The sequence below is a fragment of the Coloeus monedula genome, assembly GCF_965178545.1.
Source record: "Coloeus monedula genome assembly, chromosome: 7".
NCBI lineage: Eukaryota > Metazoa > Chordata > Aves > Passeriformes > Corvidae > Coloeus > Coloeus monedula.
In genome coordinates this window covers 10585852-10702055 of record NC_138787.1, presented here as the reverse complement: position 1 = coordinate 10702055, position 116204 = coordinate 10585852, and the positions used below count along the sequence as shown (strand labels likewise).

Sequence of the window (116204 nt, the reverse complement as noted above, 5' to 3'; positions counted from 1 at the left end):
TCAGTGCAGCCTGGGCAGGCTGGCAGCAGAGTGGCCTCTGTCCCCTGCACCCCAGGGCCAGGCTGCCTCTTCCCAGGTCCCAGCAGCCCAGCCCAGCAGAGGTGTGCTTTGCTCACCTGGCACTGCTGGCAGTCAGGTTATAGCCAGAACACTCCAGAAAAGCTTGGAATCAGTGAAGTTGTGCAGTGTGGCACCTGCTGTAGCAAGCAGTCACCCATTGAGAGTCTGCAGGCCAGCAGCTGTGAGGGGAGCAGTGCCTTTGCCCACAGCAGGCAGGGGACAGCCATCCGCCACCTCTGTCACACCGCCAGCAGCACCTGGCAAGGCAGGACAGGAAAGCCTTTCAATCCAGACCTTTCTCCCCATCCCCTCCCAGCCTGCTGTTTTTCCTTGGTATTCATCCAATATTTGCCTCCTTTTGCTTTTGAGTATCATTTTCATTATCCTTGTACTGACCCTACCATAAAAAATGTTAATATGGCTTAGAGAGTATGTGGGGTGAACTCTCCTGCATTCACAGGCCTGCTCATGGGCACCACATGAGCTCCACATGGCAGCAGTTAACCCTGGGTCACACAGGGGGTGGGGAATATCTGTAATCTTCGGGGAAACTGAAAATCTAGGCAGCAGCATCCTGGCAGGACATCACACAAAGCTTCTGGCAGGAGTTGGACTGGCAGAGCACTGGACTGGTAGTTTGCTCAGTTTAAAATTATAGGAAAGAGAAGAGGTTTGTGGTTTCTTATGTATTTTGAATCCTTTAAAAAAGTTAAACAAAAAAATTCCTTCTGCAACATTTGCAATGGTATCATCTGGTTGTTAAATGTAATCTCAGCAATAGTTATTGCAGATGTTTACTGAGTTTCTGCAGTGGTAGCTGCAGAGTTTTATGGAGGTATCTGAAGCACTGTCTCTGGACTGAGGGAATCCCTGCTCACACCAGGGGAATCTGCAGCAGCTGTGTTTGAATGGCCAGTGTAAGTTCATTTCCTGTAGCATGAAGCAAGTTACTTCTTTTCAGTGAATGAAACTAATCTGCATTAAATTATACTAATAGTGTTGTTTTTCCTGCCACTGTTTTTATGTGGAGGGTTAATTTATTCCTGTTAGCACTAATGGGAATTGAGCAGAAGGTTGGTCTCCAGTCATAAGATTGCAGATGCAGCTTTCATCTACTGTTGCTTCCCCTTCTCATCCTTTTCTCTCTGGGCAAGCAATTGAACTCCAAGCAAAATTTCAGAATAATTACTCAAAGCTGGCTTCTTAAACTGTTTGTGTTTTGGCTCAATTACGTGCAATAAAACAGAAATGCAGAAATGCTATGGGTCGACTGCCTCATCAGTTTAGGTAAAAAATTATTTACAACTTTGTTAGGGCAACCACAGTGCTGTTGGACTAGTCTAACCTTCTGCCTAAATATTTTACAATAAAAAAGAAATTGGGAGGTTGAATTTGAAATTACTTGTTTGCTGGAAAACTAAATATACGTTAGGTAGATAGCAGAGGAAAAGAAGAACTTAACTGTAAAGCCAGTATAACCCACTTTTGTTAACAGTATGCAAAATTACAATGCTGGTCCTCCAAACACAGAATTTTCACAATGAAAGATGGTTTCTATTTTGCATGTCTTCCACATAGACCATAAACTTCATAGTGCTTCTGTTCAGTTTTAGACTGACTAGTTTGGCACTAGGCTACTACTATTTAGGATGTTTGTTGCTATGAAAAGTTTTTCATTTAAACATTTTTAGTATTTTTAAAAATAATTTTAGTGAAAGAAAGGTATTGTTCAGGTTGAAACTTCCTTTAGGGCTTTACTTCATAGGCTTTGCTCAGAGCCATATTATGCTGTAGGTATTTTAAGGTAAAATAATGATTATTTGATAATTCTGTTTTGTATGACTGACCTTCTATCCACTGTTTAGAAAGGTTCCTCCTGATTGTAGGTAAAAGGATGATACTCAAGGACTCCTGGAATGGTTACAATCCATTGAAGTATCTGTATGTATTCAAAATGCATTTAAAAATACGTCCTGGGTACTACGTGAAATAATTGCTACACTCATTGATTAGCCCCTTTCTAAATCGGTAATTCAAAATTTGAACTTGTTTCCTTTCAGATTACATTGCAGAATAATTATAATAAAATTTTAACTAGAGAAGTATTCCGACAGATTTCTCAAAGCTATGATGAATATGAAAGGGAGCCGAGCTATACTGCTTTCATTACCCCCACCCGTTACAAAACTTCTCAATAATGACACTTTATCTTTTGGGTTTCAGTTGTTTCTTGTTTTCAGAACTTTCAGAAACTTCTCATTCAGCCTGTATTAGGAAAAGCCTTGCCTACTTAGAGCCTTTTGCTAAGCACTCAGGAGGTATATTGTTCAACTAATTTAACATACTTTTGTGCTGACATCAATGTAATTAGCTTTTAAATCTATAGACCTACGGAACTCCATAGGACTCTGGTCTGCCTTATTCTGGGCTGTCTTCCAAAGGCCATCCATCCTCTCCCTTTAGATTGGATATAATCCTACAATCACCCAGAGACAATTGCTGATCACCTACACTGACTAGCTGTAGTACCACAGTAAGACTGTGGGTTTGGGTTTGCTTTCAGAAGCAGCTCCCTCAGTCCAGAGTCAATAGGGTCACTGCTACTCTGATATCAAGACTGAACAGTTTAAGCAAAACAGTTGTAAAAGCTTTTTGAAAATAGTTGATTAGGTATCTAAGGGCAAAATTAATGAGGCAGGGGATTTTGCTTGCAATGTTTTATATTGCCAGAATTTGTAGTCCCCATGGGCTGCTCCAGTCTGTTGGCCAAGTGGGTGCAGAGCCTTTGCAGTGAAGCAGGTGATGCTGATCCAGAAATCGCAGCAAGCAGGAGATCTGTTACCTTAGTGAGGACTGTGCCTTCCACAGCTGGAGGCTTTCTCATACAGCCTTTGAGCTGGATTCTTCCCAAAAGCTCATTCTATCTGTGATGCCTGCTAATTGCAACACAAGCAGCTCGTGACACACTCCATTGACTATTCAACATCTTTCATTTGAAATGAGGATTATATTTTTCATAGTTAGAAATGCCCATCCAGCAGTAAAAGGTCAATAAAAGATGATTTTGCTGAGACATCATATTTGATTGCCATGCTGACTGCAGTCAGACGTTGGAGCTCACTAATTTTAAAGTAGATTACTGTATGAATAAGAAAATAAATCTCTGAAGCCTCATAAATAATTCTAAGATGGAATGTAATTGTAGGTGCTGTAATGATAAGACAGGGCAGTTCCACAGAGCACACAAGATACAGCCATGGAGGAGTGCTGGAGTGAAGACAAGGCTGAGAGTAGGCACAGGAAAAGGACTGCACTTCGAGGATAGGGAGCAGGACAGTGAGCTGTGATGACCCCTAGGATACAAAACAGGATTAATTCCTGCTTGAAAATGAGGCTATGATAATGCACCTAGGAAAAAATGACTGTTCATCCTGAAATACATCAGTGTTATTGCAACTGCAAGACATGCTTTAACTAATTATTAGCTTTTGAAAATCTAAGTATACAATCAGAAAATTAACTTCCATGTGATTTAGCTTTTTTGTTTTGTTTTATTGGGCATGGGTTGGCTTTTTTTATTTGGGCTATTTTCAGGAAAACGAAGGCTTCTAAGTAAAATAAGGATGGAGTCTGGAAGCCCTCTTTTGTTTGTACTAGTAATGACTGTTTATTTCTGTCTGCATTCGGCAAGAGATAGGACTTCTGATAAGAGCTTAAATCATCACAACCAGTGGTGACTCTCCTTTTCAATGTGATGGGCCAAATCCCTAATGTTTAGAGGAGTCAAAATGCAGATTTTTTAAAATTTCTTTTTTAAGATACTTGGTGTTTGTGTTATGGTTGTGTAAGAACCATGCATTTCCACAAAGACAAGGATTGATGTGGCATTTCCAAAGCTTACTTAAGGTAATTAGAATATTCTGAATGACCTAGGTAGCTTTAGCCAAGCTGCTGCAAGTCTTGATTCCACTGACACTCTAATACATTTTCCGAAAAAAATACTGTGTAAGAGGGTAGGAGGGTTTCAGGATGGGTTTCTGTACCTAGAAGCTGACCTGCTTTTTTACCTAAAAGACAAGACTATTGAATGAGTCAATAAGAGAATCAACAGAAGAATTCCTTGTGAGTTTTCTTCTTCAACGTGGTAACTGAGATGGTAGGAGTTTTATATAAAACTTAAGTCCTAAACGAGAAGACAACTCCCATGTTGAACCATACTGGTTCAATAGTTCCATACAGCAGGACATTTTTCTGCAATGAGTCTGCAACACTCAGGAGACTGCTGTTTATTATCAGCATTGCAGGGAGGAGGAGAATTGTAATAATATTAACTACATAAATCACATTAGGAGGATGCTTTTTCTTTGTACTCTGTTTTTCCTTGGAATGACATAGCCTTGAGGGCATCCACGAATCCTGATCAGCAAGGCTGCTTTTTGAATAATTGACTGAACATTTGTACTTGTAAGGGCTGGTACAGTATGGAAAGGGAGATCATTAGAGGAAAAGAAGGCAATGAGGGATATGGTGTGGAATACTGCTACCCCCAAGTCAGTCGATGTTCCTGCCCTTGCTAGGTTACAGTTTGGGTTATTCAGCATGTTTGAAAGTGTGTAGAGTTTTACAAGTTTTTGTAGTGAGGATGCAGGCATCCAGAATCTTAACAGGATTATAGGTGCATCTTCCTCATTTTTGACAATTACTTGATATAATTTTATACCAAGTTCTTTGTTTTTAAAGAATTTCAGGCACTGAGAATATGGAGTGCATATTTATTTCTAATCTTTAAGTAGAACACAGTGTATTTTTTAATCCTTTCCATGCTTTTCAGTTAAGTGTTCACAAGACTCTATATCAAATACAATTCCAAGTTTTTCTATCTTTCTACAAACCAGTTTCAGTTTCATCTGAATTTGGTACATTTGTTTCACAGAACACTAAATGGGGAATACGTGCTTCAAGCATTTAGATGGTTTCCCTCCTTTTCCCCATTTACATTGCATTACATTTCACAATTTTTTTCTTTGAGGCAGAGAGAACAGATAGAAAATGTGTTGAGTGTGTTACAGGGGCACACAATGTGTGTCATTGTGCCTGGCTTCAAGGAATGTACTATAATGTTTGACTGCTCACAGATTTACATAATTTGAATACAGGACTGTTGTGTTGTATTTCCTGTTACTCAAAAACATTTGGGGAAAAGAATTTTCTGTGTATAATTTTATTTTCATACTGATCTCTATTTTGTTTAAGACCATGTTTCATCATGAAATCACTTAATTAAAATAAATCTTCTTACAAAATCCCCTTGGTTAATCATCTCTTTTATTGTGCCTCTGAATATACTGGAACATCCTTTTTTAAGTGACTACCTTTAGATCATTCTGTCTTTTGCAGCATTTAAAAACCTGTAGAGAAACCACAAGATACTGTTTCTGACATTACCTTTGCTAAGTGATTTCTGGTGGCCTATGGAGTCTGGCATATTACAAATCATCATTTTGGAAGTGGAGAAAGTAAAGATTCTGCAGCCATATGCAACATACTTTGAATAAGAACTACATGTGAATAAAACCCCACCTATGACAAACAAACAAAGCACAAGATACCACAGCCAACACGATGGAGAGGCCCAGGCTTCATGGAAGAGCCTCTGCTTTTGAATGGAGTATCAGAGGTGGCAGCAAAATACTTCACAGCAGTGGCTGTAACACAGGAACGCTCTCTTTTTCACTGGGAAATATCTTCAGGGGGAAATGCATTCTTTTGTCTTTAATAAAAATCACTGTCCCCCACCAAAAATTTCCTTCTACTTTTCTAAGAGATAATACTGGTTCCAGTAAGAGAAACTGTCTTTAATCAGCTCTTAGGCAAGGGTTCTCCCCATGACAAGACAGCCCAAGGAGAATGGTTAAATTGCAATTTGTCACTTCTCCTGTGCGTTACACAACCTCTTTGTAGAATCTGATAGCGATGTGATATTTCCATTTTTAAAAAACGTTTTCTTGAAGGTGATTTTGCATTCTCTTGCTGCTGCTAGAGATGTGGTGCAAGCTAACCTGAGTCACTGAAGGAGAGCTGCTGTGGGAGGAGGTGAGGCTTTGGGACTGGAGCCCTCTCAGAATCTGCTGTTGTCATTCTTGATGTCAGACTCACAAGAGATTTTGGTCCGGTCACTGGTAGCTGATGCCACGTAGTGCACAATTAGTCACTTTCCCTCAGTGTAAGCTCTGGAGTTGGCCTGGAGCTTGTGCTGGGTGACACTGAGGCAGCTGTGGGAAGCAGTGCCTGGGTGACATCCAGAGATTTCCCATTGCATTGAGCATTGCCTTGTGTGAGGAGGTGATGCAGAGATTTTAGCATGGGGGGGAATCAGATTTTTTTTTTAATGACCTATGGGTCATTAATAATTAAATAAAAATTAAATAAAAACGAGTTGGAGAAGGCTCAGACACGCTGAGCTTCCAGCTGTGCAGCTCTTAATGTCATGTCCTTGTCCCCACCTCAGTGACACAGTTCCCTGCTGAGAGGGGTAGGTTGCCATCTCTTCACTCCAAACATTAACCCTGTGACAGACCTGAGCTGAAATCAGCATTTGTTGAGGGAGCTGAGCTTTTTCCACAGGGCTGGCTCCCCTAAAGCACCTGTGGATTACCGTGGGCTGTACATCACAGCTGTGCCAAATGCCTACGGATCAAGGGGAAACAGTTCTTCCCGTGAAAGCCTCTAAAGGCTGAAAAGAGCCAGCTTTGTAATGGATAATCAAGGTAAGCAAGAGAAGAAGTAACTAAGAATGGGAGTTATGAAGCTAACACCTTTAATTGTTATTTTTTAATTATCCCAAAGACCAGGTGTATACATTAGGAATAATAATAGTTCATGATCCTGTACTGTTGTGACCTTCAGCCTGCCCATTCCCCCTTCTCCACCCTCTGTTTGTCCTTCTCAGTTGTGGTGTATCTAAGTAAAATTCCAAAGTCCTCAGGGTGGAGTCCTGTCAATTATACCCTTCTCTAAGTGCCATTCATGTTTCTATGGCATTATATAAACAGATAACCAAGACTACAATAACATGCATGTCATGAAGCATTTTTGGTATTTAGTTGGTTTTCAAAACTTAAAGGGAGAGTAGAAAAAATCCTGAAGAGGATCAGTAAAAACACAAAAGCAGCTAAGTAGACAAACATAAGCGCTGTCATTTACTTCTCGGCACCACGTGCTATAATAACCTAAGACATCTTAATTGTGGGCATCATTTAATTTTACTCTGTGGCTCATTCAGTATGTTTGGAATGCTGCCTGTTTTTCATACTGCACAAAGAGCACTTCTCAACAAAACCAAACCCGTCCACATGTTGTATTTTTATTTGACAGATGTATTTGAAATCATGTTATACCGAAGAAAGGGTATGATCTGCAACTCTGCAGGGATGGTGGAACTCTGTGGGAGAGAGTAAAGATTTTGGACTGCTTTTGTCAAAAATATCCACAGCTCAAAGTGCTAAAAATCCAGACAGAAGCCCAAGCAAAGCAGGAGTTATAGATGTTTTTAGCAGGTACCTCAGTGTGCCAGCTACATGGTGTGACATAGTCTGGACTCTTCAAGAATACTTTCTGCTTTCTCAAGCTGTCTGTCTTATCTTCATTTATACTACTTTCATCTTAGTGCTGTGCATTGCTGTGACAGCATGACTTAGGCACTGTAATAAACACAGCAATTACCCATTTCACTGGCAGTGCCGTGGCATAAACAGAATTAACCCAGTAACTCTAATGGTGCACTGCTGAAATTAAATACAGAACTCTTAAACTCTTATGCTACATTACTGTTACTGCCTTCATGACAATTCTATTCTAAAACGGATGTTTGCAAATTTCTAGCTCGTTGGATTGCTTCAGAGGAAATCAAATTGACAAACAAATTGCAACTATTTTAGAACTCTAACTTCAACTTTTTTCTGAACCATGCTTTAGGCTATTTTGAGTCCTCTGAAAGAGTCTTTGAAACCGCAGGTTAAAGTCTTTTAACTTTTTTGTTGTTGTTGTGGGCTTCTCACAAGGCTCTGAAGACCCTGTTTCCACTTGCATGCGTGAGAGAGAGATTGTCAAACGTGCTCCGTGCGAGACGTGTACTTCTACAGCGGTACTGAAAGCGCTCTGTTACCGGCAGCTGCCAGTGAGAACTGCTTTATCGCTCTGTTTTTAACTGGACTGGGCCGGTGCTGTGGTCGCTGAGCCTTCGCGGCTGCGTCACTCGCCCAGCGGCGGCGGGGCCCGCACAGCGCCTCTGTCCTCGGCTCCCCATCCCGGGGGGATGCTCGGGATGCCGTCCTGCACCGGGACCTGCCCGCGCACCTGCCGCTGCCCCGCTGCCTCGGCCGTTCTCCGCTGCTCCAGCGCTCGAGCATGCAGCGGACGCACCGAAGAGGCTTCGCTGCGGGGTTTGGCTGGCACACAGCCCCGGGACCGGGACGTGCTACCGGTGCCTGTGGCCGAAGCGGCGGCTCCGCGCATCTCGCCGGGTACGCACACGGGAGGCCGCCCCGCAGAGCCCCGCGCCCCCGGCTCCCTCACGGCCGGGCCCCGCAGCGCGGGCGGGCGGGCGGCACCTGCTGCGGTGGGGCCGCGCGGGGCCGGGCTGCCAGCAGGGGGCGCTGCCCGCGCGGAGGGCTCTCCCGCCAATCGCCGGGCCGCTGGGCGCCGCGGCTGGGCGCGGATTGGCTGCTCTGCCCAGGGGGCGCGGCCGGGCTCGCGCGCCGCCGGGGCTGCCGCACCCCCCGGGTTGCGCCTTTCAAACGCAGAGAGAGAGCGAGAGAGCGGGAGCGGCGCCGTGAGGGACGGCGGGCGGTGGCCAGCGGTGAGTGTGCCCGGCCGGGGGAAGCGGCCAGCGGGGAGCGTACCCGGCCACGGCATGAGCGTGCCTGGCCGGGGGGCTGTAGTGGTGGCCTGCTGCTGGGCGCGGTGGAAGCGCCGCGCTGCCTCCCCCACCCTTTGCCGGGTCGCGCCGGCAGCAGCGCGGGGGTGACTGAGGGAAGTCGGGGCTGTCTCGCGGGGAGCGGGCCGGGTCCCGCCCGGCCGCTGCCTCCCTCCGTGGTCCTTCGCTGCCAAACATCTTCCCGGCCCGGAGCAGAGACTCGACGTCTTTAGAAAGGGTTAAATGAACTGATTTTTGCCCGGCTAAACTTCCCTAGTTTAGCGGGAAGCTTTCTCCTTAATGATAATCTTGTAGAGAGAGTGTGAGAGCCACACTTGTAGTGTCTGTTTCTCAGGCCTTTTTGTGCAATGTGTTAACAACACAGCTACCACTTTTAAATTTTGGAAGTAGTTCATGTATTAAAATTCGTGCCTTTTTTTGCCCATAGCTAGTTGAATCTCATTCTCCTGAGTAGATTATGTGCCTTTTTGTGGGTTTCTGTCTGCTGCGGATATGTGTTTTTCTCTATTCTTGGTGATACTGAGCTTAAAGAGGATGTGGTGTCTTAACAGAGAAACAAAGTCAAGGCAACGTGAGGCAGAAGTTCTCCTTAATAATAATTGCTCTGTATGAATGATCATATAAAATAAAAGCTTACATAATAAATTCGGTAATGGTAATAAACTTGGTAATGGTAAGCTCTTAATCAATGAGACCAGTTATCAAACACAAATGTTTTTGTACTGAAGTACAGCAGTAAGAAGATAGAGTTTAGCAGTTAAAGTTATCAAGTGAGCACAGCCCTAAGGAGAGTCACGTAAACTTTCAGACATCAAAATCGTCCTCTTAAATGGTAAACTGTCATATAATTGGGGAAGAAGGAATGCTTGCTTGTTACAGACTGAGTCAAAGGCTTGTGTATTAGATTGTATTGTGACCTTTTCATAATTTCTTAAATAAGCTATTTCCTGCATATCAAATAATATTTTGAAGATATTTTTAAACTGTGTAGTTTGGGTCTTTTTCCTGCTAAAGTATGTACAATGATTTGAATCCAAGGTGTTCTAATATGAATATCTGTGTTCCATCCCACATGGGAATGTGAACAATCTTGGATGGGTACTGGATTACATTTGGGTCATAACTTGTTTGAGTGCTCCCCCAGAAGTGTCTGACAGTGCATTTCTGTCGTTTAAACTGCAAGGGTATTTTTACAAGTTTGCTAACTGTCTCTGAATTTGCCTTATGGTTTTTTTTTTCTTCTTCACTAGTAAAGGTAAATCTGCTCTTTAACTTAAAAAAGCCATCAATTACGACTTCTGTTATCCTTCAGTAGCCTTTTTCTGCCTTGCTTTTGCACTTCACCTGAAGAGATGCTTCAGGCCTATAAATGTGGATATCAAATCCCAGTATTTTTATTGGTTTTGGTTTTGTTGGGTTTTTTTTTTCACTGTAGCAGAAATGATGTGGGTGGGTGTATCTTCATAATGTGCTGTTCTACTGGTTTATTAAGGTAATTTAATCCGGATTACTACATCATTTGATTCTAAATGATCTGAACTTGCAAAGAGGACTTTGTCCATTCATGCTTCTCCCTGAAAATTAACTCAACCTTAAAAAAGAAACTTAAAAAATCACTATGACTGAGCCTAATAACAAATTCCCACTGGGAAAAAAACCCCACTTTGTCCTGTTGTTACCTATTCCTGCTAGGTTGCAGTTAAGAAACAGGAAGGAGTTTTGGTAAATTCCCCCAGGAATGAATATCTGTTAAAAGTGTAAACTTAAAGGAACTATGGAACTTACCCAGAATCCAAAGAAGAGTTTCAGAAAGATTTTAAAAAGTTACATCTCATTAATAGTTAAGCAGTTATTAGCATTTTTATTAGAACTTAAGCTTATCCCTAGTATCTTATGGATATGCTCCAGGGAAAAAAAAAAAAAACAGCTTATCTCAAGTGTTTACATTATTAAATTAGCATGTCTTGATTATTATTCCTTTCAGGATTTATTTTTACAGTGATTAAATGTGATGTTTTCAGGCTGCTACTGAACAAAGTTCTGGCTATTTGAGTTTTATAGCCCTAAACTTTTAATATTTGTATACTCTCCTGTGCTGTAACTATGGAATTTCCAAAACTCTTAATTGTTTTTCAGCAGGTGACTGGCATTAGAGAGAGACCTGCTCTTGACAATGTCGAGGAGAAAGCTGGAGAATAAAAGCCTTTCTGGCTTATTGGCCACATCTCTGCATACACCAATCAAGACAGATAACTTCCACAATTTTTATATGCTTGAATCAAAAGAGCTTGGAAGGTAAGATTATTCCTATTTATTTTATTTTAGCAAGAGGAATTTCTGCTGCAAGAAAATTCTCTGTACAATGAGGCAAACTTTTATGGTAGTAGATGGAGAATGGAGTATGGCCTTCTCCTTCTCTGCCCCCTTTGCATCACATTGGGTTCTTTAGGGACGTGGAAAAGGGACAGTGAGGCATAAGTTGCCAGCCTTTTCCACATCACAGAGATCTGGTGTGTTTTCATAGGCATGTAGATTTGGGATTATCTTCCTTTTCCTGCCTAGTCACACATCAGATTCCAGGTGCATGGCCTAAACAAGGGATGACATAGGGTAATACTGTAAGGCAAAGAATGAGATTTTGAGATGGTTGTCCCAGGTGTTTGGGTGAGTTTTCTGAAGTCCAGAAAACAAAGACCTCTTCTCTTCCCTTCCCAGCCTCAAGCAGTTAGACTAAGTTTCAAGCAACCTGCTGTTTCAGAACAGTTTTGCAGCCTGCTTCCCTTGCTCTTGTTTGCAACAGTAAAATACGAAATAGAACAACAAAGCACCCAAAGCCTTGGTATTTATGACACTGTTTCAGACGTACAAGTGAATGTGTGTTTTGAAACCACTGGGTTAATTCATACCTTGAAAATACTCCGTGAATTGGGTGTAAAGCCATGCAAACATAATGCTGTGATCATGTTTCCAAGCTCCCTGATCAGAAGTGTCCCTGGTCAGTCTCACAGCTGTGCCTTGCTGTGCTGCACAAGGATCCTTTGCACCTGCAGCTTGTTTTGTCAGCAGAGATGCTCTTCTGCATGTGGTTTGTGAGCTCTTTAGCCTTCATTGTTCTCTTGGGTTTTTTCTGTTTTTCTAGCACGTGCTTTATCTGGTACACTTTTATAGAAGTGCACATTGCAGCCCATAACTTTCTTCTTTTCTTAACTTTTGTCAGCTCTGCTTTTGAATTCTAAACTCTACAGAAGCAGTTTATATGCAGCACCCTCTAGAACTCAGGTATTGTTACAATGCTGGATTTTCAGACTCTACATACTTGTGAGATGATGTCTAAAGCAAACACAAGTGTAGGTTTTGTGTGAATTCCAGAACACAGTCTTTTGTACTTTCTGTGCATGCAAAACCAGGCATAACAAAGTATGTGCCAAAATGCAAAAAAAACAGAAGCAGAGGACTCTGTTTTACAAACATATTTATTATTTCTTCTGGCCTAACTATGTGTATATTTTTTCATGTTTTTAAGTGTATAAGTGCTTTTTAAGTGATGTAAAATCCATCTTTTCTTTGTAACCTCTCTAAAAGATTCAACATGCTTTAATTTTCACTTGCAATTCTCTTTTTCCTGTTGAGATTGTGTAGTAAATAGTTCTCTTGTTCTCTGCTTAAGCTTCCCAAGCCCCATTTCTTCCTCCCACACCCTTATCTGTTGGGTCCTTTGGTATTTAAGACACTGACTCACGAAGCTGGCAGGTTAGGTTCTGTTTAGTGGGTTAAGTAGTTCTGTCCCTGGTGTGTGCGTGGCTTGGCTTCTTTTGAAGTAGCTAAATTTCTGTGGTTTCTAAGCTGAGATATGAAAACATCCTGAAATCAGTTTTTCTTGTAAAGCTGGGCTGTGAAGGGGGATGGTTACGCAGTTGCTTTGCAGGCAAGGAGTGGGAACTGCTCCGCTTGCGTCAGTGCAGCCCTTCTGAGCTGACTTTTTTTTTTATGTTTCTGGAGCAATTTCCACTGCTCTAAAAGACTTTTTTGTCTTAATTTTTGCCTTAACTGGCACATTACTAATAAACAAGTGGAAATTCATGCATCTCAAATCTGGAGATATCACTGACCCTTCAAAGTTGTTAAACACACAGCAACCAGACGGAAGATGTGCCAAAACTACCAGGGAAGATCTTGCTGTTCTCATGAAACAAAACTGGTTCCCCTTTGTTAATTTTAGAGACCCTTTCGTGGCTGACAGGTTTGATGTGATGCTAAAAAGAGAATGTAAGCTGGAGGAGGGAGTGTTTTCAGCTTGGGTGTATTATGAAACCTCCAATGCTCTGCAATAATAAGCTGGTTCAACAATTGGGAAAGAGCGTGGCTGTTTCAGGCTTACAAATAGTTGCTAAAGTGAAGAGTGCATGTATCAGACTAAATAACTCTCACCTTTAAAGTTTAGTTCTTTAGAAAAGGGACAGAGAAAATGTACAACTAATTGATGTTGAAATAAATGATGAGAGAGGACCTGTTTTGTCAAATTTATTTTTGAGTTATAGCAGTATGATTAAAAGTCATCTTTAAATATTTTATAATTTAGGCATGTTTCTACAGTTATTTGCTAATGAAAATGATTTCTTTTCATGAGATGCTCATCCCTTTTCTTGATTAAATACCAAAGTCTAGATTTTTTTCAAGAAGTACTTTTTTTTTTTTTTTTTTTTTTTTTTTTTAAGAAATGATCCTTTCAAGCACTGGGATTTTTGCACCAGAGAACTGATAAAAGCTGCAAGGCAGTGTTGTATTTTCTACTAAAGCAGCTAATTTAGTTAAAAGAACACAGCTCAGATAGGTCGTACTGAGCTGCTTCCTTACATTTGTTCTTAGTATGCTAAGTGGTAACAAAAATAGAGGTGGACAGGTTTTTTTTGAAGACATAAATGTAGGTCGTGCTTTGTACACAGCTTTATACTGTTTTTAGAACTTTGCACACAGTTTATTGCGGCCTTTCAGGTTGGTTTTTTTGTAAATAATGTTTCTTGTATCATCTGAAAAGACTTTGCATGTATGCAACCAGGCATTCCTGGGAATGCAGTATTGGTGGTTATAAAATTGTATTTTTCAGGAGTTTACAACTTGGCTTAAACTGCATTTTTTCCTCCTAATTTTTTTAAACATCAGCTTGGTGTTTTAACTACAGTATGTGGTTTTCTTCTAAAAACATTTCTTTGCCAAAATAGATTTTTGTTTCCATACCTAAACAGCTGGCTAGCAAATAAAGCAGTGTGCTTTGTCCAGCTGTAATTGAGGAAGAGAATGCTAAGTAGTGGGTACTTCTCTATTAAGATGTTTTGAAACATTTTGCAGATACCTGGGATTTTTGTAGCAGTACCACATGATTTGTGGAAGGAAATTCTCTTTATGACCAAAATTTTTTTCACTGAAAATCTCCTGCCACACCCATGCATATAAATATGCTTTATTTTCCCTGTTCATTCTCTGCATTTCACAGAGGTTTGCTTTGTCTGTTATTGTCCTGTAGGTGTTGTAATGAGGTTGAGGGTTTTTCAATATGTTGCCAACCTGAACAGAGCTCTGGGCAGCCTGGTAAGACCTCGTGGCCAGCCCTGCTTTAAGCAGGAGGTTTTTAGAGACCTCCAGAAGTCCTTTCTAACCAAATTAATTCTGTAACCTGCCAGTGAGAATGTCCCTGTAACCTGATACTCTGATTTAATGTTTAGCTAGGCTGCACGAAGGGAATTTTACTGGGTCTCACTAAAGCTTCATCAGCTTAGTATCCTTCTACAGTGCCTGCAAGTGAATGTTAAGGAAATACTGTAAGAGCTGGCCAAACATGGCACTTCCCAATACTTTTTTTTGATTTGTTTCCAATTATTTGCTATGTCTTAGTATTTCTATTTCTAATGGTAATTTATGCACTTTTTATTTCCTGCATCTCAATGTTTTCCCTTTTATTTCATAGAGGAAGATGTGCTGTGGTTAGAAAATGTGTAGCTAAATCCACAGGCCAAGAGTATGCAGCTAAATTTTTAAAGAAAAGAAGAAGAGGTCAAGACTGCAAAGCAGAGATTCTGCATGAAATTGCTGTCCTTGAATTAATGAAATCCAATCCTCACATAGTTAATCTCCATGAAGTCTATGAAACAGCAAATGAAATCATCTTAGTGTTGGAATAGTAAGTATGCCTGGATCACATGTTCCATGTTTGTAGATAAAAGTCTTTTGATATACTGATTTTTTGCATGAGTTGCTGAGTGCCCAGAAGAACTGCAACAGTACTCTGTATACATTATGCTAATCTTTCATTGTAATATACTCTATATTTTTTCCTTTAAGGATGTTTCAGGCAAGCTCACCAGAAATAAAGTTCTTGGAATGCCATAGAAGGTCCTGAATGCTTTGATGCAACTTAAATCACAAAAAAAATGTCGCTGATACCAAGAAAACAGATTTCAAAGAGGCTGAGCGCATCCATGCCCTGTGAACTTCAGTTAGCACTTGACATTTTTTGGTGACTGAAGAATTGCTGTTTCTTTGTGTGTTTTGAGCCCCTAAATTTAGTGCTTTTGTTGTTTTAAAACTGGCGTTTGGAGCCGTTCCTTTAAAAATTGCCACATTTTTTACAGGCGTCCCTGAAGCTTCTCCTTAGCTCAGAAAAATAAGTTTAATTTGGGAATTGAATTTGCATTATCTATCACATTTGCTGTATGTGTAAATTTTTGTTTGGAATGTAAGGAACAAAAATGCATCCTGTGAAATTAATTATTTCTAAGCTTCAAGTTTCATGTACAAAGTGTTTGAAGTGCTGTTAATGGTGGTTTCCATACACCATGATAAATCCCTTCAAATTTTCCAAAGAATATAGCTAGATTCTATCTTTAAAAGCTTTTTTCTCCCTGGAACTAGGTGACCCCTAATGTATTATTTGTTGTTCTAAGGCTTTTCTGCAAATCCTTTTCTGCAGAGCTTTCAGCTCTTTACCCATCTGGGTGCCCATTCAGACCATAATGTAACTTGAGTACAAGAATACTGCTGGAGCCAGTGCTGAAAATCTTGTGACAGTTGAAGTTTATGGCATCCACTGCCCTTCTCCTCATGTACATGTTGTCATAAAGTCAGCTAGGGGAGGCATTACTGACGCCTCAGCTAACCTCAGCAGGTTTGTGGCTGTGTTCATTCCTTTTGTCCCTTATCTGACTTCTTAGTAGACTTTCATTTTGTCAGCAGTGAAGTTTAGGCTTAGTGATCTGTAGTTCTGAGGTAGCCCTTCATCCTTGAGAGAGACTTCAGGCACTCAGAGTAGGCTGATGTTCTCAATGATCTCAAACCCAGCCTGAAAGAAGACAGCTGACACTGCAGCCAAGTGTAGGAATAGCTCATAAACCACATGAGCACAGATATTTCCATGCTGCTTTACACTGCATTGAATTATTTATGAATTGGTCTCATGGAAGAAATTTTAGATTTGACTTGAAAAGAGAGGCTTCTTTGATTCAGGACTGATGATAGAACTCAACTTCTGGAAGGCATCTTCTTGCTTGAGGGGACCAGAGCATTATGAGGTTACCAGTCAAAGTGCTTTTTGCTGCCTCGACTGCTGTTTCAGGCTATAAGGAAAGAAAAAGCATCATCAGATTTTGTTTTCCTCATCTAAGTGCTAATATGAAGTGGTTTATAGCATAAGTGGTTAAAGAAAGAAATTATTCCCAGCCTCTCTGGTATTACAGATATATGTTAGAGATTACTGATAACATTTTTCCTCACTTAAGCTTCAAAATTTAAACTTAATACACAGGTGTTCTTGAATGTATTTCAGTGCTGCTGGAGGAGAAATATTTGACTTGTGTGTCCCAGATCTGGATGACAGAATTGGTGAAAGGGATATTGTAAGGCTTATAAGGCAAATACTTGAAGGACTTTGCTGCTTGCACGAAAACAATATTGTTCATCTTGATTTAAAGGTGAGGCTGCAGCAGACTTTGTTTTAGCTCTTTATTTTCAATTTATTATGTTCATCAAAGTAATTTGTTAAATACATAAAAAAGATGAGAATAAGGAGATTAAATGGTATTAAAATTAGATAAAAAGGATAGAGATTAAGTATTTTTAGATAACATTTAGCAGTAAGTATTGCATAATAGAACCTGAAGTGTCATTTAGCACGTGGGCTTTTTTTTTGATTGTATTTTATTAATTAGGAATGCACTATTTTCTGTTCTAGCCTCAAAATATTTTGCTGAGCAGTGTCAATCCTCTTGGTGATGTAAAAATTGTAGATTTCGGGATGTCGCGGAAGCTTGAGAATTCCAGTGAACTGCGGCAGATCATGGGAACAACGGAGTATCTTGGTATGGAAGGGCTGCTCACAACCTCTCATGGGGTTTTGAGGAAACAGGAGCAGTTCACGTAACACACTTAGCAACTTACAAGCTGATAAAGAACACCGTAGGACAAGGCAACATGTTTTGAGCTGCTCTTTTTTTTGAGTAGTCAACAAATGTTTGCACCAAAAATTCCCGAATTATATCAATAAGTGCACCCTACAATTTCATGCTGTAGTATTTCCTGTGATGTAGGCTGTTAAATTCTTCTGATTAGAATTGGAATGCAACATTAGCATGCACAAAGAAATGTTCTTTGAATTAGCAACGTTATTTAATATGATGATTTATGAGATTAAAATATTCCTTGGAAAGGGAAAGATTGCTGTTAACACTTGGCCCTCTCTGAGGGACAAGTGTCCTTCAGGATTTGCCAACACTCAATTCTAAGAGCACTTCATTCTGCAATGAATGACTTGCTACCTAGCCTATGCTAACAGCCAGTGATCCTAAAATTGGCTTGGTCATCTTGTTTTGCAGTGTTAACATGCTGAAGGCTTTATGCATTCCCCTTAAAAAGCTGTATACTTCAAAACCTCTTAGGAGAAAAACTTAACATGCATGCATCTGATTCGAACACGTCTTGAAACTTGGATAAACCTTAGGCCATGTAGTGCCATTTTGGTGTGAACCGAGTAAACATCCGTGTCTAGGCAAACAGAAATAACTTTTTGCCACCCTTGTGGCTTGAAAATAATAAACCTAATTATTGAAACTACATATTTAGTCTCATAATAATGGTTGGCAAAAGAATGCCAGAAATGTAGTGTATGATTCAAGGCCATTTAAATAATGTATTTATTAAAGCATTTTTCTTCTCCCCATCTCTTTAGCTCCAGAAATCTTAAACTATGATCCTATTACCACAGCTACAGACATGTGGTATGTTTTATCTTAATTCATTTTACTGAGGTTTGGTGGGACCACTTAACAGTCTAAGGGCCTGATGCAATTTCATCTGGCTTCCAAGAATACCACCTTCTGTTGGTGGGCTGGCTGAAAGAGGGAGGGAGAGATGGGAGGGGAGGGGAAGGAGCCCTCAGGATGTAACTCAGGGCTTACAGGAATATATGGGTCTGTTGCACACTTAGTAGGGAATGCAGGTGGCTTCTGAGCCTGTGGAGTACAGGTGTTTGTTCGAAGGGGACAGTAACAGTGGCTGGATAACATACTTTAGGTATTAGTTACTCCTGGGTTACATGCTTCAGATATTAGCTACTCTGGGACACTCTTTCCTTCCCACTTTTATATTGTTAAATAACATAAACTTCCTACTTCTTATTTTTAGAGATGTACCTGCAGAATGAATCTTAAAAAAGGAGACAAGTACTTTAAACTGACCCACAACTTCATTTGTGGCTTTTTAATTTTATGAGCTATGTTAAAGACTAGCTTTGAAATGTTTCCTTTAAAACATAAAATCTTCAGCATCTTAATTAAAATTCACTGTTAAAAGTTGCTAATTGCTCATTTGAAATTTTCAACTCAATAATAACTAAATCTGTTCATGAAAGTTTTTTAATCATGTATTATTTGCCTGCTCTTGTGGGAAGACATAAAAAACCCCCTACTGTTTTCAGAATGAGAAACCCAACAGCTGCATGTTTCCACACTGTAAGGAGTACTAAATTCTGATCTATTAGATCACAAAAATGTTTTTATTATACATCAAGAAAGCATCTTAAGATTTATAATATGATCTGTGGTACTCATGTTCTTGGGAGAAACATCTCAGCAAGAGGAGATTGTAACACAACTCAGATGTCAAATGTACACAGAGGTTGACTGAATCTCAGTCTTTGCTCTGTCATCCAGAATTGCAATGAAAGATGGGTTTTATTTACATGCAGATTAGAAAATCTGTCTTTTTTGCAGCTCTATCATGCAGAATTGCCATGTATCCCAAGAGTGGGCTGTATAAAAGTGGTATTTCCTTTTCCTATTAATTGGAAGAAAAGGATATACTGAAAATAAACAGTTTTCAAAAATCCTTTCATTGAGATATATACACTTAGCTTTCCTTGTGTGTATATGTGCAGTCATGCTCGAATCACATGATGCTTCTGAGTGTGGGATGTATCAGGAAGTTTGATCTGCAGCACAGTAAATATGTGGGGTATATTGTTTAGATTCTCTAGTCGGTTTATAGATTGTGTTCTTACCTCAGGAACATCGGTGTCATCTCATACATGCTGCTGACACAAGAATCTCCATTTGTGGGAGCTGATGTTCAACAAACTTACCTTAATATATCTCAAGTTAACGTGGATTATTCAGAAGAAACATTTTCATCAGTTTCACAGCCTGCAAAAGACTTCATTCAAAAACTTCTCATAAAAAATCCAGAGTAAGTAGCAGACTCCTCCAGGCAAGAATCCTAAATTTGTGGAGCACCTAGAAAAAGTGAATGTTAATTTATGTACTTAATACCACTGATAAGGTCAGTTGGGTATTTCACAGTGCATTGGTATTTTCAACTGATATTTAAAAGTGCTGGTTTATGCTTTTCCATAATGTGTGAGAAGGATCTTCAGTTCACTGTCTGGCTATTATTGTCAGACATTACAAATAATGTTATTAGTCAGGCTTGTTCTTTGAGGTGTTTTTTTGTTGTTTTTTTTTAGTTTCTTTATATTTTCATTCAGAGGACAGATTGGTAACATATTTTATTAAATATAATCTAGAAAGGTCACATTATTTTCTGTAACTGTTGTACAGTTTGGAGAGACAAAATGCAATGTCTTTGCAGTGCTTTCTTGTTTCCTGACTTAGCTTTATCTTTCTACTTAAATACACCTCTTATTATATATTTATACTTGGCAGTGTTTTGCCTTGTTCAGTCTTAATGTTCTCAATCCAAAGTGAAGACTTTTTTCTTTGTAAGACACACTCCCATAACTCTGCATTCTTTGGGAGTTCAGACTCTAATCAAGACCTTGCAAAATAGCTGAACTTTGAGAAGTGACCTGGTCAGGTATTATCAATTGCAGTGCTAGATATTGTCAGCTGTGGTGAGACAGGAGTCCTTGTCATCTTCCGAGAGCCTCCAGCAGACAGGAGTGACCCTGCATGGCTGAGAGAGGCTCTTTGATAGGAGGAGACTATGGGAGATGATTCCTGCAAAGTGACTGCTCTGAGGAAATAAAATATAAAGCGATGTCTGAAGAAGAGTCCTTCCTGTTTTAACATCTCACATACACAGTTTGTCAGGATCTGGAGTAGTTCATAAAACCCCACTATCATGAGGGACGCTTATCTTTCATGTTTGTGGAGCACCTAGAAAAAGGGAATCGATGATGAAGAGCCTGCTTTGATAACTCTTAGTGTGGGCCTGTGGGATATTTGACATTCTGTCACAATTACTGCTCACTTTCTCGTGGGTATCTCAGGAGTCCTCATTACATCCTCAATAAGCTGCCTTTTTTTTTCCCCCCCTATTCCAACTCTTGATGACTTACCTCCTTGAATTTTAAGAGGAAAAGTCTGTTCTCGGAGAGTCAACTCTGTAGAGTTACGCTTCTCTGACTGAAAAATATTCCCATTTTCTGGTAGAGTTAGGCACAAGTAGTGGGCTCTATTGCCTTGGAGCCAGTTTTCCAGTAAGTTCTGTGGAAGTTAACAATGCAGAACACAAAACTTGCAGTAACACTGTACTAGGTTATCCAGAGGAACAATTTTCTAAGTCTGGTCTGTTTGATAAGATCTACATTTTGAAAGAGTTGATGCCAGATGAATTGCAAGAGTAAAACACTAGAACATGTCAGTTGATGACATCATGTTACCTGGCTGTCCTTGAAAACCTAATGACTGAATATTCATGAGCCTCACTATTTATGGTCTGTATAAAACATATGACTTTAAAAACAAAAGCACATGTGCATGTATGTGTAGCATGTTGGAAACATTCCAAGGGACTGTGTTCCTTGTTCTGATGAAAGCTTACCAGCTTTAGGGTAAACCGTCAACTAAATTTAGATGCGTGTAGCCATTACTTAACTGTGTTTTGTAGCAGCTGAGGTAGGGGTGAGAATACAACGATATTGACTCTTCAGTGTCAATTTTGCTTAGGATTTTTAGCATCAGAGCTATTTTAGTTTTTTTAGTATTGGTGAAATTAACTTAAGCACCTTTCCCTTTTCCTTTCTGAAGGGACAGGCCCACAGCAGCAGATTGTCTCTCCCATTCGTGGTTGCAGCAAGGGGAGTTCATGCTCCTGTGCAGCCCTGAAGAAACTTGCTGCTCCCCTCAGCTGCCTGGACACGCAACAAAGTGCTCAGAAGAGCGCAGTGTAAAATCCAGCTGCACTAGTACCTGCAGTGACAAGGAGGACAAGGAGAACATTCCAGAGGACAGCAGTATGGTCTCCAAACGCTTCCGCTTTGATGATTCATTGCAGCATCCCCAAGACTTCATGACAGACTTTGTGTGTTAATCTGTAATAGGGACTTTTCATGAAGTGAATTCAGCATAATCTGTTCCAGTGATGAAAATAAGGTTCTGGCTTGCCAGTTCGTGCAGCATTGGCATACTGGAAATGCACTTTGATTCTTTTATGCTGGTGCCTCCTTTTCTATCCATTGCTGGCAGTGGATTTAACTCCTGAGGAACTGGAGTTGTTGCGCCAATGAAATGAATTATTTTTTTTAAGAAGATATAATTAACTATTTTTGCACTTTTCAAGTTCTAGTCAAAAGATGATGCTAGAGTGAACAAACTGAAACCTGCAAATGAGTTTGCTTAAGCACAGCCTTTGCCAAACAGTGGTTGAACACATGCATGCTTTTAGGACTAGCCTTAGTAAGAAATTGGGAAGGGAAGCAGGTAAACGGAATCTTGCTGCTTTACTGGACTTGTTTGCTACCATTCTCACCACTTTAAATAGAGGCTAAAGTTGGTATGTTTTGGGACTATAGTACATCTGTTGGGGCCATTTGGAAAACTGTTCTCCCTCTATGATCACTAGTAGTTTTGCCTTAGAGATCTGGTCTATTTGGGCATTATAATGCATATTCTGTGGGGTTATGCTGTGTTGGATCTCTGCAATACTTGGTATAGAAAACAGGTAGATTGTCAGTTCTTGTGCTTGTGGTCCTTGGCTTCTTACCACTAAATTACATTTGAAGATGAGGTTCCTATGATGATGTGAATATTTGAACTTGGTGGTTTGCTTTCACCAAACCTCTGAAATAGTATAATCTACCTGTATTGCCTTTCTCCTTATCTTAAAACCAAAAGAAACCAAAAATCCCCAAAACAACCACCCCCCAAAAAAACCCCACACAAACAAGCTCTGAAACAGAAAGCCTCTAGTTAAAAGTAGTAAAACTGAGTAAACTGAAAATAACCATTTTTGCCAGTGAAGCTGCAATTAACAACTTTTCTCTATGACCATCTAAAGTAGAAGTGCATCTTGCTGTCAATTATTGTTGCCCATTACTCAGCTTCATGCCTGCTCTGAGAAGTGGGCTGCAGTGTGTTAGTATTTAAAGACAAACTACCTAATAATTGTTTTAAGCCTTTAAAAATGGTTTGTTTAGTGGTATTTTTTTAAAGTTCTGTATCTTCCACTTCCTGTTTCTGGCTCTGAGGTAATAATGCCTGTGTCAAGTTTTGTCTTAGAGCAAATGCCAGTTGTACCTTAACAGCCTGAAACTAATACTCATAAAATAAGCCCCTGAATCATAACAGAGGCTGGGAATCTTTTTGGGCAGTGAATTTATTAAAACTCTTAGAGATATTTTGAAAGTAAATGTCACTTAAAATATTTTGGGATTTTCCACTCCTCAGAGCTTAAATTTAATTGTCTTTGAATTGGATTTGTTTTGTATAATAAAATACCACAACATGATAATCCTTTTCAAGTGTGCCTGTGGATTTGTCAATAGTTGGGCAGATTGGCATTTTGGAATAACATATGATTGAGAGGTGAACCTGGTGAGTGGTAGAAGGTTGTGCTTTATCTTCCTTCGCACAAGGAAAGAGCAGGTTTTTCCCAAACAGATTTCAATATAAGGTGTCACCATAATGCATGGGGGAATTCAGGACTTTTGTCTTGGTTTATGGGGGGACAATCATGCTGACAAGTGGAAAAAAGACTGAGGTGTAATGCATGCAAAACTTTTCAGCTTCTGTTTGTCAGAAGAAGTAGAAGTTTTCCAAGACTTAATTTCATGCAAAATGAAGTAACAGGTTTGTTCAGCAGATACAAAGCTCTGATGCCTGGGTGTGAGTGAACCACACTGAATCTCCTCTGTGTATTAATTCTCATGGAGCTTTTTTTCAGTGGTACTGATTGTATATATAATTACAGAGTTACTTTGCAGGAGGCAGCTCTTGGACTGTGTTCAGGTTCTTTACACCCTTACTTTTCAAAGTCCCTGGCTTGTCCCAGTTGGAGTCTTACCTGACCTTTTGATTTTTTCCCCACCAGTATGGAGTCCAGTTTGAACTGGGTAAGTTAAAACCACAAAATACTACATACACTATGTAGAAGTTAAAGTTCATGTAAGAAGCAAATGCCAAAAAGTTGTGAAGATACAGGTAAAAAAGAATGTTAAAAAAGCTGCTATCATTCAAAATTCTGCCAAAATATGACTGAATTGAAATTACAACTATTTTTTGGCGTCTGGAAAATAAAGCTGATAGCATATGCTAGCACTTTACGACAAAGCTGTCATTCCTTAAGATTTTTATCACAGTATCTGATGTTTACATTTCTTACTACTTTAGAGCTAACTTACCTTTAAACAATTGAAAATTCGTTTTAACCAAAGAATTTAAGTTTTGAAGACTTTATTTGTATTTTATATAAACTTAAAATATACTTTGAATCAGACTTTGTTTGGATAAGTGCATTTGATTTATTTGAAAATACTGTGCAAATTAAGTCCAGTTGAATGTACATACCTTGTAGGCAACTGTTAGTCTGTCTTGCTTCCTGCCATATTACTGGGAATTTCCAAGTGTGAATGAGTGCTGAGTAATATTTTCAGATGACTGAAGTCATACTTCTATGCAGTTCGTAACCTTTTTATATTAAAAAAATAAATAAACATTGCCATTTTTTCAAAACTTGTGTGTTTGTTTGTTCACAGAATCAGAGACTAACTGAGGTTAGGAGGGACCTCTGGAAGTCATGTTGCCCAACCCCCCTGCTCCAGCCGTCCCATCTAGGCCTTGCTGTCCAGAATGATGTCCAGATGGCTTTGGATCTCCAAGGAAGGACACTGTCTCCCTGCACAACCTGCTGCAGTTCTCAGTCAGCCTCACAGTAAAAGTATGTTCTTGTGTTCAGATGGAACCTCACGTGTTCCACTTTGTACCCGCTCCCTCTTGTCCTGTCACTGGGCATCAGTGACAAGAGCCTGGCTCCATCTTCTTTGCAGCCCCACTTCAGATGATGCTAAGAGCCTCCCTGAGCTTTCTTTTCTCCTGGCTAAACAGTCCCTGCTGCCTCATCCTTTGCTCATAAGAGAGGTGCTCCATTCCCTGAATCCCTTTGTGGCCTTTAGTTGGACTCCCAGCTCTGTGTGTCTCACACTGGGCATGGGATGTCCAGAGCTGGGCACTGCTCCTGTGGGTAGTAAAGGGAAGGATCACCTCTGTCACCCTGCTGCAGCCCGTGCCATCAGCCTGATGTGTGGCACACTGCTGGCTCCTGTTCAGCTCCAGGACCCCAGGGCCTTCTCTGCAAAGGGGTTTTCCAGCTGGATGGCTCCAGGATATATCAGTGTATGGCACTGTTCCTCCACAGCCCATTTCTCCAGCCTGCAGAGGTCCCTATGGACGGCAGCAGGACCCACAGGTGTATCAGCCACTCCCAGTTTTGTGTCACCTGCAGCCTTGCTGAGGGCATGCTGGGCCCATCATCCTTAACCAGGATCTCCTGGGAGAGTGTTAGAGGCCTTGCTGAGGGCTCGGTAGGCAGTGTCTGCTGCTCTCCCCTCAGCTCCTGGCAGTCATTTCACTGCAGAGGGTTGCTCAAGTCTGACTTCCCCTTGCTGAGTCCGTGCTGACTACTACCAGTGAATCACGAACTTAGCAGCTAACTTCCTGGAACTGTTCTCTATGTCTGGCTTGATGCAGAAAATGTTGATGTTCCTATTGGTAATGATCTGGTTGTATCTCGCTCTTCTTACTGAGGTGATACTTTTTAAGTTAAATTCTACTGCCCTCTCCGAATGGCCATGTGAGACAACTTAAATGGAATCTTTGTTATACATATTAACCTCCTAGGGCACTAATGGTTTCATTTGTTTCATTGTCAAGTAGATAGCTGAAATAAAAAACAACAAACCCCAAAACAAGTGTCCTTTAGAAAGGGAATTGCACTCAAAAGAGGAGGTTAACTCCTGGTGGCCTGGATAGTGTGTTTCTTCCAAAGGCACATTTCATTGACAAAGCTTTTGCATTGTTTGAAATGCACAAATGGGCTTTCTTTTTAGTGGAACAAGCAGTGTATTCATGTGGTTGCTTTGGTGTTGCAGCATTAAGTTCACAAAGTATCCGAATATTTACATTTCTTGCACTGAGAGTTTTTATCAGGAAAGATGCCTATTTCTTTAACACATCAAGAAAACAAGCTATTCTGTTTAATGGTTTCAGACAGCTTGAAATTTCTGCCTTTTCAGAAGTCCTAAGGAAGGAGACATCTTTGAGAAATGCATCACAGTGGCTTTTAACTGAGAGTAGAAGACTTAGATTAGATAATAGGAAGAAATTCTTGGCAGTGAGGGTCATGAGGCACTGGAACAGGTTCCTCAAAAAAGCTGTGGGATGTCCCATCCTTGGAAGTGTTCAAGGCCAGGTTGGATAGGGCTCTGAGCCTAGGTCTAGGGGAAGGTGTCCCTGCCCATGGCAGAGGGTTGGAACTGGATGACCTCTAAGGTCCCTTCCAACTCAAACCATTATAGGATAATAACTGACCCTCTTCTTACCAGGACACCTGTGCTTGTACTCTTGCCAAGTAAGGCAAGTTGAACTTGAAAAAGTATTTTGTAAAATTGGGGCATAACACGAGTGTGCAATTACTGTGTGTTTGTTTCAGAAGCCACTCATCCTGGACATTAGAACCTGGCAGCTGACAGGCTTGAAAATACTGCTTGGTCCACTCAGCATTGCAGAAATGAGCAAGATGCATAATGAATCAGAGTGTAGAAAGTCTACCAAATTTAAAGGTAATATTACAAGGCTGAATTGCCAAGTCATCTACCAGTGTGTAGCGTGCTATGAGAGTATAAGGAAACTTTTTAATAATTAAAAGTAGGTACAGGAATTATGACATAAAAGTTCTTATCTGGTAGCCCATGTAGTGACTAAACAGCAATGTAGGTGTTATTATTCATGTCTGTAAGAAGAAAGTTCTCTTGCTAATGAAAAATACTATATGTATAAGGGTTTTCTTTATAACGTTTCTCATATTAGCAATCTGTGTCTTTCTTCCTCTGAAGACTATAAGCAGCTGTGCTATTTCCAGTTTCCTAATCAGACAATAAACCCCAAAATGTCACACTCTAGGAAGAAGGACTCCCATGCCCAGCAGTGGATGGCAGTGCATGCTGATTGTGCCACTGCTTGCTGTAGGTGTAGTTCTGATAGTTGAAATAGCAGGGAGTTCCCTTTGCATGGTTTCCAACTGGACTGTTCTGTATTATAGCCAGTACAGAGTAGAGTTTGTTTGAATCTCCCTGTGCTAGATTGAGTGTGAGGGTATTTCTCATTCCACGATCAAAACCAGGCTTTTGTACTGGCTTGGATTTAGAAAATGTACTGGGAATTCTGAGTGATATTGTGCCTTCTACAGCTGGACAAAGCAGAAATACCCTAGTGGTTCTTTGCCTCTGGTATTTTAATAAAGGGGCTTTTATGTTTAAAACTTGCTATCTGGACTCATAATGCTCTGTGTGCAGTTCACAAGATCGGTTACAGGCCTGAAATGGAGCTCATTTATTTTCTAGCAGGTTAGCTCTGTAAAATGTTGTGCTACCTTTTATAGGTTGCTGTGCAAACATGTAGAAACCTCTCATTTAAAATTCACAAGCTGCCCGACATGGCAACAGCTGTTTCAGATCCCATAGAAAGCCAAACCTGGCCCCAGCGAAGTGTTAGAAGTCATACGAGCTGTGCCAGTAGTTGATTTAGATTGGTCTAAGTATTGGATTCAGCGGAGGAAACACCCATGGACTACCAATTAAACTGAATGAGATTTTTGTTTATATTTTCTTGTATTCTCTAATTTTCTAGGGGTGTGGGGGCAGGTTGTTTAAATCCTAAATCATTGTGCACAAGGTGGGCTGATGCATGGTGTGGCATTTGGAAAACCTTTGGTTGCTGTTGTGGATTAGCCACCCCAGCCCAACCTTCTTATCTTACTAGGAACCATTTTGTCAACACAGCTGGGTTCCTTTGCATGCTTAGCTGATGCACCTGCCCCCCTGCTTTGCCTAAAGACGAGCACCTGCATTCACTTACTGGTACACATCAGTTAATTTATAAAGGTAGGGAGGACGCCTGCCTAGGCAGCAGCGAATGGCACATGCTGCTCAAAGCCATGTTCACCATCCTTATTTCAAACTGACAGGCACAGCAGGGGCAGGAGCTTTTTCTACTGGCAGACAATTGCGGAGCAGTAACAACACAGCTGAGCTCCAGCCTGGCACAGCTGCGGAGACTTTGTGGAAGTTTAATTCCGTCGCCTCAGGTGTGAGGTGTTCTCGGCTGAGGCGAGTCCAGCGCGGGCTCTGTGCCCCGGCCACGGCAACGCAGCCGCTGCCGGGCTCCCGGCGCTGGGCGCGGCACCGCGCCCGGGATTAGGCTCCCGCGAGTTTCCAGCCGCTGGGATAAGGCGGTGGGAACCGGGAAGCAGCGGTGCTGAGCTGTGCCGTGTCCCGCTGCATAGCGCCGGGAGCGGCGGGGCCTCGGGGCGCCGGCTGAGGAGCCCCCACAGCGCCCGGGAGCACCGGGCTGCCGGAGCGGCCTTTCTGAGCTAAAAGGTGCGGGTTGTTTTGTTTTGTTGTTTGTGTTGTTTTGTTTTAGTTTTTTGGGGGTTTTTAATTTTTGGTTTTTTTTAGAATTACGTTTATGAGTTAACTTTGTGCCGTGCTGGGTTTTATCCCTGCCAGCCCAGCCCTCGCTCGGTGCGAGCGGGGCCTGGCGGGGCGCAGAGGCCGCAGCGCCCGGTGCCGCTGAGGCGCAGGGCATTGGCACCCAACAATCAAACCGCGGCGTCTGTGCTGCGAACTCTACAAAACAGAGTTTTACAAACAACACGGTCCTCCTTAAAGCTGCCCAGGTCTCCATTAATTAGTTTAGCAGTGCAAATTTAAATAGATGCTTTTGGTTTGGGCTGCCGTTCCTGTAGTGTTTCCAGAGGGAGTGACTCTCTCCTACAGGCACCCCTTTAGAAACCACAGAAATTAATTTGCGTACCAAGTCTTCAGCTTGGTGCAAAGTACGAAATATTATGTCATTGTCTTGGTTTCCGCTGGAATAAAATTCCGTTTCTTCTCGGTAGCTGGCACAGTGCTGTGTTTTGGACTCAGTATGACAATAACATTGATAACACACTGATGTTTTGGTTGTTGCTAGGTAGTGCTTATCCAAATCAAGGCCACTTGAGCTTTATATTTCAGTTTCATTATGTAAGACATGGAGAACAAAGAGCATGTTCGAAGTTCAGAGTCACCCGATTGATTTAGGTGATTTTACCCAAGTGAGCTGTAAAGCTGCTGATAAACCCGAGTCCATCACATCACCACGGGCTGGTTACAGGGCTGGAGCATTCGGTGTGTGAAAAGTCTTGGCAGAACTGTGTGTGTTGGGGAAAAGAATGTGGTGGAGGGATGCAGTTAACAGTCTACAGAGAAAATGCTGCCAGATTCCTCTTGGTGCTGTGCAGCAGCAGCAGGAGGGGCAGCTTCCTCTGCAGGGAGGGGAATTCCGAGCAGGCACGGGGGAATGACATTCTTTGCAATGAATGATAAAGCAAGGGAGAAGTTGGCCTGGAGAGGCAGTGGCCTTAGAGAACTTCAAATCTCAGCTGGGTGAGGCCCTGTGCAATCTGTTTAAAATTTTTTTCTGTGATTTAAAAATTCAAAAATGCAAGACCTTCCAGTCAGTTTGCAAGAGCAATAAAGTGACATCAGGGAAGGTGAAAATAAACTACATGAATTTAAACAAAAATCTTTGCATAACTGGTGGATGAGATCATGATTTATTAAGACCAGCTAATGATGCAATTCTTCCATTTGAATCTGTCATCAAGCTTAATTTTTCAGCTATGACAGTCATTAAAACACTGAACTTAGACCTTTGAATCTCAAAGCATTGAACCAAGACTGATGAAGCATATTCACACAACTGTTCTCACTTAAAATAGTATTAATAATAATGCTATTAGTGGAAGAAAAAAGGATTTATATAAGAGTTATTTAAATTTAAAAATTATTTACAATATTGTTATTTTCATCTTAATTTATTCTTGTTTTAATGTCTAACTTTTGTGTATGTTTTATTGTGTATATACTACATTAGTACAGTAGCTTGTGTGTAAAATCTGTAAATAAATATACATATATTGGGGCGGGGTGTGCTCAAAAATTTCTTGCTGATTAGGGATGTGTGATCAAGAAAGTTTGGAGGTTGCTCATGTAGGGGAGCAATGTGGCTGGTTAGTAATGTAGGTATTTAGAAAGTAATAAAAGTACTTAGTTAGTGATACAGGCATTACCTGGATATTTTAAAACTGATTTTCAGAAAGCAGTGTGTTTGTATATGATGGTTTGGGGTTTATTTCTATGCCCATCTAGCCAGTGTAAGCAGATAACAAGTAATTTCTGTAGTGTGGGCAACATGGCAGTAGAATTAAATTGCATGTTCTGCAGGCTTCTGAACAGAGAGTGTACTCGAAGTGTGAATATCACTTGGTTCTCCTGAATTAAATTCAAGCAATGAATTAGCTGTGGAAGACTAAATACCCATTCCCAATACCCTAAACTAATGAAAGACTTGAAACCTGAGGTGTAGAAACCTTGAATAGGCATTAACTTCTTCACAAGAAAACTTTAAAAAGCACTCATTGGCAAGTTGTATGAAGTAGTTTTGCCTTTACAGCCTTAGTTAAAGGATCATTTAAAATTTAGCAGATGTAGAGTTTGCAGTTTGGGAACTGTAAAATCCCATCTCCTCACTTCACAAATATCACTTCTGTAATCAGCCTCCTGCTGTTTCTTTGATGTATTCATGTTTCAGTTCAGCAAAGCCCTTACATTCACCCTTGAAATGTAACTGTCTTTAGTCACTTGCTGTTCAGCAAAGTTCTGATGCATGTGCCTGGTATTAAACCTGTGGAATACAGGTGCATGCCTGAGTGGTCGGCTGAATTTGGGTCTGAGTGACTTGAACTTTTGCTACAGTGAAGTTTAATATCAGGTATAACTGCAGCAATTTTTTCAAGCAAAAAGTAAAATATTTGCTCTCTGAGAATATGGTGCCTTTAAGATGCATACATGTTATGCTGGAATTTTTTGTTGGAGAATAAACGAATTCCATTTCATCATGGGTAGTGTGTAATATTATACTGGCATGAAATCCCTTCTAGTAGTTCTTCCATCTCATTGCTGAAAAAATGCATCAGTCTTTGTTTGGTGTATTCTAAAACAGCCAAAGGTCTGTATTTGGTGTATTCTAAGACAGCCAAACCTCTAGGTCCATAACAATGAATATATTCTGAAGCATAGAAACTGCTGTTGAAAGGGCAGAAATTCTTCACTGGGACAGGGTGAGGCACAGCCTGGCAACAGGCTGCCCAGAGAAGCTGTGGATGCCCCATCCCTGGAAGTGTTCAGGGACAGCTTGGATGGGGCTTGGAGCAACCTGGTCTAGTGGAAGGTGTCCCTGCCCATGGCAGAGGCTATGGAACCTGATGGTTTTTAAGGTCCCTTCCAACCCAAACCATTCTATGATTCTCTTGTAGCTGGTTGAAGAATTTAGCACATTTGGAGATATTCACAGAGCATTTGAAGAGGACACAAGCATTAAATAAAAAAATTCATCTTGCTGCTGCTAAGGTACAGATTATAGTCTAACCTAGTCAAGAATATAAATTACACATCTTAATATTTGTGTTCTCAGTAATTTGCTTAGTAATGCAGTTAGTGAGATGTGGCAAAATTATTCCTAACTCAGCTGTAAAATATTTTAACATGATTTGAGATTTAAACTGCAAGTTTACTGAGCATGGTAATTTGTTCCTATATGATCTCAAGTTGATATGTCATCTCAATGATATGACTGTGGGATTCAACAGAAAACAAAAAGACTGGGCAGAGAAGTGAACCCAGATGAAGTAAGGGTGATACAGAAGACTACTGGCATGGGCTGTATAAACTTGTCAGAGCCTTCCACAGTTCTCCAAATGCATTAGCAGTAACAAGTTAAATTCAAAGTAGAAGAATTGAGATGCCGCCTTCCTCTAATCCAGGTGATTCACAATCCTAGTTTGCAAGAAAGATACTGGAAAGGATGTGCAAAGTTGTGGGTTTACCTCTGTCTTCTTCTGAAGACTTTAATATTTTGTCATACATTAACTTGTGTTTTGAACCATTCCTAGACAAGTTTGAGCCCGTTGGTGAAACAGCCAACAAAGAACATTCAATTGAGAAAGCTTTCATGGAAAGGAATTCTGGATGGGATTAAAGGGAGTTCTTGCCTATAGAGAAACAGGAACCCATATTTTGTCATCTGTAGATGATATTCAGAAGACCACATTTTCAAAATTCAGACTATGAGAGAATCTCCTTCCATTAAACATTATGAAAAGAGAAAAAGGTGATTTTCTCTAATAGAACATCACCAACTAATATAACCAAAAAAGAAATCTCTTCTGCTTAATCTAAAGCATAGAGACTTCAAATGCTTTTGTTTATCCTCCTTAAGCAGCAAATTAATCATGTTTTAAAGGGATGAAGCTTTTGTCCCTCGTCAGCTACACACTATTTAATCCCTTCAAGCTGATTTTTTCTCTTAATTAACGATGTGGGGAGTGCTAATGCATTGGATACGTTCCTAAACTTTTTTAACACACTCTGGTGCTTAAGATAGCAGATTCATTATTACAATACCTTTGTTTTACCAGATAAAACATAACTGAAGTAGAGATGGAAAGGTTGAAGACTAAGAGAATATTGTCTAAACTTTCCACTTAAGATATAAAGCTACTAAATTGTTTAGCTCTTCAACAATTAAAAATGTTAGGGCTTATGTAAAGAAGATGAAGAAACTGAAGACAAGACAAATTTCAGGGTTGTGGTGAAAAATTTGTATTTTTTTCCTAAAGCAGACAATTAAATTCTAACATTAAGCATTGTGTGTTAAAAATTCTGTACTTCCATCTTTGAGCAAAGATTTCAATTTCTTTTCTCAATAAAATACTTACTTCTTAAATCCACCAAAGGGAGCCATATTGTGAAAACCCAGAAGTCTTTCCTATAAAGCTTGGCTATAAATATCTAGCTAATATGGATACCTCCTACTGACCTGCAGAAATGCTCTTTCAGATCTCAGTACGTATTCAATAAATGTGAATACATATGTCCATATGCCTACATATGCATTCCAATAAGTATTTATTCTCTAATTGCTACTGTACCATAGTGTAAGAGGTCCTTCCTTGTTCATGCAAAATAGTTGGGTTTGCCTATTTAAAAAGAATAAGTTTGCCATGGTAATTCCGTAATTTCAGTTTTCAGAGTGTTTTGATGATTGACGATAATACAAGGTATTACTTCAATAACACAAGACACAATAACACTGTTGCTTCAGTCTTCGAGAACCAGGCAATTACACAATGGTTGCTCTCTTAATAACCTAATAAAGCATGGAGAGTTCTGGATTGCTGCCAGAGAGAATTCCAAATTCCTTGTCTTCATTTTGGTGTAAGCGAATTAACTGACCTGGCTAACCTTCCTCTTGGAAACTGCATTTTTCTCTACCCCTTGGTAGAAGCAAGGTCACCAGAGATGAGGTACCAGAAGCTAAAAGATGAGTGAGGGACTTTGTTTAGAGGAAATGGTACATGTTGGGTACAATGGTCAGTTGTTTAGAATCTGTGGCAGTGAATAAAGAAAGAAGTTAAGTAAGTTTTCACTATTTAAGTTAACAGGACTTGGTGTAGCCCATGTATGAGTGTGCTGTTGAGAAAATCACTGCTATGGTTCCAGTGAAGTTGAATGAATTGTATATTTGTACAACAAATGAGTTTATTGCATAAATATACAAGATATGTTTTAACAGCATGCACTTTCGGTAATAATTCCATCTCAGGAATGTTTCCTGTTTCTATGTGGGAAAGAAGAATATACTTGTATATTCTGTATTTGTTCTATATTCTGTACTTGTTACAGGGTTATAAATAGCATTTTATTTTTATACATTTTTTGCAAATTTTTTGAATTGGGAATAGAGAGAACTGATATCATCACATCTGTGTGATACTGGTGAGATAGTGAGAATTGTCAAATGGTGGTGGTAAATGATTTTTAAATGATACAAAAAATTGAGAATACTTAGAACAAATGGTAGATAAAAGGATCTTGAATTTTTTGCATTCTAAAGGAAAGACTGAATAACTATTGAATTATAAAAATGTATTTGCCTAGTGGTGGGCAGTAATACTGAACTCCTTAATCTATCAAACAAATGTGTTCCACATCCACACTTGGAATTTGAAGTCAGAAATAAAATATGACTTAACTATTGGACTATTTACTACTTGAAATCTTTTAATTAAAACCACATTTCTTTTTGTTGTCCTGTATGCAGGACAAGGCCAACTTAGTTTTGGTTCAGTAGTTTAGGTTGCTCTCCTGTCTTTCTGCTGTGATCTCAGCCTATCCTAGCAAACAGAAGCAGTGCTCTGGGCTTGCGTGTTTGTTGGAAGCCAGATTCCATGTTTTGTTAAAGGGCATTAGTTCACAAATACTATTACATGCTAAAACATGTCCTGCATTTATTCACTGGTACTGTTTGTTTATTGGGTTGAGCTCGTTCAGGAAATCCTGCCACCAACCTTGCAAATGATCCAGTTGCTGAAGTTAATGTGGCCTTTGTTATTGCAGGAAATCACTCGAGGTGAAATCTGCTGAAATCTTAGAACTTACAGCTGTTGTACCTGCTGCTGAATATGCAAATTGCCCAAAAGGTCTTAGCAGTCTACTGAAAATGCTTTACTGAAAGCACCAGTTAAAGCATCTGAGCTAATGTCCCTTTATAGGGAATGCAGAGGAAAGCTGTTGTTGACACAGGAGATCCTGGATGAAGATTCAGGCTACTTGGCTTTATTTGGAGCCAATTTTCAGTTCTGACATCATGGCTCAGATGCCTGAAGGAAAGCACATAATTCAATACTTGACTAAGATATGGAAAGACTTGATGAAATCAGTTTTTCAGGTACATACTGCTGTCTTATAGAGTGAATATGTAGTATGTACCAAAAAAATTGCTTCTGATAATACAGTAATCCATTTTCTGTTTCATCTTAGCTTCCTCACTTAGGTTTGTTAAAAAATTACTGTTTCAGATAGAATCAGAGAAGCATGGGTTTGGAGAGGCTTCTGGAGTTCAGTTAATCTGACTCCTTTCTAAAAGCAGAAACTTTTGACAACACTCTATCATAGCTTTGTGTATTCAAATTTCAGAAATCTCCATGAACAGAGATTTCTTGCAGATTACCTCCAGAGGCTTCAGGGCTCCTAGGGAATAATTTTTTTCCTGCTGTCCAAGCTGAATCTCCCAAGAAATATTTGCACCTGTTGCTGGCTACAGTTAAATTCTGTTATTTTCCACTTCACCAAACTGAGCAAGTGCAGCTCTCCCAAACTCTTCTCATGCATGCTCTGCAGATTCTGATCCTCAGGGAAATACCAGCTACCTTGTGATTCTGGTAATCCTGTTACACAATTCTAATAATGATTAAAAAAACCCCTGCCTTCATGCTGAAGAAGTTTGCTAATGTCAAGGGATTTCTAGTAGGATGTTGCATTTTTAATGCATTTGTAAGTGGGCTTACTAAACTATTCAACAGATGAGAAGATTTATGAGGTTCATTTTTTCCCAGGGTAGGGAAATAGGGTTGCTGTTTGGAAGCAAAAATCAGCAGCTCTGTTTTCATCCATCTCACGCTTTTGCAGAACTCTCAGAGATCCAGGGTGTCATTAGGACAAATGCTGAAATCTTCACTCAGTCTAGAAACTTTTGGTCTCAGCTCTACTCCAATTTCAGTTTTGTTCTTAATGTAGGAATATGTTGTAATCGCTAGATTTAGCTTAGCAGGCTGTAGCTTCCTGAGAGCTCAGCGGGGCTGCTTAGGGCAATGCGGCCTGGTGGCATCCCCTAGTCCATTTCAGACCACCCCGCAGTCCTGCTCCGGCCAGCTGTCAGCGTTACACCCAGTGATGGTGAAGGAGGCGAGAGGGGTCTCCCGTGAGGGTTTGAAAAGACTTTAATCACATCTTCTCCCGGCGACCCTCAGAGGCAGAGAGACCTCGTGGTCCGGGCGCGGGGAGCTTTTCTCAGGGGCTCAGGCGGTCCCTGGGCGGGGTTGGGGTACAGGAACCCAACAGGGAGAGCCTGAGGGAGTGCCCAAGGCTAAGGGCAAGGAACAGAGAGGGAACAATGTGGGGTACGAAAAGCAATGGGTTAACAGATCACCACAGGAATACATAAAGTGTGTAGTGTAAAAAAATAACATTTGCTTCATTTCCTGGAAGTTCAGCTTTATCACGGAAAAATAAAGTGTTTTGCTTGGGGTTTATTTATTTATTTATTTAAAATTTATTTTTAGTCTTTTTCCTTTCTTTTTTCTCTATTTCTCATATTCTCCTCTGGCTTTACATCTCCCCTCCCCTCCCCTCCCCTCCCCCCCCCCCCCCCCCCCATCTTGTTTTTGTTTCTTCTTATTTAGAAGAAAATCAGGAATGTATCCCATAGAACTCTGAAATCAATAGTATTCATTTTGGAGAAGAAATCTGGTAAAAAAGAAAAGGCGAGAAATGGAGAAGTTTGCTGGGTATGTCAGAATATTGTGTGCTGAATGATCCGTTTTGATAAAATCATCTAATTCAGATATTAAGTGCTACTCAAATACAATTTTTTTTTTTAATGTTCTACGTGCTATCACTGGCAGAAAAAAAAATACAATCTTTTGTGCAGGAGAGTGTAAATGCCACAACTGAAGTTCAACTATGTCAGGTTGATTTTGGCTAAATGAGCGGGCATCAGTTTCCAGAAGGTGGCACTCTCCTTCCACAAACGCAGTGTCTGAGTTTCATAGCTTAAAAGGATGCTCTTCCCCAGACAGTATGAGCGGTATTTCTTAAAGCATAAAGCTAATTCGAGTCTGTTCATGCTTATTTTTTGCATTTATATGACATTGTATAATAAAATTGCTTTATTGGCTTAGTTTTTCATTGCAAATTTGAATAATCATACATTATTCCCTCATTATAAATATCTAATTTAAGCAAAGTGTATTGATGAGGTTTAAATTACTTGGTGGTTTAATTTCCATTTCCCATAAATTTTAAGAAAATCTTGGGTACAGAAGCTTTTCTAACTTCCCAGGGAAGAAAGCAAAAGGAAAAAATAAAAGGCAAGGAAAAAAAATCAAATGTAAAATAAATCTCAGACTGCAATCTGTGATATATTAAAAGTTATATTTAGAAACCAGATCCTTGATGGTCTTTTAACAGGGTACTCGGACTATTTTTGTACACTTGATTTATATGTTTTTCTTGATACTTTTTTCCTCCACAATTGACATTGGCAGTGTCGCTGACAAAATAAGTTACACTGATGTTTTGAATGACTGGGAATCATGCCATTCCCTTTTCTATTTCATGCCTTAGTTGTAAATAGGAAACTATGTTGAAGCATAAATTATTTTTTCCCTAGCTTTTTCTCATGAAAGAAAAAAACCAGGAAGAATCTCATTTGTAAAACTGGCAACACAGCTTTGATTTGCTTTACCAGTTGCAATTACTCCATTTGCTGTTGATAAATAATACTAAGAAAGGGAACAAAACCCACTTTCTCTTGACAATGTATAGTTATACAATTGTTCATTAAAAACTGTTTTATAAACCCAATTATGAACTGTGCTGGCGTGCTGACAGCTGGATTGTCTGTGTACAGATGAAGTCTATGCCGTTTGTTGTGGTTTGGTGTGAAGTGAGAGGCAGGAGGCACAAGGTGAATGTATTTCCTGCACAAAGGAACACTGTGATTATTGCATTAGGGAGCTGCACCCTATCAAGATCACTCAGATAAGCACACAGGTCTGGTTTTGTCACTAGATTGGAAGTATTTGTGTAACATGAGCCGGGGATTGAACCAAAGCTGAAGGCACATTGCAAATGTGAATCAAAACACTCTGAGCTTTTGGGCTGAAGCCGAACTTGGAATTTATTATTAAATTCTCCATACTGAAGCTGAGAATGAGTTGTGGGTCAAATCTGCCTTGGCTCCCTTTGAGGAGTTTGTTTCTCAGACACCTTTTGCACGCCTGGGTTTGCACAGCAGTGCAGCCTCTCTCCTTAGGTGTCCTGGCAACGCGAGGACCCCAGCTGCTGCTCGGTGAGGTTGTTCTGCCCGCTCCGTCAGGGCCTTCCCTGGGAGGGGGAGTCTCCATTTGTGATGGGCTCTGAAAAAAATTGCTCCTACTGGAAATAGTTTGGGCACATCTTTGTTCTCTGATGTCCATCATTATTGTCACTGTCAGCAGTTCTTGCGAGCCCTCAGTAGATTGATCAGGCTGCAATTCTCCCTACAAATCTCTCTGGAGTTTCTTATGATGGATATAGTTGTGTGTTTTGTTTTTATCCTGGATATGTGTTCCTGGCTGTGCACTTTCAGGGGCAGACACGGCACAGCAGAGGGACCTCGGGGTTGGCTGGCATTTCTGGTTACTCAGGTTCTGGGGAATGCAGTCTGGTTTAGGTGGGAGAGGAGATGCCGTGGCAGAACCTGTGTTCCCAGGCTTTGGGAAGTGGAGCAGGGAATTGGTATCAATCGCTCCCCATTTCCTTGCCAGGACTTTGTCCTGATAGAACATTTTGTATTGCAACATGAGGGGTTTGGGTCAGTTCACAATGTCCTGGCATGGAACTGAACTAGAATAAATGCAGTCATGCTTTAAATGCAAGCCCATACTGAAACTGAGTAGAAGCATTTGTTTGGGTTTGATTTTTTCATTGTAAATCTGCATAATTTCCTACATTTCAGTGTGTCTTTGCTCCCCAACCCCATACTTGGTGAGCAAGATTAAAAACTTTAATGACGATAAGGCTATAAATAGGTCATAAGGCACATTAAAGGCCAGAATCTGATGTTCAGACAACTATATTTCTTTAAAGGTCTTCTCAAAACCTTTTTTGCATTTGTGTTAACTGAGATAACTTTCATTTTTTTGCAGTAGCTTTTCTAGTAATTTACATTAATTTAATTTGAGAGATTAATTTGGAAAGCACTAGAAAGAATTTGGAAAGCACTCCATGTCTTAATGTATATTTTGTCATCTGTACAGTGTACAAATATAAGAAACCCAGTGTTTATTCAACAGTGTGTCTTGACAGATGTTACTCAGTTGCTGTTGTAAAAAGAAATAAAAATAAAATTCCTTGTATTCTTAAAGCAACCAAATTTATTTTGAGAACAAAATTCTTTGAACATGTATTTAGTTAGGAAATGTCTCAGGAGCAGAGAATACCTTTTTTTAGATCACATTACTAGTTAGTGTTAGTAGTGAAGTGTCAGTATTGCCTGTGTACAATTTTGCCATATTAATACTTAAATCTAGTGTATATATTTATATATTTTATATGGAGGGAAAGATTATTCTTTGTGTTGAATTCTGATACTTGATTTCTGGTTAAAATGTGTGACTTTGTTGGTGTCATAGAAGTACACTTTAAAAAAATCCATCAAAATATTTTAATTGTTCGTGTTGCTTAATTACATCATGCAGTTGAACAGCCAGTGTAAATTGATGTTGCTCCAACAGAATGATGGGAGTTAGGCTCTTTGATCAATTGACCCTTTTTTGAAATTATTTTCAGAACTAATAGTTGACAGTGGTTTGAGTAAAGCAGAATTTGATATAGAGCTTAATTTTAATTAAGACTTCCTGCAGTGATGTGTGGTGATTCACTTGAAAAGACAATAATATTTTTATCTGGAGTAATTGCTTTTCCAGGACAGACATGTGCTGACAATAGTAACAACAGACAAGATGCTGGAAAAACTGAGGAAGGTGCAATGAATTTCTGGAAATAATTCTCAAGGGGCTTAATGGATACTTAGAGAAAAAGCATCTGGCTTTCACCAGATTCTCTTTTTTTATCTAATTAGGAACTTCTTGAGGTTTTTTTGAAGGCCAAAGACCCTACTTGGTATGGAAATATTGAATAGAAGTATTTGTGACTCTCAGTGCATGCAGATGGTATTGTCATATTGTTTCTCTGAGCACCCGACTTTCTTTTTTCTCGCTGACACTTATGGTATTAGCTATCTGCTTCTTAGATTTTATGATAGGTGAATAAAGACTAACTTTTAATAACAGTAATTTAATTCAGTTCTCTTTTCTAATCTAGTAACCCTTCCGTGCTCTGTATTTTTCAGAAGAATCAGAAGTCCCATACAGTCATTCACGGTGAAATGAACATACCTGATTTTCCCCAGTAGAAAACTGAATATCAGATGTAACCTACATACTATTTTACCTTTTTAGGGGTAGTCCTAACTAAACAATTCAGAAGGTTTTTGCTATGTTTTAGTTCTTGCTGGGATTTCTACTCTGCAATCTCATTCAGGATTAAACAGCAAAAAATTCAGTATAAGTCCTTCTTATACTGAGTGGAATTAAATCTGTGAGGATTCCTGCTGAAGGTATCTTGCTAAGTAATATCACCTTTGCTGTAAGGAGAGGAACTGGGGTTTGGGTCCCAATACACAGACTTGACAGCATGCAGTGAATGCAGTGCAAAGTCACGCAAAACCAAGAACAAAAATGAAAAACAATATGCTAGTTCAGTCACAGAGAAACATCCCTACAGTGCAAAGAGCAGCACAAGAGATCTTGTGAGGAAAAAAACTCTTAAAGGTGTTGGGTTTATTTGTTTATTTTTAAATCACGGAAAACTATTGTATTAAGGTTGTACTTGGTTGCTTTACTCAAATTCCTTACTGTTTGCTATTGCTGGGAAGGTATAAATAATGACTTTTCATGTACTGTAGGTGAATTAGCCGTTGATTAGAGAATTCTTGTTTATCCTTATTAGTTTATATGTTACAGAGACTGTAAGTTAAGTTTTGCATCTTTAAACTAATCTTCAATAAATACAGTGGGAAGCATCTTGCAGGTGATAGTACACAAGAAATATTGCTGAGGATAAACTTTTTTTTGATCTAACTTAAAATGGTCTTTTAAGTAAAATTTTCAGATGTTTTTCCTAATTATATATTCTTAGGTAGTATTGGAACAAATAAAATGGAAATGGTAAAAGGCCAAGAACTATTTCCTGTGTGGCAGAAATTAAGTAGTGTATGTGGTTTTCTTTGCAGATTTGTGCCATTGATGTTTTATATTTGGGTTTGTAAAAGCAAAAAAGCATCCCAAAGCCCTATTGAGCTACTGGTGAACAAAGGACATTGTACTGGTATCATAGTGAGAAGGAACTATTTAATACACAGACATAAAGGTAACATAGTAAAAAACAACAAATACAAGAAAACATAATCATGACTTAGACCAGACATTCAACCTCTGAAATTTTAAAATTTTTGGCGGGCAGGATAATAGACAGACTGAGGATATTGTCACCTTGGTGTGAGGAAAGCTGTCTAAGCAGAATCAGGTGACTCTAGGAACACTTGTTGAGCTTGATGTTCATGCTGGGGATGTTCTTGCGTCTCTAGTAAGCAAAAAAGGCAAAGATGAGAGTCACTTTGAATGGTTAAGTCAGCATAGGTGCTACTGGGAGGTGAGTGATACCTCTCAATCCTATTAGAAGGTAATTTCTGATCACAGTTTTTCAATTTCTGCTTCTTGCTTGCTCACACGGGGAATTGTTACACTACAGTGAGAATTTCTGCTGATAAGAGGATACCCAGAACAATCATTTTATGGATTGCTAACTAGAATGGCCAGTAGCCAGACGTAAACAGTTTGTAATTAAAATGACTTCCTTCATCTGTGCTGAGTCTCAGTGCATTTGCTGAATTTGCAGGGAATGTTAGAGTTAGAACTTGTTCCCTCAAAGACTGTATTTTGGTTTTGTGATTCTGCAGGATAAAGAATGCTATAGGGATGAAAATTTTCGGTTAGAGATTTTTATTGACTTAAAATGCACAAATAAAACAATATTGACAATACTTATTGGAAAAATAGAAATGCTTTTACTGGATAGTGGTAGGATACAATGTTTTACATTCACCAGGAGATCTCCTGTCATACAAGAGACATTTTATGTGAAATACAAAATAAAAGAAAAAAGAAAAAAAGTAGGAGTCATGCACTGACCATAATTTCAACTATTAGTCATGATTGCTTTTGTTTACCATTTAGAAAGTCCATTCGCTTTCTCAACAGCTAGACAAGACAGTTTTACTCTGCAATACTGTTAGTAGGATCTTATTTTAGTTAATGGTTAGTTAAAAAACCAGTCTTTTTGTGTTTTTGATTCTTTATTGTCTATCAGTTGGTAATTTTTTTTCTTTATTTGGGTTGCATTGAAACGAGTGTCTGAGCAGCCAGGCAGTTTTTTCTAACAGCATTGGGCCAACAAAAACTGGTTTTTTGGCTTTTTTTTAAATGGGTCATAACCATGGAGTTTTATGACATATAAATATGTATTAAAGAAAATAAAATAAATTTGACTAAAGGGGTCAGTCTATCAGTTTAATTTCACACCAAAAGAGAGGTGAAATTACTCATCAGATACTTATGCAAGAAAACAATAATAAAGATCAGTTTGTGTAAGAAGGTGTAGAGTCTGATTTTCAGCTGTGAATTTTCCTAGGAAGGCGTGGAAGCAACGTTCTCTTCAGGCATCAACAAAGCTGACATCCTTTTAGAGTGTTGCACAGAACTGGGGCATTCTTGAAATGTTCTTGGAGGTTTCTGGTAGTCACATCAAGCCCAAAGGATATTTTTTGGTATGCGTTGCATTCAATGCATTGAAAAAGTGTGTTTATTTTTGGTGCTGTTTCTAATTTGAAACATCTGGAGCCAAGAATTTAGCAGTAAATCTGCTCTGGGCACTAAGGTCAATGTGCCCCTTGAAAACTGAGTCATAGCAGGCTTTTTATTTGGCATACCTTCATGTGAGAGGGTATTTTGTTACTCAGCTTAAAGATTGATGACTGCATGCTTGGGGGACTTTGCAATTTGGGAACAGCTACTAACATTGCAAATACCAACTGTTAGAAAATAATTTTGAAAGGTGGTATTTAAAGGACAGCTTCAGCTTACACCAATATGAGAGGATTCATTAATTATGAGGCTAATACTTGTCAAATTCTGCTTCAGCTGGTCCTAGGGACATTTTAGCTTATTTTCATGCTTGTTTTTGGCAAGATGAAGAACATCTTTTCAGTTACATGTTACATCCAGTATTCTCCTCAGAAAAATATCTGTATAAAAGAGTGAAATCTTCAAAACTCGAAAACAGATCCATGGTTGTGAAAAGCTGTTAGTATTTTCTTTTATTTTGTCTATGTATGGCTAGATGTGTGTGTTAAGAGTTACTTAAGACATATTATTGTTTGTGTGTTTCTACTGGCACAAACCCATAATGAATTCTAAATTGTAATCAAATGGGACACATTTTGGAAGTATAAACCTTCTTTGCTTTTAATCACTATGTGTTATTACAGTAAAAAAATGTAGAAACGGTATAAATTAGTATCAGGACAGAAACAGGGGATTAAGTAAAAACCAATTGTCTTCAGATAAGAACATATAAAACAGAATATTGCATGAGCTACTGAGTTGCTGAGGTTTCCCTTCATCTTCATGTTCTTTTTATTTATTTATTTATTAAAAAGACCCTGGAGTGAAGGGTGTATCTTTTAGATGTTTAATTTATTTTTTGTCTTTATTTACAGTCATACAAACATTGCACCCAAAAAGCTAAAGTTGAACTGAGCTCAAGGAAAGCTAAAAATTTTTTTATGGATGGTGAAAGAAAGAAACAAACCTGAGGGAGGTTCAAGATAAATCTGCTGTACTGCAGCAGACACTAGAATCCAAGAAACAAGAGAAAACTGACTTGGGAACTCAGATGTATGATGCAAAAGATGAACTATTGTTCTGCTGATAGCCAGAGAAGTTATTTAAAATTTGTTTTCTTTATCAAATGGTATTTCACTTTTAACTGCCAATATATGGAACAAGCTGTAATTTCAGATAACAATCTTTCTACTTTGGTGTAATGGTCTTAAAAGTGTGTAAAGGATTGGAAATTAATACTTTAAAGTACTAGAAAATGTAGATGTTTTTAATTTACCAGCTGATATCCCCCTCCTACCTCCTCACTCATATCTGCTTTCTTGTGAGGAGATAAATTTTCAATGCTTTACTAAGAGTTCAGATTCATCTCAACTTGCAAGTTAGTTAGTATATTAAAAGTTTTCAAGTTTATTTCTGCCTTCTGTGCTAATGCAGTTTTGGGACTGTTTTGGCTAAATCCTGTTGCTGACAGCTAAGTGCAAAAATAGGCAACGTTTAGAAGATGATTTTGGGTCTTTTTTTATAGTTGTGGTATATCATCTTGTGCTTATTTTAGAAAAATAAAATCAGAATTTGAAATGGAGTCTTAAATCTTGTCTGTAGCTAAAGTCAGCTCTTTGTGTATTTCTCCTGCACTCTGGTGTGGTTTGGAAGTAGAGGGGAGGGCTAAAATACACAAGCAGTTTGTTACTGTGGTGTAAAATGGCTGCTAAGGTTACCAGAAGAGAGAGAGGATGGTAACTGCAGCAAGAGTTGGCATCATTTCCCTCCTATCCCATGTCTGAAATGTGTCTGTACTAGACAGTGAAGCATTCTAAAAGAGATGGGTTGAATTCCTGTTGAAGCATATTTTTTGTTATATTATAGACATGCCTGGAAAGATGCCTTAGTTAGAAACTGCCAACACAAATGCCAATTATGGATTCATAAGGAGCTTTTTGGCAGAAAAGAATGTACCTACTTTTATGAGACAGTGATCTCTTCAAGGGGTTTTTGTTTCTCTTGTAGATAACTTCCTTGACTGTTAGTATTTCCTGTATCTCACACAGAACTATTTCAAATTGGATGTTTTATACTGGTTTTCTTCCTTTATTTGGATAAAAATGTAACTGAATAGACTCTGGTGTGCTGGTCCTGATAGCAGTGTTTGTTCTTTAAAAATTTCCACTAGAATAAGGTGTTTTCTTTCTATTTGTCGAAATTACTTAAGAAAATATCTGCATAGGGAAAAAAATCTGTGAATGTTTTAAATACTGTAAAATGTTTCTAAAATGATCTTGTAATACAATCAGCAATTCTTTTCTAGTCTGACTTATGCAGCAAAAAACTGCAATGAGCAAAACAATTGAATGGTGGCCTTGGGGGGTGAGAAAACTCACTGGCATGAGACTGCTTTGGAGCTGGGAATGCAGTACATCAGCTTGACTGGAATACACTTACTCCATCAGGAGTTGTAGCTTACCTAGCAGTCTTTACATCCAGCTAGAGGCAAGTGATATGTACAGAGATTTTGTCCCTCTGTTTTTTTAATAATCTAAATTTCATTAATTTTTCTTCTAATATAAATACAGTTTAAAATTATGTTTTAATAAAATTAGTAAGTGGAACTGAAACTGTGTTGTTGTAGGCTTTTAAGTTTTGTTTATCAGTCTCCTGGGGAATATTCTTCTTTTCTTCTACTGTACAGTACTTTGCAAAACATGGACTCCTTTGGTTGATTTTTTTCTCTAAAGCAACAGTAGTTCCAGAACAGCAGCTGCTCAGTTGCTGCAGATGTTGTGTTATTGCTCCATCCCTGGAAGTGTCCAAGGCCAGGTTGGATGGGGCTCTAAGAAACCTGGTCTAGTGAAAGGTGTCCCTGTCCATGACAGGGGGGTCGAGGTGGATGATTTTTAAGGTCCCTTCCAACCCAGGCCATTCTATGATTCTGTGATTTGTGCCTATAACTCTTAGTGAAATGAACAGACATTCAGAATACAGAAAAACTTTGACATGGCAGATGATTTTTATCTGTAAGAAATTTTGGGTGTCAAGATTACCCTGACTTTGAATTTTTTTGAACACCAAAACCTGCCACTGAATTCAGATGAAAAATTAATATCTATTTATTTTGAAAATTGAGTCCAGGTTAATGAATATTGCTAAAAAATAAGAGACAGAAAAATCAATGTCTGTCATTTGAAGACAGAATTTGGATATTATCCCTATTTCCCCTTTTCCTTCAATGCACTTACTTTGGCACTAGAAATACTATAGATAGAGGGCATTTGTTGTACTTCTGGAAGCAAAACTACTTGTTGAAATTAGAGGATGTATGCTGGGATTATGATTGTATATGTAACTTTTTTCAAGTAATTACTGTATTAATAATTCAATCACTCAGGCTAAACAGTCGACAGATGTTAATGAATTCAACACTTGTACAGTTCATCCTCCATTTCACTGTTTTACAGCTTTGATCAAAATTCTTTTTGAACTAATGGAAAGATGATTAGCATTTTAAAACTAAATAATGATAGCATTTTATTTTGAAAGGTGAGATAGAATCTACCTCAAACTGATGGTACATATTATGCATGTAGTTATGAGTTTATGGCTTGATATTAGGACCACAGGAACAGTATAAAATGCAACTCAAGCTTTTTGTAACAACGAATTTTTTAAAAAGCAGAATTAGTGAGCAATCTAAGGATAATTTGCAAACATACACAGTGACTGCTTATGCAATCCCATCACTGAAGAAGGATCTTATAGATTATGAAAACTGTGTGTGTTTAGCTGGTATTAGAGAACTATTCCTTAATTATTCAAATAGTGAGTCTGATGTGGAATATGCTGAAAATAATACATGACTGAAACTTTGAAGTAGGGAAAGAAATAATGCAGATTTTAGCTGAGTATTTCTCAAATGCTAAATTCCTCTTTTAAAATAAGAATGAATAAAATTATTATGAACAAATACCATAAATATGGTCTGGTCTAGACTTTGCTTAACACCCAGGTTTCCTGTGTTCAGCTTACAGTTTGCAATTGCTGTATCACCTGGTATCAGCTGATGTTTAAAATGTAACTTGGCTCCATCTCCCTTGGGTCTCCCTTTGGGTCCTCAGAAGTGACTGAGTCACCTGGAAATTTGGGAGCTCAGCAATTCTTCCAGTACATTTTTTACCCACTGGTGAACACTGTTATGCACTGTGAGATTGAGATTGTCTCTCTACCACTGCTGATGCTACTGCCTCATCTGACAGGTATTTAGGTTTCCAGTCCTCTGTTTGCTTCTCCAGACCTATGGTGTTACCAACTTTTCCCTTATCTCTCTTTATCAAATTACTCAAAATCCTCATAACTTTACAAAGCTCACACTTTAACTTTCTTAATATTATGCTATGCTGGTGGGTTACAAATTTATCTCCTGTATCTCTGAATGCATTTTACCTGTGAAAGCTTTCGTCTCTTGTGGGTAGGCTGGACAGGGTCCCCTTCAGATATTTTCCTAAACCATTCTAAAAGGGGGAAGAAAGGCATCCTCCTTCAGCTGCTGCTTAGTCACTCCCAAATACAGTTTCTGATCCATAACAGACCTCTGTATAATCTCAGACTGCTGCCATTCATGGTACATTTCTCTACCAAAACTTCCTCTCTTAAATTCTTCTTTTTTCTTCTACAATATCCATTTTCATTAGTGGAAAATTCTCTTTGTTTTCAAGTTTTTTTTAGTCAGTTTATGCATCTAACTGTAGTAAAGCTGTTAAAAATTTCAAACTTTCAGAGTGATATTATTTTGAATTAAATATAAACGTAAATGTAATTAAACTTTCTAGGAAGTAAGAAATGCACGTTCTTTGAAGGAGGAAAATTGGTTTTTGTAGACAAAGAACTTTAGGAATCATCTATCTCCTCTTAAATTCATCAAAGATTAGACTGAGTATGTGCCTGCTATGATTTTGTATAGAAGTGCTTTTGCAGTAATGACAAAAGGGAATAAATTGCCTTAAGAAGCACCTTGAGGTAAACATTTGAAGAGCTTCTATTTCAATTTCGAAAGTTTGTATTTTTCCCTTCAGTAATGCAAGAAGATGGCCTCTGATGATGTCTCCTTAGGGAGCTATCAAACAAACAAATGCATAAAAAAGATGGAAAAACCCAATAGTTTGCATATAATCAAACTCAGTGACCCTCAATTTATTACAATACTGGAAAAGTGCATTCAGTTTGGCAATCCTGGAAGGTTAATAACTGATGAAAATGTAAATCACAGAAGGACCTGGAGGGGGCACAATTAGCTAAAAAATGAAACTAGTGAGTCTCCAATGTTCTCAAGGAAAACAGATTTTTCTCCCCTTTTTTGAATCAAGTGAGTACTATAGCAGTTGAAGCCCTCTCTCCAGGTTGTACTTGATACTATACTAAGATACTTCTTAGCACAATATAATACTGTTTAATTTAAATATTTAATTGCTTTATGAGATTGCCATTTCTTTTCTTCATATTAGAATAATATTATTTCTAAAAAGCAATGTTCTTTTTATTTGTCTTTTCAAGAGTATAAATACCAGATTGCTAGGCTGGAATCATTAAAGATTCTTATGTTCTCTGTAGCTTCTTGATTGCAGGTAGTCTTGTTTCTTCCAAAGAGAAATAAATTAATGAAATACATAGGTACAACTCCAGCTATTTTTCAAAGGCTATTAACTGGACTAAAAGTAAAGGGATGGATTGTTTATTTTCCATTATTCCTTTCTTGATTTTGACAATCTCATGTGCTTATGGTGAAAACTGAATTTAGTTCAGACTTACCGAAAATGATTTCTGTGGCAGTTTGTTGGTATTTCCCTTTTTAAAAATGGTAGCCCTTAAACTACTGCTCTCAGCCATTGGCAGCAGTAATAGCAATAGCATTTTAGTTGCATTTTTGCAAATTTATATTAGATGAAAAATTACAAGTACATTCCTTTGATTCATTTTTCAATCAGCTGAGTACTCTCCTTATCTCTACCAAATGCTCAATTAATATTTTTATTGTTTGCACACTGTAAACACACATTATCCATATATATGATAAAGAACAGTCAATCAGCAGTAGAAACACCAACAAGATCCTACTAATTCTTATGTTATTTTGAAAGGCTACCAGATAATATTGGAGAAGAACTTGATCCTGTCCTAGAGCCACTTTTATCAAACAGACATTTAAGCAGGCAGGAGTATCTGCATTTGCCTTGGAGACTCCACCATTGAGTCTCCTGAATTCTGCTTTTATGTTACAACTAAGCTGGGAAATCCACATTATCTTGCTGAAACATCTGTTAAAGTGAGAATTTTGAAAATAAATGTGCAACTCTGTTTTAATTTTAAAATGATTCATTGGCTAAAACCTGGGAAGAATTTCTGGCATGTGTTTATTCCTCCTCCCTGACAACATTTTTTTATGCTGCTGGGTGTCTGGTATCACCTTACAAGTGTTGACATTTCTCATGTTTAATACTTCACTGTGCAATTCTGTCATTCTTTCATCCAGTCAGGAATTTATTTAATTAATTTCTTTAATCACCTTTTCCAGTCTGGATCTCCTGATGTTATTTAGTCACCTTTTTTAATAAAAATATTTACAAGACTTAATGCAATAATCACCTCACATGCAAAAGCTACATTGGGCTTTTTTATCTGTAGTGCAGTTAGGGACAGGGAAAGGTCTGGGCAGACAAACTTTAGCAGAACTGTTACATTAAAGATATTGCTAGTAATTCTTTAAGTCAGAACTTAATATTTTGGGATCATATTTGAATGTACCTCTGAAGTAACCTTTACCACCAAGGCAGTCTGTGTTCTATAAACCTAACTCTTTGACTTTAAATCTTACTATTTTACATCTCAAAAAAACCTCTGTATCTCTCTGTGTCTAAATTAAAGTAAGCAATAAATAAAATGATCACCCTTTGATCCAGAACCTTTCTGGCAGCAGAAATATGAAGATACAGAACCTGAATCCCTCTTGCCAGTGTGGATTACACCAGTCATTCCCAGGGAATGTTTTGTGTAAGCCCCTTTTGATGATTTTACCCAGTGAAGGCAGAGGTAGGCAGCCTGGCAGAAAGTTCTCTGTGACAATCATTCACATAGCACTGTTTGGCTTGGGCTATCTTCACTGGTCAGAATTTTTTTACAACAGGCTCTGTGCTGAGATTCTTTTAATCATTCTTTTCTCGTGCAAACCACGTTACTTTTGTAACTTGAAAAAAGTTTACATTTTGTCCCATAGTCATTTTTGTGTCAGTATTTTGTGCATAAATTGTATGTACATCCATTTAACTGATAAGGAGTTATAACTTAGAAAGGACATAATGCTAATAATAACCCAGTAATAATATTAAAATAATAATATTAAAAATTATCTATTTCTTGAATGGAAGTAAACAGAAAGAGATTGAAATACAAGACTGAGAAGGAGACACAGATCAAACAACATACCTTCCTCTCATTCTTATCTTCTGTCAAAAGATTTGCACTTTTTAATAAAACTGATTTCAATTAGATTTCAGAATTATCACCATGCCTGAAATACAGGAATGATCCTCTGAGTAGCTCTCTGCTGAGGGAGTGGTGGCCTAGGGAATTGGGAAAAAACTACAGAACTTCTCCACATCTTTGTTTCTACCTTGAAAAAAGTATTTGAAGTACTTTGTGCAAATTTTCACACTGCATTTCAAACCACCTGAATGGACTTCATCGTATTTTGGCAGAGGTGTTCAAAGTATTCAGACAAGAAATAGTTTTCTTTCTATCTCACACTCCATATCTGACTGCAACCACTTTCACATTCAGGTAACACTGTCCACTTTCGCCAGTCCACTTTTCTTACTGTTTACTTAAATGATGAAAATCTATCACCAATACTGAGTCAAATGATCCAGGACTTCTCAGACCCTTTTAAAAAAAGATTGTTAATATCAAGGCTTTAGAAATCCTCTCTAATTAAAGAAATGGCCTGAAGTATGCAGAAAGACTGGATTTTTGGTTGGAAATGCTCAAAAAATGTACAATGAGAGACATCATTAAAGGAACTAATTTCCTTCACTTGACCAGACTGCAGGAAAGTGGCAAATAGTGAAAATTAAGCTTTCTTCTTTGGGAAATAGTCATTTGGAAAATGAACAGAGAAATGATGACATTGGAAAAAGAGACTGAGGGAAGGGACAAATTCATTGTGCATACTGGGATTATAGCTTTTTAAAATCTATAGCTAAAATAAGTGAAAGGTGTGTACTTCCAGCAGTAAAGATCCAAGAGGTTTAGGACAGCTATATGTGCATTTACACAGCCAAACTGGAGTAAAAAGAAAGTCCTTCATGTCAGTGGTGTTCTATAAAATGAGATTACAGACTCACTGACACTCACTGGCATTTGTTAACTGCCAGAGAATCTCATAACCAGTAACAGCAAAGCTGAGAACAGTTACTGACCCTTGCACAGCCAGTCAAAAGGAATGGCATTATCTGTCACTGTCCTGATGCAGAGAGCTGCTGTACCTTTTACTTGTCAGGTGGAAGCATTTTTTGTCATCACCTACGTAACTCTAATACTCCCATGGGAGTACTCACAAATACTCTGTTGTCAGGCTAACTCAAAGTTAACACACCACACACCAACTGCTGCCCCCACTCTGAAAGCTGCAGTAACAACAGCTGGGGTTGTCACAGGCCATTTACAAACCAAGCTCTCTGGTGCTTTGCTTGACTGTAGTTTTCTCATTCTTGTTTTTCTGCCATCACTTTCTGCATTCAGCTGCAGCCTAATTCATAGTTACCTTGCAATACTGTAATTCAATCGTCATTGATTCCATGTTATCATTGTAACATTAAAGACTGGCACTAGAATAGAGTTTCAACAGAAAGAGGGAGCTAAAATGGATGCTCCTGTTTCCCCCCATATCATTTCTTCTTCACTTTCTAAAGACCTTGAACTTTAAAATTATTAGAAGAAGATTGAAGATATACAAGAAGCTTCTTAGAGTAACATATTTAAAGGGTTTTTTTAAAAAAGCTTTAAGCATGTCAACCTCGGTGCTGCAACTTAAGAAAAAGTACTTCATGGATTGATGTGTGTCAAGAGCTAATTTACTCTCAAGATTGAGAATACATAAATGCTTTAAAGAATGTTGAAATACATGTTTTTAGGATGCCCAGCATGAGGAGTTTCCTGCAGAGTGGAAAGACAAGTCAGGGGAGTTCCAAAAGCTGCTGTTCATTTGTCGCTTGAGACCTGACAAAGTATGCACAAAACTTTCACCTTACTGAGAAAGGTCTGTCTGCATCTTAAAAATCAAAAGTATCTGCAAACATGCATTTTTATTCTACAACAGTCTCTCATAAAGTAAAATAGGAAATAATAAGATTTTAAGAGAATCCCAGTGAGTTTGAAATTGTAATGGAAAACTTTTAAAAATGGAATAGTAAAGGTTTAGCTTTTGTTGTTTCAGTTACACACCGAAATCCCCAGAGCTCTTCCTTGAGACTGCCTTACACACCTTGTGTCTCTCATTCAGTACACCCCCCTATTTTTGCTGGATATCAGTATCTGTGCCAACTTTGTCTGGTCTAGAAAGACAACTTAGTGGTAAGCAGGGATGTAGATAATGCAGGTGCTGAAACCAATTGTTGGAGGCACACAGATCCATTTTGTTCACTGGAAAGTGTTTTGAAGCAGAACTGCTCTGATTTGAGTCTGCCTAGGTACAAGGTTTTAACACAGACCACAAAGTACTCAGTTGTGAATCTTTATTCCAAAAAAAAATTCAGCTTGCTAAAAACCAGAATGAAAGTATGTGCTTAGACATTTTTCATACACAGGCAGGGTGGTGGGACTACTCTTAGTTCCCCACACCCAGCCATACCAAGAAAGCACGCTGTGAAAGACAGGCCATAACTGTCCCTACTCATTGCTCTGATCCAGAGAGGCTGAGAGCAATTCTCTACATACACCTCCTCACACCCCTGTTCAGCTTTAGATTCACACCCAGCTAAAGAGAGAGATGTTTGCACCACTTTAAGAGACACTTTTAGAATCAGACTTCACTTGGGCTCCTGGGCTCGTTTTGCCTGGCAGTTGAGTCTCCTGGCTGCTGGGCTGCTGGCTCATCCCTGAGAGGCAGCGGTGCTGGGAGCTGGGGTCTGCAGCCAAAGTAATCCACGAACCGCTGCCTTGTTGCCGCGACTTCTTCTTGAAAAGTGTTTATTGTGCGCCTGCCGACCTTGCACTTGAGTCAAAGCAAGAGATTGAGCCTTTCAGCTGAGCAGTTTAACTGTGCAGTTCAGCCAGATTCCAATCCCCCTCCTCAGGCTGCATTTGGGTATCAGTGCTTCACAGTAGCAGTCATACCCTGGTGAGCCTAGTGCACAGCCCTCCCAGCTACAGGTGACAGGATCCCGGGGGCTAAGTGTCTCCACTTGAAGCTGCTGCTGCTTCAAGTTTTTTATATACTATACTTAGAAATTAAGTCATATTATTGCCAAGACCCCTTTCATACCTTGAAACATTGCTCTAAATCATTCACAGTTCAAGTTAGGTAACATCACCTCACTCTTAGTCCACCTTCTAAGATATCACTGGTCCCACTGTGCTACAGGATCCTATTTTTTTGTAATCTGTTGCACAGTGACCTGAAATACCTAACCTTGACAGTCACCAGGTATATATTTAATACAGAACATTCATAGCAAGGCAAAGATCTTATTTGTGCAAACCCACCAACACATAATATGCAGAACCTTTAACTGTTCCTCATCAGGGAACTTGGTTCTCTTGATTCTTACTATCCATAGGATTAGGGTTCACATATCAAAGATCAGCTGATCTTTATCAACAGAGCAGCTCAGTTGTGTGCTTTTTTACATGTCAACACTATGGCATGAAACCCTAGGAGTGGGGAGGAGAAAACGTTAGAAATGGGCTTTAAAGCTTAATTAGGCAGGTTTATATGTAAAACTGGACATGTGAAGCAATGATCTGGTCGAATTTCGTCTTTTCACGTGTTGTTCATCCCTCCTGAAAATGATAGAGCTGCTCATTGTTGAGTTTTCTGCATTGATTATTGCACCCTACATATTGTTTTTTCTGCTGTAATGAGCTGTTGGAAAAACATCTAAAGGAAACAGGTTTGCCTTCAAAAGCCAGACAATAAACTACACTGAGAAGTGCTTAGGTGCAGGTTTCTTAGCCAATAATGCACATAAATCATTACTTCAGAATAAGTCATGTTCTAGCCTTTGACAATCATTCCTGGCTGGTGCTTGGAAATCTTAGCAAGAGAAGTTCTTGTTTACATTCTAGCTTTGAATTTCAGATTATGTAGTTAACACTTACAATGAAGGTTCTGAGCCGTGTCATCTCCAGCATGTAGTACTCCTCCATTGTCAGCTCATCAAAGTGCTTGGGAAGGGATAAAAAGTCACAGGTGCTATGTTTGGCATGTTTCTCCCTGCAAGATAAACCCAGAATAAGAACAGATGTTAAACCTCCTTACGTTTCAGGAGATGAAGAGATCTGGACAGGCAGGTCTCTTCAGTACTTGTGCTGTCAGAAACAGTATCATACAGAAAACATGAAACAGATTTTAGTGGATCTCAGAGAAAAGCTAGTTAAACTATTTCAAAGTTACTGGGCAAGATAAACCTCCAGTTTTGTGAACTGTCATGGTGGAAACCGACAACAACATTAACTCATTGCAAATTACCAAAGAAGTTTGGAAAGATACTTCAAGAGCATTGTTGTATCTGTGCTTACCATGGGTCATCATTTGGTTCCCAGCCCTCCAGTTCTAACAAGCAAAAGAAACATTTTGCCACATCTGGTTCATTTGCACTTGGACAGTGGATGAAGCCAGCCTTTGCCATCTGCAGGGGACAGTTTAGAAGTTTAGAGCCTTATCCCACACACTACTCGTGTTTCCTGCCACTTTAGAATCATGTCTAGTCGGGACACCAAAAATTAAGTTTGTACAAGTTATCAAGCACTTTCTCAGGTAACTCTTGCAGTATGACTCATCTGAGATTCAGGCTGGCAGTGTCATGTGTGTGCCAAAGTAGAAATCAGGTGGATTTTTAAATTTAAATTTCCATCTCTGAATCTGAAGCAATGATCATTCCACTACGTCATCTCTCCTGCTGGATGCGTAATCGTTTACTCTAACGTAGGCTGTTTTGTCATCAATAGATATTTGCAATTAGAAAAAGCACATAATACAAGAAATTAATTTTTAAATGACAGGAACAAAAAAATAAGGGGAACAAGAACAGTAACTGTATTAAAATCTGTAGGCAGACTAGTGGACCAAACACAAAAAAACCAGTTAATCCTACTATAGTATTTCTGAGCAGGGAACAGAGGAAAGCTGCAGTATTTAACTTTTCAGGCTTAGTGGACTCCTCTTGAACATGGATACACTTAACAATGACTTCACAATCAAGCACAGTACATAAAAAGTAAGGCAGAAGCAAAATAACCATCTTCAGACTTACATTCCCTGGAGTGCACTTGCAGTTCTCCTGGAAGGGCCACTTGGTGAAGGTTTTTAAACGGTTCTCATATTCGTACATCTCCCTAAAGTCAGTTAAGAGCTTGGAAGCTGAACTAAGCTCTTGCAGGAGCAGTTCCATCTATGAACCCTGCAGTCAGCGTAGGCCAGAGCCTCCCTCCTGCTCTCACATTTAAGGCCTTGGTAATTGGTGACACATTGCACCTGGAAAGCAGGGGAGGGCCTAAAGGAGCGTTAGTCCCCTCCTAACACAGCTGAGCTTATAGGCAGGACAGTCAAGAGAAATGAAGCTACTGGAACTTTTTCCCCTTGTATCACATTCTGTGTCCTTGGTTATGCAACATATTTTTTAACTGAAAGGACCTATGCTAATTGCAGATTTTATAATTGAAATGTAAAAACCTGCAAGTTAAAACTCTAATTACAAATACAGTAACTTTGCTGTATAAAATTTAAAAAAATATTTTCCTGATTGTCACCAAAGGGGTTGAACTAACATTGCTGTTTGAATCCTTCAGTGTTTCTTGAATTTCACGTTCAGAGATTAATTCTTAGGATCATCTTTACAAATACTGTTGCATTTCTTTAAAGAAGAGATGGTTATTTTATAATATTCTAATTATTCTATTCTATCTTAAAATATTATAGAGCATGCCCAGCAATAGAGTGGATGATAATACTTTAAAGATGTATATCTAAGGGTTTACAGGATCAAAGCATTAAGCTGTCATTTTATAAACTGTCTCTTATTTCAGTACAGAGTCCAGTTAAACTCAGTAGGAAGTTTAAACACCAGTATCTTTAAAACTGCTGCATGCAGCAGCTTTCTAAGCCAAGCTCTTAACACCTTTGAAAGGCGTTGCATTGTGAGAATTGAAAACTTAGATCTTCTCCATAATACAGATGGAGTAAGTGCAGAAAATAATCCAGCTCATGCTTCTGTCCAGATGTGGTAATAGAATTGGGATTAAAGAACATTTGCATAGGACTTCCAAGGTCAGCTCTTAGGGCATAGTTTTTGCCTAGATTTACAAATGCTACATCATTGATTCCTCTGGGACTGTACTGGTGTCTAATTTTATATGCAGGAATACTGCCCTTGAAATTTATATTCAGATATTTAGAGTAATATGTGTTACATGAAAATAGGGCACTTTCATTCCTTTTTTTTTTTTTCCCAAGGTAATACCAGTGGTGCAGGAATTTATCATTCAGAACTTGGGCCCTTCAAGTACTGATATTTATAGTTTCTCCTGGTACTGACTCCAGGGCAGCCCTTCTTAAGTTTGCTGATGATCAGGCATTTTTATATCTTTTTTAATGTAGTTGATGTCTGTGTGTGGATGTGTGAGTGTATTTGTATGAAGCAAGGAACTTCGTTTAAATAGAAGTTGAAATGCCAAAGTAAACTCAAAGCCTGTTTTTAACTGCCCCAAAACATGTTAAAATTGATCTCATGCTTCTCTTTAACACAAGGCACTAATTAATGCAAATGGATTGTTTTCAGGAATTAATAATTTGTCTGTTGTTTAAAAGAAACTGTAGGTTAAATATTTTGGCATATTTTATAACCTTGTGATGTCATGATCTATTTAACTAATTAGTTTGTGTAATTTCAAATGGAAAAATGGAATAAAACCATAATAGTTTAAATGTTTAATGTAAGCAGTCTTATCTGAAAATGCTATTTTTTTCAGATATGCATTATATGTAATATATTATTTAATCAAAACACCATAGTAATATAGGACCTTGGAATGCTGGGTGACATTTATACATCAGAATTGAAATATGTTTTTTTTTTCTTTGACTTTTATTATGGCATTTAAAACAAACAAACAAAAATTTCCCAACAGCCCAAATGAGTTCTTACGTAGAAAAGTACTGTTAGAATACTAGAAAGTAAGATTATACATGTAAGAACACATTCTGAGATGTATTTCTTGCATTTCCTGCCTGTTATTCTGTCAGAATTCCATGCTATTGAGAATGACAGATATATTTCAAGTCTCCAGCCACCAAGCTGCAAAGGCATTCTGCATTTTATGGTAGGTTGCCTACATCCTTCAGGAGAATACTGTTTGCAGGAGTGTTCTGAAACTGTCAGAATTTTATAGTTCCAGATTAAATGGATGGGTAGTTGGAGCTTTTCACTGGAAGATAGATAAGAGGTGGCATGACATGAGAAAGAGATTTAAATTGTATTTTAAACTATACAGTACATTAAATATCTGATATTCAATATCTGATCCTGACTTTTCCAACAAGTGCAGAAGCCTGTGAGTAATGTTGCAACTTTGTAAATCAGTTAAAGCCGACCCTGATGAATGTGTATACATGATCTGGGAGGAAAAAGCCTCCGAAATTAAATAGTTGTCTTCCACTACAAGGAAAGTAGTTTCAATTACTGGCAATAGTGGAGTAAATTTATTTTTTATTTTATTGCTTGTCTCACACTTCATCAATTGAAACGTGTTGCTATAGCATTAGTAATACAAGCTCTCTAGGTGTTTATTTGAAAAAAAAGGTAAGACTGAGAAAACCTATCCACTGTTTTCATATAACTGGATGTGTGTTTGCAGTCCGATTTTACATTATTTTTTTATAATTAATGTAGACCATCTAAATGAGGTTGTATACTTAGCTAAATGGTCTCAGTTGAAAACCATACTAAATATTTCTACCTGATGTCTTTCTGTAAAGGCCAGAAATCTCTCTTGGTAAGGATTAAAAAAAAAGCTAAAATATTGTGTGAGCAATATTTTATAATACAATGGTGTTAAAAAAATGTATAGGTGCATGGTCTCATACATACAATTGTAATGTATGTTAATTAGGTATACATAAATAAATAGCTTTAAAAAATAAAATTGCTTTGAGGTTTAAGAGACTATTTGGAACTGATGCTCAGTACCATTTAATGACCTCCTGCTGAAGGCCTTTGTTCGTCAAGAGAAGGTTTCCCCTGACTCACGGGGTGTGAGCAGGAGAAGCTGGGGTCTGAGTGGTGCTCAAGAACAGCACCACTGTGCAGGACACGAAGAGCAGCTCCGGCAAGGTGTAAAGTATCCTAGTGGCACCCCTGGTGGCTGTCTCTGATTTACTCAGTGACAGGGACACGACCAGCCCCTGGACTGCTGCGGAGTGAAACCAGCTGGGATCCATCTGAGGAACTCTGACAGAGGCAGTTTCCCTCCCTGTTTGCAGACGTGCGTGTTTTCCATTGAAGTCTCTCTGGAATCTGCCAGCAATACATGGCACTTCTTTGTGCTCCAGCTTCCTAAGCAGCCCAGCATGGCCAAAATCTGTTAAAGTTAGGGACTGGCAGGAAGAGGGGTGCTGCTTTCACTGTCGGCCGGGAGTGACTTTGGTTATTAGTGTGGTTAACAGGCAGAGCCAAGCAATAATGTGGTTAATAGGCAAGTGGTGGAAGCACTTCATGGAGGTGTTTCTTTCCTGAAGCAAGTGGGGCGGTGGGTGGGTTGTGACAGGGATGTCCTCCTACTACATGACCAAAGGTAATGAACAAATAGCAAATACAGTTCCTAGCAGGGATGGAACCTTTTTTCCCCCTGCAAGGTAATAATTTTTATGTAGTAAACATTTCTTTGGACTGTTTTGCTTTATCCCAGTTCTCAGTGTATCACCCACTCTTGCCTTCCTTCAAATAATTTTCTGTTATCACTCATTATTTTTTGTTTTTATGCACCTAGGAGGAGTGCAGTTTCTCCTAGCCTAAAGACTTAAGGCATGTTTTATTGTCTAAAAAAATTAAAAAATGATGAGCACAGCTATGGCCTCGTAACAGCATACATTTATTTCAGAAAGATGCCAAACAAGAGATAATTTTGGAAAAGTTTTCCATAAGCTTGTATTCAGGGAGTTTCAGCTGCATTACTACAGAAACTTTTGGTGCTATTATTCTTCAAAAGCAGCAATGGCTGGGTGACTTGAGGGATGATTATTAAAAAGTATTTGAAGGGCTGGAGATCAAATGGTTCAAACATGAACTAGCAGAAGTAATTAACAGCTTTTAAACTTTCCAGTGAGAATTCTGGCTGCCTTCCAGGTGAATTACAGTGATGTTGGTACGGCTGCCCAGGGAAGTGTGAGGCTGCTGCTCAGATCACTGTCCTGGTTTCCAGCAGGAGGTGCCAGCTGGTGCTCCTCACTGTGTGACTGGGGAATGCAGTTATGGTCCCAGAGGCACTGAGGACTGGGACTGTCTCTGTAAGTGTTCTGAACATGTTATCTTCCTCGGAAATCCATTACAAATGTCAATTATATACTTGAGCCAAGTGGTGTTTATTTTGCCTCTCTTGAAGGAGATGTAAGTATCTCAGAACAACAGAATTACCAACAGCTTATTTAAAAAAAAAAAAAAAAGTATCTGTACTGAAACTGATGTGTCTCAGTGTTTACTCAGTCACGGTTTGCTTTGGTGGCTTAATCTCACCTTCTATCAGGCCTTGTTTCAGTGACTTCTGAGAAAGCAACATTATGTAAACACCACCCTATTACTGTCATCTAAATTCACTGCTCTGTGTGAGTCAGCGCTCAAAGGCACAGCCCAGCCAGGTACAGTTAAAAGCATTTTAAAATAGGCATAACAGAAATTCATTGTATCTATTGGAGGTAGAAAGGCCACAGTAATCAGCTTAATTGATCACACAGGAGTTGTGTCAGTCAGCAGCAGAACACCTTCAGACAGCTGGCAAGCAGTGGGGCCAGAGAGGGGCTGCAGCCCCTTACACTTAGTGTCTCATTTGAACAGAATTTTCATCAGCTGCCAGAATTTTTCAGAAATTAGTTAACCAAAGCCAATCTTGATTTGAGGGCAAGACCAAAGGACTTTGTGCAGCACAGCCCACCCTGGTACTGCCTTTTACATCTTAGTTACACACTCTATTCATCCCACTAGAAAAGCCTGTCGTGGTTGTGGCCTCTTGTGAGCTGGTTGGCTGCTTCTGCATCTTTCAGTCTAGAGGTATTTTTTCCCCAACTTTTTTCAGTACCAAAGCTGTATTGAATATGCAAAGACACTTCCACAGAATCCCTTCCTAGAGATCTTTGGAATGACTGAAAATGCTGATATTACCAAGGATCAGTCAGGAACACAACTGTTATTTGACAACATTCTTCTTACACAGGTATGTAAAGCCACACACCATCTTACCCTAACCTTCTACTGTAGATCCATGTTAGTATGTTCACATTCCCTCACCAGTTTTTACTGTACTTTATTGTGTTATATCTCCATTCTAGTGAAATTACTTTTCCACTTAAGAACATTTTAAGGCTTTGTTTCAGGTTTATATTTTTTCTCTCTTCCTGAGGAAACATTTTGTGACTATACAGTCAGTTTATGTATCTCCTGCTTCCTCCAGCTTCTAACAATTTTCAACTCCTTGGCCAGTTTTAGTCCAGTTTGTAAGCCTAGAGAAAGAAAAAGAGACAGCTGTAGGCAACTGGATTCTGTTCATTCTAAGCTAGTAACTTTTACTGCAGTAATAGAGGGAATTCTGCTCCTTTAGAGTAAGGCACTTGCAGCAATGCCACAGAATGTGAACCAATAGTGAAGAGGGTTTAGTCAGTAAAACTCAAATGTGCTCTGGGAACACCATGTTTCTGAAGGATGGGAGTGAGAACTTCCCAGTAATGGCAGCTTTTAAGAGGCTATGGACCTTCTCCCTGAGCAATCCAACAACTACAGGATAAGCCAGAAGACCACAGTAACTTTCCATGAAATCCCCTGATCCACCATTCTTGTTTTCAGTACTGCTGTACCTGACTGACCTTGAAGTCTGTAATGTCTATGGTAGTTTTTAATTGTTTAAGCAACCCTGTTAAGCAAAGTATTTTGACACCTTCCTCTTCAGAATTTCTTTTAGGGGCTTGTAGTGATGTCTGCTGAACTAAAAGGAGTGGTAAACAGCATTCTGAAGGCAGAAATGCAGGACTGTGGATGAGTGAGTCTTACTCAAGGTTTTTTACAATGTTGCATTTGAGACAGAATACTAGAACACAAAAGTAATCAAACCTTACAAAACCCTACAAAAGTATCTGCTCCTTGAATAATTTTTTTATTTTCTGAAGGCTCCTTATGTATAAGGAACATACATAAAATGAACACAACACTGTTGACAATGAACAAAACAGCATTTGATAATTTCCAGCTTTATAAAATTTTTTAAAAAATGATTTAGTCATAACAAAAAAACAACAGCTCAGCAAGTTATCTTATTGGACCATTATCACATTTTAAACCATAGACTCAGTTGTTAATGGGGAGAGGAAAGAAAAAAAATTATATATAAAAAAAAAAAAATCACACTGCATCTAGCAACTACAACATTTTCTAAGCGTAATCACAGCGGATTGAGTGCAATGTGATTTACATCAGAATTCACATGGGATGTCACACAGTGACAGCATTGTAATATACAAGTAACATTTATGCCCTCCAACAAATACAAGTTAAATGAGACTCTGGATTCAAGCAAAATGGAATGTTGAAGCCAAGTAGAAATGTAATGGAATTCAGATTGTCTGTAACATGACTCAAAAGTGTACATTAGAATCATCTGGAATTCAATACTGGTGGAAACATTAGAGAAGTCACAGCTGTTACACTGCTCTGTTACATTTGCAATAAATACTAGAAAATAAAAGTAAACAATCTATATTCCATGAAAAATACAGTGCCTACCTTCAAAGACCATGTTTTTCCCTTGTCTGAAGATGGTCTTGGAAGGAAGTGAACTATCTTCCTACAGAGGCAGTGTATTAAGCTATAACCACATTCCAACTAATACAACAGTAAATATACTACTGGAAATACAGAAATCTTCATTTGAAAAGAATTAAGAGAAATAAACCTTAAAAAATGGTTTGACAAAACATCAGTTCAGCTGCATAATGACTCCCTTATGCTAGACAGAATTAACAGAAAAGAAAACTCAAGTCAGTCAGTTTAATACATAAGAAACAGAGATTGTTTCAACTCAGATCCTCAGAAGGTATCCAGGAAGTTTTGTCTCATTGACCTAACATGGGCACTATGCAAAAATGTCATCCAGGAGCTTTTCACTGCAGAAATTCAGCAATCTGAAGCTAACAACAGTGTATTTGCTAATCAGGGTTCTACAGTAAACATGTTTAAAGAAGAAAAAAGAAAACCTTGAGTTCAGAACATCAAACGGCTGCATGCCTGAACTCTGGGCTTTTGGCTTCTTCACTGAAGAAACTGCACTCTTCTTTGAAATGGACCCTTAATACTGTTTCCTGATACTGCATTAGGAAGAAATACTGGCAACCAACTGATACTTTTAAAACACATGAGCTGCTCTCAGTAAAAACTAAACTGATCAATGAAGCTTGCAAAGTAAAGGGCCACAGGAAACACAGGAACTTGAAATGGAATGCAGATACCCACTGGCTCTCATTAAAGGCGTCAGGATTAGTGTTTTTAGCAGCTACACTGGCACCAAGCAGACTGGAACTTTAAAACTTACGGCACATAGTCAAAGTACAGCTTTTACCTGGCATACACAGAAGAGAGACGAACTGGACGTTTTAAAAAAAAGCTACTACCATGCTTAGGACTGGTACTACAGAATCAACTTGCACTCCCCACAAACTCATAATTTTATTTTTTTTTTTTTAAGGAGATGGGTACAAGAACTAACTCATGTCTGGCAATACATGCCTGTCAGCACAATCTGATCTAGGACAGCTGGTCCCAGCAAGTTAAGGCCCAAACTTTCAGTCTATTCTTCCAAATGACACATACCATGGTTCTACCACATCTGCTTTTTAATAATCTAATTTGAATACCAAAATTGTAAAAAAATATCATAGAAATGAACTCCTTTATACTGGAAGTAGAAATCTTCTTACATACTCTTTACTGCCAGAAATGGCTGGTGTCACATCATCTGATATCAAGGCATTGTAGGAACAGACTTGATCCGCTGTTACAGTATCAGAAATACCCTACCAGTACAACATACACAGAGCACAATTTAACCTTTGTGTCCAGCTGCAGGAACTAGCATCTTGCACCTTGGTTTGTTTTAACATGAAGAGAAGAAAACAGTCCAAAATAACCGTTTAAAAAAATGGAGAAATTCCCACATGGATTCTCTTGTTAGAAGAGTTTGCACAAATTCACAGCCACAATTCTTCAGTAGTTTATGCTGCAAGTGGCACACAATACATGTTTAGCGTCTGTAAGAAAGAACCAGAAACAGCTCAGTAACTCCAAGGTCAGGGATGTTCCCAAGCTAACACTAATTCTACTGCATTTTGCATTTTCCTACTAGTATCAAGGAACAAACATCAAATAAATCTCAGTTGGGAAAAACATCATCCAACTGACCCTCGACAGAAGTTACACTTTGCAGAGTACATGGCAACAGGCTGCCTTCTTACACAAGAGCTTTGGAATGATGGATGGCAGCTTAACACAGCTTGTAAGAATTTAAACAGTCTTTAGGGGGTTTCTTTTTAAAAATTTAAGTCAGCACAGTAGTTTCCAGTCATGTCCTGCTCTAAGACTGAATACTTCAAGTCACCACTATAAAGAAAAATCGGCACAGGATTAATATATATGTATATATACACACACAGAGGTGCACACACACGTGTATGTGTGCACATCTGTGTATATCTATATAGATCTATACATACATAGAGACATCTATGCACTACTCAAGAGTCATGTGGCACTAAAAGCTTCCTTGGGTTCCTTGCACAGGTGTGAGTTTCAGCTGAACATCTGGATTCTGTCCAAGTGCACTAATGGAATGGTATTTTCCCAAATGGGAAGATCATTCCCTGTACTTTTTCTTTCTTAGGCAAGCAGAGCTCCCTTATACAGCACCCTGAGCTTGGCCCTTATTTCTCATATTTAGGGTTTCCTAAACGTTGTTCACTCGAGTTTAGGAGCTGTGTTGGGATTAGACAGAAGCAGAAGCTACTCTAGGCAGAAAGCAATCTCCTGTCCTTGTGCAAGCACCACGTGTCCTCTGAGCAACATGCACACAGAGACACAGTGCAGACTCAAAGCCAGACAGCAACAGACTGGAACCACAGTGATTACCAGCATTAGGTCAGAACTGGATGTCAAGCACAATTTTGTCTTCGTAGAGGGCAATCACCAGCATGATGGCAAATCCAAGAAGCAGGCCCAGATTCTGAAGAATGAACTGCCCCACAGGACAGTAACCATGCTCTTCATTGTCTCCATCTCCATGAAGCATTTCTGGAAGCTAAAAGATACAAAACAATTTAGAAAATTATTTTAACTCTATTCCATTTATACATGGATAAGTTTAGAAGATGATATTGTTAAGAATATACACTCCAGGGTTCAGATATAAAACCAATACACTAAGACACAGCTTAAATTCTACTGAACCACTCCACTCAATAAAAATATGAATCACGTGATGTATTTACAAAACAAACTAAAAATGCCTTTCCTTTGGACTTCTTTTTTTCTTACACTTCTACTGGATCATCCATTAAATTGAACATTAAGTTCCTTAAGCTAAGGACCAGCCCAACATTCTTCAAGTTCTGCTCCTTTAATTTTAATTGAGTAAAAACTTAAGCCATGCTCAAATAAACACATGACTTTGATTAACTTAGCCATTCATGTGTCATGTGAGATGCTTACACATATTCACATACATATCCCTTTTAAATATGGGAATGACAGCTACAAGCAATTCAAGAGAAATTTTATGTGCAGATATAAAAACTTATGAAAGTTCTGGACATTCCTCATATTCCTCACCTGTGAGGAAAAGGCAGAGTACTGACAAAAGCAACTAATAGTAGTGCTCTTGGAAGATGTAAAAATTAAACTTTGTGTTTTACAAAGCCATCCACATAGAACAGAAGTAACATATTTACAAGGAAATTAATTCAAGAAAGCAGGAAGTAAATGTTAAGATTTGATTATTGAGAGATGCTTCTGCCCAAATTAAGGTGCATATGAGACCATATGCCAAAGTCAAGAGTCAGGATTTTATTTAACTGCAAATATGAGGTAGAGAGAGAGAGCAAAATAGGAAAGAGAGAGGAGGGAGAGGAGAAAGAAAGAGAGTGAAAGATGAAGCAGAAGATAGTCACCACCCATGGATCCAGCCAGTGTCTCCCTGGTCCCATTCACCCTGGCTTCCCAGGGGTGGGTGTCCTGAGGTCACTCAAAACTTCTCACCATTTACACATTTTAGCGGACAAAGGCTCGATGCTCATTGGCTATACAGTTCTCTTATTCTATCAGGTAAATGGTCCCCTCACTTCCAATGCTAATTAGTCCCATCTCAGTCTCTCTCCGCCCTGGAGTCGGTGCCTCCCATCTGGAGTGCTGGGCTGTGGCCTCCCCCTGCTGGGCCCAGCCAGAGCTCATTTTCAGCACAGCTGCTGAGCTGGTTTGCCATGTGGGTACCTTCCTCTCCCCATGCCTTGCTTACTTCTCCTTAGGCTTGAGATAATTGGGACAATAGTCCCACCTTTATCTTATCTCAAGTCAGGACTATCCTCAGCGGGGTGGTATTCCGTGGTGGCAGACCAGAAGTTGCTTCTTTGCACAGTTTGCTACAGTGGGCAAAGTCCTTCAGTGATATAACAGTGTTTGAGGCACTTTTGATCTTTAAGTCTCTTACAGTAATTCTTCCAAGGAAGGAATTCTTACAGGAATTCCTTCAAGACCCATTTAGTACAGAAAATGATGATACAGAATAAAATGAAAACTATTGCTCTTCATTAGATTGGTTAGGATAGTTTTGGTTATTCCGGGAACCTGAATACTGCCCAACAGACAATGACATCAAAGATGCTAAAAACCCAAATATACTACCCATCTCATCTTGTATTACTGTATTTCTAAAAGATACATAAATCTGGTAATTAATTTGATCCACTATTAAACTATAAAAAAAACCCCAACAACCCCCCCCCCCAAACCCTCAAAAAACAAAACCGCGACCCACCCCCGAAATTGGCGTGAAAAATGTTTAAATGTTTATCACATATACACTGGACCAGGCAGCTCAACAGCAAGCACTACTCCACATTACAAAGTACTGTCAAGTCATTAAGAATAAAGGACTTCACCTAGCATTACTATAATGGGCTATAATACTGCTGGATATTTAGTATGACAGCATGTCTAAAGATTACTAAACTTTTTGTTTTATTGGCTACTGATGTGACCAATTTCAGGGACCATATAAGGAACGGTCCAGCCAATTAAAAAAAACATAACACCCTTTCGAAGTTGAAAGCTTATAGTGTCAGTACTAGAGATAAAAAGAACAAAAACTGCAACAGATAAATTTGTTTCCCAGCAAGATGAAATTATTCAAGTTGGAGAATTCAATGTACCCATTCCAACCAAAACAGGAGTGTCAGGAAGGAGGATATTATGATTACTCTTATAATATCACCAAATGAAATTTCATATAAGAACATGGAAAGCCTGAAGATTTTGAAACACCTGAGTTTAGGCGGTACTGGAGAGGAATATCCTTATCATTAAAACCCATGTAATTAGAAAAACTTCAGGACAGTCAAATGCAAAAATACCAAAAGGCTCATTCTCAACGGGCTGGTGTAAGGAATGGATAGAAAACTGCACCTCTGTGAACCTCTGCTCACAGCTAGGGAGGAATCAAAATCTGTTCTTCTTGTGGGCCAGGTAACAAGGTCTTTGAGAAGGAGGCTGATTATGCAAGCACCGAGACAAAACTCTGGTTCAGTTTCAAGTGTCTCTTGCAGAAGCTTTCCTGCTCTTGTTGAGTCAGACCATGGGGCTTTGACTATGGTTACTACTGTGATGGCCAAGGGAAAGAAAAAGGAATGAAGGAAGGAAAATAATGCCTTCCTTTATACATGACATCTTCAGTAAAAGTAAGTACAGGAAATAAGTATCAGACACAGAGCTTACAATCAAGTGATATTTCAGGCATTATAGGCTACTACAGAACATCCAAAGGATCAGTCTACCCAGACATTCTATTTAACAATTTAGCAGGCCCTGAAAAGGACTTACTTACCTGTTAATAGATTACAGAGTGACTTTATAACAACAATATATTTACAAATTAGAGTCTCCATAATGAAGTGGAGAGCATTACAAAATACCCCAAAAGTGAAAAATGATCCCATCACCTTTGGGCTGGGAAAGACAAGAAGGGAGAAAATTGCCTGATTTAAATAAAGCTCTGAAGCAGCTTAGAGGAGAATGCAGGACTGAATATGGACTGGTAACATGCAGTAATGCACAGCAGTATTGCTTCCTGAAGGGAATTATCCTGAAGGATAATGCACCTGTATGTTCTTGAAGCAGCAGCATTTTTCCACGGCGTGATTTTTTTAAAAGCTACTCACCACACCACCTCTGCATTACCAGCTGCACACGGTAAAAGTTCAGACTAAACCTTTCAGAACTGGATATATGATGATTCAATCTCAGTGAAGAGTGAACCTGAACATCAGACTGAAGTGCAGCCCCCACAGAAGTCCCAGGTTTCCCACCCAGAATGCCCCCAAGCCCCAGCCCCACCCAGCCGTACCATGTCGACCAGGGCCACGTAGAGGAACATGCCGGCGGTGACGGCGAAGATCCAGAGGGTGATGTTGTTGGCGTACTGCCCCACGGCCGTGCCGATGAACATGCCGATGTAGGCCATCATGGCTGACAGCAGGTTGTACACGATGGCCTGCTTCACTGTCATCCCTGCCTTCAGCAGCACCGCAAAGTCACCTGGGGGACACGACACAACACGGGCTCGGCCTCAGCGCTGCTCCCAGCAGGAGACAATCGGCCTCCAGGCACTGCCTCACCGAAGTAACAACGCTGCTGCGGGGGCTCAGAGGCCCACTGAGCCACAGGGACCGACTGCCTTGGAAGAATTGTACCTATGTGCAGCAATCCCTTGATTAAAATATGTTTTAAAGGTGCCTGTTCCTCATGCTGATTGTCAGAAATGTAGCAGTGATTAACTGTGAAGGGTGAATGGAGGAGTCTCATCTGCTCTTGCCACAGAGAATACACCTGTGTGGCACACACTCATCTTTACTTCTCAGAAGTTCTCCATGGCACATAAAACCAGAGGCTTAGTTTCGATCAATACCTGTTAAAATTCCTCTTAGCTATCCACACCTCATTATGCAAATCCAGGAAGAGGATAACGAGGCATTTGTTCCCACAAAAAGTGACAATGAATTTGAGCACTAGAAAGTTACACTCACAAAGACTTCACATCCATGTTCAATCAGCTATTGACATGAAGACATGCCAGGTTAATGTGTTTTATTCTGAAATCAGGACAGCTCTGCTAAAATAGCTAGATGCTCTATAAAAATCTAGGCTTCAGTCTTGTAATCAGCTCTTATAGTTTTACTATATTCAAACTGAATTCTTTTGAATGTGAGAAGTGTAAGATGATGTACAGACATGAGGGTAATTAACGTAATATTCTTTTGTCTCATATGCCTGAAATTATTTGCTTCGCCTAGAATCAAAACTTATCAAAATTTAAAAAAAACCCCCAAAATAGGTACTGTGAACTACTCACCCCTTATACAAAGTTAATTTCATCATGCTATGCTGTCAAGTTCTAAGCACTGTAATATATGCTGCAATGCTTTATGTACCAGCTTCACTCAATGATTGTGCAACACTGGTGTCAAACCACGGACATCTGCTCCATTATTCCCCACCTGTGCCCACTACTTACTTATAGCTCAGGAGCAGCCTGTACAAAATGCTTTCCCTCATCACCTCTAAGGGTTTTGAAGTACTTGTTTTACCTCACTTTTGATCATTCAGAGCCAGCAGCTCTTCAAGTGAGCACGCTGGGAGTACAGACATAGTTCAATCTAGCACAATTTCACATCAGTGGCAAGACAGAAGATTCCTCCTCTCTCTGGCTGCTCTTTTTAAAGTCTGGTGCAGTAAATTTTCATGCAATGTGAAAACAACAGGTTTCATCATGGTTAGCTACCTCCAGAAGAAATGCTTCAGCTGTGGGGGGAAGAATCAATGGCACTGGTAACAGTGCCTACAGGCTTTACCCCAAATGGCCACACCTGCTGAACTTGGCTACAATTGGTACAAAGCCTCTTCTGAAGAGTTCCCACACAGAATTTTACTTACAAAAACCTGTGTTTACTTATGTGACTTAACTTTGTGTAAGACAATGCCACACAGAGTAGTGTGAAACTCTATAAAATGCATGCTCCTAAGAACATTATTAAAACACTCTCAGAAAGCTTTGCAGAACTGCTGTAACTAGACACTGCCAATGTAATCCTGCAGTAGTACCTACTCTGAAACAGTTATTTCTCCCTTACCCTCTGAAGTTCTGGTCACCCCTGCAGCTTCTGCACTGCATTGTGCTTATCATGGTATCACAGCAGCTTTTAGAAAAAGATTTTGTACAGATGGAGCACAGAGTTTCTAGACTTAGTTACCTAATTCATGGGGAAGCTCGTGACAAAATACTGCTATAGATGTACTAATTCCCCCTGTCAGTCCAGCACTAAAAGCTGCTCCTAGAAAAAGAAAAGAAAAAAAAATTAAAATGATATTTCATTATTTTCAGGTCAGAAAATCAATCAACTTTGCAGAGCTGACACCCTTCTGTTAGAATGCACACTAATATTTTCCAGTATGTCTGTGTCCTGTCCCTACATAAAAGGGAAATACTGGAAGTACCCTGGATGTGCATTACCACTGCAGCCTTTATTACTCATTTATCTGAAAGACAAACCCTGGAGAGAACACAACTGGACAAAACTGAGACATAAAGGCAACAAAGCTAATAAATAGCACCACTTTTACATTTTTAGGAACTTCAAGTACATGAGGGCAGCTAGGAATGCACGTGAGCAAGAGTCTGGCTCTCTCCAGCTTGGAAATCCAAACTACTATTCAACCCATAACCTCTCAAGCACTTTGTACTTATTCTTAGAAGACATTATCAGCGACATTAGTAAGCCAGACCTGGAAAACAATAAAAACATTGCCATATATATCTTTTGTACTTTTGCATAAGCTAATTTAATTCAATCAACTTTAAGTTCATACCTTAAATAATTCTGAGATGAGAAAACTGGTATTAAATTTCTGTACTGTAGCAGAGAAAAGCACAAAAAGAGCCTGCAGTGAGCAGTCAAAACAGGCAGCATAAAGTAGAAAGAGAAGACAATCTGAAGACAGAGGGGAGACTCAACTTTCCTCTGGATTCCTCATAGCTTGATATATTGAAAATATGAACATGCTTTTTTAAAATCTACATTTTAGGACAGATTCAGCTGTTTGGGATTGATAAAGGAATATTTAGAAATGGATTTTCAATACCGTGAAGTTCTCAACAGAAGGCGTGGTAATTGTTTTAGGCCTTAGAAGCCATTGTCTAAATGTCTTACATTTAATGTGAAAATGAAGTAACAAGTTAATTTTTAAGGAGTCTAGTTTCTTTAGAAATTGTCTGAAGAAAGTGGAGAAACTGCAGTAGATTCCACTGTTAACTAGAGACCCTGATAAACAGCTTATCCCCCATCCTTCAAAATGGGTGTGTCCCTTCTGCCCTTAGCTCAGAACCCTGCACACTCTTACTCTTAAGCAGCTACCTTAGTAAAAAATCACAAGTGTGGGCTTCTGTCCTCTCACCACCATGTAGACTTGCATATCCAAATTAATACACTTCACAATTCAAATCACCTTTAGAGCATTGTGTGACTCAAGGTTAATTTAATAAATCTAATAAAATCCATTTGGCACTTCAATTTCTTCTGCACTTGGCTAGAAATAAATCTATACTGACCATGAACCAAAACCATATTTTGCTTAAACAAAAATTAAATTATCCTAAGTAATAATTCTAAAATATTATTTCTGTAACCTGACTCACAGTGTGTTTTTATTTACAAGTGCTGTATAATTCTTCATATTAACAATAATAGAAATAGTATTACTATTATTGTTCATAAATATCATTCCAAGTAAGACTGGAAGGCATTTATTTATAATTCTAAGGCAGCTAAGACTGAAACAAGAAATGTGGGTTATTGTGCTCCATAAATCCCAAGGTTTGTCTGCACCCATCTCTCCCTGGCAGAGACTGTGACTGCTACTGATACAACAATTTTGGTGGAAATAGCACAGAATATTAACAAAGGGGAACTATTAAAACTGACAGCCTTTTAGTTTCGGCTCTGCAGGAGATTGAACAATGCCAGTAACCACAGGTGCTAACTGGAAGCCTTACCTGTGATCACTGATAAGTCAAATATTAGCAGAGTTACTAAAGGTAAGGAGAAACTGTTGAGAAATACTCAGTGCTTTTGCTTACCGATTGCTAAGCCATCACTAAAGTTGTGAATGCCATCTCCCATAATTACCATCCAAGCAATATTAGCTATCCCAGTATCTTTCAGGTCTTTTCCAGAATGACAGTGGCCATGGGAATGATGGGAATGTTTGTGATGCCAGTGGTGACTGTGTTTTCTAGCTATCATTTTATCTTCGCCATGGCTGTCATACTCGGAATCGTGCAGCTCGTGCTCTTGGGCAGCGTGGGAGACATCGTTGTGAGAGTGGCGCAGGTTGTTGTCCTCCTCTACAGACAAGAAGTTTTTGGGAGGGGGCTCCAGCTGCCCATCCAAGTCAGTGAGTTCAGTTTCATTCAGTCGATCTTCAGACAGAACCGAGTCGTCTGCTCCTACATGGAACCAGTTGGGAGAGACACTGAGTTCATTCCTGTTTAACAGCCACCACTGCACCCCTGAACTAAGGGTTAACTGCTCTGGGAAAGCAAAACAACTATTTTAGCACATCCCAGTCCAGTAACCTTGATATCAGCATTCAATCCAAAAACTAAGCCCCTCATTGAGATATTTTTTCACTGATTTGCATGTACAATATATAAAAGTCTCTACTACAAGGCAGCAGCACTGTATCCGTAGCACTCAAAGCCAGTTTTAGCCCAGCCTACGCTCATGCCTGTAATTTTGCTACTGACAAAGTTTATGGTTCAACATTGGCAAAGGAGAGTTGCAGAATGATGATAATGTCTTAGGGCTCTAGATGGGATCTGAATGGCTCAGGAAACCCTACCTGGCTCTGCCTGCACATGCCCATACAGGTCACAGCTCAGCCTCCACTGTCATGCAGACATTTCAAATATATGTTCCAATCCCTGCACTGCTGAAAGACTTTCCATGCTCTGTGACAGTGCCCCAAATCCCATTTGAGATTGTTTGAGTGGAGAAGGCTGCAGTCCTAACTCTCCCTTCTACAAACCAATCAAATTAAATAAACCTAATTTGTACAAATACAAATTTGTATAGGTTCTTCATCAAGAAATTAATTCCACAGCCATGCAAGGGAACAGAACGGGAAGGTTATGAAGCAAAGCCTTTGCCCTTCTCTCACCCTGTGAGAAGGGGGATAGAGCATTTCTTCTGGGTACACACAGCATGAGCATTCACAGGCTGTCATGAAGGAACAGTGTGCAAAAGTTGTTTTGGATACTTGAGGAATATTCAGGATACTCGGTTGTATTTATGGAAAGAAACAGATTTTGTTTATCTGTGACTGGTCAGATGCTGGAATCTTCAAAGTGGAACAGATATCCCCATTCATTGTGTGGGTGTTCATTTTTGATCTAATTTTTGCCAGGGCTGATCTAGTAAGGCACAGCTTAACCAAAACACACCCTGAAAACAAACAAACAAACAAACAAACTCCCAACGACCCACAGCCACCCAAAACATGACTGCTTCAGAAGTCTGAGAATTATCTGTACGACGTATTAGGAAATGTTCAGAGTGCTCTCAGATCTAAGGTAAACAAAATAAAAACCGATTTATTAGGGAAAAGCCTATTAAGTCTTATTAACAATAATTTGCATAATAGCAGCAAAACTGTACAAGAGGTTACATGCTACACACCACGCCCCAGTAACCTGCTCCTACTTTGGATCTCACAATCGGAGAGAATTCTGACAATAACTGCCTACCTGCAAGGGGTTTCAGCTGGAGCCAGTCAGCATCTGGTCTGTTATTTAATTTGTGATCAGAAAGTTTCCTTCCAATTGGTGACTCTTCAGTCTGGTTTTTTTTGCACCATTTCTGCTTACTCTGCAACAGAAAACAGGTAACATTTGGTTTGTAAATGGACATTGATGGAAATAACACGAACTGAAATGCTGTCCAAAATTCTCTTCTAAACAGACTGAGCTACTCTCTCTTACCATGCATAACAGAAAAATGTTACTTCAGAATATTGATCTTTAAGGCTCAGCAACAACACCTATCCCAGTGGGAGTTCTTAGCTACCTACCATGGAATCTCACGCCCAAACACACACACAGATTTATTTCACTTTAGTAAGAAGGGACATTCTGACAAGGATTGCTCTCACAGCCCAGAAATACTCCCATGCAGCTATTAAGATTTGTTCAAGAAAGCAAACAGGCAGCAAGAACAGCTCCTCTAATTTGTTCATTATTTTGTTTTATATTCCTGTAACTTCCTTGTATTTTCCTTTAAGAAAGCAGCAAGCTTTTCTCTATCTGCAGCCCATACAGCAGACCCCAAGGATTTGCCAAAGCAGCCTAGGGGATTTAATTATTTAATTAATCTCAAAGAAGATATGCCCAATGTGACAGTTTGTATCCTTATCAGAAGACCTAAGACATGCCTCCTCCAACACAGAAAATCTTTTGCTGCCTGTCCAGCTCAGACAGCAAGTCTGATGTGAAAACAGAACCTGAAAAGTTTTCACAGTCATTTTGGGAGAAGCAGTTGGAGTTTCACCAAAATAATTTTCTTCTCTAAGCTGAATGATAAAGGCAAAAGCTAAAACTGAATTTCCATGCACAATCACACTCCCCAGGGTACCTGCTCTCCTTTTATACCCCCATCATAAATACAGAATGCCCCAACGACTAAGAATCCAATAATTTTTAGAAAAACAAGTTAAAATTTGACTGGCAATTTATAGAAAACAGGAGGTCTGAAAATTTCAGCATTTTTCAGATGTGGAAAACCTGGATACCTCTGTTACACTGGCATTGTTAGGTATTAGCATACTGCTGAATTTCTTGTAAATTGTCTGGCGATTGCTGGCTCTATAACCAGGTGCTCCTTACACACTGCTTCTCCCATTTCTGCAAAAAACTCCAGGGCGCTTTAGAGGAAGAGCTGCGAAGTCTTTTACTTAAATCTGCCTCCAGATGTAGTGGCCAGAGAGCTGCAGCTTCCTCCATCAGATTTCTACACTGTTTTCCCAAGTTACCTTGTTTAGAAAAGCAACTTCTTTAGGAAAGGGATCCATAACGTAGCATCAGACAGAATACAGAGCAGCAGCACTTGTTCACAGAGTGAAGCAGACAATTCCTCAGCACTCACACAGTAACTTTAGGTAATGCATTTTTAAACAGCAAACAATTTCAGTACCTACCTTTTGCTTATTGTAATGTTTGTACATTCTTATACAATGCTCAATGATGAACAGAACATAAATGCCTCCAAGTGCCAAGAGCCCTTTGAGCACTGGGTCATTTTCCTCCAGAAAGCCCTCAGCGTGTGCCGCATGTGCGTGGCTGTGCCGGTGGGAGCGCCTGTGCTCGTGCACATGGCCTTGGCCATGGTGGTGGCTGTGGTTGTGGCCTCCATGGGACTGGTGGGAGAGACAACAGTGACTCCACTGGGGCAATTTGACACTGAAATGGCACTGAGCTCAGGTGAAACAATGGGGCACTGGGCCAGAAAAAATAACAGAAACCCCCACCCTTTTCTGGCTTTTCTTCACACTAAAACATTTTGCCATGTATGTTTTTCAAATGACTATTCATTACACTAATCAATTAAAAGAATTCCTCTGGGAATTTTTCTTTTTTTTTGAGCGAGGTAGATAATCTAGCTTCAGCTTTTCTCTCACAATGCTGAAGATGAGACTAACAGTCAGAAATGTGACAAGGAATTACCATTCTTACACTCCCATTAGCAACCAAGCCTTATGATTTTTTAAGCCATTACAGTCAATTACAGCCTTAATTCTGATCTGAAATAAAAACTTAAAAAGAACCCCAAAACCATGACCAAAAATGTGTATTAGAATTATACAAAGAAAACATGGAAATATTAGTCTTTGTGCTAAACAAATGAGGTAACAAAATTTTAGAACATTTCCCCTTTTTAGAATTACAGTACACCATCACAAATTAAAAGGTGCTTACCTTCCCAGGAACTTGGCAATTGCTTGATTCAGTACATTAGAGGTTACTTTCTCCCCCAAATGTAGTAACCAGGCAGGTTAATCCCCAGGAAATACTTTTAGGTGGTACTGATACACAACTATCAGTAAACAAGAGACAGCAATACTGCTAACTTTAAAACACTCTTGTTGGGCTCATGAGTGTTTTAGAATAGTGTGACATCAGTTCAACTATGAATGCACAACTACTTCCCCCCTGCCCCCCTTTTTTTGTGGGGGGAACACATTTCCTTTCTTTTTGTTAGCAGAAAGTCTCCAACAGTGTTTCAGGGTGTCTTTCACAGTCAAGTCAATCTACGTGTGCATCAGTGAACATTTATTTATTGACACTATCAAACAGTTCCTTGAAAATTCTAGACTCGTTTACAGTTAAGAATAAAAGGTTAAGGAGACAATACTTACATGTGGCAAGAGATGGAGCAGTGCATCTCCACTCATTGTTCCTACAGCCAGAGCTACCAAGAAAGTTAGAAGAAATTTGAAGCACCATTGGTTAATGATGGGAACCAAGATCACACCTAGCAAGGAAAGCAGGCTAATGACGGTGATAGAGATGATACCACAAAACCAGGCTGTGGGAAGAAATGAACACAGAAAGGTTATCAGAACAACACCTGGAAAACTTTTAAGACTGATTAATGACTTTCAACAATCTCTTAAGAAGGTGACTTTCCTTTAACCTAAGTTGTGTGATTAGTCATTCAAAAGGTGCTGAAAAATACAAAGGCAATACTGAAGTTCACAGCAAAAAAAAAAAAAAAATACACAGGCTTACTCACAGTCCAGTATAATACAGTGAGACATGAGAAGACAACTAGCTAAAAAGAGCCCAGCAATTATTCCTGACTGTTAAGTTTCAGGCTTAGTTTTGCAGCCCTTTATGAAACAAAAGGCAAAAGGTTTCATATCAGAACAAAACCATCTCTGCTACTTAACTTACTAGGGCACTACAAGCACTAATGTGTATTTAACAGTTGTTTTTAATATGGTTCTGATGCAAAATTTTTCTGGATTCCATATTTCTTCCCCTGTTTGGAGTCACATATTTAGTTTGACACTATTTATTTCACCTGGTGCTTTGAAACATACACTTTTATTCATGAGAAGCCTCAACCTTTGGCAGAGGAACTCTTAAAATCGAATGCTACAATAAGAGCTTGAAAAGCTGAAAGCAACTTGCTACCACCAAATAGCAGCATTTATTTTGCATGAGAATCTCTGCTGCTGCCATCAGAAGAAGTGATAATGGAATGTGGTACACCCAACATATTCCTGGTAATTAGGGAAGATGTGAAAATTTCTACATGACATTGAAAAGAAGGAATTACACAACAAACAGATGCTATAAACAAAGAGATGTGGCTCTTGCAGTCAGCATCCCAACCTAATAAAATATTTTCTTTAAGTTTTAGCATAAAGGCTTTGATTTTCTTCCAGGGTTTTTTTCCAGCTCCATTTTTATTCAAAAACGTCTATACAACTTGCCAACTTTAATACAAGTTAACAACTCCTGATTCAAAATCACTAACAATTCCACATTTCACAGCACGATCTGACTTTCCTTGCATCTGTGAGGGTCCACAAGTAGGGGAAAACATCCTGGAAAATGGGGCAGGGTATGGGTGAGAGAAGAAAAAAGGAACAAATATGTTGTAGCTGCTCAGTGTCAACATCAGGGTGAAACAGCCTAAGAATTCTGTCTGTACCAAACCCACTATGGGGCAGATTTGACAAGAATTTGCCAACAGAAGTGTGGATGCTGCAGGCTCGGTCTGGTTCAACACCAAAGCTCACAACATCTGCTACTTCAAATTTTGTTTTGGGATATCCATTCTTATAAAATCTGTAGCTGTCATTCCACAACACTGCACAAAAGGAAACAGTCCAACTGAAATGGAAGGTGTACAAGGCCACATCCACTGGGAGGAAATGACTGGAAAAAGCTTTAGACAGTATGAGGTGTGCACTGACAGACAGGAGTACCGAGACCAGAGAAAAAGAGTTGGTGATAAGGCGAGGTCTGCTGTCAGATGAGGAACCGAAAAACACAAGTTGGACAACAGGAATACAAAAGTAGGTCTAAAGTCGAAGCAGGACCCCAATAACCAAAATACTGCCACAGCCTTGACTGATCCCCAGAGCACTTCAGCCACGTACCCTGGATTGACAGGCTCTGCTGAAACCCAGAGTATGTGGACCTGTCCTTCAATGCTCAACCAAGAACACATGCACAAGCAGCCCAAATAAAAAATGACACAGCCATTGGGCAGGAGGCAGCCCCCAGTCTGGACATACTCTGGTGCTAAGTGCCAGGTTAGATGATCAACGGCCTTACATGGAGAAAAAAGGAAAGGCTTAAGTTTCATGTATCACAGCAGATTTGGCAGACACACCTCTGAGGGGCTGGAATACTCCTGTGAATGCTACAGGACCTAAACACGGCATCATGACTAAGATAAGGCCCATGAGATTAGAATATGGCATCTGTGCCCCTCTCGGATCGAGCTCCAGGGAGCACTGGCATCTGCACAGGCAGAGTTACAGCTCGTATCTGATCTGAAATACATCTAATCAACAGCTCGAAGCGATCTCCATCTTTAAACAAACAGCTCCCTGTTTACTCGAGTGACTTCTATTGGCTTCGTTCCTAGCAGGGTGTGCCTGCCCTTTCCAGGAGTCCTCAGTGGTGACAATGCCCCCCTCTTCCAGCAGGTACACTGGAAAGCTCAATTCTATGGATAAGCCTAGATGATGTTGCAGAACTATCTGAAATTACAGGAAGAAAACCCAACATGGCTTCCTAAGTTTTTGGCCATCAGTTAAATAAATTACCTTCCTTTAGAAAACCACACTAGCAGAGGTAATGGAAAACTCACAGGTTGGTATCAATGAACAGAAGCGACACTAGCCTGTTATGATTTTTTGAAAACTTTAACTAAAAGTAAAGTAAACCTCAGAAAGCTCATGTTTAAAAGTGACTGCATCCTCCTAACTTTGGGGAATACTTCTATCTAAAAGTGTTTATATTAGCTCAGGTGGGCACACACTTTCATTTTAGTACAATCCTACAACCTATAGGTTAAGTTACTCTATCACAGACGTTTGCCCTACACCTCCTACACTCCCCATACTCAAATTAGGAGTTGTTATTTTGTGATTCATTTCCTCACATAAGAAGGAACAATTATTATTATATCAACTGAAATCTTGCCGTAGTTAATACAAGAGAAAACAGGAAATTGTCAAGAAGAATGATTTATCATTATCTAATCAAGCTGATCTGTTCTGGAGGTTACTGTTTGAGAGACAAATCAACGAGTTCGAACCCAAATTTTTACAACTAACTGGCAAAGGTGTTACTTATACTCAAGGTATCAGATGCCATAAAACATGTTAAACATTCACAATAAGCTTCACTAATTTTGCAAATTAAGTCTCTTAAAATGTTAAAGGTCTCTAAGCTGAGCTATTCATCAACTCCCTTTCTCATTACAGAGAAATAAAATGCAATCTTTTAGAACGAAGCACTCATCTGTAGAAGCTTCCTAATTAAACTGGTTCAAAGCATGTGCAACATGACAGTTTTGTATAGGGTTTTAACATTTAAATTGGCATAAGATGCTTAGAGCTACTCTAGCAATGCTCTTGGTAATAAGGCAGGGGTCAGCTCTTAACTACACTGAGACCACACCACAAAGCAATTTGCTGTTGTACAAAACACACACTGTGTCTGGGTTACAGCAATCTCTGAACAGCTAACAAGATAGGAGATGGGTCACTAGAGGAGATTTATCTGTAGGAAGTTAATTACTCTAATGACTCGAGAATTGTTAAGAAAGATTACCAGCAATGCATTCTTTCCAACAGTTGTTAACATCTATGAGAATGTAGGTACTTCAGGCTTTATTTCTAATGATGCTAATAAGCACTTATGTACTAATCAATAGTAACATTACTTTTATTTTCAAAATACTGACATTATACCCAAGGTTTTTTAGATTTATAATATTTTAATGCAACTAAACATCAACAGTTCCATTATCATTTGTGAAAGAGAGCAGTGGCAAACTGCTGAAGTATATTCGGTTATGAAATCACAACAACGGGTTCTGCCCTTAAAGTCACTGCTTCAACAGCAGTAAAAATATTTTTAGCTTAGAACTATGGCAATGAGGTAAGAAGTCTACTCAGTTTTACTCAAGGTACACACAAAAAAATTGAAACTGCCAACAGAGGATTTTGATGGAAGAATTTTCATGTGCTTAGAGAGAAACAGTACAGAGTAATTGACACTGGAAGTAAGAAAAGGGAAGTGTCAGAAATGGCAGTCAAAATGCTCTTGTACTTGCTTAAGTTCACCAAAAATTCTGGATGTCAATTCAACAAATTTGTATCACTGCTAAAATATAAAAATGGTAACACCTCATATCTTATTTTCCAGTGAATGAACTGTGATGAAAGTGTTGTTTTCTGTTCACGAATTAACAGGTCCAGGTCAAATTTATTAAGAAACTTAATGCCAGAGTAACACTGCAACTTTCCAACTTTGAGATAAACATATGGACCACTAAGAAAAAAAGACGTAACATATATTAAAGAATGGCAATAATCCAAACTGTGGGTGGACTTGGTCATCCCCAGAGGTGCTTTTGTCTCCAAAGATTCTGTTCCTTGCTCATGTTGCTGCTACAAGTATTCAGCATCTCAAGCTATGTTGGAAGAATATACAGGCCAAAATGCCCAGGCCCAATAATAAGAGGTTAGGCCTCAATAATAGAGGGGGAAAAAACCAAACAAAAACCACCACCACTACAAACCACAAGCAAACATAAAATAGTGGAAATAATAGTTAAAAAAGATGAAAAGGTACAAACCCAAAAGGTGCCTCCTTGATCCATGGTTACCAAGGAGAAGCCGTGACACCACCTACCAGGCTGCTGTGACTCTGAAGTTTATATTTACAGTGCAAATAATTTTGAAAGCTTCAGATGTTACACACCTACCTGATGCACCTGTTTTATCGTTATTCTCAACTGATGCATTTTTACTTTTCGTAAAATCTTCCAGCTCATTGTAATGTACAATGCAAAGCCTTCTCTCAATCTGGTATAGCAGAGCAGGACACATGTACACGAACAGCTCAGGAGATATTAAAGAGCTGGCTTCCAGACCATAGTACCGTAGCAGCTGTGTAGCATTTAAGCACTGCAAGCAAATTGTACAAACAAATTAAATATAAAAGCATCTATTTCTACTTATGGAAAATGCAGCATATTATTTGAGAACACAAACAAAGCAGAAAGTTTGATCCAAATGTTCCACCAGTGCCAAAACATGTCTTACTGATCTAAGTGGTTTATGAGGGGAAAGAAACAGTAAAAATATCTGCACTGCAAACTCGAGTTTCCCAACACCTACGTAACTTTTGATAAATGTCAATGAAAAGGAGTTTCCATATTCTTTGCACAGTCCAAGCAATGAAGAAAGAGCAACAGGTGAAGAGTGGAAAAATGTAAATCCAAAATAGGTTTTTAAACCCTTCTGTTTACCTACCAACCTTCTGTGTTTTAAGTTTCACTTTTTAATGCAGTTTGAAACCTCGAACTCGGCACACCCTCCCATCCTTCTAGTTTAAAATTATGACATCACAAGGTCCTGCATCTGTAGTTAACTGTAAGGGGAAGGGATTTATGGTGCTTGCAGAAATAATGGATGCTAAAGGACAAAATAGAAGAGCTTCCACCGACCACAGTGCTACCTGAAGGTACACCTGCAATTGCTTCTTAATCTCTTAGGACAAAGGTATAAGAAGTGTGCTGAAAAGATGCAGGTGTTTTAGGAAAGAGTGTCTGTGCAGTTTTCAAAAATGGTAATGATCTCAGATTCAGAAAGAAGTCCAAAAAAAGGTGTGTGTGGTGGCAGTATTGCTCATTACTGGGAAGGGAGAAAACCTCACCTGTAAGCAGGGTATCTCAGAAAGCTTTAAGGATCAACTTCATGCAGATAACTAGGCATGATGACAGGTCTCTGAGAAAAGATGGGTGATGGGCACACAGAAATGCAGACAGATAAAGCTCAGAACTGTGGCAGTGACCTTTAGCACTGTCACTCTGCTACCTGTATTACACTACAGTCCCAAACGTGCCTCTCTGTTATTTGTGGGTACGCACCTTCAATTATTATGTGACAGCACTGAAACTCAACTTACCAGTTCTCCATTTCACACTCACCTCTTCATGCTCGTGCTCATCTTCACTATGATCCTTGTGACCACGTGCTGCAGGAAGAGCATGCTTCCTCACACTGATCTGCTTGTGAGATGCCTCTCGCTTGCTGGTGTGGCGGTGCCCGTCGGCACTGCCCAAACTGCCATCCTGGTGTCCGTGGCTGGCAGAGCGGTCACTGCTGTGGTCATGGTGGTGCACATGCAAGTGAGAGGCATCATGGACATGGTCATGTTTATGAACACGATTGTGCTCGTACTGATCACCAGGGTCATGCTCTGGGGCATAATCCCACGTAGCGTCTCCAGACGTCTCGCTGATCTTCTTTTGCTTCTTCTTCTGTTTCCGTTGTTTCCGTTCTGGCTGGTCCTGAGTCGTGTTTGTCTCTGTGGAAGGTTCATGGCTCTGCTCTGCATGGTCGCTGTGAGTGATGGAATCATTGCGGGAGTGGCGGGTGCCATTGTGCTCGTGCCGGTGCGGGCGCGAGTGGTGGTGGTGGTGACGGCGGCTTTGGTTATGAACGTGTTTGCCATCCTCCTTCACTGAGGGCACCACTGCATCTCTCCCGGTGTCACATTTATGATTTCTCTTTGCAGACACACCAGCCGTGGTCTGGTTTTCTGACTCTGAGTGGCTGTGAGCATGGTTATGAGGATGAAAATGCTTTCCTTCCTGCACTTCCAAAGCATACAAGTGAGAAACGTGGTCATGGCCAATATCATCATGATTTATCATCACTACTTTTACCTCTCCCAAACCAAGGCTTATTAACAGTTTTTCCAGGCCAAAAAAAGACAATCTTCCATTTTCACCATAGCGATCAAAAATCTTTTCAATGTAGTATTTTTGTTCATTTTCTGCTTCCAATGTTGAAAATTTACTGGGCATAGATTCTGTTCCTCCATTCTGGAAGTACGATTCATTTGAGATCTGATAGTCATTATGGTCATGTACACGATCCTTTTTGGGACCACTGTTATGTCCATCGCCATGGCAATGATTGCACTGATGAAAAATAAATGTCAGCAAACAAATGATGCAAAATTTTGTGTGCATGTGTACCTTCATCTCTGTTTCCTACAAGAAACACAAAGAAGCACTTAGCTGTAAAAGCAATCTCAGTGTCAATTTATATGGCATACCAGTTTGGTACTTATGCCAACTGAATCACTCACAAAACTTTTTAGATATTGGCAATAAAAGAATAGCAATTGAAGTACTTTTACTGCAGAAATTGTATTAATGTACTTTTCTTATCCAACAGTGAAACAAACTCTGTGTATTTTATAGATGCTGTTTTACAAACCATATTACAGGAGGCAATGATAAGAAAAAGATTAACAACATTTACAGTCAGTCATATCAGAACATTTTTGTGCATATTTTCAGAGGCATCTATGCTTATGATAACCTACAAGACTGAAAATCTTGATAAAACACAAGCTACAAAAGAATAAAAATTCTTTTTAAATAACAATGCTGTATTTTCCTGTTCACTGAAGTGACAGGCAGGTAATACAGCTGAAAACCCACATACCATTTGTTCTCTTTTGTGCTGCTGAAGTGCCTCCACTCAACACACACTGCACAATTCCCTATTTTGAAATTGGCCATTACCAATGTAAAAACAAGTTGTCATTAACCAGCTTCAATGTATTGCTTAAATATTCGTATTTTAGTACTTTTTACTTTGGTTTACTGACTTCAAAGATCTATGTGGACATCTATTTAAAAGTAGGGTTATATGGAAAAAACCTGCTTATGCAACTCAAAAAATACTGTTATTGCTGACAACTGTCAAGTTGAAAGCAGCTAGTACTGATTTTTAGAAATTATATCATTGAGACAATGTGGTTTTCAATTTAGTGTTGACAATGTGGTTTTCAATTTAGCGTTACACGTAAAATACTTGCAATTCAACACCAGGTTATGAAGGAGACACTTCAAAATTTCAAAAAATGTGTTCAGAATTGAAAACAATTCACCATTTTACATTTTCACCACTGCAGCAAATGCAAGGTTGTAAGGGAACAGGAAACAGGTCAGCTGTGCTTTAAGCTTTTAACACTGCCAGCAGTTTTAAGTTCCTGATGTGCACCTTGACTAGAGCTGCCACTGGCCCTACATTCATGGGCATGAGTGACCTGGTCAGCACATCCTAAAGTGCCACTGACTCCCACACAAGACAGGAGAAATCTGGTTGTCCTTCCCAAGCCCCCCACAGCTGCTCACTAAAATGTGCTTTGTGAAATTGGCCAGGAAAGTGCTCTGCAGCAAACCACAAACATTTGCAGTCCATCTTATTCTCCTAAAATACCAGCTTGCGGTTTTGTGTTTCAACACTTGTAACCACATTATTGCACACACACACAAAAAATCTGTTGGGAAGCTCCTACACTTGTAACAGGCTGGCAGAGAAAAGGAAGGAGCTGCCTTCTTAGGACTTCACATGGCAAACAGATGTGTCAACACAGAAGACCTTTCTCCTGTTAACCTCTACAAATCCAAAATATGAAAATCCACTTTTCAATGGAGCTTCAAACACTTATGGAATTTTTTAGTAAAGCAAAACTCTCTTTTGCAATACTGTCCCATTTAAAAATATACGCCCAGAAGAATATCTGTCAGACGGAGGCATCTGCATCAAAACTGATTCCACGGACATCAGACAGGTCAACGGCTACTCACTGTACATTAGTGGTTTATTTTTATAAACAACTGATGTTCAATCATCGGTCTGGAATCACCATGGTTTCTCTCCAGTTCAATCCCCTACATTCCAGTTACTGATTTCAGGGCCGGGATAAACTTTTTCAAGTAGTTCAGTATGATAAGTTCATCCCCAAAATTTACTGAAATATTGTTTTCATGTATTAATATATATATTAAGCAATACTACTTTTGTAGGTAAGACACCTTTTCTCCCCCTTTGCCACATAATGGTAATAGAACCAGAACAAGAAAAACTAAATTATTTTCATTTAAACAAGCATGATCCAGACTAAAATACCTCTACCAGGAAATTCATGTCTAAAGCATGCTCATAATCCTTTTCACAACCTCATGATCTTTTCCATGTGACTGTCTCATACAATACTACTAAAACATTACATGGAAACTTTGGTCATGCATCCATAATTGTGGTTTAGCTTTGTACGGTACCTTTGCTCCATGCCCTAATGGTTAAAATAGTTTGTAACCTAGGATTGTGATTCATTGATGAAAAACAAGAGCTGAGTAGTATCAGACAAATTTCAAAATCAATTACTTGTCTATTTTCAGTTTAAACAGTAATAACCCTAGCAAAGTATTTTGATCTTCTATTGTATAATATTCCGTATCTTCTATTGCAAATCTTGTTATGGAAATGATACTTAAAAAAGAAATGTACCCATAATAAAAACTTTGCAAAAGAACAACCAGAAAGAGTTAATTCTTTCTTTTTAAACAAGCTTCATTATTCTCTAGGCAACTGTAAATAGCTGTCACGTTTAACCTGTCAGGCAGTACTCATATGTGTATAATACTGGAAAGCTGAATTCCAAGTTCTACACACTTCAGTGGCACAAAATTGTATATAGCTGATCTCATTATAGGAACACTAAGACCCTCAAATCCCCTCAAGAGAATATGCAAGGGCAGCCTGAGGACAAGGCTACACCGAAGTTGAAAAGGATTCTGCCTATTACTGCTGCCAGCCTTTGCCTATTTCTGTTGACTCCTTTGATTCCCTGCTGCCTCCCCTCCTCCCCTCCAAAGCTCCTGACAGGCAGGAACGCAATCCCAGCCAGACAGGAGAGAAAACAACTCCAAGCCGTGGGTTGGTAAGAAACTACAGCACCCATAAAGGGCACGGCTGAAATAACAGCACCTGCTACATTTTCCCTGAGCTGCAACAAGAACAAGTGGAGTCCTTCCTGACACCTCAGGCAGCGGGACAACCCCACCCCAAGCCAAGCTCTGAAATTAGACTGTGTACATTTGCAGGGGCAAAGATGAAGTGTGTCCCACCAGAGGGCATTTCGCAAAAGCACCCGGTGCTGCCCAGTGCACCCCGTCCCCTCCCCACTCAGCAGCGTGAGAGATCATTCCCAGCAAATGCAGAGAGACTGAACCATCCACACACACACAGAGGCTTGAGGTCAAAGCACCTGAGCAGTACGTAGGCACCTTCTCTGTGTGGAAAACTCAGCACACCTCTATGCAAACCACTGTCTGCCTAGAGTGTGTCAGCTACTTAAGCAAAGGCACCTGTGATCAGAGTTGGGTTTGGTTTTGCTTCTTTTTAAAATCCTTTTTTCATTCAATTTCCCTTGGATTTCTGAAATATATCCACCGGGCTTACTATTTCAACTGTTCTTCATAATATAGCACTTTATGCCTTAAAGCCTGGAATATGAACATGATTTGGGGGGACATCTTTGTTTATTTATCACCAACTGCTTCACTGAGACTAGAAAACTAGTTCAAGAGTTAGGCTTTACTTAAAACAACAAACTTGGATTCAAATAATGTGGTCATACAAAATTCAAACTCAAATGAAAGCCACATCTGTTATTCCAGCATTTGCAGCCCATGCAGTACAGCATTTTTTCACTGTACAATGCTGACTAGAATACTTTAAGTGCCCAACTTTCTTCCCCCTAACCCTTTTTCTTGCCTGCTCCCAACAATTTTAATAACCTGAAATATTTCTAATATAAATGCACTGATTTCTTCCCTTCCCACGCTCCTTCCCAAGTAATTTCAGTTTCTCCTCCTTGTTGTTCAACTTTCTTATCCTTGTTTTCTATGCAGAATGTTCTGCTCATCTACAAAAAACATCTTTGACTCCTCTAAGTTACTCAGCTTGAATGCCACACAAAGTAAAAGACCTTAGCAAGATTTCATAAGTTGCACCAAACACATGCTCCAGCTAAGGCAAGAGCAAACCCAGAGAAACAAGAGGTGCTAAAAATAAGGACAAAGAATGCCTTACCAAATGAAGACATTCTTGCTGTGAGGTAGTAAGAAGTTCAGCACTTGTGTAATTCATTTCTATTAAGAACTTCTCAGAGTAACATCTCTATGAGAAATGCCAATTTCTTAAAAAGAGAAATATTTCTTGAAATAAAGTTATTGACTACATAAAGACAGTTGTTCTTACAATTCCTAGAAATTTAACTTCTTTTCTATATTGCAGGTATTCACTCCAATGTACATGCAGGAGAGATGTGTGCAGCTTTCCCCCCCATCCCAAACTGTGCAAATACTTCATACAAATACTTGGTTCAAAAAGAAGGCTGGAATCTGAAAATCCTAATGAACCTACTCTTCATTTTTAAAATTTCACATTTTTAACAACTACTAGAATACAAAATCCTATTAATCTAGCACACATTTTTAAGGTGAATTGTTTTTTGAAAAATTAATGTGAAATTAATATATTGTAGTTACTGAAAGACATTTTAAAAAAGCCATAAAACCATTTAAACTAAGTAATAACCTGTTTTTATCAGTCTTATGCTGACATTAGCTTCTGCACATACAAACAGGAAAACATGCTACAGATCAATAAAATGAACCATTTCTAACGTAAGTTCTCACCCATCTCCTGTATTTTCTTCCCTCTTCAATTCCAGTGAAACAGGTTTGTGGATTTCAGTAAAACTCATTCATTTGAAAACCTACAGCCCAGTAGGAGGGGCACTTTGAAAGAACACACCATTAACCACTTGATCCAAGCCCTATTTGCTAAGTTAATACCAGATAAGACTTAAAGAGCACAGAAAGCATTTATGCATAACTGAACACACCATGAATACTTCTTAAAAATCTGAACTGTGAAGTATTTGAAAAGCCAAGTCCCCAGCATAGTACAATGATCTTGAACCAATACAGCAGCAATCTACCAGCTCAGTTATACAGAAAGGAGCATTCATTTTGAACATAAAAAACCTGGACAGCCTTCTTCAAAGGGTCAGTTATTTATAAGAAATTGCTGAGTACAGGATCCTTCTCAGAGCTCAAAAGAATATAAAAACTTCAGAATAGCTGGAAATTCTGTAAGTACTAGTTCTGCTCACCAGGATCTAATTTGCAGTCTTTCATATATAAATTGGATGTGGTCCATGAAACACCTATTAATGCATAGAATTGATAACAGAGCTAATTTACTTTTGTGCCAATATTCTACTGTTCAATTAGGTCCTATTAAGATACCAACCAGTGCTTGTAAGAATAACATACTTGAAAAGATGAAGCAGTTACAGCTGCATTTTAATATTTCATTTTTCCACTGAAAGTAAGCAAATTGTTCTGGTTAGAACCAAGGCTGAAGTTCAACAAATATTTTAAGATGGTGTTGCACTTAAAGCAGCAGTCCTACCCTCCCCCACTGCTTCACTCTCTTGTTCTCATTCCCACAAAACCATTTTTGGATACCAGCACATTTGTTTGCTGATCTGTTCACCGTGCAGCTGTACAACTACATTCTGCTGAAAAACAGCCTAGAAAAAGAAAAAAAAGATATTATTTTCAAGACAGATTACTTTTCCTATCTGGCTCACTGTGCAGCTGCACAAACACCACAGTCCACACAATAAGAGCCACCCAGCTTTAGGTGGGAACACCAGTTACCGATCTGGTCGATCTGCAGTCTAACAGAATATTTTGATAGAGCACAAATAAAACAACTGCCCACCTCAAAATGCACTCAAGTAACACTGAAAAAACAGCAGTGGACATATTTCCTATTGAAAGCCATTTGAGAATAATTTCTCCAACTTTCCCTTCAAAACACAATATAACAACATTTCTAATAAAGTGTTAAAACCAGTTGTAGTACTTTTATTGTTCTTATAACTTACACCACTGTAAGTATTTCATCGTTGCACTACCTTGTAATACTTGTGGTATGTTAGAAGGCATAAAAGGTGCGTCTTGCATGAGTGTTTAATACCTACATCATTGTAATAAACCCCTCTCTATCACAGCCACAATCCAAAAAGGAATTTCACGCCTACTACTAAGCCGATGACTTCTCTCACTTGAAAAAAATAGAAAAATAAATTTAGAAAAGCTGTCGATTATGGAAGTCCATTGAAACACGAGACTAAAGCATAATTTTCTTACATGTGCTATGCCACATTAGTGCTTTACTGATTGTGAAGGCTACTCCTAGAATGAGGAGGTTTCAAATTCTTTACTTGACAACATGTACCATTGAGTCAAATCTGTATTTCGAAATAAGAGATTTAGTTAATGAACTACCATCACAGACTTTTATAAGGTTCTCTGTCAACATGCCACTCAAATTCCTCTTAGCAGTTACCCAGTCAAGAGAACAAACCAGGAGAACTACTACTCCTAGAGAGCAGGCAGCTACTGGAACCACTGACATCTTGAATAAGTGGGCTCCCAAATGTGTCTTTGTCCAGTACTTGTGGGAGACAAAGGAGTTTGTCAAGACATCTTGGCAGATTCAAAGGTAACACTTTATCAGTCTGACAAAGGACATAAAACAGCTGTACATATTTCAACAGGCAAATCCACCAAGAAAATGCCCAGCTGAACCAGTATCTGTCATTTTCACACCAATTCAAGCGAGACCTCAACAGAAGTCACGCCACTTCCTAGCCATCATTTATTTTAACCAAGATTATTCTGAAAGATCTACATGGCTACTCATTACAGGTTTGTGTGGTGATGGAGGCAACCATTCAAACTGACACAAATACTGACTGGCTTCAAAAATCACTCACCATGAACTATAAACCTTTCCTAGCAAGGTATTAACTCAGAAAGGACACAAGCTTGAGGTGAAATAATGAAAATGTAGTATTTAATACCCAATAATACCCTTAGTGCAAGATTAAAAACAGAAGAGGAGCAAGGAAGCACAATGTTACTGGTAATACGTGAGGCAGAAATGTCAAGGGTCTGGAATTGCTTATTGTCAAAGGAAGTAAATCTGAAGCAAACTGTAACTGCATGTCCAAAATAAAAAACTCCAGAGCAGGTGTGGCATAATTTTGTCATTTCACTATTATTCAATCACTCCTTGATTGAATACGAGGAACTCCTGTAACACGTTTTTCATAGGATATGCGCAAAAATTCAGCAAAGAATGTGGGGTTTTCCAACAGTTAAAATACATTCCTTTCATGTGAAGAACAATGTACTCCTCTAGATGCTTCACTTTGAGAATGTTTTGTTTATAAAATATAGCTAATCCTTTGTCTTTGCCAATTTACTGTTAACAATTAAGCTACAGTAATGGAGAAAATTCCCATAAATTAATTTACTTATAGAAACTCCCAGAATTTTCCATGAATAAGTGACAATTTGCCTTTCTTATTCCTGTTTTAAGAACTCAACAATAGTACAATACAAGGCAAAGTATGGTCTTCCAAGACTATATAAGTATTTTACATTGCTCAGTGTAACTGTTTACTGCAATTAATTTGCACTACAAAGTTTGATACAATGGAAACAGAATAATAATTTGCTATACTTGCTGCATTCTTATTAAAGCATCTCATCTTCATCAGCTCTTTCAAGAGTCAGCATTAACCCCTCAAATTCCTCTCCCTACTACTGAACATACATAGTTAGCAAAAGCCAGCATAAAAATCTTTGCCTAAAGACACCAAGAATGAACTTCTGGGACTCTGTATCACACTCTTCAAGATACATATGCATCAACTTAGACTACACACTTTACAAACCTCAATCTATTACAGGAGTACAAAGACAGCAACTCAGTGAAAAAATAACTAGCTATGGACATACTACAATGAAAAGCAAAATTTTATATATACATCCTGCTGCAGCTACTGAATGTACGGTCTGGGAGCAAGTGGGCCTTGTTAATACAATGCAATGCCTCTGCTGGACAATTGCCTCAAAACATAGCTCAGAACAGCAAGGATGGAAATCTATCCTGTTAATGTATTGTATCAGACATCTAATAAAGAGGAGTATTTTATATTTAGCATAAGAACTTAGTATTGCAAGGTGACCACGTTATTTGGACTGCAGCTAAGTAGTACTTCTTAAGTTTTAATGTATGCTAGTACAATTTAAAACTGTACTTTTAGGCTGAGACACTGCCTTCTAGAGACTGAGGTTCAGGTCAGCACAAAAAAATGCTTCTATATTCTGCAAACAGCACCAGACAACATATATGGCCTATATGATACCATGTGCATTTAAATGAGAGTACTTATCAAGGTAGTAGAGCCCTGATAGAAAGAGGCCTTCCCTGACAGGAATGGATTACAGAAATTGCACAGAGCCCTGAGAAGCAATGTAACCATCATGTGAAACACAGAGTACAATCTTCCACTTGACAGTAAAGCAGATTTTTCTCGACTGCTCTGTACATGATATGAATGAAGCAGTGCCTGCAGTGCCAAAGCAGGACTGAGAAGCACACCTGGCTCACTACTCCCCCTTGCAGAAACACTCACTTGTTGCATTATTAGTTATTTTGTAAGATGAATTGAACTCAGCTGCCAGCTGTACAAATGACATATGGCTGCCACGAACAATCCTAGATGGGATGCAGTGCTACTCAATCCTATTTAATATGCAAAACAATATTAACAAAGATATTACTCAAAAATATCCACAAAAAGAATCATGTTGAACAATGTCTACTAAAAGAATACCTTGAAGATTACATATATTTTTCCTTTTTCTTTGATACTCCAATCTCAGTATGGTTGCATGCTATTATCAGCAATTAGCTGGGTTAAAGAGGAACTATTTATAGATATCAAATCACCAGCTGTAAATAATTTATCATTTACAGTTATCTTTGAGAATTTGATGTATTATTTTTTTCCAATAATCATCACCCTAAAGAGCAATTTACTGATGTGGTACAGATCAGGTCATCTTGAGACCTCTATCTTTATACATAAATTGTATGAAAACACCGGTCTGGAATTCATGTTGTATTACAGTGGTCTTTACTAGGAACTGTGATTAGACACTATTTCTAAAGCATTTATAACCTACATGCAGAAACACTGTACAAAGTCTCTCTTGGTTATATTTACAATTTTATGCAAATTCTGCATAGAACTTCTTTCATATTCTTTATCTGAAGAGCATTTTATCTCACATATGCATTTTATCTTATCTAACCAACCACGACTTAAGATTGATGACTTTCAGACATGATCAGTTATACATCTACCTTCCAGTACTACACAGACTCTCCCAAATCTAGATTGGTTTAGCTACCTCAGTGACTTTAGAACTGTGTGTCTTTATCACTTAAGCACCAAACGGAATGCTTATACAACTTTCTGTACCTCTTTAACAGTCCAGAAACTCTCTCTCTCTGGAGTTTTAACTCCTCTGTTAATATTCCACATTTTGTATAGACACGCTACTTTGTTTAATACCAATGTGACTGTCAACACAGAACAAAAAGAGGGGCAGGTTTCTCTCACAAACTTTATGAGGCTACAGGAAGGTGACAGCCAGATGAGAATGAAGCTCTTGGGTCACTGACAGCTGGGAGAGAAAAGACAGCAGCTGAGTCATTCCTCCTCTGCAGCAACAGAAAAAGCAGCCAGGGAATGGAAAGGGAGATGAGGCAGCACAGTGTGATAAAAGATGAGAACATTTCCAGTCTAATGAATCATGTCCCCCAGCATGGGTACAACACCCTACATGTAATTCCAACATCCCCTTCTTCTCAGAAACTTTAGAGACTGACATCAGCAAACCATCCTCTTCCAAGTCTTTCATGCTGCTTTCCAGCTTTCTGGGTATTAAAACCTGTACAGACTTTGGACTATCACAAGAGGTAACAAAGTGACTTCAAACAACCATTTAACTACTTTAGTCCTCAGATTTTTATTACATCCAAAAAGCCTGGAGGGATGGCACTGCTTCAATAGCACTTAAAATACTACGAATAGGCAGACTGATGCAGCACATACCTTTCTTTCCTTTAGGAGGTTACACCATGGCAGAACACTGTTTCCAGCATATCAATCAGTTTTTTAAATTTAGAGAAAAAATGGTTTTATTAGCTTTGCCTAATTGGTACACATTTCCTTACCAGACCTTATTAGGTGTATTTCAAGAAATACCTCAGCTGTAATTAAAAATTATTTAAGAGCAGTCAAATTCTTTCTGCATCAAGTGTTAGTTCACGCCTTTATCAGCAAGATTAGATTACAAGTTTCATTTAAGGTAACCTCAGTAGCCCACCCCCAAAGATGATACTTTTCGTATGATAAAATTGTTTCAAATAATTGCTCTCTAAATTAAGTTGGACTCCCACAGAAAACCAGGAAGTTATACTGATTCTCTTCACATTGGAATAGAAATTGCTTCCAAAAGGCATAAATTCTCAGTATTCACAGAACTCACTCTGCACCTAAACACTCAATCCTGTGAAAGGCATACTTGCCCAAGGAACAGAACTGCCATTAAACTTCCCTTCTCTGAAACTTCTGACATTTTTAAATGTGTTAGAGAAAGTCAAGGTACATCAGACAACTCTGAAAACATGCTATAAAATAACATGCTATGAAATAGCAAGTCTTCTGGCAGTTGACTGTCGAACTGAGAAGAAAATGGAATGAGATTTTCTCGTTCTGTATCATTTTCATTGCTGACACATGCAGTTATGTCTGTCCATCCTTCCTGCTGTCCAACAGTTTGTACAGATACCACCATTCTTCTATCAAGTTTCACTACAGTAAAAACCAAATCATAACTTGCAGAAAAACTTTCATGGAGTTTAGCTTTTAAGTAGCTTGTGTAATTTTAATCAGCAATTCCATCTGATGAAAACATGTAAGTGTTCTCCAATTTACTTTATCGCTGATTTATCAAGTGCCCATCATACATTCGAAACAAACTTCCACTTCTGTAAAAACTGTGAGAGAAACAGGAATAAGTCCTTACAATAGGCACAATCATGATCAAACGACACCAAAACTGGACAGCCAAGGCAAACAAGTCCAAACACACTTCCTTTGGGACTATATACACACAAACTTGAAGTCCATGTGGTCTAGGCACTATTTAAAAAGTCTCTTCAGAGACTTGAATCAGCCATTGCTTTGCAGAAAATGTATTATGAATAGAAAGAGTAAACAGTTGCTTGACTTACTTAGTGAAGACCATGAAGAAAACCTATGCCAAGTTGGATATATTAATTTTGCCGTATGTATACATTTCCGTCACACCATCTAATGATGGTCAGCATGTACTTTTTCATGACAAGTAAACTTTCTAGAACATGTCTGAATTACCCTGATGATCCAATTTCATTAAATTATTTTCTTGCAGTGGGAAAAACATCTGTTAAGACAAAGCCTGTGAGCATATTAGAAAAACTTTAAACCACAACTCTGCTGTAACTGTACATTTTATGACTGACTGGATATGTGCTGCAAACTTAAAACCTGGGTTTCATGTAAGCCAACCTGGAAAGCACAAAGACCTACACAAATATTAATTGAAACAAAGCTCATTGTTTTGGAGAACTTTTTTTCTGTAGCCAGACTCTCCAGCCACATTGCCTATTCCAGATAGGTAACGATGTATAACCCCTCTACACCCACCCACAGACACTAATGTAACGCCCATGTGGAACTGCCACTATTAATCTCATCAAAATTACACAATTAATTCACAATCCATCTATATAGCTAGGCCCTATTCTTTAGAAATAGATTGCACGGCTGTATACTTTTTTTCTTGAAAGTATGAGTTAAAATCAATTTAAAATTAAAGTGCTGCAGGACACCACCACAAATCCTATTTTAACGATTAATTTAGCACAGGAATTTAGCTGGTGAAGTCTATAGTGACACTGGTCAATGTTCTTGGGAACCAGAGCTTTTACACTTTATTTTCTCACATTATCATGCCAAATTATTAGCCTACATAGCAACCATTAGTCTCTCACTTTGGAGTTGCACAGTGTGCCTCAGTCCAGCTCACACCGAATTCCTATTTCTCTACACATCTAAGGCAAAGCACATTATTCACTGAAGAAAATCACAGTGTATTCTCTGTTAAAAATCTAATTTTAAAAACCTCATATATCTTTTTAATACAGAAATAGTTTTCTATTCTAATGTCACTGTGTCAGTTACTACTACCCAAGGGGATACAAGAACATACCCGCTGGAACATGCCAGGAATTACTTTTGTTAACTAGATGACAACTGCTTCCACTCCTCTGAAAACTAACCAGGTCTTCCAGTGTGCATTTCTCAGTTCTGCATCAGGCTCGAGGTTATCACAGGCTCCCTTGATGTTACGGTACAAGATCCTACCTTAATAAAAAAAACACATTATGATTGCTACTTACAGACATACAGCGTTAGGAGTGCTAGAAAACAGAAGTATTGTACTCGGCAACTCTTGCCCAGTTTTAAGAGCGAGCAGGCATGAACACTTCTACAGAGAGGCCCAAAAATGACAAAGATAGCTACAGATTTTAAAGACCAATTTTATTCCGCAGTTTCAACATTTAGTGTGTATTTCCAAAGGATGCAGCACAAGCAGCACGGATAGCTGAGAACAGAAAATCAATTCTTTTCGCTCACCATTTCTGTGTCCGTATAGTACAGCGACAAAGCCTCCTGACCCCTTCCACTCTTACCCTTGTTTAAAGCTACGTGCACATTACGTTACAGCCCGAATGATTTTTCCGCAGGTGTTAACGATAAATCCCAACCGTAAGCTCTACCAGATTTAATTGCGTGCCTTGTTCATCGCCCACCGCCATGGTACTGCCCCCAAATATCGCCAATTCCTGCGGGGGACCCAGCGCGCCCGCTCCGCACACCCCGCAGCGCCCACTCCGGGCGGGCAGGGCCGCCACCTTCCACCCGCACCCGCGGCCTCCACGTGGCCGCACCGAGAGCGAGGGAGCTCGGCAGGGCCGGGGCGCGCCCAAAGCCGCACTGCCGGCAGGAAGGCTGCGGGAGGGAGGTGGGAGAGCGGCGCCGGGCAGCTCCGTACGGCTCGAACCCGCCGGGCCCCGCCGCGCCCCCCCGACCCCCGCCGCACCTTGCCGCCCCCCTTTCTCTCTCCGCCCGAGCAGCCAGGGCAGCCGCAGCCCCGCCGCCACGTCCCGGGCCCCCCGTTCCGGGAGCGGGGGCGGGGAGGATTTACCTGCCGCATGGTCGCCTCACGAGCAGAGGAAGAAAGGGGGTGGGGGGATGCGCCAGGGCCGCGGCGGCGCCTCGCGCTCCCCCCGCCCGCCGCCCCCCGGCCCCCTGCGCCCACCCCGCGGCCTCGGGCCCCGCCGCCACGTGATGAGGCGGCCGTGCCGCCGCGCGCCCCTCTCGCCGCTCCGCATCGCGGGCGAGGTGCTGTCCGCTACCGCCGGTCGGTCCCCGCTGCGGCTCCTCGCCCGCACCGCCGCCCCCCCGCCCCGGCACGGCCCGGGCCGGCCGCCACCCGCTCCGCGGCGCCGGGCGGCTGTGGGGGAGGGCATGTAAACAAATGGGGTTTTATAGCTACCTCACTCGAGTGCCGTGTGCATCTCCCTCTCCGCTCGGTACCAAACCGCCGCGGCGCCTCCTCCTCCTCCTCCTGCCGCTCCGCCGGCGCTATTCACAGACCCGGCTACGCCGCGCTCGCCCTGCACACGCGGCCCCGCAGCCCGCGCTGCCCAATGCGCAGCCATTTCCTCCACCGCTACGAAAGTGGCGTAGCGGCCCTGCCTGCCCGCCCCTCGCTGCGGCGGCTCCGCGCACGGCTCGGCCGGGGCCGCGCAGCCCGGACAGCGCCGGAGGGAGCCCCGGGGGAGAGCGGCCGCCGGCCGGGTCCCGGCTGAGGGAGCCCGGGCTGGGCGGCTCGGGGGAGCCGGGCCCGCGGGGCCGGGGCTGAGCTGCCGCCTCTGCAGCCGCCTGGCGAGAGGGTCCGTCAGCAACAGCGGGGCATTTCGTACCTTCCTATCGAGGTACGTTTCGAGGCCGGGATGCGCATTAACCCCCGTTTATTTAACTCCAGAAACTCCTGTGAGGCTTGCTCGTGGCACCAAACCCTGTTCCGGCGATAAACGTCTCCCGAGGTGGAGCCCCTCGTCACGACACACTTCATTCCTAGACAACAACTACAGAGCTAAATAAAGCCCCCAAACCAAACCTTGTGTAAATCAAAACCCTCGCTAGCTCAACGCCGAGGATCAGAGGACATTTTGGTTTATAACGTAAGAGCTACAATATAGTGGAGTCTTTCACAACAAATCATATTTTAAAATGGACCAGCATGTTTTGTAATGGTTATTGATAGGAAGCACATTCAAAGGCTGAAGTGCAGTTATAGGAATGCTTCAGATAAGTTTTAGACTGTTTCATTTTTCTCTTGGAGAAATTTGCATACAATTTTCATGACATTTTCCTCCAAAAATAGCTGGTGTTTCCATAGCAGGCTTCAATCTAGCAGAAGCCTGCTATGTATCTAGAATGCATCTAGAAGCAAACCGACCTTCCCTTAATTTGTTAAGGAGGCACACATTTTTCGTTTAGACTCTTACATTACTGAATTGAACGAACCTAATTGTTTCTGGAAATGCTCCTTTGGTAAAAGGGATGATTCACACCACTACTACCGTAAGTATGGCCTGGCAGAGCCGCAGTCCTATCCTGTCCTAGTCCTGTCTGGAGTCCAAGCCATACCCCATGGTTATCCACCCCAAAAGCCTCCCAAAGTTGTGTGATTATTTGCTTGGTGACATGTAAAGGATTACTTGTTGCTTTAGCAACCAAACAAAAGTTATCTGTAAGAGTTGAAAAACCACATAAGCATTTAATTGAAGTCACGGTGCAAAAGAAAACTAGAGCTAACTTTTCTAGATACGATAAATGTTCATGATGCAGATACTGTAGCAAACAGACAAAGACATGTAGACCTCTCAAACACTTCACGACTTAAGACCACATCAGCTGCATGTGTTACACTACAGCAATTTTTTGGTATGTGATGCTGAATCTTTTCTGAAGTTTTCCAATTATTCTTTTATTTTCCCATTTTCATGTCTCAGTGATAGAATTTCTAATTTCCTATCTCCTCCAACATATTTTTCTCTCTTTAGTATTTATTTTTGTGGAAAAAAAATAACATAATCCATCCCTCATTTTTTTCCATATGTCTTACCAAATCCATCACTAGAATACAAACCATAGTAGCCCAAAGTCACTAGCTTACATCAAGTTTTAGGGACTGTTAGAAAGTGATTATGAGGTCATATACCAAACTGTTGTGCCAGGCCATTTGTACATTGATTTGAATGATTTTTACCTTGAAGTAGGTCCCTTCGATCTCAAAAATTTTGCACAGCAAATAAAATACAGATCTGATTATGACATTGGTTGTTAGAAATCTACCCCAATAGCACTGTTGATCACTAGACATGACTGATTCGTATTGCTGTTTGCTCTAGGAATAGAGCCACTGAGTGAAAAAAAAAATTAAAAAATTAAGTTTTCTCTTTTCATCAGAGTTTATTCAGAGGAAATTGTACTCAGTAATAAATAGAACATATGGGGTTTGTTAGCTTTTCTGAGTAAAATTCAGATAGTGTAAAATCTCCTTAAAAAAAGGGCAAAAACTCGTAATAAAACGGCATACTGATGCTACACAGTGACTTTCCAGAAACTCACCCAGCTAAGGTGTACCGATAAATAGGTCTCTGTTAGTGGGTTCCCCTCCCCTCCAGCTGTTAGCCACTCTAACATGTATCTGTTCACTTTAAATCCGGAAGGGGCCATTAGCAGGCCTGCCAGCACTCTGCTAACATTTCCTGCTAACAAATGAGTCTCATTTGTAGTTTGAGTTAGGCTAGAACTTCCCAGTCTGTCTGCTCCTGTCTTTCGTGCAATAAATTGAAAAGCCTGCTTATATCTAGAATATTTTCCCTGTAGTTGTACATTGTAGCTTGCATTTAGGCTTCTTCTCAGTAGTTTCAACCATACCTTTTTTGTGCAAGAGCTGCGTGCACATCAGTATTTGAAGAAGAGAAAATAGGACTTTCTATAACACGAGTTCAGAAACCCAAACCAAAAATTATTAGATCAGGCATTTACCATGAAGAAAAGCTGAGGAATGTGTTTCCTTGTAAAGCCCGTGGAGCAACTTTCTGTGCTGCAGGGAAGCTGGAGCAGCAGAGCAGGGCAGCCAGCACTGCAAGAGTGCTGAGAGCTTGAGAAAATACAAATGTATGCAACAAAGCCAGACTGACTTTTCAAGCTTCAGGAAGCATGATATATTACCATACTTTTAGAACAGAACTGGTTTGGTTTTTTTCCCTCTCACAGGGCACTTCCTTACTGAGTAACACCGCACAGTACACGCTCGTATGTTGGGCTGCAGGAAGGGAATGTGTATATATGTATCTCAAGTAATATAGAAAGACTTGGGACATCATGCTGCAAAAGCAGATTGTAGCTTCTGGGGACTTGTCACAAGATGGGGTCCTGTCCTGCAGCGCACCTCCAGCTCCAGTTCAACGCTGCAGCCCCTTCCCAGTGCCCTGAGACCTTCAGCTCTGAGATGCAGGCCTAGGGAGGAGACAGATGTGGGAGATCTGAGGGAGTTTGACAGATCTCACACACTGATTTCCTGTCTCCCCTTACAACAGCCCAGTTGCAGGTGAGGGGGTAGAAGGTTGACATACATATGTATACAAAAGAAGTAGTTTGTTTAGACAAACTATGGAAAAAAACCCCCAACCAAAACCCAAAGCCACTCAATTTGTAATTCTGCACACTGTTCTCATATCCTGATAGTGCCTCTGAATATAGGAGTCTTGTGAGTATTCGTTGCAGAACTGGAACAATAATAGTGAAAAATATTTTAACCAGGAGAAATTAATTTAGAAAGCTGGTAGTTGAAGGTGTACACAAATCTTGTTATATAAGTGGGGGGGAAATGTCACTACTTGTTGCCAAAATGAAGTTTTTTACCCCTCTGGCAAATTCAGCTTTTTTTTTGGTTGAAGAACCCAACTTAATTTTCTTACTTTTGAAATAGTGATGTCTCATGAAAAAGCCAAGGTAATGGCTAGAAACATCAACTTCCTCCTTTTATTTTAAATCATCTTGCCCAAGATTTAATCAGAACTCAAAGCAGTTTGAATGCTAACATAGTTGGGTCTGTGGCACATGTTGCACACATATTTTCTTTTCTTCTTTTTAAAACATTTTTTCTGGTTTCTGTCCTGTGGCACATGTTGCACACATATTTTCTTTTCTTCTCTTTAAAACATTTTTTCTGGTTTCTGTCCCTGCCTTTCATTCATTCTGGGCGACTGAAACAAAGTCAGAAATGCCATTTCTTATGTGACAATGACCAACAAGTATTACTCAGTTTGCTAGAGAAATTCAGTGGCAGAGTTAACCTTGAGGAGAGAATGGCTGACAGGGCACAGCTGTTGTCAGTGCAGACTTGCCAAGCAGAAGGATTTTACCCAGTTCCTCAGGAGTGGAAGAGCTTTGCTACAGGAGGCTTGCTCAGAAGTACACTGACAAGAGCTCTGAAGTGAAATATCGGGGAATCATATAGAAATCATAATTTCCTACTCTGTGTCTCAAATATGACCTGTTGACAGTTGTCTCTTCTCTGAATTTACTGATGTATTTTTTGTACAACCATCTCTGGTTAGTTGTGTTGTACAGATTTACTTGTACTTTCACTGCTTGGCAGTTTGAGGTGTGCTCATCCCCAGGCACTGATTGGTGCTGAAGCAGCAGAGACTTTGCTTATGGCAAGGACAGAAGGGAAGCGTTTAAGCATCGGGGAAACTTAAAGAAGCAGGTGGTGATTCTGTGATTAAAGCTGTGCTTGGAAATAGGCAGTGATGTTCTCTGGGGGATTTCACTGCCTCAGGACTGCTTGGTTTGTTTGCCGTGAATTTAAAGCCCAAGTTTATTTAACTCCACGGCCGTGTATAAAGATGGTACTTTTAGTAGAGACTATATGTGCTTTTTTCACCTTCCTGCCAAACTGGGTGCTCTCCTTTAAGCCTTTGCTTGGCAGGTTGCTTTAATTAGCTCTAATTGGTTTCAACTATGTGAATTCCAATGGTAAATCAAAGTAGATCTGGCTAGTTTTGCATAAACTAGTAAGTATAATTTGAAAGTTACTTTAGTCATAAGATGGGGAAAAAAAAGGGAAATACATCTGAGCTTTTTAGTTTTGTTTTTGCAAACCACTCTTACCATTCTTTTACAACATGTAGATACTCCTCTGTTTGGACAGTATCTAAACATGTATGAGCATTTGTATAGGTTTTGAAGCAAACGTGTCAAAGTCGATGAGACTGCATAATTTTAAATATGGTACTAGTGTAAGTACCAATGGGAAGTCAGTTCAAACAGAAATCTAGGATTTATTTATTTATTTATTTTTAACATGCCAAAACAAGATACAGGTTTTAAAGATCTTAGTTTTAGAAGTTTTTGGATTGGCCTTTTGTGCGGAAGGGCTGGGCTTTTTTGTTTTGTTTATAAACATGGGCTGACATTTTTAGAAAAAATATAACCCCTTTTTCATTGGCCCTAGGCTTAAGGTTACGTAAACATTAAAGGACATAAGCAGAAGGGTGTGATGCTGCAGCAGCAGCTGAAGTCTTTGGGGCACTCAAAGGTTTGTCTGCAATTTGGGAAAAAGCCAGTATGACCTTTGGCTAATTTTGCAAAGCTAGCAAACACTGGTATACTTATCCACAGGAAAACTTGCTGGCAAGCTTTACTTTGTTAAATGACTCTCCCTTTGTTTTGTTATTATTTGTTTTAAACATAACTATCCAGTCCTGCTCTGTAAAGCAGTCAAAAGCCTTTTCATTGGATCTGAGACAGGCAGGATTTGCTGGTTGCAGGTCTGGGATAAAATTCAGCGTGGAAGATACTAGAAAGTGTGTCACAGCCTTCTTGCTCTCTTGCAGACTCAGGTTTATTTATTTTTCTCCCTTCCTTCCTGCCTGCTGAAAACACCTGTTTGCTTGTGGCATCTTTTCTGTAGGCAGTGGTTGCAGAGATATCATCTTCATACCAAAGGATGTGGTGGGAGGGAAAGGCCAGTCAGCTGCTTCCTGCAGCACATGAGCGGGGCGAGATTGCAGAGCACAAAGAACTTATGGTCATATTCACAGAAGAGCTCTGTGTCAATAAATATGGATATTATCTGCTGGAGCCAGGCAGGGTTCGAAACATTAAACAAAGCTGTACTAGCTGGCTGGGTGGGGTGGAAATTCCTCTAAAGGCTTTCACTTATAAAAGCAAACGACTGATTCCAAAACTGACCCACCTGACCGAAGAGAAAATATTGACTTTCATGTAATCTCTTTATAAACTGAGGAATTTGTTTTACACCCTCTTCTCAAACAGAATGGAAAAAATGTAATGAGACTGTCCCTGACATTATTTGAAGGAATCAATGAGCAGCTTAAAATAAGAAAACAAAGGTCAGCATCTTTTTTTGTCAGTCCCTGTGAAATTGTAACCACTAATTTGGTGAATTAGCATTTTTTATATATGACCTAGACTTAGCTGAGTAATGGAAGCATGGCTCTTCTAAAGCTGGATTTTACTAGGCAGCTGGGGTGAAGTGCCTCATTTCACCTCTGTTACATTTGGGAGTGGAAATGACAAATTTTGAACTCCTGCAATTCCTCCATTATCAGCAGGAAGAATCAGGAGGCCAAGACATCCTTAAGCTGCTGTCTACCTGTTTTGAGTACCTTGGGGCCATTGCTCGTCTGTGAAACTTTGGCAGTGGAAAGGGAAGCCAATATGAGCTTGAATGAATGGGCATGGATGTCATACAGCCTCATCCCATCTTCAGCACAGATCCAAAAACCTCAGAGACACCTACAGAGAACATGTGACAAGAACATGCACTGGCAGGGAAAACAAAGGTATAGTTTACAGAAATAAAGCAAATTATGAAATGGGTGTTTTGTTTGCTTTTCTTTTAATAAGCTGTACCAGTAACAAAATCTAAAATCAAGAGAAAGGCTCTCAAAATCAAAATTATCACAGGCTGGGCCACAGTTTAGGGAAAGAATTAGCGTAAGGTCAGCTGTGTTTATCCTTCCATGCCTGCTAATTCATAACTGGGAGTTGAAGGGAGCAGTAGGATGCTGGCCTTCAGGGCACCATGGAGACTACATGACCTTTGCTTTGAAATGCTGGTATGCTCTTGAAGTTGGATTCTTTTCCACCATAATTTATGTTTGTCATTTTTACACCTGTATTTCATGATTTCTAGAGGAAATAAATAAGGAGACACCAGGAAGAGCGTGAATGACATTAGGAAACACCCCAATTTCCAAATCTTTAAGTACAACCATTTGACAGTACTATTAGGTGTTGCAGCTTTATTTTCCGTGTTGCTGCCCCAGAATCCTTTGCACAGTTGGATGCTAATTTTTGGTTTTAATGACACAAGGAGGAGTGTGAATTTAAGCATAAAGAGCTATGAAGAAGGGAATAAACTTTAGCTGATGTACAAAAATATGAATCATAGAGTCATTAAATATGGTCTAAATGATAAGAAATGTAAAATCCAGAGATGAGTATCCATGGAATTACAGGGAGAGACAGGCCATGAGGATGTTGCACAGTAGAACTGGGAAGAGAAATGGAGAGGCCTGTTACATGACTATTTCTGATCTGCATGACTTAGCGACCTCACTTGATACCTCTTTCTGTAAACCTGTAGTAACTCCTCTGAGAGCAAGCTACAGCAGCAGCAGGATAGAGTATTACAGTGATGAATACTTCCCATTATTGGTTAGAAAGGAAGAGAAGTTTTGAAGCATTTTCTCAGGCATGGGACTAAGGAGACTGCTCGTGACAGAGGGGATGTGGTCATGTGTCTTTGCTGACACATCAGGTGATGGATTTGCCATGTATTAGAGCATTGAGAGCTCTGAGGAGACTCTAGGGTGGGAATGCCAGTAAGCAAGCAGAGAGAAAATAAAACATTTCTGCAATGTTTGGGTTGGACTAACTTTGCTGAGATGTTGGACTGACATCCAGTCTGTCCATCCATGGATATGTCATCCAAGAAAATGAACTCACAAGCTCAAGGGAAGAAAATCACTCTGAGACAAGCTCAATGCCAGTTTTGTCAACACTGAAATTGAAAAGAAAAAAAAAAAAAAAGAAAAAGTTACATTTGAAAATGCTTGATTTCACTCACACTTTTAGTGTCTTTCCACTCCTCTCAGATAACCTTGCCTTGTATTTCTCTCTTCATAAATGTAAATAAAAAATCATTCCCATATACACAAAGGGGAAACTCTTAATGATCTTTTGTAATACCTCTAATGAAATTATTGTGCACTTCTCCAAGAAAAACACGAGTTCATGCCTTTTCTTGGTTAAGCAGAGCATCCCAAGAATACTTAAAATGTTAAACAGCAAATGCGGTTTGTTCTTTATGACAGGTTACATTGTTGAATGTATACCAAAATGCACCACAAGCATGCAGTGACGTAATTCAACACTATAAACTAATTAAAAAAACCCCAAATACTACTGCCTTTTGGACAGATAGGGGCAAAATTAAAGGACTTGTGAGTGAACTGATACTTATTTTTTCATTTAATCATGGTGCCAATCTCTGAACAACTATGTCTGCTCATGGAACTCCTTCCAACAGGTGGTTTTCTTTAAATGTATGAAGAGTGTATCTGTATGATTTCTGAAGAGTTTTTCTCTCCTGCTGAGGTTTCTTAGTTATTTCTCAGAAGAAAAAAAAAAATTACCAATGAAGGTGCTTCACCCTGTTCATCCATTAAGGTGAGTGGGTGGTGGCTCTCACTGAAAGCAGTCTCACAGTAGCTTTTGGCTGTCAGGCCACTTATGTAGTTACCTACACCCAGTACCTTAAAACAGTTCATGGAGTCATAACCTTACTCTGAGCAGTATTTACTTCAGAGAATCACCTTTCTTTATTTTTTGCAGGCAGTTTAGTATAAATCCTCGTAGCTGGGTAAACATAATTTCATTTACATTTTCAAATTAGTTTTCTATTAATTGTTAGATATATGAGAGAAATCCACTGGATTAATTGCAAGTGCAATCTGAAGTTTGAAAGCCTATAATCTGTCAGATTTCCAGTTTACTAAAATTCTGAGAATAAGTCTCCAAAGCACAACATAATATCCTTTGGCAAATCAATACACACAATGGGAAGAAGGAAATGGTACACTGGAGCTTCAAGACATTGCTTCTTGAAGATAAACAGAAGCTAAAACTAAAGTCAATACTTACTAATGATTTGCAAGGAAGCTTGAAATGAGAATATTTTAGTTAAGCCAGGTACTTGAAAAGGGACTGCTTGGGGCTTTCCAGCTCACAAATACCTGGGTTGGGCTGGCTTGTTGCCAGATTCTAGGAAATTCTCAACCCAAAACCAGCTCACAGAGCTTTACTTAAGTTTATCTCAGATAACAGGAAAGTACTTAGTTTGGACAGTGTGATTCTGGGATGACATTATTTATGTTACAGGATGTGTCAAATTCATAGCATAAAAATGACAAGAATTTGTTCCTGTTTTTCCAAGGGGCTTTGGTTTTAAGGTAATGTACTCTTCTTTCCCTCAGGGAAGTATACAAATTTTGGCCCCATTATCTCAGAAGATATTAACAGTATCACAGCTATTACTAATTAGACAAAAAATAGAGTGGCTATGCAGCTTCTAAAAACAGAGAATCAGAAAATGGACTGCCAGCGCCTGAAAGTCCTGCAGGCACCCCATTCTTGAGAGCAGCATGCACACATTACAGAGCAGATCAGGCCACTTACACGATGCTGAGCGTCAGCTCCATCATTCAGGACAGCAGTGTCTGATTCTTGTCATTTCTCTCTTTCTCCTCTTCCTCATTTACAGTAGTGAGAAACTGCATGGCCTTTAGTCATTTCCCTAAACAGGAAGAGTTGCTATCGATGCAGTTTCTTTTTTGAACTACTGTAATTTTAAGGAGCTGTTTGAAGAGGGTTTTGTTATTTATTATTGTATTGAAATTGAACCTTGAGCTAGTAAAACAAATATTATGGTTGTGCTCTAGTTATAAAACCAGAGCTGCTGTTTTCACAAGAGGACACTTCAAATTGCTGCACAAAACCTTTGACTGTTGAGCACTGAGAGGTTTGCAGTGTACAAGCCTCAGTTATTGTGAACAGCCAAGGAGCAATAGACAGTTTTTCAGAGGTTATTGCTGGTAGTTTAATTGTAATCTAAAATATAGAAAAAAGTGATTTTTTTAGGGGAGGGTGGGGTGGATCAATATAACTGCAACACTTTCCATTTTTTAATGCCACTTGTTTTGTATTGCAAAACAGCACAGAAACTGCATTAATTTCAGAAATCAGTGATCTCCTGAGGGCAGAGTCAGTCTTCATTCTAATATAACTCGATCAGCAATCACTGAGAAAGCTGAGTGAGGAGGAAAGAACAGGACTTCAAGAATTTGGCAGAGGCAGATGGAATTGCCCAAACACCTCTGTCTAGTCATTGCTCTGTAACAGTTGTGTCTTCACAGAAAGCTTTTCAGAGATTATAGAATCAGAATCGTCAAGGTTGGAGAAGGCCTTTGAGATCATCCAGTCCAACAATCAGCCTTGTACTACCACTAACTATGAGATGATTCAGTCTTTATAAGGCAGTTCATATTTTCAAGAATCTGCAAGAGGAACTGACCTTTTTCCTAACATGACTTCAATGTAGGATCTCACCTGGGTAGAGGCCCCAAAGAGACATTCTGGTTTCCAGTTGTAGAAAACCGGGACAGCAGTTCTGTTTGTTCTGGGGACAGCATTTCCATGTCTTTTCTGACAGTGTATTCTTCAAAAGAACATAACCTACAGGTCAGTCAGTCTCACCTGAATGCCTGGCAAGATTGTGGAGCAGATTTTCCTGGAAACTATGCAAAGGCATACGGAAAATAAGGAGGAGAGTGATGACAGCCTGAGGGCATGGCCTCACTAAGAGCAAGTCATGCCTGACAAGTGGGGTGGCCTGCTACAATGGGGTTACAGTTGTTGATGCATAAGAGAAGAGCAGCTGACATCATCTGCCTGGAGCTGTACAAAGCACTTGACACTACCCTCATGACATCCTTGTCTCTAAAGTGGGAAGACATGGATTTGGCGGATGGATCTTGGTGGATAATGGATTGGTTAGATGATCACACTCAGTCAACAGCTCAATGTCCAGGTGAGACCAGTGATGAGTGATGTTCCTCAGGGGTTGATGTTGGGATTGGCACTTTTTAACATCGGTGACATGGACAGTGGGATTGAGTGCACTGTCAGCAAATTTGCCGACGACACCGAGCTGTGTGGTGCGCTTGACACACTGGAGGGAAGGGATGCCATCCAGAGGGACCTGGACAGGCTGGAGAGCTTGGCCCATGTGAAGTTCATGAGGCTCAGCAAGGCCAAGTGCAAGGTTGTTGGAAGGTTTTTTTGAAGGACAGGAAACACAGTACCTAAACCAGTGCAGATGGTTCCTCTGTGGCAGCGCTTGCCAAGGTGCAATTGTAACTGAATAGTGATGGGTACAGAGGAATGAATGAGAAAAATCTGTTGCTGATAAGGGCTCAAATACAAGACTTCAGGTAAATATTTCTCCTCACTGCCTAGTCAGTCTTCTCACTGCAGGCCCTTGAGGTCTCTCACCACTGACTGCTGTCACACAGGGTCTGTCTCAGCCAGCCAAGCCCTGGTGACACAGAGGACATACTATATATTTTTGGTCCTGAGATACCGGTGAGGAATAATTTTCCCAGAATTAAGTTTTATCCTTCAATAACCATGCAGCAAGCAACAGCTTGAGAACACTTTCCCATTTGACATTTGCATAGTGAACCTCCCCTGGAGCAGACTTTCATAGCACCTCTGAAGTTAATGCCTTAATAAAAACAACTTCTCCTCAATGGATTTTGTTTGCTTTAGCCTGACCTTATTTTCAGGGGATCAAAATTTAGCAATAGTATTTTTATGGTCTTGAACTCTCTTCTGTTTTCGGAAAAATCATGTTCTTAAGTTCAGAAAGGAGGCAGAAATTTTTTTCCCTTTAGTTTCACTTTATCACATTCTAGGAGGAGCAAAACCACATACCAGAAGCCTCCCACAAAAAAAAAAAAAGCTGACAGATGAAGTTTTTTTAGAGAACTTATTTCCACACCGATTTTTTTTTAAAAAGTACATAAAAAGTGATGTACAGCATTTTGATACCTATGGCTGTACTACTTTGTTGAGAGGTTCGAAGCTAGGATTTAGTACAGTTTAGTCTTAAGTACTGCAAAGCATCCACAAACTACAGGGAAGGAATGATTACTGAAACACCTAAAAAGCAAGCAAGCCATATGTGAGTGACACGGTTTTCATCTTTACCCATACACTCCAAACTTGGACATTATCTTTGGCAGAAAGACAAAGCTGTTCGGAAAAATTGACTCTGGTGTTCAGTAGGGAACAGGGAGTCCTGTGGAGACAATGGGATGTAAGACTTTCCTCCCTCCGCCCCCCATTGTGCTCATGGCTGGTGAAGTTCCAAGAGAACGTGGAAAAAAGATTTCTAAAGGTTTCTATTACCCTGAAACAATCATTTTCAGTAGTCACCTAATGAACCCAAAGGAAGTCCACTTGGTTTAATTTTTTTCCCTGAAAACGATGATAAAACAAGTTTATAAAGGAACATGGTACTTACCCTTTATCAGGCTCTAATTCAAGAGTTTAAAGCATTTTGCTGGCTTTACACAGGCAAGTATTTACCTCACTCAGTTGCTTCGTAGCTCCTTTCAAATCAATAGGAATGTAAATGTGCCACTAGTAGAACATGACATCAAGCGCGTGTGTGTGAGTGCTGGGGTAGGGGAAGGGCGATGGTGAATGTTTTCAGCTCTGAGACTACCAAGCAGGTAGATATTTAGCAAATTCTGCCATTTCCAGAAAAATCCTAGGTGCTAGAATCCAGGCATTTTGAAAGCGATGTTTTTTCTGTAGGTACACTGAATGCACGTGAAAAAGAACCAACAAAACAACCAAAGCAACACTTGATTTCTGCCAGGTATGTGAGACCGTAACAACCACCATAACAACATAACAAATCTGCTTTTTTAAAGAAATGCTTCATACACACTGAATTCAGTATGGACCAAGATGACGGTGTTTACTTCTCTATTTGATAGCAACATTTGGGACCCTCTAGTATGCAGAGAAATATTATCCCAAATATTACATGGCTGAATGAGAAATGGAGTATACCAAGAAGCTGATACAAAATCTGCAAAAATCAATATGCTCACTTCAGTCAGCTCTGAAATAAACTTCAACATTAGTTTTGCTTCTCAATGTTCAATTTCAAGAGAGATTTTTTGGATGAAAATGGCAGAGAAAAATAGAAAAGATAAGCCTAACATCTACAATGAAGCAGTAATGCTTAGCTATCGTTAAGAGTCATGGCTTCCTTTCTTTCACATAGAAATCTTTGCACAGGAAGAAAGCTTCCCTTCCTTCTCACTCCTTCATGAAAATTGTTTTAGATTTTGGTTTCTCTAAGCCATCACAGAAAATTTTTGGTTTTGTTGTAAGCAGCAAGGTGTTTGTGTTTGATTGCTTCCAACTGCCAGAAGCAGTTGCAGAAAAGTGTGCAGCATAGCTATTCCAGAAATTATGTACAGAAGAAATGCCTTGCTGCATTGCCTCTTTGCTTTACTTTCTTTTACTCATGTTCACATGATACAATCATACATATATCATATGTTCACATATCTCTCTCTCTCTCTCTCTATCTATCTATCTGGTCTATATCTATTTTCATAGATAAGCCCAAATCTAAAAACATTTAATGCAGAGATGGAATCAGGGTAAGTGGTCTTGCAGAATAATGAAGCAAGCATCTTGCAATTAATAAAATAAAATAAAATAAAATATTTATGGAGGTCAGAGGTGGAGGTTTACTAGATTAGGGCAGCACAGTGGGAATAGAAAACTAGCTGTGCCCTGAGGATGGTTTTGTAGCTGAAGCCAGGAAAGATATGTTCAGAGTGCAGTTTGCTCAGCCAAACCTGTTTAGGTACACAGCACTCAGCCTGTTCATAGACTCTGTCTCCAATGATTGACACTTCTCGTATGATCAGGTTGTTTTATATTAGAAGGTTGGGGGTTTACCAGATGATTATAATGATCAATAAGTTAAAAATAAATGACAGCCTCATGATTTACCTGGTATAAATCTGAAAAATACATGCATTGTGCTTTGTATTGTCAAGCATAAATTATCGTGTTCTTTCCAGAGTGTGATATCTGTTGTGGGAGTAACTGGTTTGTTTTAGGATTCCTCGTGTTAGATAAAATTAATGGTGATATTTTCTTCTATTTCCTTATTCAGGACATTTATTCATACAATCAACTCTAAGCTTAAGAGTTTTCCAGGTGAATTTTTGGACACAGAGTGAAATACAGGAACAGTAAAGACCCTTTTAGGCAGTAAAGCTGCATTTTTAATCCCAGCAGTGATCTGTCATTCTCTGTTAAAGAGAAGATGCTGGATGTATTTTTAGACCAGCTTAATTGCACTATCTGCATGAGGTTTCTCCTTGCAGTAACAGGAGCAGTGCTTCACTGTGGAGAGCTGACACCTCATCTGTACAGAGGCAAGGTGCTTTCTTCTTTTCTAAGAGAGAGGATGGTTTAAGGTTGAGCCAATAATTATGCTGAAGCTATATGGATTGAGTAGTATTAGGGCTACAGTAAGAGGGAATGGACTTACAACAGCATTGCAGGGAATACCTCCAAAGTCCTTCATCTGAGGAGTCAGCCAGAGATTTGCTTCTCTTGAGCTATAGTTTTTCTTCTGTTATCCCTTCTGGCTACTGAAGAAAGACTTTTATTCAGGTGCAGATTTATTGGAGGTGAAGCGTGAAAGTGGGCTAATTTAACTCTCCCCTTAGTCCTGCCTCTTGCTGTTTTCCTCAGAGGCAGCAACCACTGATAAGAAATTGGAGAAGGGTATGGGAATACATACCTATAGAGGTAACAGTGAACAAATTGTTGAGGAGGTGGTAAGCATCCTTTATCCAGTTGGAATTATAATAATGATTTTTCTTGGCCAAGACAAGACAGATACAGTCATAAAAAGCCCTGAGTTTTGAAATTCTGCTAATCTAATTGCTCTTTTGAGCCCCATTTGTTTATATTGATGGGTACACATTTAAAAGTCAGAATAAAAGAAAGGCACAAAGTGAACAACTAATGTTCCTGAGCAGATGCACTGCCTTGCCCTTAATTGTCTCCTGAGAGGATTGAAGGGATAACTCTACCAGCTACTCCACATCTGAACTAGAATTGGGTTCTGATTAATTGGAGATACTGCTCTAGAGAAAGGCTTGGTGGGGATGGGAGGTGTGAGTGGGTGTGTGTTAACTACAAACCTGAATTTCAGGATGCAGTTCAAATAGACTGGACAGCAGGAGTCCTCAAACTGAAAAATACAATTAAGATGTACAGCACAGGTCTGCTTCACAGCGGGTTTTAAAATGTAGTTCGAGATCATCTCAGGGTAATTAACATCAAAGGGTCAGAATCAGTTTCAGGCAAAATTAAAGAGGTGGAAAACACTCATAATTATATGTTCAGTGCTTTAATAGAAGAAAATAAAAGGTTTGACCTGAAATGGGAAATGGAAACTGATCTGCAGTATACAAGTGTCACTTGAGTCAGGTGCCTAAAGGAATTGGCAGTGTCAAAAAGCTTTCTGCTCCCACCTTCCCCTTTGCAAGGTGGATGGCCGATGTGTTGAAGTAGTATTTTAGGGAAAATTCAAAAGGCATTGCTGGCCTGGAAGAATGCCTGAAAGGAAGTGTTTGAGAACATTAAAGTATCTCATCTGACATACTTAACCAATTTTTGAAGGGACATGGGTTATGAGAGATCCTTTTTATCTTCAGTTCCAGCAATTTCCAGACTGTGTAATACTGTCCCTGAAGCTCTTGCAAAGCAGTTCTAACTATTTGTCATTCATAAGCCCTTCTTCCCAACATTCAGGCTCTGAGTAGATTAAGATTCCAGATCTAGATTTCTCTTACTGTTACATCTCTGGGAAAAAGTCTAAGAAGTTGCTTTAGCAGTAGGGAATTACCTCAGCAATGGCAAACTCTCTAAGAGTCTTAAAATTCAAGTGAGACATACATGGGGATCCCCTGGAGTATCTACTGGTGTGAGATGATCTGGCCAATGATACTTTTATGCTTTCCAGGAATCTTCAGGTCCTAGATAGAACCTTTTTTGAGGGAATGAATGCTTTGGCATATTGGTCCCATTCTCAGTGAAAGCCTTCAGAGCTCCTTCTCATGTGCAGTTATTGCAGACACATGAAATTGCAGGAGGGTTTTCATGCATGATTGGCTTTTACCTGGAAATCTGCAATATCCTGCTGCAGCTTACATGCAGGAAGTTGATGTTCCCTGTATGTGTCACATTTATCGTGTGACATAGCAAGGGGTGTCCTTGCAAAGTCATAGCTTTGAGAAGACAGGCCCTTCAACCTGCATAAAACCTCAGAGATGTTGTCTTTTCACCCTAATCAGAATGGAAAACAGAATGGAAAACAAGAACATAAAGGAAAAATATTCTTCTAGTGCTCTCTTTCAATGGTGTCTAAAGGATCATGTTCTGAACATTAACTTGACATTTCAATTTAACATTAACTGTGCTATAAATGATGACATGAAAAAAAGTATGGCGCACTGTCATTCCAGGTGCTACTCAAACCCTGTGCAGAGGGACTAAAAGTGACTTAAAACCAGTGATAAGAAATGCAGAACTTAGAAGCCATTTAATAGATCTGGTATTCAAAAAATTTACTGTCTTTGATTTTTTATAGTTTTCCTGTATGGACCTAAAAGCCCACTTAGTGTTTCAGTTAGACACAATTAATTAGCAATATAATTTCTACTGGTCTGAAGAACAAGACATGTAAATGGATTCAAATAATTAAACTATGCTAGCAAGAATTAAGACAAACATGGCAATGCCTAAGCTTGGAGCTTGAAATTAGAAGCACAAGAAAATCCCAGTAAGTTATGCACCAGGAGAGATGCACAGCTGGAAACACAATGTAGAATTTTTGACAGTCGCTTTCACCCCGGCTCTTTGCCAGTAAATCATAATTTCCTTTAGAAGGAAGGAGTACAACTCATGCCTTTACTTTGAAAGAATTTAATGGCCAGTACTTCTTTAACACCTGGAATGAGATATTAGCATTGGAATGGGAGCTTAACAGAATTAGTTAGAGAGCATTATGAGAATATACCAAATGATGTGAGTGAAGATAATAAGCAGAAATACTAAAAAAACCCAAACCAACCAACCTGACACACCTCCCCCCTCCGACACCACATCCCCACAGCTCCCCCAAATATATCTTTTGGACCAGGTAAGAAATCATAAGGGCAATGGATGTAAGAACAAATTTGATAGAGTGAAAGGTTAAGCAGTATTTGAAACCTTAAGAAGAAATCTGAACAGGCAAGACGCTCCTTAAAATTTATCAGGATCATTTGTAATATTCATTTAATCCCAAAGAAGTTCAGAATTCCTCCTACCTCCCACTGAGCACTGCTTTATGCTTTCAAAGCATTCATTTCCTTTAGGCCTATCCAGGAGCAACCATCACCTGCCTAGACAGTAATCAGATTATGCTAATGGTGCTCCAGAAGCCTAACTAAAGTTTTAACCTGCTGTAAAACACCCTTTCTTTTCAAGCAATTCAAGACTCAGTCTGATGCTTTTTTCACACAGCTTGTCGTGCAACCGGATACTTCATATCCATATGCAATCTGCCAGTCTGATTTAATTGCATAACTCAGTTTACCTGCAGTTTATCCAAGATCAGACCCTACATGAAATCAAACACTGCAGCATTTTGTAGAAGTGCATTTGTGAAGACTATCACTTCTGCTCCCTGAACCCTTTCCCTCCAAAATTTGTTTTTGGGGAACACTATGATCTTGCCATCCCTAGATTTGGTATCTAACTTGAGGTGGCAGCCCTAACACTTGCATGATTTTAGCTACAGATGATCCATCACTGGCAAATAAAATTTTTAATTATATGACACATTTCTTAACTAACACCAAAAAAAAAAAAAAGAAAAAAAAAAGGAAAAAAAGAAAACTAAGAATCTCTTTTATGTACACTTAAAAACATTCCTTGCCTGATCAGAATGTAAGAAATTTATGATAAGCTTTTTTAATGCAGGTGTTTGGTGAATCTATTTGGATGACTTTGTAACCTTCTGCTCTACCACTTTCACATTACTGTTAATCTGTGTAATGTCTAAACCAACCCTAAAGAATAGTTCAAGAGGAAGTGATGTACCTTAGTTGTTTCTTTTGGAGCTGCTTCTGAGCACATGCCATTAACACTCTATACATGAATGGGAAAGTAATCACGGTATGTCATTAAAGGCTGGTGATGAACACACTGACAGCATATTTCTCTCATTCATTACTGCTCACACACAATATACCTGATCCAGCTATATTCTTCTCTAATTCCATACATGCCTACTCTTTTTTTTTTTTTTTCCAGTTGTCCAGCAGGTCTTTACTTGTCGAGCTCCCTGTTTACAAAGTAAATGGCACATACTGGTAGCCAGCCAGTGCTGTTCATCCAGCTGCTGAGCGCATTTAGTGTGCAACAGGCTTTCACTCCACCTCAGAAAGCTCTGCTTAGAGCTTTAGCACCCAACCCTCCCAACTGAAGATGTTGCAATACTTACAGCACTTTTGAATTAATACAAGAGATGGTCTCATATATCATTATTACATCTGATAGCATGTTTTCCACTCATGAACCAATTTCCTGGAAGAGTATTTTATGCCCACAACAGATTTTAATTTAAAAGTATGAGACTGTGTTTCCATGTTTATTGCCTCTCTTTACAAACTGAAGGATTACTTTTCTCTTCTCTCCCTGCTTTTTCACAATCTGTGGGAGAGGACAAGCGAATTGATTTCTTGTAACTCCTGATTTAAAAAAGTAAGCAATTTTTTTGATCCTTGGGTTTACACCTACATCCTTAGAGTTAAGGATTTTGAAGCAAACTCAAATACTTGTTCTGCATCTGCAACTTTCTTCAGAATTCTGTAGAACTTTATGTTTCACCATTTCATTGTCTGGTAGCATACTGTCTGCTCAGCAAGGTTAACAGAAAGAAATGAAATATCAAACTATACTTACTGCCTGTCCTGGAGATGGCTGGACTCTGTCTTCACAGGGAGGGAAAAGAGACTACAGAGATTTTACTCTAATAAATGTAAAGCATTCCCTAAGCCTCTCCATCCACAGCAATGCCACAGAAGACTACTGGGACAACACTTTATAGAGAAGGAGGTCTAAAACACGTGGAGGATGTTTACATGACACTGCTACCAGGAACTGACCATGAAACAGGGCACTTTGGGGAAAAAGCTTGTCGTGAAAACTGCGTAAAACCCCTGCCTCTGACTGCCAGTAGTGGCTTAGTGGATTCCCCTGAGATGATTTACAAACAAAGGGCACCAAAGTGTGCAAAGGACATGGTTATGTAATTGTGAGGCAATTTCTACAAAAATATGATTATAGCAGTAGTAGTAAATTATTTCCTTTTTTTTTTTCTTGCATCAGACAATAGAACACCAACTATCAAAGAATTAAGAGAGTTAACTTCTTTCCTGTTGCTTTTACGTCAGTTTTGACAGGAACTAATTACAGGTGGTTTGCTTAGATGTGATACTAATATTCTTTGTGTATCTGCTGGAGAAACTGCACATGTAACTAAATAGAGTTAATATGATAAATGTACTAGAATTAGTATGATAAACATATCTGAGATACTAAATATCCATCAAATATCTGTCTGTCTAAATAAGTTGCTTCAACACTGCAAGCCAAGTTTAGACACATGCATTTTGCTGTGTTAAATATGCACATTATTCAAACCAGGGCAACTGATCTGCAGATTAGAATTATTTGTACAGGTAACTGAAACAAATTAAATGCTCCCCATTACAAACCCATATTTATGGTAAGTATGCTAAATGTTTAATCATCCAGCTGGGGTAGAGTTACATACTTACTTAGATAAAATTCTAGAAATCTGATGCAACTGTTTGTGAAGACTTATTACATGTCTCCTGGGCAAAGATTACAGATCAGCATTAATTTTCAAGACCTAATTTAGATGACCAAGGTTACCTTTCATTTTTGCACTAGTGCATTCTCTGCATAATATAATATTTTGCCATGAACATCTTATGTTATTGCAAGAAATTATATTATGTGTGGAAAGATTTTTAAATTATGTGAGAAAACAATGTGAATGTACCTACATGGAGAATATTTTAGTACTCTGAGAAGTAAAAAACCATTATGATTACAGAGCACTTAGCAGAACTGCTCAAAGATTATCTCTCAAGGAGATTTCTATGACAGAAAACAACAAGTAGCTTACTAAAAA

The 116204-nt window shown here is 39.4% G+C and overlaps 2 protein-coding genes and 1 pseudogene across 13 annotated transcripts; 1 reads left to right on the top strand and 2 right to left on the bottom strand.

Moving 5' to 3' along the window:
* The first annotated feature begins 8865 nt into the window (after nt 1-8865).
* STK17B (serine/threonine kinase 17b) lies at nt 8866-23157 on the top strand. 3 transcript variants are annotated; one of them, XM_082284995.1, is made up of 8 exons: nt 8866-8917; nt 11132-11290; nt 14958-15170; nt 16812-16956; nt 17217-17343; nt 18210-18258; nt 19544-19723; nt 21526-23157. In XM_082284995.1, exons 2-8 carry the CDS (start codon nt 11169-11171, stop codon nt 21806-21808), a joined length of 1119 nt encoding a protein of 372 aa, XP_082141121.1. In that variant the 5' UTR covers nt 8866-8917; nt 11132-11168; the 3' UTR covers nt 21809-23157. The 3 variants fall into 3 exon arrangements, with proteins under 3 accessions (XP_082141121.1, XP_082141122.1, XP_082141123.1); XM_082284996.1 differs by having other exon boundaries at nt 8869-8917; nt 11135-11290; XM_082284997.1 differs by lacking the exon at nt 8866-8917 and adding an exon at nt 12213-12274 and having other exon boundaries at nt 11171-11290.
* A 5027-nt stretch (nt 23158-28184) lies between these two features.
* Nucleotides 28185-55386, bottom strand: LOC309575074 (annotated as a pseudogene). Its single transcript has 6 exons — nt 55171-55386; nt 54437-54546; nt 54017-54131; nt 52730-52910; nt 28452-28616; nt 28185-28360 (listed from the first exon to the last, which is right to left on the bottom strand). The product of its transcript is annotated as an uncharacterized misc_RNA (transcript).
* Nucleotides 54104-115048, bottom strand: SLC39A10 (solute carrier family 39 member 10). Of its 9 annotated transcripts, none has more exons than XM_082284982.1 (12): nt 114947-115045; nt 94857-95011; nt 81720-82790; nt 80493-80694; nt 75892-76061; nt 74674-74892; nt 73229-73349; nt 71561-71929; nt 69678-69758; nt 67775-67965; nt 64291-64459; nt 60929-63416 (listed from the first exon to the last, which is right to left on the bottom strand). In XM_082284982.1, exons 2-11 carry the CDS (start codon nt 94866-94868, stop codon nt 64301-64303), a joined length of 2595 nt encoding a protein of 864 aa, XP_082141108.1. In that variant the 5' UTR covers nt 94869-95011; nt 114947-115045; the 3' UTR covers nt 60929-63416; nt 64291-64300. The 9 variants fall into 9 exon arrangements, with proteins under 9 accessions (XP_082141111.1, XP_082141108.1, XP_082141113.1 ...); XM_082284987.1 differs by having other exon boundaries at nt 94927-95011; XM_082284983.1 differs by lacking the exon at nt 114947-115045 and adding an exon at nt 96637-96752.
* Between the last annotated feature and the right edge of the window lie 1156 nt (nt 115049-116204).

Coding starts and splice junctions, on each gene's coding strand:
- STK17B (XM_082284995.1), top strand. CDS start 11,169: ATGTCGAGGAGAAAGCTGGAGAATAAAAGCCTTTCTGGCTTATTGGCC. Junction 11,291..14,957: donor GAATCAAAAGAGCTTGGAAG/GTAAGATTATTC, acceptor TTTATTTCATAG/AGGAAGATGTGCTGTGGTTA. Junction 16,957..17,216: donor TTGTTCATCTTGATTTAAAG/GTGAGGCTGCAG, acceptor TTTCTGTTCTAG/CCTCAAAATATTTTGCTGAG.
- SLC39A10 (XM_082284982.1), bottom strand. Junction 69,759..71,560: donor TAGTGATGGCTTAGCAATCG/GTAAGCAAAAGC, acceptor TTCTTTTTCTAG/GAGCAGCTTTTAGTGCTGGA. Junction 64,460..67,774: donor ACGTGGCCCTGGTCGACATG/GTACGGCTGGGT, acceptor TGTATCTTTTAG/CTTCCAGAAATGCTTCATGG.